At 45.5% G+C, this 109,142-nt stretch overlaps 1 long non-coding RNA gene across 1 annotated transcript; it reads right to left on the bottom strand.

Moving 5' to 3' along the window:
• Positions 1-11,186: 11,186 nt before the first annotated feature.
• On the bottom strand, positions 11,187-72,513 carry LOC115466430. The gene is made up of 3 exons (XR_003941547.1): positions 72,370-72,513; positions 11,747-11,873; positions 11,187-11,209 (listed from the first exon to the last, which is right to left on the bottom strand). It is a non-coding gene; the product is annotated as an uncharacterized LOC115466430 (long non-coding RNA).
• Between the last annotated feature and the right edge of the window lie 36,629 nt (positions 72,514-109,142).

The raw sequence follows: 109,142 nt of genomic DNA, 5'->3' as shown, positions 1-109,142 counted from the left end.
AATAAGCAGAGACATCCTTGAATGTGACCAAGGCCTAGAACAGCAAACAGGACACCCTACATCAAAGTTTCGTTATTTTTTCATTTCATTGTATTAAATATACACCCTCCTATCAACATACTTCTAGATGGTTTACAACAAACATATGAAATAGTTCACATAAAAAAAACAATAACAGAAAATCATTCAACATAAAATTGGTAAGCAGAAGAAAACAGTCAAGGGGGAGAATAAGAGAAAAAGAAGATATGAAAGGTAAAAAAAACAAAAACAAAAGACTGAACTGACAATGGAAGAAGAAAAGTAAAAATAAGAGAAATAGAAGAAACACATTATCTACACAACAAGAGTTAGAAGTCAGAGGCTGTGATTATAACACCTCATTCTCACTATCCCAGGTCCAGAGGAGGCATCTTTCTTAGAGGAAAAGTTTGTTTCACCTCATGAATAGCTTTAATCGAAGCTTCATCACATTCTTCATGCAGTTCCTCACATGTGCCTGTTGAGGTCAGATTTCCTGTTTCCTCAGATCCCTGAGGCTCAATCCTGAATCCTTCTTGCTCAAATCGGATTAAAATGTCAGGCTTGACATTGTGAGAGCCTAATAAAAGAAAAAGATAGCACAATTAATTAAAAAAAGTTATCACAGAGCCATTTAAGTGCTGTTTTGACAGGTACCTCTACAGAACCAAAAAAAGAGAAGGGTACTGCTGTACTGATCATCATCAGAAATGTATTCTAGAAATACCCGATATTTTCATACTATGGTGAGCAACTCCTTTCTCTTTTTTTTTTTTTATTTCTTTATTTATGGTATTTTCATAACTATCAACATTAAACAATTTGACTTCCACAAAGTACATAACGCTCGGGATGATTGCTTGTTACAATGCATTATCTTTTCCACTTTAAACATCCGTAAGTTAATCCCTTTTTTCCCTCCTCCCCTCCCCCCCCCTTTTTCCCCCCCTCCCCCCCCCTATCCGCAGTCTTTATGTCGTTGTATGTTCACTGGTGATGCTGACCAAGTAAGATACGCTTCCCAAATCTTGTGGTGTTGGGCCATTCGTCCTTTATTCATAGCTGTGAGCTTGGACATCAGATGTATATATTCCAATTTTTCCTGAACCCTTGAGATGTCCGGCAGGCTGGGTTTTTTCCATTCCGCCGCCAGTACCAATTTACCTGCCACATATACATGCGTAGCAAACCGATGCACATGTTGCTGAACTGCTGGCGGCTTAAAATGAAGTAGGCAGTATTCTGCCTTTTGTTCAATGTGCGTGGCCGCCACTAGATTTATGTAGTCCACAATAGTCCTCCAGTACCTTTGTGCATGTACACACGACCACCACACATGATACATATCACCCTCACACCCACATCCCCTCCAACATTGGGAGGAGCCCGATCCAAACATCTTAACTAAGCGACTTGGGGTTTGGTACCAGCCATATAGTATTTTATGCCCGTTCTCAATCATGGTGCTTGAGATTGATACTCTAAGTAATGATTTGATCGCCCTTTTCCATTGTGCTGGCTCAAACATAGTACCTATTGCTGTCTCCCATTTATGTGTATATCTTTCTACCGGGTTTTCTCGGGCCATGAGTGCTTTGTATATTCTAGATATACCTCCCTTGTTCCCCCCGCTGGTCATTCCTTTTTCAAGTTGTGTCTCAGTCAGCTCAAGTTCTTCTCTCGCTTTACATTTAATAAAGTTCTGCACTTGGTGGTAATGGAAGGCCTGAATGGGAGATAATCCATGTTCCTGGCATAAGTGTGAATAAGATGGGATCTCTCCCTCCTCGCACATCTGTCCTAATGCATACAATCCCATGTCTTCCCAATCTTTATATATACTGTTTGCAGTTCCTGGACCAAATTGGGGTGCATATCTAAGATATGTATGTTTAAAATATTTGCGTTCGGGGAAAAATTGTTCTCTAACCCTGTCCCATATCTTCAATGGCCCCTGTAGCAAAGGGGGACTTCTCTTGATCAGGCCCCGCAAAGTGTTCCTTGGTAGCCATGGTATAGCTTTCAATGGGTATGGTTCTAGCCAGCTTTGTTCTATGTCTACCCATAGTTTCCCTGTGTTTTGGGACCAGATGGCTAGGATTCGTAGGTGAGCTGCCCTATAGTAGTCCTGAAAAGAGGGAACCCCCATACCCCCCCTGTCTCGGAGTTGGTACATCATTTCCCGCCTTACTCGGGGTGGTCTTTTTTTTCCAGATAAATGAGAATATTCTACCCTGCAGCCCCCGGAAAAAGGAATCCGGTATCTCAATTGGGAGGGCCGTAAATAGGTATAACAGTTTCGGGAGTATTATCATCTTTATTGCATTCACTCTGCCCACCCAAGATATAGTTAATCCCTCCCACCGTTCCAGTTCCCGGAAGAGTTCCCGCACCTTACTCGGATAATTATACTCAAATATTTCCTCTATCTGGCGTGGTATATTGACCCCAAGGTATCTAATATACTTGGTAGCCCATCTATATGGATATTGTTTCTTTAGTATATCTAAAGAGGGTTTAGGTAAATTTACATCAAGTGCCTCAGACTTCTCAAAGTTAATCTTGAAGCCCGATAGCTCTCCATATGTCTGAATTTCATCCTCCAGCACTGGGAACGCAGTCAGGGGGTCCTTCAAAAGAAGCAAAATATCGTCTGCAAAAAGTAGTATTTTTGTTTCAATTCCCCCTCCTACTAGGCCCCGAATTCGATGGTGAGCTCGTATCTTTATTGCCAGTGGCTCCATTACTAGAGCAAATAGTAGGGGCGACAGTGCGCATCCCTGTCTCGTGCCTCTATACAGGGGAAAAGGGCTAGTCAAATTACCATTGACCCGCACAGCTGCGCTGGGTGTTTTATATATTAGATGTATCCATTCCGCAAAACGCCCTCCCACCCCCATCTCTTGTAATACTGCGAATAGGAATGGCCAGCTGACCCGGTCAAAGGCCTTCTCCGCATCTAACGATAATATGCAAAGAGGTGATTGAAGTGCTCGAGCCCCTTGGATAACCTGTAGGGCCCTCCTGATATTATCAAAGGTTTGTCGGTCTTGCACGAAGCCTGCCTGATCTTCATGAATAAGTTGTGGGAGATACTTCTGCAGCCTAGTAGCCATAATTTTGGAGAATATTTTGTAATCTACTCCTAGTAAGGAGATGGGTCTATAGGAGCTGCATTGTTGTGGGTCTTTGCCTGGCTTATGAATAACCGTGATCGTGGCCAGGTTCCATGTCGGTGGGAGGCCTGTGGTGTCGTTCAGGGAATTAAATACCCGTACCAGTAAGGGGGCCAGATATTTTCCAAACGTTTTATAGAATTTATTTGTATACCCATCTGGCCCTGGTGCTTTATGAATAGCGAGCCCCTTGATCGTTAGTTCTACTTCTTCTTGTGTTATGGGTTTCCCTAATGTTTGATTTGCTGATTCTGGGAGTCGTGGGAGATCTACACTTGTTAAATAAGCCCTAATTTCTTCTATTCCACTGCTCCCCTCGGTGCTGTATAAGCGTTGGTAATAACTGCTAAAGGCCGTATCTAGAAATTCTAATTCAGTGTGTATCTTTCCCTCTGCGTCTCTAAGGCCACTTACCATGTTTCTGCTAGTGTGTTGAGCTAATTTGTGAGCCAATAGTCTGCTGGGTTTGTTCCCAAATTCAAAATATGATTGACGCACCCTCTGCAATTTTTCTGTTATATCTGCTAGCTCCAGTTCCTGTATCTGCGTGCGGAGGTTATGCGCCTGTCCCCTAAGCTCCTGTTGTTTCTGCTCATTTCCCTCCTGAATTAACTGCTCAGTCTGAGTTAGTAACTGGCGTAGTTCATTTTCTCTAGCACATCTTTCCCTCCATCTCTTAGATCGCAGAGCTATTAAGTGTCCTCTTATCACCGCTTTAAACCCCTCCCATAGCACTGTTGGGGAGACCTCCTCATTATCATTGAATTGGATATAGTCCTGGATTTTCGCCTCTATCTGGGATATGTTCGATGGATCTGCCAATAGGGCGTCATCCAGGCGCCACTGCCGTGTCTTCTTACCAGAAACTGGCTCATTGATTATTAGTGTTACCGGTGAGTGATCCGACCATGTGTGGGGAAGTATGGATTGCGCCCCTATTGAACCCAGCAGGGATGTATCCCCCAGCCACATATCTATTCTGGATGACGACTGATGTGTTATAGAATGGCATGTATATGTCCGCTGGACGGGGTTATCTTTTCGCCATAAATCTACAAGCTGCCAGCGTGTTATAAACTCATGTAGTTTTCGCCTATCCTGCTTGGCATAGCTTGCCTTACTTGCTGTATTATCTAGTAGAGGATTCAGGGTAAGGTTAAAGTCGCCTCCCACCAACAGAGTTCCCTCAATATGTCTGGTGATAGTCTGGTCTACCTTTTGGAGAAAGACCCCCTGATTTGTGTTGGGGCAGTACACATTCACTAGTGTATATGTTCTTTCCCCCAGTGCAACTACTATCAGCAGATATCTCCCCTCTTTGTCTTTTATGACCTTTTTTATTTCCCAGGGCTTACCACTACAGAATGCCACCAATACCCCCTTGCTTTTTGTGTTGTCTGTGTTAGATGCAAAATGGATGATAGGGTATTTCTTGTTGGTGCATAGGTACTCATGTCTAGGTTTGAGGTGAGTCTCCTGTATCAATCCTATGTCTACCCCAAGTCGCTTTAGTTCACGGAACAGAAGCTGCCGTTTTCTGGGTGTATTCAGCCCCCTGACATTTAGTAACATACATTTAATATCCCCCATTAAGATTTATCACATAATTTACGCCCCTCCACCATCTTTTAATGTGGCCAATAGCATCTTCCATACCCCTTACTTGCTCCACATGCAGACTGCTTTTGTTCCCTACTGTCCCCTCAATAACCTCCCCTCTCCCCCCACCCAACCTCCCCCCGCACAATCTAGGCATCACTTTATAACCTACTCGTGTGCCTACTCAGAGGAAGGAGCAGCCGGCGCTTCCTCGTGGCCTCGCCGCGAATGCTATATATTTTTTTTTTTTTTTTTTTTGAAACTACCTCACGTCCAATGCTGAGGTGGTAGTCCACACGATCAACTTCAACTTCAACAACTGTAGAGTTATTAATTTTTTCCCTGTAGCCTGTCCTTTTCCTCCTCAGGTAATCTGTGATGCGGATTGCTGGCGCTGTAGCCTTTTCGGTCCTTTCCCTGCTCTCTGCCATTTCGGCGGGATGGTTCTGGTGTTGGATCTTTCCCCCGGGCCTGCTTCTCGCCGCTCTTCCAATTCAGCTGTTTCCGGGCAAATTACTCTGGCTTCTGCTAGTGACCGAATTTGGTGCATTTTTCCATCTTTATAAAATACCAGGGCAAAAGGATGCCTCCATCTGTACTGTATTTTAAGTTCTCTAAGGTGTCTCGTGAAGGGTCTCAGGTCTCCTCTCCGTCGCAATGTCGCTGCTGCTAGGTCTTGATATATTTCAATATTGTAAGAGTCCCATTTGAAGTCCTGTGTCTGTCGCGCCAGTTTTAGTACTTGTTCTTTTAATTTATAGCTTGTGAAGCAGGCTATGATGTCTTTAGGTTTGTTGCCTCGTGTCGGTCCCAGCGCCCGGTGTGCTCTTTCCAGCTGCACTGTCACATTTTCTGTCGTGGCTCCGCTCTTGGCAAATAATTCTTGCACAATTTGCTGTATTACTTGCTCGCTATCCTGATAGAGTGGAGTTTCAGGTAAGCCTCGGAATCTCAAGTTGCTTCGGCGGCCTCGATTCTCTAGGTCCTCTATTTTATCCTGTAGCAGTTGTTGGTCGCCCCGCATTTCAACGATGGTCTGTTCCAGCGAGTTCAGGGCCTCACCTTGGACATCCATTTGTGTCTCCGTTTCTTCCAGCCGGGCTCCCAGCTCCCTGATCTCACCTCGTAAATCAGAGCCCAGCTTTGCCACCTCTGTACGCAGTGCTTTAAGTTCAGCACTAATATTTTGCAGCCATACTTGCAAGCCAGGGTGTTCCTCCTCTGCGGGGTCATCCACCGCCTGCTGTTCCACTTGTGGCCCCTGCATTTTGGGCTTGTCCGTGGTCACTGACTCTCTCCCTTTTCGGGCGTCCGCCATTTTGTTTTTCGGCGTTGCCGCGATTCCCGCGAACGCGAATCTTGAAAGATCAGCTGTTTTCCGGCAAAAAGTCATAGACCAACGAGTCGCCGTTGCTCAAGGTAATGTTGTTGTTATTTTTAGCGCCTCAGCGTTATCTTAACTCGTAGCTTAATTCGTTTCTGCCGCGAGGCCACCGGAGCTTTCAATTCAAGCGTCCATGCTGTTGGTGACGTCACTTCCTCTAGCAACTCCTTTCTCAACAGCCACAAACAGCTCTGTTGTAGATATTGCTACTGCATAAATATTATGGAAATATCTGTCATCGGATGTTTCTTTTTCTAGAACAGACTATTCTTCACCTAGTTTCTGTACAATAGAAATCAGATTCTGCTGGACACCCCAGTGGTGGGTTGAGATCTCATTGCAGCTTCTTGGGACCCTGGACAAGTCACTTAACCCTCCATTGCTTCAGTCACTTAACCCTCCATTGCTTCAGTCACTTAACCTTCCATTGCTTCAGGTACAACTAATACTTAGATTGTGAGCTCATTCGGGACAGAAAGTTCCTGTACCAGTATTTGTGTCTGTAAACCAGATAGAGGGGCATTTTCGATATGACGTCTAAGTCCAGCTTTGGACATTTTGCAAAATACGTCCAAAATCTGAATAGAAAAGGTCATTTTCAAAAAAGAAGAACATGTATCTTTTGTTTTGATAATACTATTTTGAACAAGGTTTTGTGATTTGGACATTTTGTTTTCTAGTCAAGTAAAAAAAATAAAAAAGTATCCAAATGAAAAACATAGAAAATCAAGCCATTGGGATGCTGTAGTAACACCGCTCCTCAAAAACCGTCATTAGACCCTTCCTGTCCTTCCAACTACCGTCCCATCTCCCTCTTACCCTTCCTCTCCAAGTTAATTGAGCGTGCCGTTCATAGCCACTGCCTTGATTTTCTCTCCTCTCATGCCATCCTTGATCCGCTTCAATCCGGCTTTCGCCCTCTACATTCGACTGAAACAGCGCTCACTAAAGTCTGTAATGATCTATTCCTCGCCAAATCCAAAGGCCATTACTCCATCCTTATCCTCCTCGATCTATCCGCTGCTTTTGACACAGTCAATCATAGTCTTCTTCTTGCCACACTGTCCTTATTTGGATTTCATGGCTCTGTTCTTTCCTGGTTCTCCTCTTACCTCTCCCACCGTACCTTCAGAGTATATTCTGGTGGATCATCCTCCACCCCTATCCCACTCTCAGTTGGAGTACCTCAGGGATCTGTCCTTGGACCCCTTCTTTTTTACATTTACATTTCTTCCCTGGGCTCGCTGATCTCATCTCACGGTTTCCAATACCATCTTTATGCTGACGACACCCAACTCTACCTCTCCACACCTGACATTACTGCTGAAACCCAAGCCAAAGTTTCAGCCTGCTTGACCGACATAGCTGCCTGGATGTCACACCCGCCACCTGAAACTGAAAATGGCCAAAACTGAGCTTATTGTCTTTCCCCCCAAACCCACCTCGCCTCTCCCCCCATTCTCTATTTCAGTAGATGGCGCCCTCCCTGTCTCATCTGCTCGCAACCTAGGAGTCATCTTTGATTCCTCCCTCTCCTTCTCCGCTCATATCCAGCAGACGGCCAAAACCTGTCACTTCTTTCTCTTTAACATCAACAAAATTTGCCCTTTCCTCTCAGCGCACACCACATGCACCCTCATCCACACTCTTATTACCTCTCGCCTAGATTACTGCAACCTGCTCCTCACTGGCCTCCCACTTAGCCATCTATCCCCCCTTCAATTTGTTTAGAATTCCACGGCACGTCTTATTTTCTGCCAGAGCTGATATGTTCACATAAGCCCTCTCCTGAAGTCACTCCACTGGCTTCCAATCCGTTACCGCATACAATTCAAGCTTCTCTTACTAACCTACAAATGCTCTCACTCTGTGCCCCTCCTTACCTCTCCACCCTTATCTCCCCCTACATTCCTACCCGGAACCTCCGCTCACTGGACAAATCCCTCCTTTCTGCTCCCTTCTCCACCTCCGCTAACTCCAGACTCCGCCCTTTCTGCCTCGCTTCACCCTTTGCCTGGAATAGACTTCCTGAACTGATACGTCAGGCCCCATTCCTACCCATCTTCAAATCCTTGCTGAAAGCCCATCTTTTCGACTCTGCTTTTGGCACTTAACCTTACCATTACTCCTCTATTCAATACCACTACCAATCTGTCTGTATTATGCATTTGCATACCTTAATTGTCTTTAGCTGTTTAGATCTATTAGTCTGTCCCTATGAACTACTGTGTAATCAGATGTGCTATGTTGTCCTAATTTGATTGTCTCTGTTGTTATGTCCTTTAGATTGTAAGCTCTTTTGAGCAGGGACTGTCTCTCTCTTCATGTTTGACTGTACAGTGCAGCATAAGTCTGGTAGCGCTTTAGAAATGTTGAGTAGGAGGAGGAGGAGGGGCCATCACTTTTAACAGACTGGTCCCCCAGACATCCCAGGAAATAAATGGGGCACCCTAGGGGGCACTGCAGTGGACTTCAAAAACATGCTCCCAGGTACACATCTCACCATTGCTCCCTTATTTTGTCTGCTGAGCCCCCCAAAACTCACTACCCCCAACTGTCAACACTAGCCCTTATGGGTGAAGAGGGCACTTATATGTGGGTACAGTGAGTTTCAGGGCTCACAGTTTCCCCTACAAATGTGACAGGTAGAGGGAGATAGGGGCCAGAGTCCCCCACTCCATGGTGCACTGCACTGACCACTCCACTACTCCAGGGACCTTACTGCTGCTCTGACAGACCTGGCTCTAACATCTGAGGCTGTCATAGAGGTTGCTAAATCATATTTGTATTCATGTTTGTAGGGGGTGGGAGGAGATCACCCCTGATTCCCTCCAGTGGTGATCTGGTCATTTAGGGCACCCTTTTGTGCCTTACTCGTTAAAAAAACAAGTCTAGCACAAAATATCTTAGTTTTAGTCCTGGATGGTTTTGTTTTGTTCAATTAAGACTGTAATGTGTCCAAGTTTTAGGAATGCTCAAATATCACCCTAAACACAACCAGGGCCGCTCCTAGGGTCTCTGGCGCCCCCCTGCAGACTATGAGTTGGCACGTGTGCCCCCCCCCCCCCAGCTTCTCCCACCCTGTCCAGCGATTCTCCTTCGCCCCCATCTCCCTCCCATTTATGGCCACCTGCCCGCCCTCTTCTCCCCTCCAACATCCCCCTTTTTCTTCCCTGTGTGGTTTAAGTCTCTTTAATTTACCTCCGTCCCAGCAGCCGCGTCATTTGAAAGCCCTGCCCGTCTCTAGCCTTCCCTCCCTTCGTGAGTTCGTTCCTCAGAGTCCCGCCCTCGAGGAAATGACGTCAGAAGGCGGGACTCTGCGGAACGAACTCACAAAGGGAGGGAAGGCTAGAGACAGGGCAGGCTTTCAAATGACGCGGCTGCTGGGACGGAGGTAAATTAAAAAGATTTAAGAGCCTCAAGGGCGGCGCGGTATGGTGGCGCAGCGCCGCAGCGGCGCCCTTGAAGGCAGGCACCCCCCTGCGGTGCTTACCCCGCTTACCGGGTTTGACCGGCCCTGAACACGCCCCCTTGTGTTAAGAACGCACTTCTGATGGACTTCATAGAGAAACTTCTAAAAATTGATTTTGAAACTATTGATTGCTGCTTTTAGACATTTTGCTCTTTCGAAAATGAGATCCGTGGAGGGGCATAATCGAACGGGAGCGCCCATCTATAATGGCGGTCCCGTAAAAGGGGCATCCCCGACCGTATTATCGAAACAAGATGGGCGGCCATCTTTCGTTTTGATAATACGGTCAGGGACGCCCAAATCATGAAATTTAGGTTGACCTAAGAGATGGCCGCCATTAGAATGGCCGTCATTGGTTTTCGCTGATAATGGAAACTAAAGATGTCCATCTCAAAAACGGTCAAATCCAAGCCCTTTGGTCATGGGAGGAGCCAGCATTTGTAGTGCACTGGTCCCCCTCACATGCCAGGATACCAACCGGGCACCCTAGGGGCACTGCAGTGGACTTCAGAAATTGCTCCCAGGTGCATAGCTCCCTTGCGTTGGGTGCTGAGCCCCCCAACCCCCCCCCCCTCAGGTCCGCCTGCCTGAAGTTCACTGCACCCACTACAACTGCTCCAGGGACCTGTATACTGCTGCGATGAACCCAAGGCTGGCATAGAGGCTGGCAAAAAAGTATTTTTAACTTGTTTTTTACGGTGGGAGGGGGTTAGTGACTACTGGGGGAGTAAGGGGAGGTCATCCCCGATTCCCTCCGGTGGTCATCTGGTCATTTAGGGCATCTTTTCATGGATTGGTTGTGAAAAACAATGGACTAAGTAAGTCGGACAAGTGCTCGTCAGGGCTGCCTTTCTTTTTTCCATATCGGCCGAGGACCGCCCATCTCTTAATCACGCCCAGTCCCGCCTTCGTTACCCTGCCGACATGCCCCTGTGAACTTTTGGTCGTCCCCGCGAAGGAAAGCCGTCGAGGGTGTCAAAAAAATCGGCTTTCAATTATGTCGATTTGGGCAGCGTTGCGAGAAGGGCGCCCATCTCCCGATTTGTGTCGAAAGATAGGCGCCTTCCCTTCAAAATGAGCTGGATAGTCACCTAAGGGACCATCTGCAGTATATCAAGAGCTAAAATAAATAAACATAAATAAAAATTGGAAAACTACTAAATCACTATGAGGTAGATATTCAGCTCTTACTTGTTACAGGAGGTTGAGTCTGTTCAGACGTCTCTGATTTAGGAGGATCCATCAAGGGGAGATCTTCCTTTTGTTTAACACCGAGCGAGATCACAGACGTTACAACTGGAAGGTCTGTTAAGAGAAAATACATTAGAAGGAGTCATCAAAGATACAATAATACTAAATTAGGGAATAGACTTTAAGTCTCTAAATGCCTGGAGACTTTGGTCTGAAAATTCAGAGCCCTTCAAATCCAAAACATCTACTTACACTTCATGAGATCATCTGGGTTTCTTTCCCCTCCCACTCAAAATGTTGAGTGAAAATATTTCTCATCTTCCTTTTTAATCTTGACTATAACATCAGGATTAACAATTGAATAACCTGTAAGTAAGCAGGAAAATAGCATTTAAATTTGTATGTAGAAGCCCTGGGGAGGTTCCATCTGTTTCCTGTTGTGAACAAGCAGTGCATGAAAGTGTGTGTGTATACATACAAGTTCTGTATATGGAGCCCAAAAAATGATGCTGATAAAAATTGGAGCTAAACGCTATTCTATAAACAGTTCTCAGAGTTAGGCGCTGTTGATTGAATAGTGTTTTGCACCGGTATCTTCGACCAATTTTGGGTGCAAGGATTTACACCCACTGAAACCTGGCTTATATTCTTACACAGAAGAAGTTGTAGTTCTCAGGAAGAAGGGTCAAAATTTTGTTGTACAGAAAAGGGAGACAGATTGCAGCTGGTCTTGTATGAAGCCTCCAGTTTAAGGTAAACATTTTAGATTTTGCAACAGAAGTCAGGTCTCAATTGTAGGTGCCCACGGGACCTGGGACCTGGGATTTTTGCAGCTCTGATAAAATAACAGCACCCATTCCATTAATGTGCCCGTGTGGTAGATGATAAAAAAGACATATTTACCTCGTGATGTGAGGATGTCATGAATCTCCTTGATGACCTTCTTGTACAGCTCCTTCTGCCTTTCTCCCAGAAGGTCCCAGTCCGCTTCCAAGAAATAAGCAGAGACATCCTTGAATGTGACCAATGCCTAGAACAGCAGACAGGACACAGTCAACCAGTTTCATTATCATTATCATGTTTAAGTAATAGACTTTGTTATGTGATCTTTGAACAGATTTGTTAGAAACACTAGAAATATCTCATGTTGGCTGAGAGAAAGAATAGTGATGGCAGAGTTGGGGGAACAACTAGTTCTTTACGCCATTAATACAGTAATCAAACTTATATTCTTGCTCATACCACTATTTTATGTATTTATTTATTTTATTTATTGCATTTGTATCCCACATTTTCCCACCTACTTGCAGGCTCAATGTGGCTTACAGAGTTTGGTTATGACATAATCATTCCATGATATCCGATACAATTAGTAATGTACAAAGATTAAGTGAGGGAAGAAAGAAGGAAGATGTTAGGCAGGATAGAAGGTGGACTTTAAAAACTGGGTGAGTTGGTGATGTAATTTTGTAAGGCTATGGGTTCTCTTTGTAGGCCTTGTTGAAGAGATGTGTCTTCAAAGATTTGCGGAAGTTGGTTATTTCGTCAATAGCTTTCAGGGCTGTAAGTAATGCATTCCACAACTGCGTGCTCATGTAAGAGAAGGTGGTGGCATGTATCAGCTTGTATTTTAGTCTTTTACAGCTGGGGAAGTGCAGATAGAGAAATTTGCGGGATGATCTTATGGTGTTTCTGGGAGGCAGGTCCACAAGGTTTAGCATGTAGATTGGGGCGTCTGCATGGATGATTGTGTACAATCGTGTATATCTTGAACGCAACGCAAACTAAAGGAGGAAAAGCCTAAGAATATTTTACGCAAAGACTTATAGAGAAAAGTGACAAAAATCAAAACTTCATTGCTTCCCAGCTTGCACATTTTACATTTCAAACATATGCTCAGTAATTCCTATTAGTTAATTTTCTACTGGCTGCGTTTGAATGCCATTCTCTAAACATATTACAGAAAAATCTAACATCAGTAGATCTGGTAATTATAAGCAATCAGACTAATGATATAAAGAATAGAAAAGGTCACAGAACAGAGAGAAAGAAAGATTCTTAGTTGTAAAGAATTAGTTCTTACGAGGGGAGGGAGAAGTACCCCCTTCGGATAAAATACGCCATGGAAGGATCTGAAACTCTCTTTCCAGCATGGCAAGTTTTCAGAGTTTCTTTGTTTGCAAAGTACTTTTATAGGCCTGTGGTGAGAATCCACTTCTCCTCTACCCTGGAACAATCATAGGTGCTGCATATGTGCTGGAGGCTTGCAATTGGTGTCCTTGCCACACCTCTTCTCAGTAAATTACATTTGTAAGAATTATACCAGGCAGGTGAGTTGCCCCATCAGAGTCTGTTACCAGCCAGAAATTCCTGCATGTGGCTATCAGTAAAGAAAGATGGGGGATGGGAAGCGATGCTGCATACCTGAAGTACAACATTGTAGCTAAAAATGTATAGACAATTTGATCTACACGGCTTTTGTGATTTTTTTTTACAGTCAGAGCAGATTTATTACTACTATTAATCATTTCTATAGTGCTACAAGACGTACGCAGCGGTGTACACATTACATACAGATGCTTTCTTTGTCCCTAGAGGGCTCATAATCTAAGTTTTCTGTACCTGCATGCATTTTTTGGTCCCTGAAGCAGAGTTGTGAAACGTGTCGGACCAAGCTGGGAAGCATTTCACAGTCAAAAATTGAATCACTATTGTTTAAGATAAGTTTTGATTTGTAATAAGTACTTTCATAAAATACGATGACATGAAGGAGGTGGTTTTCATGCCTATGACACATATTGATACTGATTTGCTTTTGCCCTGGAATATTTTGAGGCTTTTCTTCCTTCAGTTTATGATTATAATAGTGGTATTAGCAAGAATATAATCTTGATGTTTGAGTGCCACTAACCTCTTCTACATATAATTGTTTGACAATAATTTCTAAGTATCTGACTGCATCCTCATGTACATTCTTGTAATTTTCCATAGAAGCTTTCTGTAACTTTCCTTAGCTCTGGACATGAGCTCAGAGCCTATAAAAGGGAGGGGTTGTCACAGTAAGGTGGGGGTTAATCTGTGAGTAACGTACGGACTGCGCAGAAGTCTTGATCCTGGTCCAAAGCTCCTAGCTCTCGCTGTACCGGGCCCCCCAAGCTGATGATAAGAGCCTGGATGATGAAGACCAGTGATGATTGTATGTATTTATATTATTGCTTCATTTCCTGGTTTAAAGAACTCTTTGCATTGCTTAGATGTAGAGACCAGTGATGTAATGATTGTTTATGTGCTAACCATTATGTGTGTGTGTGTTGTATATATATATATATATATATATATATATATATATATATATAAACCATTGTAGAATTTAGCTCCTCTAATAAAGGTTTTCATTTACTTATTATGACTTTACAAGAATCCATGGTAATTATTGAGGCAGTCTGTGTAGTGAGACAGTCTGTAAATCCGTAGCATTAACCAATGACAAATTATCTCTCCTCCATCTGAGGAAAACGAAACAGAAGAGAGCAGTCACACAACACCCACACAGTAAAGTGTGCAAGAAAAGCGTTTTAAACATATTCTTTATTAAAACATCACAGGACACCGTGTGAGTCATTTTATGCCATTGCAAGTTGCTTTTCTGATTAAAGGTTTTTAATGTGAGAAATGCTTCAAACGGTTTACGTTTCATGTGAATCACTATTGGGCTCATTTTCACAGGAGAAAAATATCCAAAAAGTGGCACAAGTCTGCATTTGGATGTTTTTCTCAAAAAAACGTCCAAATCAGCATTTTTGAACCCTATTTTTAGACGTTTTTCTCTGAAGTCAAATCAGAAGTGCATCCAAATCTCAAGGGGGAGTGCCAGGGGCATGTTCAGGGCAGAACTTGGGCGTTCCTAAGACTTAGACATTTTCCGTTTTGAGCTAGACCTGTTTTTATAAAAAATAGCTGCAGTGGGAATTGAACCCACTTCCCCAGGATCACGGTCTGCTGCACTAAGCACTACTCCTCCACTCCAGACAAAAAGCTGCCCCAAATGACCAGATGACCACTGGAGTGAATCACCCCTAGTGGTCACTAACCCCCTCCCACCCCCCAAAAATGTGATTATAAATATTACTTTCCAGCCTCAGATCCATTATAGAGTAGTCTAGTACTATTACTACTACTACTATTTAACATTTCTAAAGCGCTACTAGGGTTACGCAGCGCTGTACAATTTAACAAAGAAGGTCAGTCCCTGCTCAAAGGAGCTTACAATCTAAAGGACAAAAAGTGCAGTCAATCAAATTGGGGGCAGTCTAGATTTCCTGGATAGAGGTACAATGGTTAGGTGCCGAAAGCAACATTGAAGAAGTAGGCTTTGAGCAAGGATTTGAAGATGGGCAGGGAGGGGGCCTGGCATATGGGCTCAGGGAGTTTATTCCAAGCATAGGGTGAGGCAAGGCAGAAAGGGCGGAGCCTGGAGTTGGCAGTGGTGGAGAAGGGTACTGAGAGGAGGGATTTGTCCTGTGAGCAGAGGTTACGGGTAGGAGTGTAAGGGGAGATGAGGGTAGAGAGGTAATGAGGGGCTGCAGATTGAGTGCATTTGTAGGTTAGTAGGAGAAGCTTGAACTGTATGTGGTACCTAATCGGAAGCCAGTGAAGTGACTTGAGGAGAGGGGTGATATGAGTATATCGGTCTAGGCGGAAGATAAGACGGGCAGCAGAGTTCTGAAAGGATTGAAGGGGGGATAGATGGTTAAGTGGGAGGCCAGTGAGGAGTAGGTTGCAGTAGTCACGGCGAGAGGTGATGAGAGAGTGGATGAGAGTTCGGGTGGTGTGCTCGGAGAGGAAGGGGCGAATTTTGCTGATGTTATAGAGAAAGAAGCGACAGGTCTTGGCTTTCTGCTGGATATGTGCAGAGAAGGAGAGAGAGGAGTCGAAGATGACTCCGAGGTTGTGGGCAGATGAGACGGGGAGGATGAGGGTGTTGTCGACTGAAATAGAGAGTGGAGGGAGAGGAGAAGTGGGTTTGGGTGGAAAGACAATGAGCTTGGTCTTGGCCATGTTCAGTTTCAGGTGGCGGTTGGACATCCAGGCAGCAATGTCGGATAAGCAGGACGATACTTTGGCCTGGGTTTCCACAGTGATGTCTGGTGTGGAGAGATAAAGCTGGGTGTCATCAGCATAAAGATGATATTGGAAACCATGAGATGAGATCAGCGAGCCCAGGGAAGAGGTGCAGATTGAAAAAAGAAGGGGTCCAAGGACAGATCCCTGAGGAACTCCAACAGAGAGTGGGATGGGGTGGAGGAAGATCCATGAGAATGTACTCTGAAGGTACGGTGGGAGAGATAAGAGGAGAACCAGGAGAGGACAGAGCCTCAGAATCCAAATGAGGATAGTGCAGCAAGAAGTAAATTATGATTGACAGTGTCAAAAGCGGCAGATAGGTCGAGGAGGATGAGGATGGAGTAGTGACCTTTGGATTTGGCAAGGAACAAGTCATTACAGACTTTAGTGAGTGCCGTTTCTGTCGAGTGTAGAGGGCGAAAACCGGATTGAAGTGGATCAAGGATGGCATGAGAGGAGAGAAAATCAAGGCAGCGGCTTTGAACAGAGCGTTCAAGTATCTTGGACAGGAAGGGTAGGAGGGAGATGGGGTGGTAGTTGGAAGGACAGGTAGGGTCTAGTGATGGTTTTTTGAGAAGTGGTGTGGCAACAGCATGCTTGAAGGTGTCAGGGACAGTTGCAGTGGAGAGAGAGAGGTTGAGGATATGACAGATGGGGGGGGGGCGTGACAGTGCAAGTAGTGGTGTAGTGCACTGCAGACAGGTGGACCCAGGCCTCTACCTCCCAATACCTGTTACACTTGTGGAAGAAACTGTGAGCCCTCCAAAACCACCAGAAATCCACTGTACCCACATATTGGTGCTCCCTTCACCTGTAAGGGCGGTGTACAGTTGGGGGTAGTGGGTATTTGGGGGCTCAGCAGACAAGGTAAGGGAGCAATGGTGAGATGTGTTACTGGCAGCATTTCATAAAGCCCTATTGCTTTCCTGGGATGTCACTTTTCCACTATTCTACCTGTTGCCAAGCTTTCTATTATTTTTTTTTTTTATAACATCTGAGCCTCATGTAAATGGTTTCATCCCTGTGTGGATTCTCTGATGCCGTGGTGTGTTTACCTTCTGACCAAGGATTTTACTACATTCTATACATGCAAATGGTTTCTCTCCTGTGTGGACTGTCTGATGCACTTTGAGATTTACATTATAACTAAAGCTTTTACCACACTTAGAACATGTGAATGGTTTCACTCTATTGTGGATTTTTTAATGGATTTTGTACGTTTTACATTTGGACGTTTTTTTGTTTGAAAATGGACCGAAAATAAAACGTCCAAATCACAAAACGTTTTTCCAAACAGTATTTTCAAAAGGAAAGGATAGACTTTTTTTTTGTTGTAGTTGTTGTTGAAAATGACCTTCTTTCCTTTTCAGATTGTGGACGTTTTTTGTAAAACGCCCAAATTAAGACTTAGACGTCATATCAAAAATGCCCCTCCACATGACATTGCAGCTCGGTTTTGATTCTGAAACATTTATCAAAATCAGAACTGTTAAAATACATTCTCTCCTATATGACTCATTTGGAAAATTTGCAAATGGGCTTTTTCAAAGTATTTATAAGGTTTTTCTTTCATGTGAGTCACTATGTGCCATTACAGCTGAGCTTCACTCAATGTGGAAATGAAAAAGAGTAAGACCTTTCTTCCCAAGGACTGTCTTCCGTAACCTGGTACAATCAATGGTACTCAGTCATCTAGACTACTACAATGCACTCTACGCTGGCTGCAAAGAGCAAATAATCAAGAAACTTCAGACAGCCCAGAACACTGCAGCTAGACTCATATTCAGTAAAACAAAATATGAAAGTGCAAAACCCCTACAAGAAAAGCTACACTGGCTCCCACTTAAAGAACGCATCACGTTCAAAATATGTACCCTAGTCCACAAAATCATTCACGGAGATGCCCCTGCCTACATGTCAGACCTGATAGACTTACCACCCAGGAATGCTAAAAAATCATCCCGCACATTCCTCAACCTTCACTTCCCTAACTGTAAAGGTCTAAAATACAAACTAATGCACGCATCAACCTTTTCCTACCTGAGTACACAATTCTGGAACGCGCTGCCACGCAACTTTAAAACGATCTATGAACTAACTAACTTCCGCAAACTACTGAAGACCCATCTCTTTAACAAGGCATACCACAAAGATCAACAAATGTGAACTCCTCTACATATATCCAGTATATTCTTACTATATTTACTTATTATACTAATATCATACTTTTTCTTTATCATGTTTACCCAAGATCCTTCCATAATACTAATTGTTTATCTTATTATATATTTCCACTATTCATGATGTATTGTAAGCCACATTGAGCCTGCAAAGAGGTGGGAAAATGTGGGATACAAATGCAATAAATAAATAAATAAAACATGTTTAGAACATTAACTTGCTTACTGTATGAGTCATTTCATGTCATTGCAGCATAACCTTGCTTGTAAAAATATTTATAGCATTCAGGAACATTTAAATAGTTTCTCTCCTGTATGACTCCTTCTCTCCCATATGAGTCCGTGCATGCCTATTCTGCTCACCAATGTTTGTGAAACATCACATTCTGAGATTAAATGTTTTTTTTCTCCTGTATGAGTCCAACATTTTTCACATTCTGAACAGTGAAATCGTTTCTCTCCCATAAGAATTTCCGTGTAATTTTCAACTCAAACTTGCCTATGAAACTCACATTCTGAACAGTTAAATGGTTTTTCTCCTTTATATTTTATGCCATTTCAGCTCACCATTGCTTCTGAAACATTTATCACATTCCAAACAAATTCTTTCTTTCACTTATGACTCTTTTCGTGCTGTTTTACGTCACAATTGCTTTTGAAACATTGCTCACATTCTGAAGTTAAATGGTTTCTCTCCAGTATATGTCCTTTCATGCATTTTCAACTTGCCTTTGCTTCTGAAACATTTCTTACATTCTGAACACTTAAATGGTTTCTCTTCAGTGTTGATTCCTTTTGTGCAGTTTCAACTGCTCCTTGGTTATGAAACATTTCTCTCACATTCTGAACAGTTAAATGTTTTTTTTTTTCTCCTGTATGAATCCTTTTCTGCTGTTTCAGGTCATTCGCCCATTTGAAACCTTTATCACATTCTAAACAATTAAATGGTTTCTCTCCCATATGGTAAAATTATGTATCATACCTGATAATTTTCTTTCCATTAATCATAGCAGATCAATCCATAGACTGGTGGGTTGTGTCCATCTACCAGCAGGTGGAGATAGAGAGCAATCTTTTGCCTCCCTATATGTGGTCATGTGCTGCCGGAAACTCCTCAGTATGTCAATATCAAAGCTCCATCCACAGGATTCAGCACTTAGAGAATTACACCCACACAGGGACACTCTGCCCAGCTCACCACCGCCGAAGCGGGGGAGGGGAATCCGTCCAGCTCATCCCCGCGAAGCGGGGGAGGGACACCACACCCGCCGATTGCGGGGGGATCTGGCTTATCCTGCTACCGCAACCGCGGGAGGAGCTGGCTTACCCCAACACCGCCGAAGCGGGAGGGATACAAAGCTACCCTACTGCCGCAGGAAGCAGGAGGGAGCGCCGGCATAATTTAGTTATCAATCCAGCCACCGCCGAAACGGGGGGAGAGGAATGCAGCAGCTCACTGTAACACAAAATTGTTTCAACTCAAGGAAAATCCAGTTGGAGGAACTTGAACACGAAGTCTTCTTGAACAGGAACTGAAGATTAAACTGGAAACTGAAATATAACCAGAACAAAAAACAATACAGATGTCCGGGCGGGGCTATGGATTGATCTGCTATGATTAATGGAAAGAAATTTATCAGGTATGATACATAATTTTACCTTCCATTTCATCAAGCAGATCAATCCGTAGACTGGTGGGATGTACCGAAGCTGTACTCACCCAGGGCGGGACCTAGAAATCCCTGAACGCAACACTGAAGCTCCAAACTGGGCCTCGGTCCGAGCAGCCACATCCAGGCGGTAATGTCGTGAGAAGGTATGAGCCGACGCCCAAGTTGCCGCTCTACAAATCTCTTCCAAGGAGACAGATCTGGACTCTGCCAACGATGCCGCCTGTGCTCTAGTAGAGTGCGCCTTCAGCTGAATAGGCGGAGGCTTCCCTGCAGCCACATAAGCAACTGTAATCGCCTCCTTGACCCAACGTGCTACAGTAGGTTTAGATGCCTGAAGGCCTGCGAACAGCACGAACAGGTGATCCAACTTCCGGAAGTCATTGGTCACTTCCAAGTATCTGATGATGACTCGTCTCACATCCAGACATTTGAGAGCAGGGTACTCCTTTGGGTAGTCCTCCCTACGAAAGGATGGTAGACAGAGCTGCTGACTCACATGGAAGCGAGAAAACAATCTTGGGCAAAAGGAAGGCACTTGGCGAATCGACACTTCCTGCCTCAGTGAACCGCAGGAACGGCTCTCGGCACGAGAGTGCCTGGATCTCAGAAACTCTTCTGGCTGAAGTGATGGCTACCAAAAAGACCGCTTTCAACGTCAGGTCCTTCAGTGATGCCCTCGACAAGGGCTCAAAGGGTGGTTTCTGCAAGGCCCGTAGCACCAGATTGAGGTTCCAAGTAGGCACTATCGAGCGCAGAGGAGGGCGCAGGTGATTAACTCCTTTGAGAAAGCGCACCACATCCGGCTGTGACGCCAGGAAGGCACCCTTCAGACGGCTCCTGAAGCAAGCCAGAGCCGCCACCTGGACTTTCAGCGAACTGAGTGACAGGCCTTTCTCCAGACCTTCTTGCAGGAATGCCAACACCGAAGATATTGGAGCAGTGGAGGGCGATAGAGCGCCTGCCTTGCACCACGATGCAAAGGTACGCCAAATCCTGGCATAAGTAGTAGAAGTAGAGCGCTTCCTCGCTCTCAGCATAGTGGCGATAACCTTGTCTGAGAAGCCCTTCTTCCTCAGCTGCTTCCGCTCAAGAACCAGGCCGTAAGACCAAAGGGGGAGGGATCCTCCATCACCACGGGACCCTGATGCAAGAGGCCCCGCTCCGCTGGCAGCCTCAGAGGACCGTCCACTGAGAGCCTGATTAAGTCCGCATACCAGGGACGTCTGGGCCAATCCGGACCCACTAGGATCACCCGGCCCGGATGCTTTGCCACCCGGCCTAGCACTCTGCCCAACATGGGCCAGGGCGGGAACACGTAGAGAAGCTCCTGTGCCGGCCACTGCTGGAGAAGAGCATCGACTCCCAGACATCAAGGGTCCCATCCTCTGCTGAAGAACCGCGGCACTTGGCAATTGGCTGAGGACGCCATCAGATCCAGGCTCGGCTGGCCCCAGCGCCTCGTGATGTCCGAGAACGCCCGATCCGAGAGCTGCCACTTTCCGGGATCCAAATTATGGTGACTGAGGAAGTCCACCTTGACATTCATGACTCCCGCAATGTGGGCCGCTGACAGCTGTTCCAGGTTCGCTTCCGCCCACAGGCATAGCTTCATGGCCTCCTTGGCTAGAGGGGCTCTCCTGGTACCTCCCTGGCGATTGACATATGCCACTGCCATGGCATTGTCCGACAGGACCCATACTGGCCTCAGCACCAGGACCGGAGAAACTCCAGAAGCTCCAGCCGAATGGCTCGGAGTTCCAGGAGGTCGATAGACCGCTTCGCTTCTGCAGGTGTCCACAACCCCTGAGCTGTCCTTCCCAGGCAGTGGGCTCCCCAGTCAGTCAGGCAGGCGTCCGTCATGACGACCACCCACTCTGGGGTCGTGAGAGGCATTCCTGCGGACAGCTTGTCTGGTCTCAGCCACCAACCCAGCGCCTTGCGCACCGTTGGATCCAAGGGAAGGCATGCAGCGTAATCTTCCGATACTGGAGTCCATCGCCGCAGCAGAGAGTGCTGTAGGGGTCTCATATGGGCCCTGGCGCAGGGCACTACTTCCATCGTGGCCGTCATGGAGCCCAAGAGCTGCACGTAGTCCCAAGCTCGGAAAGTGGAGGCTGTTAGGAACTGGTCCACCTGGGCCCGAAGCTTGCCTGCTGAGATAGAGAACATACTGTGGAGTTTCCGGCAGCACATGACCATATATAGGGAGGCAAAAGATTGCTCTCTATCTCCACCTGCTGGTAGATGGACACAACCCACCAGTCTATGGATTGATCTGCTTGATGAAATGGAATTATTTATTTATTTATTTGTTGCATTTGTATCCCACATTTCCCCACCTATTTGCAGGCTCATATGACTCTTTTCATGCCGTTTCAGCTCACCATTCCTTTTTAAACATTTCTCACATTCTGAACAGTGAAATGGTTTCTCTAAAGAATGAATCCTTTTGTACTGTTTTAGCTCGGCCTTGCTTTTGAAACTTTGTTCATATTTTGAACAGTTAAATGGGGTTTTTTTCTCCTGTATGTGTCCTTTATGCAATTTCAGCTTGCCTTTCGTTATGAAACATTTCTCACATTCTGAACAGTGAAATGGTTTCTCTGAGAAATTAATCTTTTTGTGTTGTTTTAGCTCGGTGCTGCTTTTGAAACTTTTCTCACATTCTAGACACTTACATAGTCTGTCCCCCACATGACTGCTTTCATGTTTCAGGTTTTTCTTTGGTCTGTTTAATCTTTCTCCTTCCTGGGCTGCTGCTTTCACAGTGGTTGGTATTATGCTACTGCTACTTCCCTCACAGCCAGCTGAAGGATCTGTGCTGTCCCTTGAGGGGTCTTCGTGTTTCCATTCCTCTTTCTGCTGCTCACCACACATTCTCACCCTTTCATTATCATTCCTAAATCCATCATCTGTTGGATTAAAGAAAAATGAGTATGATCCTTAATTTTACAGCTATGGAAAATCATATACTTAAAAGGTAGGTAGTTGAGAGGTGCAAAAGCGAGAAGGCTGAGCTCTGGCCCCCAGAAAACCCACTGGAGCACCTGGGACAGAGGTAGACCCGGGAGGAGGGGGGAAGGGAAGGAGGGATCTTGGTCAGGAGGGTGGGAGAGGGCTCAGAGGCCCGATACGTAGTAGTTCACATCCTGTGTGAGCCAGTCAGCACTCGCATAATAACCCTGTGCTTCCTTCCTAATGCAGCCCCTGTAACACCCCTGACCTGCCCACTTTTTTTGTGAGCGATCAGAGGCGATATTCAGAGCTACACTAGCCTCAAAATATGTCTATAAATGTCCTGTGCAGCTCCCTTTAAGGAAACACCAAAGCAGACACTAAAAGGTCCAAACCAGTCTTTATTAAGCAAATCCTGACGTGGCCAAGTTTCGCCAAAAAGACTGCAGTAGGGGTAACCATCAATAAATAATAAAAGATAAATAAAACCAAAACATAATTATAAAAAACAACAAAAATAAATAATTAAAAACAATTACAAGCATATGGGTATAAAAATAAAAACAACATATACAAGACATGCCTTTTGTGGTCCATAAAGAAATTAAGAAGTCATAAAATAGGCACAAATAAAAGAAATAAGAACATATGCAAAAGAGCTTAGCACTCAAATCAAAAACTGACACCAACTTTACTTGTCTTGGTGGGTAAAATTGAAGCTCTAAAAATGGTACTAGCACCGAAACTTAATTACATCTTTTTTTTTTTTTAATATTTTATTTTTATTGACTTTTATAATACATTTACTCATACAACATAAATGTCAGAAAAAAAGAAATAGAAATTGTCAGAATATTACAAATCATGAAATAATCCAAAATACTTTTAGACCCACAATTATCGGGCAAGAAACAAGGAATAAAAAGAAAAAAAAAGGAAATATACAACATAGTCAAAGAGCGGTGTTATGCAATTACTCACAGCCGAATATCAGCGTATCAGCCTATTGAACATTCAAGGTTGAGTTTCTCTACTTTCTCTAGAACTAATAAAAACCTTCATTTTTTGGGGTTCAAGAAACATATATGTGACTGAATCAATAGATATAATGCAGCGACATGGAAATTTTAATACAAATAAAGCACCTAGGGCAATTGCTCTAGGTCTCAAACTCATAAACTCTCGTCTCCGCAATTGAGTATCTTTGTTTAAATCTGGATATATGCGAACTTGTTCTCCAAGAAATTTCTCATTTAAATGTTTAAAATATAATTTGAAAATATTATTTCTGTCGAACTCTATCGCAAATGATACCAAAGGGGTTGTCCTCTCTGTCACAGTGTCCAGTGAGTTCTCCAAAAAAGCTGTTAAATTTTCAAGCTGACTTTGGGCAGCCAAGGGGTCCGGCTTCTTAATCCCAGTTAAATATTGAACCTTATTAATAAGTGGAAAAGCCTCTGCAGGAATTTTAAGTATTTCCTGGAAATATCTGCGAAGCATATCTATAGGTGAGGTCAAAGGAGCTTTAGGAAAATTTATGAACCGTAGGTTGTTCTTCCTCCCCTGATTGTCCAAATATTCTATTTTCCTCTTCAATATGCCCCTTTCTTTAGAGACCTCTCCTGAAAACAACTGCAAAGTAGAGAGTTCAGCCTTTAAACTTTCAACTTGATTATCTTGAGCTTGAATTTTCTCCACTAAATTCTGCTGTGATTGTTTTAAATCCGAAATTTCTTTAGTGAAAGAGTTAGTTACCTTAGTTAGTAGGGAATTCATCCCCTGAAGTACGTCCCATAGGGAGTCCAAGGTTACTACAGCAGGTTTTATCATCTCCGAGGCACCAATGGTAGTAGCTCCCGCAAGCGTGGGGGTCGAGGTGGCATTAACCCTCCAACTTTCCGTTGTTCCCGCTATCGGGGCAAATATCGCCGAGGTACCTCCTGGGAGCGCTTTGCTACTCTCCTCTCCGGGAGCTGAACGAGGCGTTCCTGCCTCGGAGTTAAAACTACTTCCGGGTCGCGGAGGTGCTGTATTTTCGAGCGGGCTCAACGAGACCGCTCCTTCGCTGTGACCCAGGGAAACATCCACGGGTACATCCGAGGTGAGTGCTTGCATAACTTGTGGGAGAATGCCAACTTGCTCCAGGGTCAACTGCCGGGGAGCGGGAATAATTCCAGGTACCGAGGAGGACGGTCCTCTGGGTTTCCCCTTCCTCTTCCCCATATCCTGGGGTAGAAATTACTCGCCAGAAGATTTCCCTGCAAAGAGCTCTCTCTCACGCTTCCGCTCTAGTCCGCCCTTAATTACATCTTTTGTATGGTTCCTATATTATTTAAAGATTCGTTTTATAAAAAACAATGTGTTAATTTCTAGATTCCTTTGGAAATCCTCCGTGCCTCGTATTGCCATTAAAAACTTCAGCTTCCTAAAACTATACCAAGTCTTACCATTTAGCCTTTCAGATATCTCAGGTCAAACAGTGGTACTCATCATCTTTTTCACATGATATTCCTAGATAGGTAATTTTTGAAAAAGAAAAAATATTTCCTCTACCTCTGAGCTTACTTCCAACTATGAACAGGTTTCGTTATGATGCAGACCACCACTTGATATTAAAGAATTCCACACATTCAATAAATCTTGTTTGTTCTCTTTTAAATTTTAAATGGTCAAACTGCATGGATATTTCCATTTGGCATAACTCTATGTTTTCAAGTTAAAATATCTCCTAAACTTTGTAAAATATGGTTTTGTGCCAATATTTGGTCACCAGTTCAGTTGTTGTCAGGCGTTAACATTATTCCTTTTCAGAATTTCTGCACCTGCTATAATATCCCTCATTCACACAGAGCCTTTTGGGATCATCACAATCAGGATTTCGATCCAACCACGGTACCGAAATAGTACTAATCACTCTCCTAACCAAATTCAAACAAGCAATTGCAACTGGCAACAGCATACTTCTACAATTCGACATGTCCAGCGCGTTCGACATGGCAAGCCATAAAATACTATTAAACATCCTAGAATACTTCAGGATTGGAGGAAGTTACTCAGCTGGCTCAAAGCCTTCCTAACCGCAAGAACATACCAAGTGATATCAAATTTGAATACATTAACAGCATGGAAACCAGAATGCGGAGTACCCCAAGGACCACCGCTTTCACCGACCCTTTTCAACCTCATGATGACACCTCTAGCCAAATCACTATCCAACCAAGGCCTTAACCCATACATCTACGCAGAGGATGGGAAAATTAGGTTCTTACCATGATAATTTTCTTTCCTTTAGTCATAGCAGATGAAGCCATTACGTATGGGTTGTGTCCATCAACCAGCAGGGGGAGATAGAGAGCACTCAACTTTTCACAGTGCCTCATGGCCAGCCAGCTCCACTGCCTCTTCAGTATTTGAAGCTTCCAAAGCAGTATGGCAAACCGCAATGGGAATAACATGAACTTTCCTCACAGCGAACGATGGCCCCTTAACAAGGGCATAAACTCAACAAAAGGAGGGAATGAACTCATCCTCCTGGAGGGAATAAACTCATCCTCCACTTTGTATAAACAGAGGGAATACTTGCATCCTCCTGGAGGGAATAAACTCATCCTCCCAAAACATGAACTGGAGGGAATGAACTCATCCTCCTATAACTGTAACAAGAATCCTGAAGACTGCTTTCCAACTCCCCAAGGAAGGAAGTTACTTCAGGAAACAAGAACAGCACCTAAAATCAGAATCACTGCAATACAGACAATCATACAGGGAGGGCTCATGGCTTCATCTGCTATGACTAAAGGAAAGAAAATTATCATGGTAAGAACCTAATTTTCCCTTCCTTGTCATCAAGCAGATGAAGCCATTACGTATGGGATGTAACAAAGCAATCCTTAAATAGGGTGGGAACAAGCCACACCATGCGCTAGCACCTGTGCTCCAAAACGCGCATCCCTCCTGGCAGCCACATCCAGCCTGTAATGTCGGGCGAAAGAGAGCTTAGAAGCCCATGTTGCAGCACTGCAAATCTCATGAAGAGATAGTGCTCCAGTTTCCGCCCAGGAAGAGGAAATCGCTCTTAAAGGCTTCAGGCGGAGCCCGGCCAGACAGCAGATATGCTGAAAAGATAGCTTCTTTGAGCCAACGGGCACTAGTGGCTTTAGACGCTGAAGACCCTCTGCGAGGACCTGCAAACAGCACAAAAAGATGATCAGAGGTCCTGAAAGAATTTGTAATTCGCAGATACTGCACCAGAGTCCTGCGCACATCCAAAAGGTGCAACTGCCCAAATGAATCTGGAAACTCCTCCTCAACAAAGGAGGGAAGAAAAACAGGCTGGTTTAGGTGAAACGCTGAAACCACCTTAGGCATGAAGGAAGGCACGGTCCGAACCGTGACCCCTGACTCTGAGAATTGCAGAAAAGGGTCTCTACAGGACAGCGCCTGGAGCTCTGACACCCGTTTTGCCGGGTAATTGCCACTAAAAAGACGGCCTTCAGTGTCAAATCTTTCTCTGAAGCACGCCGAAGCGGTTCAAAGGGAGCCCCCTGAAGGGCCTTCAATACTAACCCCAGGTTCCAAGCTGGACATGGTGCCCGCACGGGAGGACGGAGCCAAAGCACCCCTCTAAGAAACCGTGCCACATCTGGATGAGCAGCTAAGGACATGCCTTCAATCTTGCCACGCAGGGAGGCCAATGCTGCCACTTGCACCCGCAGGGAATTATAGGCCAAGCCTTTGTGTACACCATCCTGCAAAAAGTCCAGAATCGGCGAGACAGGAGCCTGCAACGGAGAAAGCGCTCTTGAAACACACCAGACTTCAAACTGGCGCCAAATCCTGGCATAAGCCACAGAAGTGGAGCACTTACGGGCCTGCAGGAGAGTGGAAATTACCTTATTTGAGTAGCCTTTATCTCTCAATTGCGCCCTTTCAATCGCCATGCCATAAGACCAAAGCGGCAGGCGTCCTCCATGGCCACCGGACCCTGTGACAACAGGTGCAGAACCAGAGGTAACGGAAAGGGAGCCTCCAACAGCATCTGTCGGAGGTCCGCATACCAAGGCCTCCTGGGCCAATCCGGGGCGATGAGCACCACTTCTCCTGGATGCAGCCGAATCCGCAGGAGCACTCGCCCTATCAAGGGCCACGGAGGGAAGACATACAGCAAGCCCAGGGGCCAGGGTTGAGCCAAGGCATCCAACCCGGCAGAGCGAGGATCCCTCCGTCTGCTGAAGAAGCACGGGACTTTGGCATTGGAACTGGTCGCCATAAGATCCATCACTGGCTTGCCCCATTTGGCACATATCTGCAGGAATACATCGTCTGCTAGTTCCCACTCCGCTGGATCTATCTGATGCCTGCTTAGATAGTCGGCTTGCACGTTGCTCTGACCTGCAATGTGAGCTGCTGACAGGGACTGTAGATGCAGCTTGGCCCAGTGGCAAATTTGTTCGGCCTGCGCAGCTAGAGCTCTGCACTGAGTGCCGCCTTGTCGATTTATGTAGGCCACTGCTGTTGATGCCCGACATCACCCGGACAGCCAATCCTTCCAGGGTCACTTGAAAGGCCAGAAGAGCCAGAAACACCGATTTCAACTCCAGGCGGTTGATAGACCACTCCGACTCGTCGGGCGTCCACAGACCCTGGGCATGCTTCCCCTGGCAATGTGCGCCCCAGCCCTTCAGGCTGGCATCTGTCACCACTAGGCACCAATCAGGGAGCGCCAGCGGCATTCCCCGCCGCAACATGCTGTCCGAGAGCCACCACTCCATACTGAGGTGAGCCGCAGGGAGCCAAGAAAGTCTGCACTGATAATCCTGAGATACTGAAGACCATCGTTGAAGTACAGAATACTTTAGAGGTCTCAGGTGCGCTCTCGCCCATGGCACCACTTCCAAGGTGGCCGTCATCGATCCCAACAGCTGGACAATGTCCCAAGCTCGCGGGCGGGGCATCCTCAGGAGCAGATGGACCTGATTCTGAAGTTTGCACCGCCTTTGCTCGGGAAGAAACACATAGCCCGAGGCTGTGTCGAACCTGGCCCCCAAATATTCTAGAGATTGCGAGGGGGTCAGGTAACTTTTGGCCATATTGACGACCCAGCCCAGAGATTGAAGGACTGAAACCACTCTGGCTGTAGCTAGATGACTCTCTTTTTCTGAGTCTGCTCTGATGAGCCAGTCGTCTAGGTACGGGTGAACCCGGATACCCTCTCACCTGAGAAAGGCAGCTACTACCACCATTACCTTGGAGAAGGTTCAGGGAGCTGTGGCGAGGTCAAAAGGCAAGGCCCGAAACTGGAAATGTTTTCCCAACACCGCAAACCGCAGAAATTTCTGGTGCGGGGGCCAAATTGGTATGTGCAAGTAAGCTTCTTTCAGGTCCAAAGACATGAGAAACACTCCTGGCTATACCGCCGCAATGATGGAGCGCAGGGTTTCCATGTGAAAATGCCGCACTCTTAAGGACTTGTTTAGCTCTTTTAAGTCCAGGATCGGGCGAAAAGACCCGCCTTTTCGTGGCACCACAAAGTAAATGAAGTAGCGGCCTAGACCTTGTTCGGCGGGAGGCACCGGGGTCACAGCCCCTATCTGGCACAGACTGTGCAAAGTCTCCTCTACCGCCGCCCGTTAGGCGGCAGAACCGCATCGGGACTCCACAAACACGTCTCTCACCAGGGTATCGAATTCTATTCGGTACCTGTCTCTGATCAGGTCCAAGACCCACTGATCTGCGGAGATTTTGGCCCACTCCTCGAAAAAGAGGGAAACGAGGAGGGGGCCGGCGCACCATCATTGAGAGGGTCGCCCCTGAACTCTAGGCCTTGAACTGGCAGCTACGGAACGTTTGTCCGAGTGAAAGGAGTTTCTCTGCTGAAAGTGGGCAGGCAAAGTGAACCCAGCAGCACGCCCCGGGCTGTACCTTCTAGCTTCATGGAAGCGAGGTCTGTAAGAGGAGCGGACCGCCTGACCCTTAGAGGAAGGCTTCGGCCTATCTTCGGGCAAGTGCTGAGGTTTGGAATCCCCCAGGCCTTTAACAATGTTTTCCAGCTCCTCACCAAACAGGAGAAGGCCGATCTTCTAGAGGAGTCAAGATGGCGATCCGAGCTTGAGAGGGCGTCGGAGTGCGCTGCAATTCTCCGATTTTACTTTGAACTCTGCTACAATATGCCTCATACTAAGAAAAAGGGGGTGGTTAAGGGTTTTGAATCGTCAGCCCCTATACCTACCCCCACTCAGCAAACGCTGCGACGCTTCTTATCGAGCACCCCAGTTGGAACTGGCGAGAGGGACCCTGCAGTCAGAACGTCCGGAGGAGCGGCGTTTCCATTAGGGGCTGAAACATCGCTATCCCCGCCGGAACTTAGTCTACCGCTTTGTCCTGCTAATCTTCAGGCCATGCAGGGGGTCGTAACGGAATCGGAAGTCGGTGACCGAAGGGCCTCTGACGGTGGTGCACAGCCCCAAGTAGCAGAAGAGACGATCATGGAGCTCGCTGCTCCCCAAGCGGTAACCTTACAAACTATCTGGGCAGCGATACAAAATTTAACCAAGGCAGTTGCTAAAACATCTCAAGACACTGCTTTATTAATAAACAAGGTAGATTCTCTATCGCTGGCTTTGGAGACTGTTAAACAAGAAGCGAAAACTCAAAACACTCAGATACAAACTGATATAACATCTCTTAAAAATGTCACAGATATGTTAATAGTGGATAAAATGAAAGTTGCTTCAAAGCTGGAACAGCTAGAGAACTATAATAAACGACTAAATCTCAGGATTTTAAATTTTCCTATTTCTATTGGAATTTCACCAATGGATTTTCTTAAGAAATATCTTCTTGAAATTCTGGCATACCCTCAGTCTGCTATTCCGCCAATTAATAGAATTTATTACCTTCCAGAATCTAAACAGTCTGAGGTGAATCCAATAGTCAATGATCAAAATCCTGAATTAAATCTTCAAGATATTTCAGCTTTATTGGAGGAATCTATTTCAGAGGTGTCTACTCGAAGGACTTTACTGATATCGTTTGTTTTTGAACAAGACTTGAAGGCTCTTTTGAAATTATACTTCAAAAATTCACAAAAAATATTTTGTGGACAAAAAGTGTGGATCTTTCCAGATGTGATGAGAACTACGCAGGATCGAAGAAGAACTTTCCTAGCTTATAGAGAAGAAGTTAGATCTTTAGGAGCTACATTCTTGTTAGCATACCCTTGCATATGTTGTATAAAGTACATGGGGAATAAATATATTTTCTTTGATCCAGATCAGCTTAAAAAGTTCATAGAAAATAAGAAATTGCCCAGATAGTTGGTGTAAAGGTTCTAAGGGAAATATAAAGATACAGGGGATTTGTGGATCAGGCCATTTTCCTTTTACCTATATGTCATTAGACTCCTTATTTGAGTACTCCTCCCAAACTGATGATGGTCTAAGGAAGCTGAGTATTTGCCTTTAGTATAATTTTCATTTCTTTACAATTGATACAAAGATCTTGTTGTTAATAATTCTGGCTATTATTACTTACCTTTGTAATTGCTGCTGTGTTACAACTTATAAGTTTATTTTGTAAACTGTAAGAAACTAATAAAGAATAATAAATAAATTTAAAAAAAACCAGGAGAAGACCTTGAAAGGGCAACTTCACCAACCTTTGCTTAGAGGCCCTGTCCGCCGCCCAATGTCGTAGCCAAAGAGTGCGGCAAGCCGCCACTGCTACAGCCATTTGTTTAGCCAAAGCTCTGACCATATCATAAAGGGCATCAGCCAAAAAGGACAAGGCCAACTCCATCCGTGGAGCCACTTCAGATAAGGTCTCCACTCCATCACCGGGCTGTTCCACTGCCTGCTGTAACCAAGCCAGGCAGGCTCTAGCAGCATAACAACTGCATGCAGACGCCCGAACAGTGAGACCTGCCAAATCAAAGGACCGCTTCAGAGCTGAATCAAGCCTGCGGTCTTGAATATCCTTCAGGGCAACACCTCCTTCAACAGGGAGGGTAGTTCTCTTTGTCACAGCCATGACCAGGGCATCCACTTTAGGCATTGCAAATCGAGCCAAATGTTCCTCACTCAGAGGGTATAATTGCCCAATAGCCCTGGCAACCTTCAAAGGTCCCTCGGGGTCAGCCCATTGAGCTGAAATAAGCTCTTGGATGAAGTCAAGCAAAGGAAAGGCTCAAGCAGGCTTTCTGGTACTAGCCATCCTTGGATTAACAGAGGAGGCTGTGCCACTCCCAGGATCTTAAATCGAGAGGGCTTGTAAGGCATCTGAAATAAGCGCTGGCAGCTCCTCGCAGTGGAAAATCCTCACCGCAGACGGATCATCAAGCTCCTGTGGTAATTCTGCACCCGTCTCTGGCTCCTCAGCCCAAGAAGTTCTGCCAGACCCCTCAGAATCCTCATAGCCCGACCACGGGGGGGGGGGAAGGGGGGGGGCGCCACACTCAGAAGGGGAATTAGCCCTTCTGCGTTTATCAGGAGGATAAGAAACAGGCAAAGCCAACTCCAAAAACCCAGGATCCACCGGGGGGGCAGGCAGAGGGTCCGAAGATCCCTGTCGAAGAGCTCTTTTAAGCATATACGCCCTATGAAGCATTAAAACAAAATCAGGGGAGAAAACCGCTCCCTGACCGCCCGGATCCTGCCCAGGGCTATCAGCTCTATTATTAGCCTCACTCAGAGGACCCCCTCCCGGATTCAAGGCTCTCCGTCGCAACGGAGGCCACGCCATGTGGAAAATCCAAAATGGCGTCTGCTGCCAGCTCAGAGCGCAACAGATCGCCGCTCGCCATGCTCGGGCCGGCTCTACCGTCTGTACAGCACGAATTACAGAGCCCCGCTGCTGATTTGCGCTTGCCACATTTAGAACAGCGCTTTACAGTCTCCGCAGCCATCGCCGAAAACGGCGGTAAAATTAAAAAATGGCAGTTCACGCCAAAAACGTCCCGATCGCGGGCCCACCCCGAAGGATTCAGAAAACATCTCTTACCTCACTAGACTGAGTATCACAGCTCCGGTCCTGCAGAAGAATCTCAAGAAAAAAACCTCTTTTCCAAGATCGCTGCGCTAAAGCGCGACGCGACTTTAATATATATTTTTTTTAACGCTGTGAGGAAAGCAGAGGCAAAAGAGGTAAATAAAAACACTCCGGAGGCTCAGATAAGTGAGAAAGGCAGGGAAAGGCGAACCAATGTGCCTGCATCCACTGAGTGGGAAAGGACAGGGAAAAGCAAGCTTATATGTCCACATCCACGGGGGCATGGGTAAGGCAGGAAAAGGGCTGACCTATGTGCCTTCAAAGTGAAGCTGCTATAGCCTCTAACACCCCGTCTAACAACTGGCAAGCCAGGAGCCACCCCCAGGCAGATTTTTGATGGAGCTCGAAGAAGCTGCAGCCACCCTGCTTGGGGAGATAGAGAATACTGAAGAGGCAGTTGAGCTAGCTGGCCATGAGGCACTGTGAAAAGTTGAGTGCTCTCTATCTCCCACTGCTGGTTGATGGACACAACCCATACGTAATGGCTTCATCTGCTTGATGACAAGGAAGTCGCGATTTATATCCCGTTCAAACATGATATAACAGAAATCACACATAGCCCCCAAATCATGAATTCATGGGCGGATGCATTTCAATTAAAACTTAACGCAGAAAAAACACAATGTCTCATCCTATCATCACAATATAACACGAACAAGCCCACTACTATTAGCACCCCAAACTACAACCTTCCTGTTTCAGATAACCTGAAAATTCTTGGAGTCACCATCGACCAAAATCTTACACTAGAAAGCCATGCGAAAAACACAATAAAGAAAATGTTCCATTCAATGTGGAAACTCAAAAGAATAAAACCCTTCTTCCCAAGGGAAATATTCCGCAGCCTGGTACAATCAATGATGCTAAGTCACCTAGATTACTGCAATTCAATCTTTGCCGGATGCAAAGAACAAATCATCAAGAAACTCCAAACTGCCCAAAACACAGCAGCCAGACTCATTTTTGGAAAAACGAAATACGAAAGCGCAAAACCCCTAAGAGAAAAACTACACTGGCTCCCACTTAAAGAACGTATTATGTTCAAAATCTGCATTTTGGTTCACAAAATCATTCATGGCGAAGCCCCGGCCTACATGTCAGGCCTCATACACTTACCAACCAGGAACAAAAAAAGGTCGGCACGCACATTCCTGAACCTTCATTACCCCAGTTGTAAAGGTCTACAATATAAAGCAACATATGCATCAAGCTTCTCCTACATAAGCACGCAACTATGGAATGCACTGCCAAACGCCATAAGAACAATGCACGACCTAACCAACTTCCGAAAATCGCTAAAAACCAACCTGTTCAATAAGGCATACTACGCTACATCCTAAACACCAGACAACGAAACTTATACCAGACCTGACAAAACCGAACTCTTTATACCTGATTGGATCAGTTACTTCGACACGAATTAACGCACCACCTCTTTATTTCTCTTCCCGAAAATGAATTCTCTATACTTGACAGCTTAATCTACTCTATCACCTATGATCTGTAATGCAATACCAATTTGTATTTCTCATGCTGGGAACGGCGATCGCCATTACGGAACAATGTAAGCCACACTGAGCCTGCAAATAGGTGGGAAAATGTGGGATACAAATGCAACAAATAAATAAATAAATAAATAAATCATCTGACTCAGCTTATTAACCACCTATATCCTACGTCACTGGCTCGTCAATCTTCGACTTCAAGTTTCAATAGTTTATGTCAATCCCTCATGGCGCCCAAATGTGCATCAGCATTGTATAAACTCCTACTATTGTCTAAACTGAATATGTGTTCCACCCTAATTTCTGCCTGGGAAAAGGAACTAAATGTTTCACTTTCCAGTAAGGAATGGGAACTCTTTTGGACATAAACCATGCATTGTTCTCTATCAGCTGCTCTTTTACAATCCACTTATTACATTTTTCATAACTCCTATTGGACGGCTGCAAAGCTTGCTAAAGTAAATCGTAATATATCAAATTTGTGCTGGTCATGTCAATCTGCTGGGGGATCCCTTGATCATATGCTTTTTCACTGTCATAATTTGCAACCGTATTGGAAACTGATTTGGGACATTATTCAGAAGGTATTTGGCATTCCAGATGCTTTGTCTTTTAAAGTGCTAAAGCATCCACCCCTAGTTTGTCAGTTCCACTAAAGCATGTAAAATTGTTTAATTTGATGATTTTGTTTGCTCTTCACTTGATTGTTTTACATTGGAAAAATAATCTGCACGTCTCATTTCATGAATGGTGGAATTTGCTCTGTTCATATAGGCATGAGGAAACAGCTGCCATAAAATTTGGTCATATTTTGTGCTTCCGTAAAACATGGTCATTGCTAGACAACTATGTTAAGTGATATTTGCCTGTAACTTTATTAGGTAAAATCAACTCCTTTTAATCATATGCACATACTGTCCTGCTTTATTCTCTGTTAACCTACTGCTACTTTTTTTTTTTTGCTTTTTGTTTTTGGTTTGTTGCTTTTAGTTTAGTCTTTGAAAATGTTTGATGATTAATTGGATACACCATATGGAGCTTGTTCATTTCTTACACATATGTGTATTATTATTATTGTATTATTCTAAAAACGTATAAATAAAGATTTTTAAAAAACTGACACCAGTAACACACATAAAAGGATAATACCAAAAACAATCCCCAAATTCTGCATACAAACCAAAGTGTCAAAGACTGTAAACAGTGAGACAGACTCCATATGCCTTACCAGGGAGATTCAATGGGAAAGTCTCCATAATATTCTCTCCGCACAGCCTGCTCTGTCTTGCAATTTAGCAAATACTGCCTCCATTACGCAATGCTGTGATTCCACTTCTGAAGAAACAGTGAGGCCCCTTTACTAAGCTGCAGTAAAAAGAGGCCTGTGGAAGTGTAGGCGTGTATTGGGTGCGAGCTGAGCCAGTTTTTACCGTGTCTACAAAAGAGGGCTTTTTTTAAGGGGACGGGAAAAGGGCCTGCAATAAAACTAAAACCAGCATCCGCGCAAAACCAGCCTGACACCTTAATGCCACCCATTGATCTAGCGGTAAGGGATCATGCGCTACACGCACGGAGAATGGTCAGCGCGCACCAAATGCCGATTACCGCTGCCCCTGGGAGGAAATAAATTATTCATCCAGGTATTATGGGCAAGCGCCAAATCTGAAATTACCACCAGGAGGGTGCACTGGCCTGGCGGTAGTTTCATTTGGATGCAAGCTGCATGTGCGTACAGCCTACCGCAGCTTAGTAAAAGGGCCCCAGTATGTTTTAAGCCTGTAAAACTACCTTTAATAATTCCTGAAGTGTATTTCTTCTACTGGCCAGTAGGTGGTGCATGTTTTATGTTAAAGCTGTTAAAGTAAATTGAATGCCGTTTCACTCAGTGAAGAATTGAATCTACAATATGTAAGCAGTACACTTTTAAAACTTGTTGACAGGGCTCTGATTAGCCTAGGAGCTCATTTTTTCTTTTGAACTGTACTGGTACTTTCCCCCATTCGGGAGAAGAGAGAGAACTCTTTGTTGAAGCCCTGTAAAAAGATAACTGGTGAAAAGCATAATCGAAAGGGACACCCTTTCAGAAGGCGTTTGACAAAGTGCCGCACGAAAGACTCCTGAAAAAATTGCAGAGTCATGGAATCGGAGGTAGGGTATTATTATGGATTAAGAACTGGTTGAAAGATAGGAAGCAGAGAGTAGGATTGCGTGGCCAGTATTCTCAGTGGAGGAGGGTAGTTAGTGGGGTCCCGCAGGGGTCTGTGCTGGGTCCGTTGCTTTTTAATGTATTTATAAATGACCTAGAGATGGGAATAACTAGTGAGGTAACTAAATTCGCCGATGACACAAAATTATTCAGGGTCGTCAAGTCGCAGGAGGAATGTGAACGATTACAGGAGGACCTTGCGAGACTGGGAGAATGGGCGTGCAAGTGGCAGATGAAGTTCAATGTTGACAAGTGCAAAGTGATGCATGTGGGTAAGAGGAACCCGAATTATAGCTACGTCTTGCAAGGTTCCACGTTAGGAGTTACGGATCAAGAAAGGGATCTGGGTGTCGTCGTCGATGATACGCTGAAACCTTCTGCTCAGTGTGCTGCTGCGGCTAGGAAAGCGAATAGAATGTTGGGTGTTATTAGGAAGGGTATGGAGTCCAGGTGTGCGGATGTTATAATGCCTTTGTATCGCTCCATGGTGCGACCGCACCTGGAGTATTGTGTTCAGTACTGGTCTCCGTATCTCAAAAAAGATATAGTAGAATTGGAAAAGGTACAGCGAAGGGCGACGAAAATGATAGTGGGGATGGGACGACTTTCCTATGAAGAGAGGCTGAGAAGGCTAGGGCTTTTCAGCTTGGAGAAGAGACGGCTGAGGGGAGATATGATAGAAGTGTATAAAATAATGAGTGGAATGGATCGGGTGGATGTGAAGCGACTGTTCACGCTATCCAAAAATACTAGGACTAGAGGGCATGAGTTGAAGCTACAGTGTGGTAAATTTAAAACGAATCGGAGAAAATTTTTCTTCACCCAACGTGTAATTAGACTCTGGAATTCGTTGCCGGAGAACATGGTACGGGCAGTTAGCTTGACGGAGTTTAAAAAGGGCTTAGATAGATTCCTAAAGGACAAGTCCATAGACCGCTATTAAATGGACTTGGAAAAATTCCGCATTTTTAGGTATAACTTGTCTGGAATGTTTTTACGTTTGGGGAGCGTGCCAGGTGCCCTTGACCTGGATTGGCCACTGTCGGTGACAGGATGCTGGGCTAGATGGACCTTTGGTCTTTCCCAGTATGGCACTACTTATGTACTTATGTACTTATGATGGCTCCAGCAAGTGGCGGGGAAACCCATATTATCGAAGCAAGATGGGCGACCATCTTTCGTTTCGACAAAACTGAAATTGGACCAAACTACAAGGACACACATAAACTCTTTCAACGCGTGAATAAACTACTAGATACTACACCAGTCACAACCAACAGCAAAGATGCACCAGGAGCAGACAATCTCGCGAGATACTTCAATGAGAAAATCGTACAATTGAGACATAAGATACCTGCCAGTACCATCGACTATGCTGAAATCCTTGACTGTCTGGACCCAGACCCTGGCGCATACCCAGCAGACAGAACCTGGACCAACTTCGAGACATTATCAGAGGATATCATCTCCCAAACGCTCAAAAGATTTGCCAAATCTCATTGCAAACTAGACATATGTCCAAATAACCTCATGACATCTGCTCCTCAACAATTTATAACAGACATAACAAAACACGTGAACTACATGTTACAAAATGGACTCTTCCCGAAGGAGAAAGGAAACATTCTGCTCACCCTCATACCCAAAGACGCAAAGAAAAGTGCCAGTGAACTAACCAACTACAGACCAGTAGCATCCATTCCCTTAATAACCAAACTAATGGAAGGAATGGTGACCAAACAACTTACAAACTATCTAAATAAATTCTCAATACTCCACGACTCCCAGTCAGGATTTAGGTCTAACCACAGTACTGAAACAGTACTAGTTACACTCATGACTAAATTCAAACAAATGATTGCAACTGGAAAAAACATACTACTCCTACAATTTGACATGTCAAGCGCTTTCGACATGGTTGATCATGGAATACTACTACATATCCTTGAGTACTTCGGAATTGGAGGTAACGTTCTCAATTGGTTCAAGGGATTCCTAACCACACAATCATACCAAGTGACATCTAACTTGACTACTTCAGCCACATGGATACCTGAATGCGGAGTCCCACAGGGATCCCCCCCTCTCTCCGACTCTATTCAACTTAATGATGATACCCTTGGCCAAACTATTATCAAACCAAAACCTCAACCCATACATATATGCAGACGACATAACGATCTACATCCCATTTAAACAAGATTTAAAGGAAATTTCCAATGACATCAACCAAAGTTTCCATATCATGAATTCATGGGTGGATGCATTTCAGCTGAAACTTAATGCAGAAAAAACCCAATGCCTAATACTTACCTCTCAACATAACACAAACAAATTCACCACCATTAACACACCAAATCTGAACCTCCCAATTTCGGATACCCTAAAAATTCTTGGAGTTACCATCAATCGACACCTAACACTTGAGAACCATGCGAAAAACACAACCAAGAAAATGTTCCACTCAATGTGGAAATTAAAAAGAGTAAGACCTTTCTTCCCAAGGACTGTTTTCCGCAACCTGGTACAATCAATGGTGCTCAGCCATCTAGACTATTGCAATGACCTCTACGCCGGCTGTAAAGAGCAAATAATCAAGAAACTTCAGACAGCCCAGAACACTGCAGCCAGACTCATATTCGGTAAAACAAAATATGAAAGTGCTAAACCCCTACGAGAAAAGCTACACTGGCTCCCACTTAAAGAACGCATCACGTTCAAAATATGCTCCCTAGTCCACAAAATCATTCACGGCGAAGCACCAGCCTACATGTCAGACCTGACAGACTTACCATCCAGGAATGCTAAAAGATCATCCCGCACATTCCTTAATCTGCACTTCCCCAACTGCAAAGGTCTAAAATACAAACTTATGCATGCGTCGAACTTTACCTACTTGAGCACACAGCTATGGAACGCACTGCCGCGCAACTTAAAAACGATTCACGATCTAACAAACTTCCGCAAACTACTGAAGACTCATCTCTTTAATAAGGCATACCACAAAGATCAACAAATGTGAACATACACCACTCCTCCATATACACTCAGAACTGTCTTATAATATCTGCTTGTTATACTACTATCATGTTCTATTACTATCATGTCACCCGAGATTCTTCTGTAACGCTAAATGTCTACTTTCTAATATATTTCCACCATTCATGATGTATTGTAAGCCACATTGAGCCTGCAAATAAGTGGGATAATGTGGGATACAAATGCAATAAATAAATCAACAAATTTAGGTCGACCTTAGAGATGGTCGTCCCCAGGACTTGGTCATTTCTGATTTTCGGCGATAATGGAAAGCAAGGACGCCCATCTCAGAAATGACCAAATCCAAGCCATTTGGTTGTGGGAGGAGCCAGCATTCGTAGTGCACTGGTCCCCCTGACATGCCAGGACACCAACCGGGCACCCTAGGGGGCAGTGCACTGGACTTCACAAATTGCTCCCAGGTATATAGTTCCCTTACCTTCAGCCAGATGCACTAACTGAACGGAAAAAGCCCTTCCCTTACCGATCCCTTAGCGATTCGGAAAGGAAAAGGCATGCATGAAGGAAATCATATGCAAATAAGTGCTTGCTGTTAGCTCATTTGCACACGATTTCCTTTCTAACGAGGGGAAGCCAGTGCACAGCAGCCAAGCGTTATGCGTGGCTGCTCTGCACATGCCAAAGACGGCTTCATACATGCAGACAAGCTACGTGTATAATAGCCGTCTACAACCTTAAATAAATTGCTGTCTACAACCTTAGAAATGCACAAGTTCAGGTGAAAACGTCCAAGTGCTTGTCAGGGATGTCTTTTTTTTTTTAGAGTATGGGTGAAGGATGTCCTTCGCTATGCCTCCATCCCTGCGACGGGCAGTTGAGGGCATCCAAAATGTGGATGTTTCTGTGAGAAGGACATCCATGCCTTATGCTATGCCTCTGACACCACCTTTATTTATTTATTTGGATTTTGGATCACAAGTAGCAGCAGTGGGATTTGAACCGGCCACCTCTGGATTGCAAGACCAGTGCTCTAACCACTAGGTCACTCCACTCCACTCCCTTGAAATTTGGCTGTCCCTGTGGGGGGGGTGGGCAGTTCAGGACATTCAAAATGTTTGAAAGAAGAACGTCCACGCCTTTGGTATACCTCAGCTGACACACACACACCTCCTCTCCCAGGGACCTGTACATTGCTGCGATGGACCAGGCTGGCAAAAAAAGTTTTTTAAGTTGTCTTTTTGAGGGTGGTTAATGACCACTGGGGGAGTCAGGGGAGGTCATCCCCAATTCCCTCCAGTGGTCATCTGGTCAGTTCGGGCACCTTTCTGAGGCTTGGACGTAAGAAAAAACGGACCAAGTAAAGTCGGTCAAGTGCTTGTCAGGGACACCCTTCTTTTTTCCATTATCGCTCGAGGATGCCCATCTGTTAGGCACGCCTCAGTCCCGCCTTCACTACGCCTCCGACACGCCCCTGGGAACTTTGGTCGTCCCTGCGACGGGAAGCAGTTGGGGATGCCCAAAATCGGCTTTCGATTATGCCGATTTGGGCGGCCCTGAGAGAAGGACGCCCATCTCCTGATTTGTGTCGAAAGATGGGCGCCTTTCTCTTTCGAACATAAGCCTGTATATGCCCTGATCTCCCCAGTTACTTTCCAGGAAGTAAACAAAATCTTTAGTAAATTTTATAATTGATCCATATTTCAGTTACCTGTTATTGTTTGTTGATTGCACTATTTTGTTCTACTGTTCAATTTTTAAAAGACAATAAACAAAATTTAGTTTATTACCTCTCTGTCAAGACTGATAAAGAATCCTGGTGCTTTGTGTGTTGGGTCTGTGAGTGCTTTCTGGGAACTGTGGGACCAAAGGGAGTGTGGCCCCAGTAACCTAGAAATCACTGGGGATAATTTGATAGCACCCTTACAAACAAGAACCTCACGCAGACATAACTTGATACCATGGTACAACGAAGAACTGAAAAAACTAAAAACACAATCCAGGAAACTCGAACGAGCATGAAAAAAACTAAAAGACGCACAAACACTCAATGCATGGAAACAAACTCAAAGAAGCTACAAATACGCTACAAGACAAACCAAAAGGCTATACTACAAAACCAAAATAGGGCCAGACTACAAAGACACAAAGAAATTATACTACCTCGAGAACAAACTACTGGGCACCTCCTTGGTCACCACAACCAATACAGACATCCCATTTGCAGACAAACTTGCCAAATACTTCAACGAAAAAATTGTAATCTTATGCAATACGTTACCTCAGAACATCACTGACATCGAAAACTTAATCAAGTGTATGGATCCAATCTATGGCGAATACCCAGCGGACAGAATCTGGACAAGCTTCGCCCCCCTCACCGTTGAAACTGTCACCCAAGCGATTAAAAGGTTCTCCAAGACTCACTGCAAATTGGATACCTACCCCAGTTACCTAATAAAATCCGCTCCCCACCACTTCATAGCAGACCTCACATCCCACTTAAACAACATGCTTCAATACGGTCTCTTCCCTAAGGATAACGGCAACATCCTACTCACCCCAATACCAAAAGATACTAAGAAAAAAAACAACTGATATCACCAACTACCGCCCAGTAGCATCTATTCCACTGGCAGTAAAACTGATGGAAAGCTTGGTAACCAAGCAAATTACTGACTACATTAACAAATTCTCAATATTACACGAATCACAATCAGGATTTCGTTCCTCCCACATCACTGAAACAGTACTAATCACTCTATTAGCCAACTTCAAACATGAAATTGCAACAGGCAAAAACGTACTTCTCCTACAATTCGACATGTCTAGTGCATTCAACATGGTAAATCACAAAATACTACTAAATATCCTAGAATACTTTGGGATAGGTAGTAGTGTACTTAACTGGATCAAGGGTTTCCAAACTACTAGAACATATCAAGTGAACGTATCTTCACCATGGAAAGCAGCCTGTGGAGTACCTCAAGGATCACCACTATCACTGATCCTTTTCAATCTAATCCTAGCCAAGGCCCTATCCAACTAAGGCCTTAACCCATTCATTTACACAGATAATGTCACATTATACATCCCTTACAAACATGATCTAACGGAAACCACCAACGAAATCAAACTTAGCTTGAACATCATGAACTCATGGGCGAATGCATTTCAACTCAAACTTAACACAGAAAAAACACACTGTCTCATCTTCTTTTTTTTTTTTGAATTATCTTTATTGGTGCCAGAAGGTAAATAAGCACATAATACATTTCTGAACATGAAAACTCTATACATACACGGTCCAAAATATATGCAAACATTTTGTCCATCACTGCTTTCCAAAAATGACCAACGCTCTTTATAAGACCATCCATATCTACACCCCTTCTGACTTTTCTCATTTTTTATAGAAATGCCTTCCCCACCCCTCTCCCCCCTCCCCCTCTCAGGTACCTCTTAATGAGTTCAGAAGTGTTGGTGGATTGTATTAAGGATCCCCCATGCTCTTCAAGCTACATAGCTGTGTATATGTTTTCCACAATCCCTGATACACTCTCTGTTTGTTTTTGGATGTCACCTTATACTGCAACGCTACCCACTCCGCCATCTCCCCCATCATCTGGTGCCACTGCTGCACAGACGGCGGAGACGGCTGCGCCCAAACCTGCAGTATGCATTTTTTAACCAACAGAATTGCGAGGAGAGCAAACCGGCTCTGTGCTTCTAAAAAACCTTCCTCCCTCAACTGTTCTGACTCTCCCAGTAACAAAACCGAGAAAGACCATTCAAATGGTTTGGCTATAACTTTTTCAATGGTTTCTAGTGCATGTGTCCAAAGCTCTGCCAGGGTCGGGCACTCCACAAACGAATGAACAAATGTGCCAGTTCCTCCCTGACATTTGACACATCTATCATCTGCCCATAGTCCCATTTTCTTCCCCCGTTGGCGGGTAATATACACCCTGTGCAATACTCTAAATTGAATATCCTGCAGCGCCGCATTTGGTGTAATACTATGGAGTTTGTCAAAAGCCTTCCCTAGCCTTTCCTGTGTGACACTTTCTCCAAGGATATCACTCCAACCCATCGCCAATCGCATCAATGGCTGAGTTCTTTTATGAGCGTCCATGTGTTTATACCACTGGGACACCCCATTCGACTTCGATGGGGTCAACAAAAACACTTTATCCAACCCCGTGAACCGAACTGGGGAGCCTACTGCTCGTGTCAGTTTCTGATAATAGTCCCGTACCTGCAAGTACTGAAAAAATGGTTTATTATTGAGATGCCATATGTTTTTAACTTGCTCAAAAGATGGGAAAGCCTGATCTCCTAACTCTACCAACTGCCCTATATACTTGCAACCCCCTTCTACCCATGTCTCAAAATTACTTTTCCCTAGCCCTGCCGGGAATGCTAGGTTATCGACCAACGAGAAAAAGGGATAATTCTTTCCCCCACCTCCTATCACTCCCCTCCACCATCTCCAAGCCTTCCCCAGCGCTTTTAAGAAAGGATTCCTGCGGTAACGCGACCCGTGGGTTCCCGTATTCCCTCCAAATACTGTAAACACATCCAGAGGAACGCACCAACTCTGCCAAAATTCCCTGGGCGCGTACCTGTCCTCTCCAGTATGGCATTCATGCAGCCACCTCATCAAAGCTGCTACATTGTACTGTCTGAGATCCGGGAGCCTTAACCCCCCCTTCCCTCCGAATTCTGACTAACTGAGCAAATGCAATTCGTGGGCGCCTGTTATGCCAGATGAAGGTGCCTATTGTACTACGATATATGGTGTCTTCCCGCCGTTCCACCCACAATGGTATCATTTGCAATGGGTACAAGAGTTTGGGGAGGAGGACCATCTTAACCAACGCTATCCTCCCTCGAAAGCTCACCGGGAGGTCTCTCCACTGCACACATATTCTCCTTATCATCTCTATTTTTTCTATGACATTTTTCCTGTATACCCACTCTATATCAGAACTCAAGTACACCCCCAAATACTTTATTCCAGTGTGAGCCCATAATAACGGAAAGGCCTCTAAAGTGACACTATGGCAAGGGTTCGATATTGCTAACGCCTCCGACTTTCCAAAGTTGATACGTAGCCCTGCAAACCCCCCAAACTCTTTAATTATCTCCATTGCTACAGGCAGCGACTGTGCAGCATTATCCAGTAGTAACAACATGTCATCCGCAAACATATTGACCTTATATTCTATGCCCCCAGTGCTTAAGCCCCGCACTCGTTCATCATGTCGCAACCGGATGGCCAGTGGCTCCAGAGACAACACAAACAACAAGGGCGAGAGCGGGCATCCCTGCCGTGTCCCCCGCCCCAGTGATATAGTAGATGTGAGAGCGCCATTGACCAGCAGCTGAGCCGTTGGATTACTATATAACACTCGAATCCAATCTAGAAAAGCCCCTCTTATGCCGCACCGTTGCAGAATCCAGAATAAGTATGGCCACAAGACCTTGTCAAAGGCCTTTTCTGCATCCAAACTGGCTAAGATCGAATCCCCTCGCCGAAATTTTCTTTCTTTTAATATGCGGCATACTTTTAAAATGTTAGCTGCTGCATACCTGCCCTTCACAAACCCCACCTGATCAGTATGTATCATGAGAGGCAGCAGTTCCCCCAGCCTGGTCGCCAGTATGCTAGCCAATATCTTAAGGTCTTGATTTATAAGAGATATAGGCCTATACGACCCCACTACCTCCCTATCTTTTCCTGGCTTGGGCAACACGGTAATATATGCATGGTTAAGATTGGACCCCATGTCCTGGGACGTACGAATATCATCACACATGTCTATAAATGCGGGTATGCATTGACCTTGGAGTATTTTATAAAATTCTGACCCCAATCCATCTGGTCCAGGGGCCTTAGCTAATTTTAATTGCTTTATCACTTCCTGTACTTCCTTGCCTTTTATAGGCGCACATAACATTGCCACCTGCTCTAACGCTAAGCGCGGCAGCCGTAATCCTTGCATGAACTCCTCACATCTTTGACTAGAGAAGGTACCAGACTCATATAAAGATGCATAGAATTTCACAAATTCTCCTTGTATGTCTTCCTGTGAAGTAATACTTTTGGCCCCCTCTCCTTTTAATTTTGTTATATAATGTTTTCCCTCACGTTGCCGCACCAAAGAGGCTAGCAATTTCCCTGTCTTATTACCCCATCTATGTAGGCCATATTTATACAATTTAATGCTGTATAATGCTCGTTCATTAAGCAAGGCCTGCACCTCTTTTCTGCAAGCAATGTATGTCCGTCTGTTTTCTTCTATATGTCGTGTTAGATATTGCCGGCGCGCTTCTCCTAACCTGCGCCCAGCACTGAGCAATGCCTGATCCCGCTTCTTACGCTTAGCTGCTGTATATGCAATGATTTTCCCCCTAAGAACTGCCTTTGCCGCCTCCCAATATACTCTGGGTCCTACATCCTCCACCCTGTTCTCAGCCACATATTCATCCCACGCTCCTTTCAGGTGTGCTTGGAACTCAGCACTTTGATAAAGCGCTGGGTTCATGCGCCAGCGTGCCGGACGAGCACCAGCGCCCCACTCAACATCCACCCACACCGGCGCATGATCTGACACTGTCGCCTCCTCTATAGCCGCTGCTTGCACTCTGCCCAGCAAAGCCCCTGAGAGCAATACATAATCCAGACGAGCATGCACTTTGTGTGGATGGGAATAAAAAGTGAAATCCCTTTCCTCCTCGTGTAAGGTGCGCCAAACGTCTACCAATGCCAATTCCGCACTTAGGTAATTGACTCCCTTATTAAAATGTTCTTTTAAAGGTGGCCTTGGGGGCTGGCAGTCAATAGTTGGGTCACTAGTAATATTGAAGTCCCCTCCTACAATTAGGGGGTAGTCTTCAAACGCTGCCAATTTAGATCGGACATGTACAAAAAATTGATGTGTGTATAGGTTTGGTGCATAAAGACTACATAGGGCTACTTTGACCCCCTGTAAACTTCCAGCTACTATCACCCATCTGCCCTCTGAGTCCTGTATCAGCTCGTGCAAGGTGAATGCCAAAGATTTTTTAACCAGTATTGCTACTCCTCTCTGACGATCGCTGTATGAGGCAGCATATACTTCTCCCACCCAATCCCTTCTCAATTTTTCGTGTTCTGCTTTATTCAGGTGGGTTTCCTGTAATAGTGCCACATCTGCCTTCAGCCTTTTTAGATGTTGCAATAGGCGTGTCCTTTTAACAGGAGAGTGGACTCCATCAACATTTAAAGTTACTATTCGCAATCCTGCCGATGGCATACTTTGTCATTCTTTGAATACTCATTAAATTTTTTTACAATTGTCGGATGGGCTGGCCTCCCAGCTCGACCCTCCCATCAGTTCCCTATCAATCCACTTCCTCCTCCGCCTATTAAAAGTCTCTTCTCCCGATACCTGAGAACCCTTCCCTACCCCCCTTGGGAATCCAGAGCCTAACCTCCAGTGTTCCCAGGTCCCCCCCTTCCCCCCCTCCACCCTTTCTCTAAAATATCCCCAACTCAGATTCCCCCACAATCGTCTTATCAAACGTTCCCCCACATTCATACTCCACTTTCCTCCCTCTTCCAACCATACCCTTACCCCCACCCAGATCAACCTCCCCCCCCCCCCCCCCCCCCGCAACATTGCATAAAGAAAACATTGCACACCAAGACATTGATTCCCAAACAGTTAACAACCAAACATTGGAAGTAGCCCCCGTCTCACAAGAGGGTCCATCCAGGGGAGGCCACCCACAAACATAACAGAAACCAGTTCAGAAACAGAATACATCTTAACCAGCCTTCCCCTTCTGCCTCTCTCAGGACTGCCGTGAAGCCTCCGGCGCCCAATAGTTCACATTAACTCTCCATGTGTTCCATGCTATGTTTCCAAGAAAAAGGAGAGAGGAGAGAGAAGAGAGAAAAAAAAAAAAATTTCTTCCTTTTTCCCCTTTTTTTCCTTTGGGAGCCAAACCTCTCCTTCTATAGCAAATTGTTCCAGTACTCACTTTAAAGGTTGATTCACAGTCCCACAATAAACTCTCCTCTTCTGGCCACACTCCTTATGCTGCTCCAGGGCATACATTCCTCTCTTCCTTTATTTTTTCTGGAGCCTGTCCACAAACTGCTTGAGCTCCAGCGGGTCCGTGAAGAAAAGGGTTTTGTTTTCGTGCTGCAAACGGACTTTGGCAGGATACAGGATTGAGAACCGAATTCCCTGATCATACAGTATCTTGCACAGCTGTCCCATTTTCTTTCTCTGATCCGACACTCGTGCAGAGTAATCCTGGAACAGCAAGACACGTGCTCCGTTGTAATCCAAAGCTCTGCTTACTCTAAACGCCTGCATGATCTTCTCTTTATCTGCATAATCTAAAATTCTTGCCAGGACGGGTCTCGGGCGTTGTTCACCTTCCCGCGCTGCTCCCACGCGATGCACTCGTTCCACCCGTAGTGCCCCCACAGCCTGGTCCAATTTCAGCTGTTCAGGGATCCAGCGGGTCACAAAATCCCTCAGGTCTCCATCTTTCACTGATTCAGGGACACCGATTATTCTAACATTATTCCTGCGGCTCCTGTTCTCTAAGTCGTCTGTTAGCTGCATCAGTTGCCTCGCCAGGGTTTCCACCTGCTCTACTCTTCCCTCCAAGGCCTCTGACCTGTCTTCTTGACGACCGATACGGTCCTCTGCACTTTGAAGTCGCGCTGTTTGCCTCTCCATATTTTCATTTAGCGTGTCCACAGAAGCCTGCAACTTAGAAAGTCTATCATCCAGCACCGCTGTGATCTGCTTTGTCAACTCGCGAACTGCCTCCTCCTGCAACGTGATCACCGCGCTACTGGGCGCCGGGGACGCCATCTTGGAGCTCATGGGTTGTGCACGATCTCTGGGAGGCCTCGGTGTTTTTGCCGGCATACCACGGCTCGGTCACCTTTCCAACCCCGAAACCTCACCCGCGAACACTCCAGACCGTGTCAACTGCAGGTAGGCTATTTTCGTTGCGGCGGGGGGTCGGGAAAACAGGTTAATTAAGCAGAATATTACACCAGGGTCGGAGCAGGGCTTGAGAGCGTCTTATCCGCCTGCTGGCATCACGTGACCCCCCCACTGTCTCATCTTCTCATCCCAATACAACATGAACAAACCCACCAATATAAACATCCCAGACTACACCCTACCTATCTCAGACAAACTGAAAATTCTCGGAGTTACAATCGACCGAAACCTCACGCTAGAGAGTCAAGTGAAATCAACAACAAAGAAAATGTTCCACTCAATGTGGAAACTCAAACGAGTGAAATCTTTTTTCCCGAGGGAAATATTTCGCAAATTGGTACAATCTATGCAGGGCCGTGCCAACACGGTACACAGGGTAAGCACGGCAGGGGGGCACCGTCCTCTGGGGGGCGCCGCCGCACCATGCTTACCTCGCCCTCCCGCTCCCATTGCCCAACTGCCCGCCCTCTTCTCTCCCGCAAGATCCCTTTCCTTTTTTTCCTCCTTTTAAATTTACCTCCGTCCAGTAGCGCAGCGTCAGTGAAGGAGGCGGCGCTCCCGACGTGTCTAGCCTTCCCTTCGCTCAGTGTTCCGCCTTCTTCTGACGTCAAGGAAATGACGTCAGAAGAAGGCGGGACACTGAGCGAAGGGAAGGCTAGAAACGTCGGGAGCGCCGCCTCCTTCACTGATGCTGCGCCTGCGCTGCCGGACGGAGGTAAATTTAAAAGAAAAAAAAAGGAAAGGGATGTTGGGGGGGGGAGAAGAGGGCGGGCAGTTGGGACATGGGAGCGGGAGGGCAGGGGAGAGAGGAGCATGGATGCAAGGGCAGGGTTCATGGAAGGGAGAGAGGGGAATTGCTGGATAGGGATGATTGGAGGGGGCAGGGGACAGAGGAGCATGGATGGGAGGGCAGGGCTCAGGGAGAGAGGGGAATTGCTGGATAGGGATGAATGGAGGTGGCAGGGGACAGAGGAGTATGGATGGGAGGGCAGGGCTTAGGGAGAGAGGGGAATTGCTGGATAGGAATGAATGGAGGGGGCGGACAGAGGGGCATGGATGGGAGGCCAGGCCTCAGGGAGAGAGGAGAAATTGCTTAATATGGATGGATGGAGGTGGGCAGGGGACAGAGGAGCATGGATGGACATGGATGGGATTGCAGGGCCCAGGGAGAGAGGAGAAATTACTTAATATGGATGGATGGAGGTGGGCAGGGGACAGAGGAGCATGGATGGATACGGATGGGATTGCAGGGCCCAGGGAGAGAGGAGAAATTGCTTAATATGGATGGATGGTGGGCAGGGGACAGAGGAGCATGGATGGACATGGATGGGATTGCAGGGCCCAGGGAGAGAGGAGAAATTACTTAATATGGATGGATGGAGGTGGGCAGGGGACAGAGGAGCATGGATGGACATGGATGGGATTGCAGGGCCCAGGGAGAGAGGAGAAATTGCTTAATATGGATGGATGGAGGTGGGCAGGGGACAGAGGAGCATGGATGGATACGGATGGGATTGCAGGGCCCAGGGAGAGAGGAGAAATTGCTTAATATGGATGGATGGAGGTGGGCAGGGGACAGAAGAGCATGGATGGGAGAGCAGGGCTCAGGGAGAGAGGGGAATTACTGGATAGGAATGAATGGAGGGGGGCAGGGGACAGAGGAGCATGGATGGGAGGGCAGGGCTCAGGGAGAGAGGAGAAATTGCTGGACATAGAGGGGAGGGAAGAGAGATGAAGGAGATGAAATGAGGGAAAAGGAAGCGAGGAGAAAAACTGCACATGGATGAAGAAAATAGGCAGAAGCTGAGGACCAGAAATGAAGAAGAAAGGAGGAAAGTACTACTACTACTACTACTACTAAGCATTTCTATAGCGCTGCCAGGGTTACGCAGCGCTGTACAAGTTTAGACAAGGGGAAGGACAGTCCCTGCTCAAGAGAGCTTACAATCTAAAGGTAATAAGCTATGTAGTCAGTGTAGGTATCAGGAATGGGGAAGGTGGTTAGGCGCCAAAAGCAAGGGAGAAGAGATGGGCCTTGAGTAAGGACTTGAAAATGGGCAGGGAGGGTGCACGGCGTATGGGCTCAGGAAGTCTGTTCCAGGCATAAGGTGAAGCGAGGCAGAAGGGGCGGAGTCTGGAGTTAGCGGTGGTGGAGAAGGGTACAGATAGGAGTGATTTGTCCTGAGCGGAGGTTACGGGTGGGAACATATGGGGAGAGGAGGGTAGAGAGGTAATGGGGGGCTGCAGATTGAATGCACTTGAAGGTCAATAGGAGAAGCTTGAATTGTATACGGTAGCGGATCGGGAGCCAGTGAAGCGACTTGAGGAGAGGGGTGATATGAGAGTATCGGTTCACGCGGTAGATAAGACGTGCGGCGGAGTTTTGGACAGATTGAAGGGAGGATAGGTGGCTAAGCGAGAGGCCAGCGAGGAGAAGGTTGCAATAGTCAAGACGAGAGGTAACGAGCGAGTGGACGAGGGTTCGGGTGGTCTGTTCAGAAAGGAATGGGCGAATTTTGCTAATATTATAGAGGAAGAAGCGACAGGTCTTAGCTGTCTGCTGGATATGGGCAGAGAAGGAGAGGGAGGAGTCGAAAATGACTCCGAGATTGCGGGCTGAAGAGACGGGGAGGATGAGGGCGTTGTCAACAGAGACGGAAAGTGGGGGAAGAGGAGAAAAGGGTTTGGGTGGAAAGACGAGGAGCTCAGTCTTAGCCATGTTCAGTTTCAGATGCCGGTTGGACTTCCAGGCAGCGATGTCGGAAAGGCAGGCCGAAACTTTGGCCTGGGTTTCGACTGTGATGTCGGGAGTGGAGAGGTAAAGCTGGGTGTCATCAGCATAGAGATGGTACTGGAATCCATGTGATGAGATCAACGAGCCCAGGGAAGAGGTGTATATCAAGAAAAGAAGCGGTCCAAGGACAGATCCTTGAGGGACCCCGACAGAGAGCGGGACGGGAGTGGAAGAAGAGCCATTAGAAAATACTCTGAAGGTGCGTTGGGAAAGATACGAGGAGAACCAGGAAAGGACGGAGCCCTGGAATCCAAATGAGGACAGTGTGTCGAGAAGTAACTTATGATTGACGGTGTCAAAGGCGGCAGATAGGTCGAGGAGGATGAGGATGGAATAGTGACCTTTGGATTTGGCAAGGAACAGGTCATTGCAGACTTTACAGAGTGCTGTTTCTGTTGAGTGTAGTGGGCGAAAGCCGGATTGAAGCGGGTCGAGGACGGCCTGAGAGGAGAGGAAGTCAAGGCAGCGGCTGTGGACGGCACGTTCAAGTAATTTGGAGAGGAAGGGTAGAAGAGAGATGGGGCGGTAGTTGGAGGGACAGGTGGGGTCAAGTGATGGTTTTTTGAGAAGTGGTGTGACTACAGCATGCTTGAAGGTGTCAGGGACAGTAGCAGTGGAGAGAGAGAGGTTGAGGATGTGACAGATTGAGGGGTTAACTGTAGGAGAGATGTTGGTAAGCAGGTTGGTGGGAATGGGATCAGAGGAACAGGTGGTGCACTTAGAGGAAGAAAGAAGGCGAGCAGTTTCCTCTTCGGTGATCTGCGGGAAGGAGGAGAAGGAGGCCAGGTGAGGTTGGTTGAGGGAGTGGGTTAAGAAGCCACAGGGAGGAGAAGGCTTGGAAGTGAATTCAAGGTTTATCTTCTGTACTTTATCGCGGAAGTAGTCCACTAGTGTTTGAGGAGAGAGTGGGGGGGGGGGGGGAGCGGAGGGTACTTTAAGTAGGGAGTTGAGGGTGGCGAAGAGGCGACGAGGGTTGGAGCCAAGAGAATTGGTTAATTGAGAATAATATTCCTGTTTGGCAAGGAATAGGGAAGACTGGAAGGAGGATAGCATGAATTTGTAATGGGTGAAATCTGACAGGGTGCGAGATTTTCTCCAGAGTCGTTCAGCAGATCGGGTGCAGGAGCGGAGGTAAAGAAATAAATGGAAAGGAAGCCCTGGAAATGGAGTTAAGAGGCCAGATAGCAGCAGAATCAGATACTGGGCCAGCAAGATCAGAAAAAGAAAGTCACCAGACAACAAAGGTAGAAAAAAATCATTTTATTTTCATTTTAGTGTTTGGAATATGTCCACTTTGAGAATTTACATCTGCTATCTTATTTTGCAATGTATAGCAATTTGTTTCTAAGAATATTGCTGACAATTCCTGTCAGTGTGGCAAGTGGTGAGCGATCATTTTCACGGGGAGGGGGGGGGGGGGGGCGCCAACTGATAGTCTGCAGGGGGGCACCAGAGACCCTAGGCACGGCCCTGAATTTATGGTACTAAGCCATCTAGACTATTGCAACGGAATCTATGCGGGATGCAAAGAACAAATCATAAAGAAACTCCAAACTGCTCAAAACACAGCAGCCAGGCTTATATTCAGAAAAACGAGATTCGAAAGCGCCAAACCCCTACGGGAAAAACTGCACTGGCTTCCAATCAAAGAACATATTGCGTTCAAAATCTGCACCCTGGTTCATAAAATTATATAAGACAAAGCCCCGAGTTACATGACAGACCTTATAGACCTACCAACCAAAAACATAACACGATCAACACGAACATATCTAAATCTCCACCACCCAAGCTGCAAAGGACTCAAAAACAAATCAACCTATGCATCCATCTTCTCCGGTTCAAAACTCTGCTGCCCGTCTCATCTTCCGCCAGGGTCGCTTTACTCATACTACCCCTCTCCTCAAGACCCTTCACTGGCTCCCTATCCGTTTTCGCATCCTGTTCAAACTTCTTCTACTAACCTATAAATGTACTCACTCTGCTGCTCCCCAGTATCTCTCCACACTCGTCCTTCCCTACACCCCTTCCCGTGCACTCCGCTCCATGGATAAATCCTTCTTATCTGTTCCCTTCTCCACTACTGCCAACTCCAGACTTCGCGCCTTCTGTCTCGCTGCACCCTACGCCTGGAATAAACTTCCTGAGCCCCTACGTCTTGCCCCATCCTTGGCCACCTTTAAATCTAGACTGAAAGCCCACCTCTTTAACATTGCTTTTGACTCGTAACCACTTGTAACCACTCGCCTCCACCTACCCTCCTCTCTTCCTTCCCGTTCACATTAATTGATTTGATTACTTTATTTATTTTTTGTCTATTAGATTGTAAGCTCTTTGAGCAGGGACTGTCTTTCTTCTATGTTTGTGCAGCGCTGCGTATGCCTTGTAGCGCTATAGAAATGCTAAATAGTAGTAGTAGTAGTAGTAGTACTATATAAGCACACAACTATGGAACACATTACCGACCGCCGTGAAAACAATGTATGACCACCTAAACTTCCAGAAATTACTAAAAACTAACCTGTTCAAAAAGGCATACCCTAACGATCCAACTTAAACGCTTGACCCCTGCAACATAACGAAACCAAAGCTCCAACTGGACATAACAACCTCCTCCTTATGATTCCCCAATGTGTCTGTCGCACATGAACTTTTACTCTACTACTATATCACTTTGTATTTGTTCATACCGAAACTGGTGATCACCATTAAGGTACTATGTAAGCCACATTAAGCCTGCAAATAGGTGGGAAAATGTGGGCTACAAATGTAACAAAAAAATAAAAATAAATAAATATCTAAGTATCTGAAACGCAGGGGGCATGGAGAAAGGAGAAAGTACTGTGGGTCATCTAGAGATATCTGACTCGGATGGAGGAACTGGACCAAGACCTAGAAGACTCATAAAAGGTGGTACTTAAAGGAGAAGCATTGGTAGGAGACTAACCTGCTGGACCTGGATTGCACTATCCTGTGTGTAGGTCAGGAAAACAGGCAGTAGTTTTACATCACACATTCCTGACCACATATCTCTATATATAAAAGGCACCTCCAACGTTCCAATGAAGCCTCAAGCCGGAAACTTGAGGCGCCAGAGATATCCGGTTTGGCTGGCCTGCAGTGTAGCTCCGCCCTCGCGTCAAAACGCCATGACATCGAGGACGGGCCGGGGAAGGCACAAGGCAAGAGTTCAACAAAAACGCGAGCCACGCAGGGGCAGGAGTAAAGAAATACGCCCGCCATTCCGCCGCCCTCGAGGAAAACCTTGCTACCGCCCGTTTCACACGCTCCCCTTCACATCAGGTACGCGGACGGCAGCTGAAACTCGCAACGAAGTGAGGGAGAGAGGGACAGGGGGGTGTGGAACTTGGAAGGGAGGGACGGAGGGGGGTCTGGAACTCGGGAGGAAGGGAGGGAGGGTGGTTTGTGTGTGTGGGGGGGGGGGGGTACTACCTTGCTAGTGCCCGTTTCATTTGTTTCCGAAACGGGCATTTCTTACTAGTAAGTACATAAGTATTGCCATACTGGGACAGACTGAAGGTCCATCAAGCCCAGTATCCTGTTTCCAACAGTGGCCAATCCAGGTCCCAAGTACCTGGCAAGATCCCAAAACAGTACATTTTATGCTGCTTATCCCAGAAATAAGCAGTGGATTTTCCCCAAGTCCATTTAAATAATGGCTCATGCACTTTTCTTTTAGGAAGCTATCCAAAGCTTTTTAAAACCCCGCTAACTGCTTTTACCATATTCTCTGGCAACAAATTCCACAGTTTAATTATAGGTTGAGTGAAGAAATATTTTCTCCAATTTGTTTAAAATTTTCTACTTCGTAGCTTCATTGGTTTCCCCCTAGTCCTAGTATTTTTGAAAGAGTAAACAAGCGATTCACGTCTACCTGTTCCACTCCACTCATTATTTTATAGACCTCTATCATATCTCCCCTCAGCCGCCTTTTCTCCAAGCTGAAGAGCCCTAGATGCTTCTGCCTTTCCTCACAGGGAAGTCGTCTCATCCCCTTTATCATTTTCGTCGCCCTTCTCTGTACCTTTTCTAATTCCACGTAAATGCATAATCGTGGACCCCAATCCCGAAACTGAGCCTATCATCTGTCAAAGGGGCCAAGAATGAGTAAATAGATAACACTCCTTCCCTCCTCATAGTCTCATGAATTCTTGTGGTCCTGGTCCCCCAATAATTTTCAGACTGAGGACTATGATCCACCTCCAGCAGGCTAAAGTCTTCTATCAACAACCTCTAGGTCACTTTTTCACTCCAAAACAAATAAGAAAACAGAAGAGAAAGCTGGAAGAGCTGCACTTTGATCTTTTGCTTAGCTAAGCAGTATATTAAATGTTTGTAAACTAGACCCACTGCTTCACCCAACACAGACAAATAAGCTGGAAAAGCTGGAAATATTTCCTTTTATTGCTGGAACAAGAAGAGAGAGAATAATTTCTTACCTGATCAGAAACCAGGGCAGACATTTCCCAGCTGCTTCCCGTCTGAATTCTGGAGCTGGGATGGATTCAGGCTGGAGATTTCCCTTTTCCTGCAAAGGCAAATAAAACAGGAGAAGGCTGAGCTGATTCCAGGTCTCAGATAAAATCCCTCTGCAGATCTGAGGCTGGGTCTTGCAGGGATTTAGACAGAAAGTTTTTGCTTTTGTTCTGAGTCTTTTCCGCTTTGCAGTTGGAGAGAGAGAGAGAGAGGAAATGAAAGCAGCAGAGCATGGGCAAAGCCCTTCACCCCGCCCCCTGATGAGGTCATTCTGGGATTTCCCACCTCCTTAAGGTGGATCCAGTGAGTCCTGCAAAAGAAGAACAGATTAAGGAACTGGTCCTCTTGCAGCTCCGACCTTGCAGATCTTGAAAACTGAATCTATCTGAAAACTCTGTACCTTTGTTGTTTCCCCTGCCTCCTGCACCAGTCCTAGGAGAACATCTAGGGAAGTCACCAAGGATGATGAGAAACCAACTCTCCCAACAGAAGACAGCGAGTTCTTGACAATTATGGATAAAGAATTCTACCAGGATGAGTCCAACAGCTGGGTAGCTCCGCTGTCATTCAGGACACCAGAACACGACTACCGAACAACAGAGAGCAAGCTTACTCTCTCTCTCATCTTGCTTCATTACAACAGACTCTGAGCAGGAAACCAGAGAAAAAAACAGCATTTTACCATGTTCATACAGGATTTCCCTGGGCTCACTGATCTCATCTCATAGTTTCCAGTATCATCTTTATGCTGATGACACCCAGCTGTATCTCTCCACACCAGACATCACCGCGGAGACCCAGGCCAAGGTATCGGCCTGCTTATCCGACATTGCTGCATGGATGTCCAACCGCCACCTGAAACTGCACATTGCCGAGCTTATCGTCTTTCCACCTAAACCCACCTCTCCTCTTCCTCCACTCTCGATCTCAGTTGACAACACCCTTATCCTCCCTGTCTTATCCGCCCGCAACCTGTTCTTTCTCTGCGCATATCCAGCAGACAGCCAAGGCCTGTCGCTTCTTTCTCTTTAACATCAGCAAAATTCGCCCTTTCCTCTCTGAGCACACCACCCGAACTCTCATCCACACTCTCATTACCTCTCGCCTTGACTACTGCAACCTACTCTTCACTGGCCTCCCACTTAACCATCTATCCCCCCTTCAATCCGTTCAGAACTCTGCTGCACGTCTTATATTCCGCCTGAACCGATATACTCATATCACCCCTCTCCTCAGGTCACTTCACTGGCTTCCAATCAGATACCGCATACAGTTCAAGCTTCTCCTTCTTACCTACAAATGCACTCAGTCTGCAGCCCCTCATTACCTCTCTACCCTCATCTCCCCTTACGTTCCCGCCTGAAACCTCCGCTCAAAGGACAAATCCCTTCTCTCAGTACCCTTCTCCACCACCGCCAACTCCAGGCTCTGCCCTTTCTGCCTTGCCTCACCCTATGCTTGGAATAAACTTCCTGAGCCCTTACGCCAAGCCCCCTCCATGCCCATCTTCAAATCCTTGCTCAAAGCCCACCTCTTCAATGTTGCTTTCGGCACCTAACCTTTATACCTTTCAGGAAATCTAGACTGCCCCAATTTGACTGCCCCTACATGACTGACTGTACATTTGTCCTTTAGATTGTAAGCTCTTTGAGCAGGGACTGTCCTTCTGTGTTAAATTGTACAGCGCTGCGTAACGCTAGTAGCGCTTTAAAAATGTTAAGTAGTAGTAGTAGACATGCTGGATAATGGCTAAGCAGAGCCAGCTCCACCGTTAAAAGACAATGAAAAATGTCGGTACTTACCTACCTTGGGTGTGTATCATCCACATAAACCAGGCCAGATCAGGATTGTGTTAGACTCCAGTGCTCAATTTCAGGGAATCTCCCTAAACAAGGGACTGGGACTGGGACTGACATGATTAACAGTTTAATAGGAGTCTTGATACCAGAGGCGTAGCCAGACCTTATGGTAGGAGGGGGGCAGAGCCCGAGGTTGGGGGCACATTTTGAGTGCTGCCACACCTCCTCACCCCCCCACCGCCTCGCCTCCTCGCCTCCCCCCCACTGCCTCGCCTCCTTGCTCCCCCTCGCCTCACCTCCTCGCCCCCTTCGCCTCACAAACAAATACCTTTGCTGGCGGGAGTCCCCAACCCCCGCCAGCCAAAGCCTTCTTCAGCGCCGGTTTCCAGCGCAGCCGCGTTTGCTGCCTGCTCTTCTTTCTTCTTGCTCGTCCTGTCCTGTGCATGCTGACACCCCTCAGTTTCATGTAATAGAGCGTCAGCGTGCACAGGAGGAGCAAGAAGAAAGAAGAGCAGGGCAGGAACATGGCTGCGTTGGAGACCGGCGCTGAAGAAGGCTTCAGCTGTCGGGGGTTGGGGACCCTCGCCAGCCAAACCAGGGGCCCAGACGAAATTTGCGGGGGCCAAGGCCCCCGTGGCCCCCTGTAGCTACGCCCCTGCTTGATACATTTCAGAACGGACCCTATTGCCATAACAGCAGATGTCCAGCAGATGTTTTATTGTTTTGCCGTACACCCAGACTACAGAAATTACTTAAGATTCCTGTAATACCGTGACAATGACATCACACAGGAAATTGTGGTGGACAGAATGAGAGTTTATGCCTTTGGTAACAGCCCATCACCCGCAGTAGCAACCTAAGGGCTTAGGACGGCCCAGGAGAGAGAAAGAGAATATGGCATGGATGCCAAAAGTTTCATTGAAAGAAACTTTTATGTAGATGATGGTTTATTTATTTAGTTATTTATGCATTCTTCTACCCCACTGTTATCCAAAAACAAGTTTTGGTTCCAAGTGGCTTACAGTTTACATTTTAGGTGTGAAATACAATTCGATATTACCGTTATGAAGAGGTTGAATGATAATTTGTGTTATTTTTAAAGGTTTAATGAGGTAGGTTTCTTTATGCAGGACATCGATTGAGGTAGGAGGACAACAGTTTTTATCTGAGGATTCTTGTTGAGGTGGTTTTTGTAAGGGTGGGGGCTGATACCTTTTATGGTTAGCTGAAGAATTTTTTGAAAAGTAGGTCTTCATTTGAAAGGATCACACAGCAAATGCAGCAAGGCAGATTCAGTTCATGTAGAGAATTACCATATAAAATGAGTTTATCTTGTTGGGCAGACTGGATGGACCGTACCAGTGGCGTAGCTACGTGGGGCCTGAGGGGGCCTGGACCCCCGTAGATTCCAGCCTGGACCCCCCTCCCGGCGAACCCGCCCCCGCCCACCTTCACTTTTGCTGGTGGGGGACCCCACTCCCCGCCAGCTGACGTCCTCTCCGCCCTGCTCCTGCATGCATTGCTGATGTCCTGCACGTTGTACGTGCAACGTCAGACTCAGAGAACAGAACTCTGGGGAACTTTGTCCTCCCTGCCCCCCCTCTCGGTGGCTCTGTTCACTAGTATCTGAAATATACCATGTGAGCCATTTTACGTAGTTGCAGGTTTCTTTTCTGACTGAATCTTTTATCACGTTCATAACTTTTAAATGGTTTCTATCTTATATGAATCACTTCATGCCATTACAGGTTCCTTTTCTGATTGAAAAATTTATCACATTCTGAACATTTAAACAGTTTATCCCCCCATTTGAGAAAACCAAACAGTGGAGAGCAGTCACACAACACCCACACAGTAAAGTGTGAAATAAACGTATTTAAACTTATTCTTTATTAAAATATCATAGGACATGGTGTGAGTCATTTCATGCCATTGCAAGTTGCTTTTCTGATTGTAACATTTATTACATTAAAAACATTTAAACAGTTTATGTCTCATGTGAATCACTATACGACATTGCAGATCGGTTTTGATTCTGAAACATTTATCACAATCATATCTATTAAACACTTTCTCTCCTGTATGACTCATTTTATGCATTTGCAAATGGGCTTTTTCAAATATTTTAAATTGTTTTTCTTTCATGTGAGTCACTATCCTGCTTATTTTCGAAGGAGATCGCCAGCCATCTTCCGACAGAAATTGGGAGATGGCCGGCGATCTCCTGAACCCGGCTAAATCGGTATAATCGAAAGCCAATTTTGGCTGGCGCCAACTGCTTTCCATCACGGAGCCGGCCAAACTTCAAGGGGGTGTGTCGGTAGGGTAGCGAAGGCGGGGCAGGGGCGTGGTCACAAGATGGCTGGCTTCACCTGATAATGGAAAAAAGAAAGCCGGCCCTGACGAGCATTTCGCTGGCTTCACTTGGTCCCTTTTTTTCATGACCAAGCTTCAAAAAGGTGCCCCAACTGACCAAATAACCACTGGAGGGAATCGGGGATGACCTGCCCTTACTCCCCTAGTGGTCACCAACCCCCTCCCATGCAAAAGAAAAAAAAATTTTTTTGCCAGCCTCTATGCCAGCCTCAAATGTCATACCCAGGTCCCTGGAGCAGTATTTAGTGGGTGTAGTGCACTTCAGGCAGGTGGACCCAGGCCCATCCCCCCTACCTGTTACACTTGTGGTGGTAAATGTTAAGCCCTACAAACCCCCCCCCAAAACCCACTATACCCACATGTAGGTGCCCCCCTTCATCCCTAAGGGCTATGGTAGTGGTGTACAGTTGTGGGGTTTTGGGGGGGGCTCTGCACCCAAGGTAAGAGAGCTATGCACCTGGGAGCTATTTTTGAAGTCCACTGCAATGCCCCCTAGGGTGCCCTGTTGGTGTCCTGGCATGTCAGGGGGACCAGTGCACTACAAATGCTGGCTCCTCCCACGACCAAATGCCTTGGATTTGGACGAGTTTGAGATCGCTGGCATTAGTTTCCATTATCGGCCGGCCATCTTTTTCGATAATATGGTTTGGGACTGCTCTTTGCAGCGCTGGCCATATAGATGGCCGCCCATATAGAAGGCCAGCACCGTTCGATTATGCCCCTCCATATTACATTGCAGGTGAGCTTCAATTCTGAAACATCATGTTTACAACATTTAACTGGTTGAAGGTGTGAGTCATTCCATATCATTGCAACTCTATCTTGCTTTTAAAACATTTATGGCATTCAGGAACATTTAAATGGTTTCTCTCCCATATAAATTATTTTATATCATTAACGGAATTCAAACATGCGTGGAATAAACATAAAGGAATCCTGTTCGGAAGGAAGGGATCCTCAGAAGCTTAGCCGAGATTAGGTGGCGGAGCCGGTGGTGGGAGGCGGGGCTGGTGGTTGGGAGGCGGGGCTAGTGCTGGGCAGATTTCTACCGTCTGTGCCCTGAAAATGGCGGATACAAATCAAGGTAAGGAATACACAAAAAGTAGCACATATGAGTTTATCTTGTTGGGCAGACTGGATGGACCATGCAGGTCTTTTTCTGCCGTCATCTACTATGTTACTATGTTATTATGTATTGCGACCTTGCTTTTGAAACATTTATCACATTCTGAACAGTTAAATGGTTTTTCTCCTTTCTTGCTGTTTTAGCTGGGTCTTGCTTTTGAAGTATTTATCACATTCTAACACTTGGTTTCTCTCCTCTATGAGTTCTTTTGTGCTGTTCCAGGTAGTGTTGCTTTTGAAACATTTCTCACATTCTGAACACTTAAATGGTTTTTCTGTTGCATGACTCTTTTCGTTCTGTTTCAACCCATCCTTGCTTCTGAAATATTTCTCACATTTAGAATAGTTAAACAGTTTCTCTCCCGTATGAATGCTTTTATGCAGCTTTAGGTCACTATTCCTTCTAAAACATGTATCACATTCTGAACAGTTAAATGGTTTCTCTCCTGTATGTGTCTTTCATGCACTTTCAGCTTGCTATTGCTTCTGAAACATTTATTATATTCTGAGCAATTAAATGGTTTTTCTCCCATATGAGTGCTTTCATGCCGTTTCAGGTATGCCTTGCTTCTGAAACATTTATCATATTCTGAACAGTTAAATGGTTTCTCTTCTGTATGAGTCTTTTTGTGCTGTTTCAGGTATGCCCTGCTTCTGAAACATTTATCACATTCTGAACAGTTAAATGGTTTCTGTTTTGTATGAGTCTTTTTGTGCTGTTTCAGGTCTTTCCAGCTTCTAAAACATTTCTCACATTCTGAACAGTTAAATGGTTTTTATGCTGTTTCAGGTAAGCCTTGGATCTAAAACATTTATCACATTCTGAACACTGAAACAGTTTCTGTCCTGTATGAGTGCTTTCATGCGTTTTCAGGTGGGCCTTGGTTCTAAAACATTTACCACATTCTGAACACTGAAACAGTTTCTCTCCTGTATGAGTGCTTTCATGCATTTTCAGGTGGGCCTTGGAGCTAAAACATTTATCACATTCTGAACACTGAAACAGTTTCTCTCCTGTATGAGTGCTTTCATGCATTTTCAGGTAGGTCTTGGTTCTAAAAAATTTATCACACTCTGAACACTGAAACGGTTTCTCTCCTGTATGAGTGCTTTCATGCTTTTTCAGTTGGGCCTTGGTTCTAAAACATTTACCACATTCTGAACAGTGAAACAGTTTCTCTCCTGTATGAGTGCTTTCATGCATTTTCAGGTGGGCCTTGGAGCTAAAACATTTATCACATTCTGAACACTGAAACAGTTTCTCTCCTGTATGAGTGCTTTCATGCATTTTCAGGTAGGTCTTGGTTCTAAAAAATTTATCACATCCTGAACACTGAAACAGTTTCTCTCCTGTATGAGTGCTTTCATGCGTTTTCAGGTAGGTCTTGGTTCTAAAGCATTTACTACATTCTGAACACTGAAATGGTTTCTCTCCTGTATGCTTCCATTTGTGCTGTTTAAGGCGGGCCTTGGTTGTAAAACATGTATCACATTCTGGACACTGAAATGGTTTTTCTCCCGTATGATTCAATTTGTGTTGTTTCAGGCTGTACTTGGCTGTAAAACATTTATCACACTCTGAACACTGAAATGGTTTCTCTCCTGTATGAGTCATTGCATGTAACCTCAGCTCATTCTTATATTTGAAACATTTATCACATTCTGAACAATTAAATGGTTTCTCTCCCACATGAGTGCTTTCATGCTGCACAAGTTTTGGGCAATAGCTGCAGTTTCTCTTTTGTCTATTTAATCTTTCTCCTTTCTGGGCTATTGCATTCACACTGTCTCTTGAGGGGTCTTTGTGTTTCCATTCCTCTTTCTGCTGCTCATCGCACATTCTCATTCTTTCACTCTCATTCCCAAATCCATCATCTGTTGGATAAAAAAATAAGAGTATGAGCCTTCATTTTACAGCTATGGAAAATGACATACTTACGGCAGGTAGCCGAAAGGGGCAGGAGCAAGGAGGCTGTGCTCCTGCCCCACAAAAACCCACTGGAGCACCTGGGATAGAGGTAGACCCGGGGGGAGGGGGGAAAGGAAAGGAGGGATGTTTGTCAGGAGAGTGGGAGGGGGCACAGAGGGTCCAAATTTAAAAAAAATGATGTGGGTGCTGGCCCGATCCGTAGTAGTCCATGCATGTCCTGTCTGAACCAGTCGGCACCCACATAATCCTGTGGTATTTCCTAATGCCACCCCCTGTGAAGCACTGCGTACAACTGGTAGCGCTGTAGAAATGATTTGTAGTAGTAGTAGTAGTAGTAGTACCGCCCCTGACCTGCCCCCTTTTTTTGGGAGGTATCAGAGGCAACATTCAGTTCTACTGCCTGCTTTAATGCCACTAAATATCGGGGTTAGGCAGCCTCAGGGGATTTAAATGGGCAGGAGCCTCCCCTGCCTGATTAAATTGCTTTGACTATCGAGCCCTAGGTGTTCACAGTTACAAACTTACTGCACACATAAATATTTTAGAAACATGACGGCAGATAAAGGCCAAATGACCCATCCAGTCTGCCCATCCTCTGTAACCCCTAATTCTTCCTGTTCCTAAGCAATCCCACATGCTTATCCCATGCCTTTTTAAATTCTGGAACAGCCCTCGACTCCACCACCTCCACCGGGAGGCCATTCCATGCCTCCACCACCCTTTCTGTGAAATAATACTTCCTCAGGTTGCTCCTAAGCCTATTCCCTCTCAACTTTGTCGTATGCCCCCTCATTCCAGAGCTCTCCTTCATTTGAAAAAGGCTCTCTTCCTGTACATAAATGCCTTTGAGAAATTTAAACGTTTCTATCATGTCTCCTCTCTCCCTCCTCTCTTCCAGCGTATACATGTTGAGGTTCGTAAGCCTATCCCTATAATTTTTGCATTCAAGACCGCTTACTAATTTCGTAGCCGCCCTCTGGACTGACTCCATCCTGTTTATATCTTTCCGTAAGTGCGGTCTCCAGAACTGCATATTTTGAATGACATATCCCTAAATATATGTGTGAATACCAATATTCAGCCTAGACACTATTCTGACAATATCATCTTAACTTATACAGGGAGAAATGTGGATTTCCTGATAATTTTGTATCCCTTAGTTCCTCCAGAATAGATCAGATGAGTGGGTTCTGAACTCCTGCTAGTAGCAGCCGAAGACTGAGAAAACACTAGCCTCAAACTAAGTCTATAAATGTCCTGTGCGGAGTCCCTTTAAGCCAATGTCTTAATAACAAAGCTAGATGATTGGCCCCTCAAGCCTTCCATCATATTCAAGTCACTCAGAATAGAAACAGTTCGTAAGGGGGCAGAGTTTGGCCATTGTTCCATGCAGACGGTATGGGGTGAGCGCTCCTCCATTCAGAGCCATTTCAATGCAGAAAATCGACATATTCTCTAGTTTTTGGTTGCATCTTTCTTCTATCAATCATCCTTTACCTGTCCTATGACCACTAATAAAAGAAGAAAGCAGAATCTCCCTGTTTCATCTTCTTGGTCATTAAGAGGCCCAAGTCTGAACAGAATATGCCTGAAAAAAATTGCGCAGAAGAACTCGGAAAATGAGGGCATTTAAGATCATTATGATGAACAGGCTGCTGTCACTAAAACTGTCTGTACCGAGATCGAGTCTTTAACTGCTCAGCTTTCTGAAGTGCGTCATCACCTTGATTCACTGGAAACACAATCACAATCTTTCACTGTAATCAATAGAAATCAAACAAAATAAAACATGGAAAAGAAAATAAGATGATACCTTTTTTATTGGACATAACTTAATACATTTCTTGATTAGCTTTCGACGGTTGCCCTTCTTCGTCGGATCGGAAATAAGCAAATGTGGTAGATGACAGTATATATAAGTGAAACATCAAAGCATACCTCCTACCCACCACCACCCTGTTAGACTGTCAATGAAATGCTTTGGTGTTTCACTTATATATACTGTCATCTACCACATTTGCTTATTTCCGATCTGACGAAGAAGGGCAACCGTCGAAAGCTAATCAAGAAATGTATTAAGTTATGTCCAATAAAAAAGGTATCATCTTATTTTCTTTTCCATGTTTTATTTTGTTTGATTTCTATTGATTACCTTTAAAAGTGGACTAACACGGCTACCACACCTCTCTAATCTTTCACTGAGAAGCTAAACCACATCGCAATACATGAATTGGACATCCAAATACGACTAAGAGACCAGGTGTACTTATTCAATAGGAAAAGAAGATGTAATATTCGTATTCTCGGGCTTCCCAAGTCAACAGAAAGTTTAAATCCTATCCTCCTTCTAACAGAACGGTACCCTAGCATACTCAAACTTAAATTGTCTCCAGTGCTGTAAATCAAGCAGGTGCATCAAGTGCCTTCCAGGCCTCTACCCTCAGCGAAGTGCCCAAGGCCAATCATTGATAATTAAAAGACACTGCATAACTCTTCCTCTCTACGATTCCCCAATGTGTCTATAACACATTAACCTTATCTGACCATAACATCTCTTTGTATTTGTTTTCTCTACCGGAAATGGCGAACGCCTTACGGTACTATGTAAGCCACATTGAGCCTGCAAATAGGTGGCAAATGTGGGATACAAATGTAACAAATAAATATCAACAAGCCTTGGCCATTTTGAATGCAATGAAAACTACGAATCATCTTCTATATCAAGAGAAACACATTCGTATGGTATCAGATCTGACTAAAACTACTGCATTGAAGCACAAAGAGATTCTTCAGCTCAGGCAGCCACTGAAAGACACTGGAGCCAAATTTGGCCTTATCTACTCCGCCAAGATGAAAATCACCTACAATAATCGCACCAACACCTACCTGGAGCCCTTGATTCGATCAAGATGCAATCATTTTGTCTGTGCTTCTATTTTATTAACTTGGTTATAATGCTGGGATATATTACTGCGTACTTCCAAATCCTGCGCTTGCATTTATAAGTCTGCGGTACCGACTTAGATGTGTCTTGTCAGACTTGTTTTTCTCTCCCACAAATGATAATCTTGATGGTGAAACGGCATATTTAACCTTTGGCTTCTGGAATTGGAACACCCCAGAGCGATTTCACGGCCTACAATCTCACCCATGGGTGTATTTTTTACCCTGTTTTTGCTCCATGTAATCCTGCTGGTTGCAACAGTTTACTATTGTGATTATACTGAGGCTCTTGTTATTTACAAGCTGCTTTTTTTTACAGTATTTAACTCCATTACGCTAAGAATTTTGGCTGATCTTCATGTTGTTACCGTTAATGGGTTGAATCACCCCATCAAGAGGAAGAACATTTCAAATTATTTAAAATCATTACATCCTGAAATTAGTTTCTTACAGGAAACTCATTTGCTTCTATCTGACTGTACTAAAGTTCATATTCCAAGATTTAACAATACTTTTCACTCCCCTGCTAATAAAGGGGGCATCTCAATCTTATTTCATAGGCGCTGACTCCGTGGGTGCTGTGGGTGCTTGAGCACCCACAATATTTGACCCGCCGGAAGTTGGAAGTTGCCAGCCCGACCTGCCTGGTGCCCGCCCTCTTCTCCCACAACAATCCTCCGCCCTCGCCTTCCTGTGTGCCGCCCAGAATTCATCTTACCTTGGGGTCCTGGTGGCAGCAGTGAAAGGCGAGCAGGCTCGGCGCTTCAGCCTTCCCTTCTCTCTCAGCTCTGGTCCCGCCCTCATTTCCTGTTTGTGCAAGGGTGGGACCAGAGCTGAGAGAGAAGGGAAGGCTGAAGCGCCAAGCCTGCACGCCTTTTACTGCTGCCGCCAGGACCCTGAGGTAAGATGACTTTTTAATTCTGGGCAGCACGCAGGAAGCTGAGGGCGAAAGACTGTTGGGGGAGAAGAGGTCGGGCTGGGGTCGGACTGGCACTCGGAGGAGAGGGAGGGGGGTCCTGGAACTTGGAGGAGAGGGGGTCCTGGAACTCGGAAGAGAGAGAGGAAGGGAGGCCTGGAACTCGGAGGAGAGGGAGGGGGTCTGGAACTTGAAGGAGAGGGGGGCCTGGAACTTGGAGGAGGGGGAGAGGGAGGGGGAGGGAGGAAGGGGGAATGCACCACCTGTAAAAAAAAAAAATTCAACACCCCCAATCATTTTGAAAGTTGGCTTCTATGTCTTATTTAATAACTCTTGAAATGCCAAAATCATTAAGGATCCTGTTTACAAAGGCACACTTGCATTTTTAGCATGTGCTAACCGCGTAGATGCCCATAGGAATATTCTGCACATGTACCTGGTTAGCGCACGCTAAAAACGCTAGCGTGCCTTTGTAAACAGGGTCCTAAAAGTCTCTCCGATTCCAATGGCAGATGGTCTTTAGAATGAGCCACTGTTGATTCTACTTCTGTCAATCTTTCTGCTCCCAATTATGACACACCTGAATTTATTCGAAATTTATACTCGACTATATTGCAACATCAGTCTGGTTTCTTAATAACAGCTGGTGATTTTAACCAACCCTCTTCATATTTAGACAGGTCCCTTCTTCCTGTAGACTGTCTAAATCGAAAATGCTTATAGAATGCCGACTTTACTGGACGCCTGGCGGATTCTACATCCCTCATCCAAAGGTTTTACCCATTTTCCCCTTCTGCGCAACACTTACGATAGACTGGCTTAATTTCTCATTTCTCCATTATCCTCACTCTATACATTTATCTGATTATGCTGCAGCCGAATTACACGTTGAGTGAAGAAACATTTTCTCCGATTCATTTTAAATTTACTACATTGTAGCTTCATCGCAAGACCCCTAGTCCTTTCTGCCTCTCTCCATCCTGCTGATACCAGGTTCAGTCATTGAGTCTCACTCATGCCTCCTACTGCTGTCAGTTTGGTCCTTCCTGTTCAGTCCAGTAGTTTTGGTTCTAGTTGAAACCAAATCTATGGCTGAAATCCACCACTCAGTTTTGGCTGAAACCGGAACCGTGGCCCACATAAAGCAGGACTGTGGCACAGACAGGTGGCAAATGGATTTTTAATGAGAGCCCTGCACAGGCATCAAATCGATATACGTAAAGCTTGAATACCTACAGACGGGCAGAAGGGCAGCCCTCCTCTGGAGCTCCTGGAAGAGACACCCGAACACAGGACAGCAACACTCCACTACTGCATAGAAAAACTGAAGATGGAGCTGAGTCAGGGGGCAGGGCAGTGAGGTCTCACTCGCCAAACGCCAATCACCACACATACCTCTCAGTCCCGCCCCCTGATGCGGCGCCATCTCCAGTTTTCTTTGCATTAGTGGAATAGAGTAGGTAATTAGGCTGGCGTAGTGTTACACTACCACAGTAAACTCACAGGACATGCGTCCATCCGCTCGGGATCTCCACAGACCCTGTAAACCCCATTCCCTGTAGGCAGCTCTCTAATCCAAAACCCATTCACGAGGACCATTATGGGCCTATGGCTCAAGACACGTCCCCATTTATTGAAGAATAAGACAACCTCTGGGACATACAGATAAGTTTGTACCTGGGTGTGGCAACAGCTTGTTTCAAAGAGAGAAGACCACGTCTTTCCCATATTTTAGTCAATTTATAGAAGGTGCCCCAATTCTAGGGATTATATATCTTCTGTTTATGGGCTCCTGAACAGGAATCAGAAATATCATGCGCAGGAGGCTGCCACAGGAAGTCACAGCCGCCATTTTGGAACTGGGAATGGCATCATTACAATAAACTGCATTATATACTGTGATTTGCATTAACCTATCAGCAACACAAAATGTCCATGACTAAGTCAAACTGAACCATGTTCATCAGTCATGTCCCTCCACAACAGTGCTGAAGCCTCTCCACCTCCACCAGCCCTTTGAACAGTACAGATTTCACAACCCCAAGACACTCTAGGCTGAAGGGTTTTGCAGACCTGATCCCACCCCTGGGATATCCTCCTCTATCCGTGCCTCCTTCATCTTCACAGACAGTTTAATCTGTCCAAAGTAGGGAAATAGACAGAGGGAGGAGAAGAGGAGATGACAACCTTTTATCTCACCAGCGCTGAATTCCTAAATGGTCCCAGCTGACTTTAGTAAAGATGTGCAGGAGGAATTTTATACTTACTTGTTACAGAAGGACGAGTCTGTTCAGACATCTCTGATTCAGGTTTTTTCATGAAGGGGAGATCTTCCTCTTGTTTAATACTCAGTGAGAACACAGATGTTACAATTGGAAGGTCTGTGATGAGAAAACACATTCACAAGGATTCACGAGGTATTTGATAATACTAAATTAGGAAACTGATTTTAAGTGTCCAAATGTTAGATGTTAATGACCCATCTCCCGTGATCTAAAAATGCAAAGCTCATTAAATTCACAACATTTACTTACTGTTGGTGGAGACATTGGGATTTTCTTTTCCCTCCCACTCACATTGTTGAGTGAAATATTTCTCATCTTCCTTTTTAATCTTGAATATAACATCAGGATTAACAATTGAATAACCTGTCAATAAGAAGTAGGAAAAGTACATTGAAACTGTATTTGTAGAATCCCTCTGGAGGTTCCCTGTTATGATTGGGGTCTGACTCTGAACCCCTCTCAAACTTACCTCTTTCCTGGGGGTCAGCTTCTTAGCTGGCTTCTGTTTCTTTGTCTGTCCTTTCTGAGCTGGCTCTGTCTCTCTGTGCTGGCAGCTTCCAGCAGCAGGGCTCTAATTGTTTCACAAATACTGCACCTGTGTGGGTAGTCTGAGTTGCTCTAACTCTCTTTGGGTGTACTGGCTTCAAGTGTTTCACGGTGTTGCATTGGTGTGGGTTGGGCCTCTATGGTTTTCAGTGTGCTCTCTGGGTTAGTGTGCTGTTGCCTGGGTCTAGGGAGTGTGACATCATCAGGGAGGGCCTTGATAAGGAAGTGGGTTCTTTCCTTCAGGGCCTTTGCAACATTTGCTTCTGGCTACTTGCTTTAGGTCCAGGTTAGTTTAGTGCAGTGTGCACTTGTGACTTGTGTGTTTGACTTCCCTGTTTTTCCCTTTTGTTACGGTGTGTAGCACTGCTGTTAGTGCAGTGCTGGATTTTGGTGCTGGGAGCTCCCTTGTGAGTAAGTGTTTAGGAAGCACCTTTTGTTGTTGGGGCATTTGGCTTTCCTGTTTGTTTCCTTATGCTTGCCCCGCTTTTCCTCATGACCTGTGGTTAGCTGCTGTAGCTGGGTGCTTTGGAAGCACCAGGGTGAGAACCCATGTTTAGCTGCTGCAGCTTGGTGCTTAGGAAGTACCAGTGTTAGGTCTGGCATTTGTCTTCCCTTCCTTTTCCCTTGTGGTTTCCCTGCACTTCTGTTAGTGTAGGGCGTAGGGGCACCCCTGTTAGTTTCTGTTAGGAGCACTGCTGTTAGTGGAAGGCTTAGGAGCTTTTCTGTTGGTGCTGGGCTTAGGAACACTTTTGGTCACTTTAGGAGTTAGGTGCACTTCAGTTACAGCTTGTTCTAGTCCTGGTCCCTGTGTCATCCAGTAAGTCCTGCCGGCTACTCGAACCCATGAGCTCAACTCCTGGGGGGCTTAGTAGCTAAGTGCAGGTGAAGCTGTGTGGACCAGTCCAGTGTGCTCCAGTCCCGTGTTCCAGTCCTGTGTCCTCCAGTCCGGGGGACCAGTCCGGTGTGCTCCAGTCCAGTGTGTTCCGGTCCGGTGTGTGTTCCAGTCTGGGGGATTGCAGTCCAGTGTTCCAGTCCTGTGTCCTCCAGTCCGGGGGATTCCAGTCCATGTGTTCCGGTTCGCTGGGCAGTGCCTGCAGTCCCTGCCGGTGTGCTTACCCAGTGTTGGTTGGTGGGTTTTGCCTGCTGCTGTCGCTCCTCGTCAGCAGCCCAAGGGCTCACGTTTGCTCCAGAGCCCAGCCCCGCGGGCTCTGAACCTGAGAACCTGACATTCCCTCTGCTTCATGTTTTGATGGAGCAGTGTGTGATGTGTGCACGGAGGCGTGTGTATAGGTATCTTGAGACAAATGTATTTGTTTGACAAAGCTTGGAGAGGAGAAGAAGCAGCAGTGGTCCAACACTTGATTAAGATTATATCATAGAGGTTTTCTGGTATAGAGATTTCTCTTCATTTCCCTCCAAGGTGGAGGCATTGCAGCTGCCAATCTTCTTTCCACAATGTGATTTTCCGGATTTAATTTGTGATGTGCTATCTCTCACTGTTACCAATAACCTACCCTTCAATTATGGGCTGCTCATGTCTTTGTCAGTGGGCAAACTTACAAAATCAGCAAGGGATCAAATACTTATTTCCACCACTGTATACAGGTTGAGTCCTTGGTTGGATAGCGATTTGGCTAAAGGTGTCATCATTAAGTTAAAAAGGGTTGGTGAGAGCGGTGATCCTTGTGGTACTCTGCATTCAGGTTTTCATTTATATTTATATTCCCTTTCCCTTTATATTAATTTAGGTGTCCCTACTCTCTTAGAAAGTTTGAATAACTAAACAACTCAACAATACTAAGATATAGACAGCAGTCTAATAGCAAGGTGGGTGCTATCCAGTCTTTTGAATTAAGTGCCACAAGTATACTTATCTACCAATTGGTGAGAGATCACATGTGTGTACTCAGTGCAAAGAGTTCCTGGTTCTCAAAGAATGAGTCTGATCTGTTGAGGCTAGAATACCACATTTGGAAGCACTGAAGCAGACAGAGAGGTACATAGAGGATACCAACAGGGACATAGTAGAGAAGTCCCATCTCTAGTTTGGCAGTCTCTGTGTACAGTGAATGTCATGGTCAGAATGACTTTGATACATGGCACCTGTGGCCCAGTGTTTTGGTTCCCTAAGTCACAACATTGGGAATCCCCAAACTTGCTGTTCTAGACTTTGAGGCTTGAGTCACCCAAGAAATTATATAGGAAGCCTCTAAATAAACATGAGGTTATCTTGGTGTTATCTGGAGTAGTTAAAGCACTGGCAGTCAGAGGAAATATTGAGTGATACTATCCAGTTAATACACTGGCAGTAAACCAGGTAACAACCCCAATCCAAGCTGGCCGCACCATGAAGACATCTAAAGCTCGTTAAATACGGCCTGCTGAAGAGAACAGACAAAGTAATACGGGACAATGGTGGGGGGAAATAAGAGAAAGAGAAAAAATAAAAGGTAAAAAAAAAAGACAGAACTAACAATGAAAGAAAAGTAAAAATAAAAATCATAGCACAAACACATCATTTACACAAGTCAGAGACTGTGATTATAACACCTCATTCTCACTATCCCTGGTCCAGAGGAGGTATCTTTCTTATAGGAAAACTTTGTATCACCTCATTACTAGCTTTAATCGTAGCTTCATCACATGCTTCAGGCAGTTCCTCACATGTGTCAGGGGTAGGCAGGTTATCTCTTTCCTTAGATCCCTGAGGTTCAGTCCTGAATCCCTCTTGCTCAAATTGGATTAAAATGTCAGGCTTGGCATTGTGAGAGCCTATTGAAAGAAAAAGATAGTACAATTACTTTAAAACAAAGGGCCAGATGCACTAAACTTAACGAGCCATTAACGAGCAAGTAGTAAACCGTGGCATGCACTAAATGCTTCTCCGAGCCATTTTCCGATCACGGTAGCAGCTAACGAAAACGGAATGCAGATGAGCAAATTAGTATTATAATGTGTAGAAATCGTATTGTAATGAGATGCACTACGGTTTACCGATTGCTAACCGTGAAAAATCTAACGGGCGGTCTGAACCTCACGTTGGGGCTGTGCAGCCTCTAAAAACTTTTATAAATGTAACCAAAAAAAAAATTGGGAAAAAACGTCCAAGTGCTCGTCAGGGACGTCTTTTATGGACGTCCTTCACCGCCTAGCCACGTCCAAGTGCTCGTCAGGGCCGTCCTTCTAAAGTGCCTAACATGGACGTCCTTCTCTGAAACAAAAAAAAAAAAAAAAGGACGGCCCTGACGAGCAATTGGACGTTTTTCCCCAGATTTTTTTCTGATGGGTGTTCTTCTGGGAGGACGTCCAAATAAAAAAACTATTTGGATGTCCCTTTCGATTATGCCCCCCTCTAGGTCTCTCTCAGCTAATCACAGCGCGTTCAGCTCTCACCGGTGTCAGCTAAACGCGCTGTGATTGGCGGACAGAGACCTGGAGGGGGGCATAATCGAAAGGGACGTCCAAATAGTTTTTTTATTTGGACGTCCTCCCAGAAGAACACCCATCAGAAAAAAATCTGGGGAAAAATGTCCAATTGCTCATCAGCGCCATCCTTTTTTTTTTTTTCTAATGTTTCAGTGAAAGGACGTCCATGTTAGGCATCCTTGTAGGTCCTGATGCCGGCGGTGGTAATTTGCAACTCTCAACCCCCAGACCCGCACGTTCCCGGGGAGGAGGGTCTGCATGGTCAGCCGCAATCCACCCCCTTCTTCTGAAAGTGGGGCGGCAGGGATCACCGACTGTACCGGTGACTTCAGCTTGCGTTCTGGCCCGCGGCTCTAACAAGTGCTCATCAGGGGCATCCTTTTTGGACGTCTTTGGCATGCGCAGAGCAGCCAGCATAACGCTTGGCTGCTCTGCGCATGCTCGACCGGCGGACTGTTTTCCGAGGAAATAGAGAATGCAAGTGAGCTACAAAGAGCAGCTCATTTGCATTCCATTTCCTTGATGCATGGCCGTTCCCTACCGATTCGCTATGGAATCGGTAAGGGAACAGCTCTTCCAAAGACTTTAGTGCATCTAGCCAAAAGTTACTACAGAGCCTATAAGTGCTGTTTACACAGGCACCTCTACAGAACCAAAAAAAGAAAAGGATATTGCTGTACTGATCATCATCAGAATGTATTCTAGAAATACCTGATATTTTCATTCTATGGTGAGCAACTCCTTTCTCAACAGCCACAAACAGCTCTGTTGTAGATACTTCTACTGCATAAATATCATGGAAATGTCTGTCATCGGAGGTTTCTTTTTCTAGAACAGATTATTCTTCATCTAGTTTCTGTAGATTAGAAATTAGATTCTGCTGGACACCAGTGGTGGGTTGAGATCCTGGGGAATTGGGTTCAATTCTCACCACAGCTCCTTGTGACCCTGGGCAAATCTCTTAACCCTCCATTGCCTCAGGTACAAATAATACTGTGAGCTCATTCCAGACAGAAAATACATGTACGAGTATTTCTGTCTGTAAACCATTTGCAGTATATCAAGAGCCAAAAATAAATAAAAATTGGAAAACTGGCAGTCAGAGGGGATATTCAGTGAAACTATCCAGTTAATAAATTGGCAGTCAGAGGAGCCCTCTCTTTTTTTTTAGTCAATTCATTGGCTCCCTATCCGTTTCCGCATACAGTTCAAACTCCTCTTATTGACTTACAAGTGCATTCACTCTGCAGCTCCTCAGTACCTCTCCACTCTTATATCTCCCTACACTCTTCCCTGGGAACTCCATTCACTGACTAAATCTCTCTTATCGACACCCTTCTCCTCCACCGCCAACTCCAGACTCCGTTCCTTTTGTCTTGCTGCACCATATGCCTGGAATAGATTTCCTAAGCCAGTATGTCTAGCTCCATCTCTGGCCATCTTCAAATGTAGGCTAAAAGCCCACCTTTTTGAGGCTGCTTTTAACTTCTAGCCCTTACTCACTTGTTTGTACCCATGTATTATCATTCCCACCTTAGTAATTTCCTTATCCCTTAGTTGTCCTGTTTCTCTGTCCTAAATAGATTGTAAGCTCTGTCGAGCAGGGACTGTCTCTTCATGTTCAAGTGTACAGCGCTGCGTACGTCTAGTAGCGCTACAGAAATGATAGTAGTATTAACGCTGCTGCTCAATCACACACCCCGGCAGTATCTGCTTCTTATTCAACCAGCTCTCAATTCTTAAATAATCCTGGTTGATGTTATTAAGAGATGCAGGAGGAATTTTATACTTACTTGATACAAGATGGTGAGTCTGTTCAGACGTCTCTGATTTAGGAGGATCCATCAAGGGGAGATCGTCCTCTTGTTTAACACCGAGTGAGATCACAGACGTTATAATCGGAAGGCCTGTTAAGAGAAAACACATTAGAAGGATTCACCAAGGATGTGATAATACTAAACTAGGAAATGGATATTTAGTCTCCAAATGCCTGGAGACTTTGATCTGAAAAACATCTACTTACTGTTCATGGGATCATCTGGGTTTACTTCTTCCTCCCACTCAAACTGTTGTGTGAAATATTTTTCATCTTCTTTTTTAATCTTGAATATAACATCAGGTTTAACAATTGAATAACCTGTAAATAAGTAGGAAAATAGCATTTCAATTTATATGTAGAAGCCCTGGGGAGGTTCCGTCTGTTTCCTGTTCTGAAGAGTGAGTGTGTGTCTTTAAATCAATGCCAATTAGCGCTGATAATTGATCATTAGTGCACATATATTGGTTGTAATTGGCTAATTATACAATTAAATTGCACGTACGCAATTTTGAGCATCATATGTAGACTTAGGGTGACACTGTATATCGGGGGCTGTTTATATTGGCCTGAGAAGATTTGGAGAGAAGAGGGAGCTGGTGCCCAAGGGAGCTGGTACCTGGGATTTTTGCAGCTCTGATAAAATAACAGCACCCATTCCATTAATGTGCCTGTGTGGTAGATGATAAAAAAGACACATTTACCTCGTGATGTGAGGATGTCATGAATCTCCTTGATGACCTTCTTGTACAGCTCCTTCTGCCATTCTCCCAGAAGGTCCCAGTCCGCTTCCAAGAAATAAGCAGAGACATCCTTGAATGTGACCAATGCCTGGAACAGCAGACAGGACACCGTCAACCAGTTTCATTATCATGTTTATGCAATAGACTTTGTCAGTGCTTTTTTTGTGCCGGTATGAGCCAGTATGGTGTACCGGCACCTTTTTTTCCTAGGCTCACCTACCCCATAGGCGCCAACTCTGTGGGACTCGTTCCCTCCCTCCCTCCGAGTTCCAGGGTCGTCGTCCCCTTCCAGGGTCATCGTTCCTCCCTTCCTCCCTCCCTCCCTCCCTTCGAGTTCCAGGCCCCCTCCCTCCGAATTTTAAAAGTCATCTTGACTTACCTGGTCGGGGTTACGGCGGCCGGTAGCAGCGGTAAAAAGCATGCAGGCTCGGCGCTTAGTTCAGTTTTCCCTTCTCTCTCTCTCGGAGGGAGAGAGGGGGAGGAGGAGGGAGAACTCGGAGGGAGGGAGGAGGGGGAGGAGGAGGGATCCTGTGGAACTCAGAGGGAGGGGAGGGAGGGAGGGAGGGGACCCTGTGGAACTCGGAAGGAGGGAAGTTTATCTTGTTGGGCAGACTGGATGGACCGTACAGGTCTTTCTCTGCCGTCATCTACTATGTTACTATGTAAAAAGATGTTTTATACAATTGTAACAGTTTGATGTATGTAACAAAACTTAAATATACAATAGAGCTAATGTGTTTGAATTTTTGTGTCTTATAGTTTTATTAGCTGTCTAGATAAAGGCGAACTTACCCTTGTACCGCCGGGTTTGTGCACCGAATCCGGCAGCCAAACTTCTTTAGGCATTATTCAGCTCACATTCAAAGAAGTCAGCAAAAAAAAAAAATCTCCAATTACTGGAGTCGTCACAACTTAAAATTAGCACATGGCCATTAATTCGGAATATAGAAAATTTGGCCATTTTCCGGCCGCAGAAAAAGTGGCCTTGGTGTGCGTGAAAGACCCACAGAAGCACTGTTCTCGCTAAGCCGTGCAGGAGTCCTTCAATTGCGTTGCCTCCAGTAGGGGAAGCGGCGTACCGAGGGCGAGACGGTGGGGGCAGTCCAGCCCGGGTGCATGCTGTTACTTCCTGTTCCGGGGCAGAGGGAACAGGGAACCGGCGGAGCTGACACCGTGCGGCTGCTCCCAGCATCCTAGCAGGTAAGAAAAATGCATTGGGGGGGGGGGGGGACAGGACGCTGCACCTGGGGTGCTGTCATACTGCACCTGGGGGGGAGGGTACGCAACAGCAATCCGCCCCTGGTGGCAGTTGAGAAAGGAATGCCACTGAGTGGGGGTGGTACGTCTGTATTGTGCTTTCTATCATTAGGGGCAGCCAGGTTCCCTGAAGTGCTGAGCTTGCCTGTCCCTCACTGTTGAAAATGTGATAGTGAAACTTCGTCCCTCACTGGCTGGACTGTGTTTGATCAAGTACAAAACAAGGGCGTGAGGAAAAATCATGAGATTCACTAGTACAGGTGAACAGTGCTGGATTTATACATTAATCCATGGAACCCATGACACTAAATGGCAAAGTGGAACAGATACATTTTTATGAAAATGAAGGATTTTGTTCATGAATTAAAAGATTGTTTACAATGGAGATCTCCGAGTTTTTCTGATGAGCTCTTTAGAAGTTTGGTAAATTTCCATTCAGCTGTGTGCAATTTGATAGTTAATTAAACATTGGTGAGTAGGGTTCAACAGCCTTATTTTATTGGCTAAATAGTCTCCAACTCATTAAATTAAACGCTCCCCTCCGTGTGTGGGTCTATTCTGATGTGAATGAGATTCCCTAAATTCTAGAGAGAACCTGCTGATGGAGGAAAAAGCCTCAAAAGACTCCTTAAAAGTGGGTTTTAGTGTTCCACAAATTCACGGCTGTCATCACTGGCTCTAGAAAACCTCCAGAAAGTGTCCCAAATATATACACGTTAACTATCCAAATGTTAAGGTTTACAAAATCATTTCCACTTATCTTGTGTAGATGCACCGCGTCTTTACTAAGCCCACGGCCAACTATGGCCAGAGTTTCATCCACTGCGTCAGGCTCTGTTGACTGACCTTTATTATCCCCTAGAACCTCTTTGGTTTGATTACAGACATTTCTAAATAGTTTCCAACACATGCTCAGTAATTCCGACTGGTTAATTTGATTTACAGTTTTTGTGACTTTTTACAGAGTCAGAGTTGATTTATTGTCCTGCACTTTTTGGTCCCTGTCTGAAGCATAGTTGTGAAACGTGTCAGACCAAGTTCTTCTCCACTCTAATCTCTCCCTACACTCCTCCCCGGGAACTTCATTCACTGGGTAAATCTCTCTTGTCTGCACCCTTCTCCTCCACTGCTAACTCCAGACTCCGTTCCTTTTATCTTGCTGCACCATTGCCTGGAATAGACTTCCTGAGCCGGTAGGTCAAGCTCCATCTCTGGCCGTCTTCAAATCTAGGCTAAAAAAGCCCACCTTTTTTATGCTGCTTTTAACTCCTAACCCTTACTTGCTTGTTCAGTACCCTTATTTTATCATCCTCACCTTAATAGTCCCTTATCTCTTATTTGTCCTGTTTGTCTGTCCTAGTTAGATTGTAAGCTCTGTGAGCAGGGACTGTCTCTTCTGCGTATGTCTAGTAGCGCTATAGAAATGATAAGTAGTAGAAGTAGTAGTACCAAGCTGGGAAACATTTCACAGTCAAAAATTGAATCACTATTGTTTAGGATAAGTTTTGATTTGTAATAAGTACTTACATAAAATACGATGACATGAAGGAGGTGGTTTTCATGCCTATGACACATATTGATACCTAAATGCTTTTGCCCTGGAATATTCTGAGGCTTTTCCTCCTTCAGTTTATGATGATAATAGTGGTATTAGCAAGAATATAATCTTGATGTTTGAGTGCCACTAACCTCTTCTACATATAATTGTTTGCCAATAATTTCTAAGTATCTGACACTCAGGGGGAATGGAGAAAAGAGAAAGTACTGTGGGTCATGTATAGATCACTGACTCAGAGAAACTGGACCAAGACCTGGAAGACTCATAAAAGGTGGTACTGAAAGGAGACTTACCTGCTGGACCTGGATTGCACTATCCTGTCTGCAGGTCAGGAAAACCAACAGAGGTTTTACATCACACATTCCTAACCACATATAAGTACATAAGTACATACTGGGACAGACCAAAGGTCCATCAAGCCCAATATCTTGTTTCCAACAGTGGCCAATCCTGGTCACAAGTACCTGGCAAGATCCCAAAACAGTACATTTTGTGCTGCTTATCCCAGAAATAAGCAGTAGATTTTCCCCAAGTCCATTTTAATAATGGCTTATGGACTTTTCTTTTAGGAAGCTATCCAAACTTTTTAAAAACCCCGCTAAGCTAACGGCTTTTAATGGCTTATGGACATTTCTTTTAGGGCGCTGTCCAAACCTTTTTTAAACTCCGCTAAGCTAACTGCTTTTACCACAGTTTCTGGCAATGAATTCCAGAGTTTAATTACATTTTGAATGAAGAAACATTTTCTTCAATTAGTTTTAAATTTACTACTTTTAGCTTCATTGCATGACCCCTAGTCCTACTATTTTTAGAAAGAGTAAACAAGTGATTCACGTCTACCCGTTCCACTCCACTCATTATTTTATAAACCTCAGCCGTCTTTTCTCTATGCTAAAAAGCCCTAGATGCTTTTGCCTTTCCTCATAGGAAAGTCTTCCCATTATCATTTTCATCGCCCTTCTCTGTACCTTTTCTAATTCCATATAAATGCATAATTAATTATGGGCCCCAATCCTGAACCTGAGCCTATCATCTATCAAAGGGGCCAAGAATGAGTAAATAGATATCACTCCTTCCCTCCTGATATTCTCATGAATCCTTGTGGTCTGGTCCCCCAAGGGACTATGAATTTTTCACACCTCCAACAACCACTAAGTCACTGCTTCAGTCCACAACAGAAGAGAAAGCTGGAAGAGCTGCACTTTGATCTTTTGCTTAGCTAAACAGTATATATATTTTTTTTTAATCTTTTTTTTATTGAGAACAAGCAGAGCTTTCCAATACAAACATATAACAATTGTAAACAGTAATACTAACATGAAAGTAACTATAGGATATAGTACACATATTATTCACTCCATAAGTATTATGTCGAGCCATCCCCAATTATCCCATCAAGGTACATTGTTATGTTCTGGGCTCGTGCTTGTAATTTTTCAGTTTTATTCCCCCCCCCCCCCCCCCCCCCCCCCCCCATTCCCAGCCATCCCACTATACCCGTTTCCTTTATACCTCCCTCCCCCCTCCCGTCCAGAATTGCTCATTCAAAAAGACCTTTTAGCACCCATCGCAGAAATTCCAACAAGGGCACTAATTATAGGACGAGTTGGAATACATTCCAAGCAGCGCTTCCATATACCATTATACTCCTTAGTTGCCCTATTTCCCAGGTTAGCTGTTCTTTGGATCTCCCAGTCAGCCATCTGCTGTAGATGTCTATACCATTGTTCAATGGGCGGCGATAAATGGCTTATCCATTGCTGCAAAATGACCTTCCTAGCCAACAATAGCGCCAGTAATATAAATGTCATATAAATATAAATATAAGTGTCATAAAATGACACTTGCTACTATTCAACCCTTGCTCCTGCAGTTCCACATCCGATCCCATCAGCATAATTCCATATGTCCACTCATAAGAGCTTTGCAGCACCTTTTCCAACAATGCCACCACTCTAGGCCAGTACCCTTCAAGTTTGACACACTCCAGGAAATGATGCACTAAGGACCCCCTGCTTATATTACATTTGTTACACTCATCTGTATCCCACAAACCCATTGCCTTCCCTTTGCATCTAGTGATATACGCATTATGCAATATTCTATACTGAATCTCATGTAAACCCACGTTTGGTGTGACCTGGAAGGCCTGTTCATAGCATCTAGACAATTCTTGTTCAGATACTGCCCTCCCCAAACGTGTACTCCATTCCTCCTGCTGCGTATCAAAATATCGGGAAGGCCTGCGCTTTCTCCCCTCTTTGTACCAAAGGGACAGCGAGTTCTGTGCACTAAGTGTTTGCATAAACCATTGATCTAAAGCTGTAAAAGAGGCATAAGCGCTACTTTTTCTCCTCTGGGTGTCCAAATAGTGTCGCAGTTGCAAGTATGAATAAAAATATTTTGGGGGGAGATTCCATGCTTTTTGACATTCAGAGAAGGTGGGGCATCCACCGTTCCCCAATTCAACCACTTGCCCAATATATCTGCAGCCCCCCCTGAACCAACCCTCAAAAGGAGACCCTGGCTGACTCGCTGTAAACTCAGGATTACGCAAAATTTCCACAAAAGGGGATGTGCCCTGTGCCCCTCCTATTCTATTCCTCCACCAATCCCAAGCCTTTTTTAATGGCCGGGCTAATGCAGAAATTGTAGCTTTTCTACCCCTGCAATGAAAAGTGTTAAAGATCGAGATCCCCTCCCGTCCGCTATCCCAGGTCCCTACAGGTGCAAATTTGGCTTGTCCCGTGTGAATCTCATGTATCCATCTCATAAGTGCTGCTACATTGTACAGGCGCAAGTCTGGCAGACCCACTCCCCCTTTGTTACGATCTCGCGTCAGCTTATTGTAACCTATTCTTGCTCTACGGGCTCCCCATATAAAGGAAGTTATAACACTTCTATATGTCTCTTCATCCTTCTGCAAAACCCACAACGGCATCATTTGTAGCGAGTATAAGATTTTTGGCAAAAGTACCATTTTTGTCAATGCCACTCGTCCTAAGAACGATATGGGTAAGTCCCGCCACCTAGCGCACAAAACCTTGATATTATCCAACTTCTCAAGTACATTTTTAGTATACATCATATGGGCATCTAAATGCAAGTGAATCCCCAAGTATTTCAGGGCCCCCCGTGCCCATGCAAAAGGAAAATCAGGCTGCTGCCTGCACCTACAATTAGCTGACAATGCCATGGCTTCAGATTTGTCAAAATTAATTCGAAGCCCCGAGAAACTACCAAAATTTTGTATCAACTGCACTAACACAGGGGTCCCCTTAGTCGCTTGTTCCAGAAAGATCATCATATCATCAGCGAATAGGTTTATTTTATATTCTTGTGCTCCCACTGTAATGCCCTGCAATTCCTTTGATTGCCTGATTTTACATGCTAATGGCTCCAGTGCCAAGACGAAAAGCATAGGGGATAGTGGGCACCCCTGCCTCGTACCCCGCTCCAACTTGAATTTTTTCAGTAAGGCTTCCATTAATTAAAATTTGTGCTGTTGGTGATTTGTACAAAGCCCTAGTGCCCCTCAAAAACTCCCCATAAATGCCAAATTGGGGCAGGACCCAAAACAGATAGTCCCACAATACTTTGTCAAACGCTTTTTCAGCATCTAGACAAGTGATTATGGCATCCCCCTCTTTCCCCTTTGTCTCCTGCATAGCCTTCAGTACCCGTAAGATATTTGTGGAGGCATACCTCCCTGGGACAAAACCTGTCTGGTCCCCCTGCACCAAAGTGGTAGCAACTTTCCCAGCCTCGTTGCCATAATACTAGCAAAAATTTTCACATCTTGATTGAGCAGTGATATAGGTCGGTATGAACCCAGCTGTTCTTCATTTCTCCCAGGTTTCGGTAAAACTACTATGGTAGCATGTGTCAGCTTGCCCGTATGCTGCCCCAGCCCACAAAGGGCCTGACAAAGTTCAACAAAGGGACCCACCATCTGAACTCCCAGTATTTTATAGAATTCAGCTCCCAATCCATCCGGCCCCGGAGCTTTTGCTAGTTTTAGCTTCTTAATAGCTTGCTGTATTTCAGAGCCCTCGAATGGAGCATTTAAAGATTCTAACTGTTGAGACGACAATTTTGGCAGATTTAAATCTTGAAAAAAACTTTCACGCTCTCCCATGTCACTTTGTCCCGCATCATACAGGGACTTATAAAAATCCACAAATGCCTTTTGAATATCTTCCCCTTTATTAAGTGTATTACCTGACTTGTCTTTAATACTAGTAATTATCTTTTTTGCAGATCTACTCTTTACCATTGCGGCTAATAATTTCCCCGTTTTGTTGCCCCATCTATGTAAATTATATTTGTAAAGCTGCACATCCAGGCTTGCCCTCTGATTAAGCACCTCATTGATTTGCTTTTTGAGCTGCCAAAAGTTTTCTCTACTGCTGGGCGTACCAGCCCTGACCAATTCCGCTCTCGCCACCTGAATCTTCCCTAGCAAATTGATGAGCTCTCCGTCCCTTTCTTTCCTGGTGCGGCTAGAGTACGCTATTATCCTACCTCGCATTACTGCTTTACCGGCCTCCCAAAAGATCACAGGGTCTACCTCAGATGCCTTATTGGTCTGCAAGAACTCCTGCCATTCCCTTATGAGATATTCCCGAAATTTCGGGTCCTGGTATAATGCAGGATTCATTCTCCAACTAGCTGCCTGACTCTACCCCAATCAACCCATACCATGCTATGGTCTGATAATACCCCGGCCTCTATTCCTGCCGCCCAACATTGTGATAGCGATGTGGCCGGTAGCAGCACATAGTCCAGACGTGCCTGCACTTTGTGTACCTTAGAATAAAAAGTATACTCATGTTCATCGGGGTGTAGAACCCTCCAAGCATCTAAAACACCCAGCTCCTTCATCAAAAAGTTAATTCCCCTGCCACTCGCTTCTTTATGCCTAGGTTTTGGGGGACTGCAGTCTATAAGCGGATCAGCGGTAATGTTAAAATCACCCCCCACTACCAATTTATACTCGTTCAGTGGTACAAGTGCAGCCAGTACTTCAGAAAAGAATTTGTGGGAGTACACGTTTGGGGCATAAATTGAACACAAGGCCATTTTAACACCCTGAATCGTCCCCGCCCAAATCACATATCTCCCCTCCGAGTCTTGAATAACCCTATGCTTAGTACATGCCAAAGATCTGCTAACCAGAATAGCCACTCCCCGTTGTCTACTATTATAAGAGGCAGTTGCCAATTCCCCAACCCAACCTTTCTTTAATTTCATATGTTCTGATTGAGAAAGGTGCGTCTCCTGCAGGAGCAATATATCCACTTTCAAGCGTCTGCTATAACTCAATATTTTTGTGCGCTTAACAGGCGAGTGTATCCCATCTACATTTAGAGTAGCTATCCGAATATTACTCATCCTCTATCCTACAGTTGAGATATACTTTCCAAACAATTTCCTGGTAAACCCTTCTGGAGGTGACCTCCCAGCTCAGCCCCCCCCCCCCCCCCCCCCCCCATACTTTATATGCTGTTCTTGCTGTGACAGCCTTTTCATCTACAACCAAATCCCGGACACACTGGACCTCCCTACCCACCCCTCTTCTATGTCTCCCCTGCTCCCTCCCCCCCTCCTTTTCCCCCCTCTTCCCCCCCTCCCTCGCCCCCAATAATGAGAGAAACCCCCGATTCAGGTAGCTTCCGCAGCCACACCACCATTAACCTCCTTACTTCCTCTGTCCAGTCCCCCTCCCTTCCCTATTCACTTCGTATTCCCCCTCCCCTTGTAGTCTGTTTACTCCCCGATCTCCTCATACCGCATGCAAACTGCATTCAGTCCACACATTCTAAAGGTTCTCAACCTCTTTTTTTGGTCACTTACATCCGCTGCCCCTTACAATGCAAATTTTCCTGCATCAGATACAAAAAGGAGAAGGGGTAAAAAAACAGAGAAAAAGAAAACTAAAAAGCAGAACATTATAACATGTTAACCGTAAACAGGAGCTAGTCACCACTCAGGCTGTCAGATGGCAATCACTAAAGTAGTGCTGTACTTTTTCCTTATCTCTCGACTCTCGCCCCCTGACGTAGGCCAGCACCACCGATCTCGAAGCCTCCTGGACTTTTCAAACTCACAAGTCTTCCGTCTCCGCCCAGACTGCCAGATCGTCTCTCAGCTATTTTGGTCTATGTGTATTCTGAGCCTTCTTATCTTTGTATAACAAAAGCCCTGGTTCCATTCGGGATCTGAGACTGAGGCCCCGCTCTCCAGTTTTCCTCACAAACAGCCAGCAGCCCGGGCAAAGAAGCTGGGCCATTTTAACCTGGCCAACCAGCCCCCCTTGAGAAAAAAAAACAAACTTCACCATTTAACAGACCCAGATTCCTGATTGCCTGTTAGACATGCTCATTGTTAGATCTTGCTCGCAAATGTTTTAAGATCCTGGGAATCAGTGAAGTACAAGGTCTTATTGTCGTGCACTACCCGTACTTTCGCCGGGTACATCATTGTAAATCTAATCCCCTTATCAAACAGGATCTTGCAGAACTGTCCCATGCGGCGCCTCTGTTCAGATACTCTAGCCGAGTAATCTTGAAAAAGGAGAATCTGCGTGCCATGGTACTCCAAGGTTCTGTTAGCTCTGTAAGCCTGCATTATTTGCTCTTTATGTCCATAGTCTAAGATTCTTATTAGCACTGGTCTAGATCGCTGAGCTGTTTCTCGGTGGGCTCCCACTCTATCCCGAATGGTGTCTTGTATTTGCTCCAGCTTCAGCTGTGCGAGGAGCCATTTTAAAACGGTGTCTCTCAGCTCCTTCTCCGGCACCGACTCTGGTAATCCGATTATTCTGATGTTGTTACGCCGACTCCTGTTCTCCAGATCATCCGTAAGTAGTGCCAACTGCTTTGTGTGCGTTTCTAGCAATCCAACCCGATTCTCCAGCGATTCAGCCTTGTCCTCTTGCCTGCTAATTCTCTCTTCTGCTCCCTGTATGCGAGCTGCCTGCCTCTCTAGTTTCTCATTAATTGAGTCCACCGATGCCTGCAATTTCGCCATGCGGTCGTCTAACACTGCCGTAAGCTGTTTTGTCAGCTCCTGTACAGCCTCCGCTTGCAGGGTGACCACCGCATTGCTGGGCGCCGCCGCTGCCGCCATTTTGGGGCTCCCGGGTTGAATGCGTTCTCGAGTCGGCCGCGGAGTCTTGGCTGGCATACCCCGCAACACTATGTTAAAGCTGCTTCTATTGCCTCCGTCAGAACCTCACTGCTTACGGTACACAAACCCGTAAATTTTAGCACTCAGGGGTGTGGGGAAGTCGAAGATTTTGCCGATAATAGTGCAATAGGAACGGAGCTGGACTATGAGCGTCCTTTCAGCCCGCTGGCATCACGTGACCCCCCCAGCTAAACAGTATATTAAATGTTTGTAAACTAGACCCACTGCTTCACTCAACACAAATAAGGAGAGAGAAGAGAAAGCTGGAAAAGCTGTGCATAGAAATATTTTCTTTTTAATGCTGGAACCCTGTGTGCAAGAGGAGAGAGAATAATTTCAAACCTGATCAGAAACCAGGGCAGACATTTCCCTGCTGTTTTTCCTCTGAATTCTGCAGCTGCTGGGATGGATTCAGGCTGGAGATTTCCCTTTTCCTGGAAAGATAAATAAAACAGGAGGAGGTTTAACTGATTCCAGGTCTCAGATAAATTCCCTCTGCAGATCTGAGACTGGGTCTTGCAGGGATTTACAGACCCCAGAGATAGAAAGTTTCTGCTTTTGTTATGAGTGTTTTCCACGCTTTGCACCTGGAGATACTAGAGGAAAAGAAAGCAGCAGAGCATGCTAAAAGTTCTTGACCCCTCCCCCTGATGAGGTCATTCTGGGATTTCCCACCTCCTGTAGAAAAAGCAGATTATTATTATTATTATTGACATTTGTATCCTGCATTATCCCAAACAGAGTTTGAGGGCAGAGGGGCTTCAGCCCAGAGTGCATGGACACCAACTTTTCTTCTTACCCTCTGCCTCCCTCCCCCAGTACCCCCCACCCAAATGCAAAATAATAATATCTAAACTGGCAAGGATCCCCATGGTGTGCCAGCTGAAGACCTTCTCCTTCAGTCTGGTGCCCAGGCTCCAAGCTCTGCAGTTGGTGACAGTGTGCCTGAGCTGCTGCCGCCCCCGCCCCCACATGCTCGATTTTCATGCATGAGTGACAGTTGAGCATAAACGGGGGGGGGGGGGGGGGTGAGGAATAGGTAGACTCTGAGCCTTAAGAAAAAAATCAATACTACGGACAGCAAAGTGGAATAGCCAGATGCTCAAAAGAGATTTAATTTATGTAGACATCATATGAAAAATGCTAGTGCCAACCAGGATGCCACCTCTGTGGGGCAGCACTTTGCAAACCAGAACACTGTATCAATGATTTATGGTGAGAATACTAAAAGGAAACTTTAAGACAATCCAGGAACATAAGACCTTTGAAGTCAGAATGATTAAATATTTTGACACCCACCAGACAGGAATTAACAAAGATCTGGGTTTTCCAGCCCATTATAAACCATCAAATTCTACTTCTTTGTCACCCTCTTATCACCATGCATATCTCCCTGTCCCTGCTGCCTGCTGCAAAGCTTGTAAAAGTTCTGGTTGCAGGACCAGAAGAGGGCAAATAGGTGAAAGAGAAGATTTTTATAATTTATAAGTACATAAGTAATGCCATACTGGGAAAAGACCAAAGGTCCATCGAGCTCAGCATCCTGTCCCCAACAGTGGCCAATCCAGGTCAAGGGCACCTGGCAAGCTACCCAAACATACAAACATTTTATACATGTTATTCCCGAAATTGTAGATTTTTCCCAAGTCCATTTAGTAGCGGTCTATGGACTTGTCCTTTAGGAAACAGTCCACCCCTTTTTAAACTCTGCCAAGCTAACCGCCTCCAGCAACAAATTCCAGAGTTTAATTACACGTTGGGTGAAGAAAAACTTTCTCCTATTTGTTTTAAATTTACTACACTGTAGTTTCATCACATGCCCCCTAGTCCTACTATTTTTGGAAAGCGTGAACAGACACTTCACATCCACCTGTTCCACTCCACTCATTATTTTATATACCTCTATCATGTCTCCCCTCAGCCGTCTCTTCTCCAAGCTGAAAAGCCCTAGCCTCCTTAGTCTTTCCTCATAGGGAAGTCGTCCCATCCCCGCTATCATTTTCGTCGCCCTTCCTTGTTTCAAGTGGATCTGTCAGTTGTGGTTGGAAAAAACTTCTCTTGCGTCTTCTTCCCTTTACAGCAGCCATGTTGGGTAGGTTCCTTTGAAATGTAACTACGGTTACTAGTTACACAACCCATAAGTACCTAGTTCCAGTTCCAGTTATATTTAAAAAGTAATTACGATTACTTTTAATTACTTTGTTCTTAGATATTTTAATGACACATTTAAAATTTTGATACACAGAGAGCAACATTACAATTGCATAAATCATACTGGTCTGGTCTGAGTGTTTCTGGCTTTAGTCTGCTCTGCTAGTCATGCTGCACACTGGAGAGAGAACATCATTAGAGACCAAATCACTTTCTATTTCTTGATTGATTCGGTTTATTGAGCCCTCACCTTGATGCAATTAAGGCACTACAGGTAAATAAATGCTATGAAAAAGAAATGTCCCTGAACTTCCTCTGCTGTAATTGTACCCCACTGTTACAGCTTTTTAAACTATTCCAGGTAATCAACAGAAATAAAAGAAAAAAAAAAACAGGAAAAGAAAATAAGATGATACCTTGTTTATTGGACATACTGTAACTTAATACATTTCTTGATTAGCTTTCGAAGTTAGCTCTTCTTCATCAGATCAGATGCACACGGAACGAGAAAGCAGTGTACTTAGTAATATATTAAGTTCTCAAACGGGAAATGCAGTTTATTTGTTCAGTGAAATATAAGAACCTCTCATCAGCAAGTAGATATACAATAATATTCTGTCATTATTTAAGTGTGTATAAAACACATACTCAGAACGTTTAACTCTTTTCTTTCACTGTACCATTTCCTTCACCAGTAAAATTAATGTCAGCAAGATTATTCTGTAGCTGAAGCTGAACTTCAACACTCTCACTCGCTCTCTCTCCTCTGTAAATCACCCCTCCCTTCTGGTTGTCTCAGTCTCTTTCAGATAAGTTCTGTGGTCAGGCCTGACCTGAACTGATATGAACTGACAGTTAACTAAAAAAAAGGGGGAAAGAACAGTTCAGGCTATTTCCCGGGATGAGAGCTAGTAAAGTGGTTATCCAGTCAAAGTAGATAAGTATTGCCATACTGGGACAGACCGAAGGTCCATCAAGCCCAGCATCCTGTTTCCAACAGTGGACAATCCAGGTCACAAATACCTGACAAGATCTCAAAAAAAGTACAAAACGTTTTATGTTGCTTATCCCAGAAATATTTTCCCCAAGTCAAATTTAATAATGGTCTATGGACTTTTCCTTTAGGAAGCCGTCCAAACCTTTTTTAATCTCTGCTAAACTAACCACCTTTACCACATTTTCTGGCAACGAATTCCAGAGTTGAATTACACATTGAGTGAAGAAAACTTTTCTCCAATTCATTTTAAATTTGCTATTTTGTAGCTTCATCGCATGCCCCCCTAGTCCTAGTATTTTGGAAAATGTATACAGACGCTTCACGTCTACCCGCTCCACTCCACTCATTATTTTATAGACCTCTATTATATCTCCTCTCAGCCGCCTTTTCTCCAAGCTGAAGAGCCCTAGCCGCTTTAGCCTTTCCTCATAGGGAAGTCGTCCCATCCCCTTTATCATTTTCGTCGCTCTTCTCTGCACCATTTCTAATTCCACTATATCTTTTTGGAGATGCGTCGACCAGAATTCGACCAGCCTTCTTGCTGAGGCTTTTCCTGGGCTCAACATCTCCTCTGCGAGATACTGAGTAACCTTTCAGAACTCTTTAGGAGACAGCAAAGCTCTTTCCTTGAGACTGGACACTCTCTGGTCAGGTTGCCAACTTTCTCACCACTTTGCCACACCACTCTCTCCATCTTCCGCCTCTTTAGTTCATCTCCCCTCCTCCCCCTCTAGGTCAGAGGCTCAGTCAGTCTCCCCCCTCTCATCGGTCAGTCTGACCTTTTACACTATTTTGCTGCTAAATCTACCAAAAAATAAGTTGTGTTCTTATTGTGTTACATATTAGGTTTTTATCATAGGGAGGAAAAGGCTTCAGATGCTGGGTTCATTGTTTGCTTATGCAAATTACACTTTTCTTTTGCCAGTCGGGCTTCCTCATCAGCCTTGAAAACCTCTGGAATCAACCACTTTATAGTTTTTTCCTTTTTTATGCTATTTTCTTAATATTTTTCTTTATGTTTCTGTAATTATCTTTATAACATCTTAACCATGATTAACTTAAGGGCACCACAGTTACTTAGCTTGGTACATATAGAAGTGGTTCATTAATAAGGTTGCAGCCATTTATAAAAAACAATACTATTTTGCTTGCAAGTTCTGGAATTTTCCAATGTAGTTATAAGAAAAAGAGCTTGTTTTCCCACTTCATGGGATGCTGCCCCGAAAGTACATCTGATGCCTATCAGAAGCATACATTCATGGGTGTTTTCCTCTCTTATCGAGGAGGGTCAGTTTGACATATGACTTATTTCTCAGAATTAGGTACTTGTCTCTGTTCCATATTTGAGCAAACAATCAGCCTGGTTCTTTCCACTTAGACAAACCAGAGGCCTAGCTACTCTGGCTGCCTAAAAAACCAGGCCAAGCTATAGAAAATACTTATATTCCAATTAAAAATACCAACCCCCCAATTTTTGATTATTAACACTGCTTTGATGTTTCACTTATATATACTGTTATTTATTAATATTTGCTTATTTCCGATCTGATGAAGAAGGGCAACCTTCGAAAGCTAATCAAGAAATGTATTAAGTTATGTCCAATAAACAAGGTATCATCTTATTTCTTTTCTCTGTTTTTTTTTCTTTTATTTCTGTTGATTACCTGGAATAGTTTAAAAAGCTGTAACAGTGGGGTACAATTACAGCAAAGGAAGTTCAGGGACATTTCTTTTTCATAGCATTTATTTACCTGCAGTGCCTTAATTGCATCAAGGTGAGGGCTCAATAAACCGATCAATCAAAAAATAGAAAGTGATTTGGTCTCTAATGATGTCTCTCTCCAGTATGCAGCATGACTAGAGGCTGAGTCTGTTTTCCAGCTGTAAATGTCCCATAACTACCCTCGTAGGAAAGAGTCCTTGCTTTTATCAAATAGGTCTATAAAATACCTGTACCCTTCATCTTTCTCCCTCATACCCAAGTGGTCTGTTAATTTCTCTTTAATAGCAGAGCAGACTAAAGCCAGAAACACTCAGACCAGACCAGTATGATTTATGCAATTGTAATGTTGCTCTCTGTGTATCAAAATTTTAAATGTGTCATTAAAATATCTAAGAACAAAGTAATTAAAAAGTAATCATAATTACTTTTTAAATATAACTGGAACTGGAACTAGCTACTTAAGGGTTGTGTAACTAGTAACCGTAGTTACATTTCAAAGGAACTTACCCAACATGGCTGCTCTAAAGGGAAGAAGACGCAAGAGAAATTCTTTCCCACCACAACTGACAGATCCACTTGAAACAAGGAATAAATGATAAAAATCTTCTCTTTCACCTATTCCTCCTCTTCCAGTCCTGTAACCAGAACTTTACAAGCTTTGCAGCAATTCGACATATCCAGCACCTTTGACATGGTTGATCATACCATCCTAACTAAACTTTTGGACAAACTTGGGATAGGTGGCAACATCATTAACTGGATAAAAAGCTTCATCACTACAAGACCCTAGCAAGTCATAGGACCTACAAACATGTCATCTCCATGGCTATCGGAATGCGGAGTGCCACAGGGCTCTCCGCTTTTTCCAATACTTTTTAACCTAACGATGATTCCTCTGGCCAGAGCACTTGCCAAATATGGCCTCAATCCCTTCATTTACGCTGACGGCATCACCATATTCATCCCTTTTAAAACTGACCTATCTGAAATCTTCGATAAAATAAACACAGGTATGACCACCTTAACCTCTTGGGCCGATGCTTTCAGGATGAAATTAAATAAAGAGAAAACACGGTGTTTAGTCCTATCTTCTCAACATTCTCCACTCCTCCCAACTACTCTTAGCACCCCAGAGGTTAAACTTCCCATATCAGACAACTTGAAAATCCTTGGAGTAACGATTGATAGCCATTTGAAAAACCATGCTAAAGTCATCAACAAAAAGATGTTTAACATAATGTGGATTTTGAAACGAGTGAATCATATCTTCCCTTGGACACCTTCCGGAACCTAGTACAATCCACGGTACTCACACACGCAGATTATTGCAACAGTGTTTTTTTTAGGTTGTAAGCAGTGGTGTGCTGGAGCCGGCTCGCACCAGCTCGTTAAATTTTCTTCCCGGCTTGCGAGCCGGTTGTTGAAAATTGCGAAACACGGCTCTGGCTCACCTCCTCCCCTCCTCCCTCCTCCAGATCCGCCTCACCGCCCGCTGTTTTTTTTACTTCTTCGGGCAGGCAGTCTTGCCTGCCCGCTTCCAGCCGCTGACTGTCCTCCCTTGCCGATTTGCGCTTTAAAAATGGCCGCCGAGACTTCCAGAGGCGGCATCGCGAGACTTCTGCTGAAGTCCGGCGGCCAGTTTTGAAGCGCAAATCGGCAAGGGAGGACAGTAGCGCTGGAAGCGGGCAGGCAAGACTGCCTGCCCTGAAGAATCAAAAGAACAAGCGGGCGGTGAGGGACAGATCGGGAGGGAGGGAGGAGAAGAATTTGCCGGTTGGGTCAGTGATTTCATATGATTGTCAAGCCTTTAACAGTAATCTTATTCCCAAGTTTAAACAACTGCCTTAAGAATAAAACTGAGGGTATACTGAAGACTTTTATTTTATTTCAGTCACCTTATCTCTAGAGTTTACAAGCCTAGTCATAAGCTGTTGTAGATGTTTCTATCTCCCCTCTGATGCCTTTTCTATTATTAAGTTATTGCACATCCCACTTCATAATCTGCACTCAGTCCTCTTCTAATCTTGTTCTATTGTGCAAAATAAAGATTTCAGTACAAAGAATATTAGTGGGTACAGTACTCTGGTCTCAACTAAAGCAACACTTAGGGGGCAACATTGAGGGAGCTAAGGCGCGGTAGCGTTTTTGGCTTGTGTATCACAGTATCCTGGGGGTATTGGGGTATATCCCACTGCACATGGTAGCAGCTTAGTAGTGCTTGCGCAGCAGCTGCGTCATAAGGTGGGGGGCAGTAGGTGTCACTGGATCTTGGTAAGGGGCTTGGTCATAATCAGCGTTAGCCAGTGCTCTATCATGCTGATTTCGTGCAATAAGTATGACTTATTAATAGCAGCTAATGTTTATCCCCTAGATTTTCCTGTTTTGTTGGACTCATTGTAGCAGACCAAGCTTGGAGCTTGCCTGATCAAATGAGCCCTTTGATGGCCATTCCAGCCATGGTCTTAGCTGGACCAAGCGGTATGCCAGGTTTGACATAAACGTGGTAAGTTCTTTTCTATCAGCGGGAAAGAAATAAGGACTCTTTCCAGGGGACTAGGGCACTGAGGAGGTGGAATAGTTGAATCTGAAATAGGGGGAAGACAATCCACATAGGAACTCATAGAAAAGTGTATTCAATATAATGCAATATCTATAAGTGAGATGGTTCAAGTCAAATTTCTGAGATCTATAACAGGGGCACCTAAAGTATACAAACAAAATCGTGTCAAGGGAAAATTATCTAACAAAAAACATGCATCATGCGTTATACAAAACACCTTATACTCACAGCGTCTTCAAGAGCGTCCCTGTGGTGGCGGAACCTATGAACAGAAATTACTAATTGGCGGAAAGCTCAATGCTTTTGCGCAGGTTACATGAACAGAGAAATGAAAGTAACCGGATAAAAGCAGTGTTTAAGAAAATAGTGCTAATGTGAATGGTGTCAGCTTTTATACTATTTATACTCCTCTATCCCAAATTAATAAAGACCACTCCCAGAGTGTGCTTCTAAAGACAGCTACCAACTTGCCTGCCAACAACTTTTCCCGGTTATCGGCCATGGGCTCCAACCCAAGATAGAGTCCTCAAAAAGGGGACATTGCAAACACCCCCGAAAAGAACTCCAAAAAACCTGCGAATAAGGTCCTCTGAGTCGAGGAGCAAGCGGTCCAAAGGGTCCGCTGATTTAGCTAACAACAATCACTCCCCCATGAACCTTAAGAGGTCTAAAAACCCGTAGCGATACAACGCACAGTAGAACGAAATAAACATTTTAGAGGTTAGGCTCCTCCCGCGTATACAACTAACCATTTCTAAAATTTGTCAAATGCCTGAGTCAACCTTGTACACAATCACAACTAAAGTCTTAGACGTCTCTTTATTGCCTTCAGGGCGGTCCATGTGGACAGGCAGCTCCCTAGGTGGGCAATAATGCCGGAATCCGCTAGTCCACTCCGAAATGGAATGGAATTCTGCTTTAAATCTAATGATTGAGATACCGTCATCATCCATTGAAGAGTCCCCCGTCAATGGGTGTAAGCCCCAGGCATCAGTATCGAAGCCCATGGTTATAGGGGGGGGTGGCGGTGACACTGGTAAAAGCAATAATAATAATAAAAAAAAAGAAAGGAAATAGATGAGAAATAAAATAAAAAATATATGGCATGTTCCTAGAAAGAATCCCTGAAACCCTATCTCCAGAGATAGAAAGCAAAAAGAAATTAAAAAAAAAACAATGTACGCTCTTCGGGTAAGGTACATTCACTATACACTAGATATACACTTGCCACACAACGAACAATTGAAAGGGAGGCTGTAAAGCAATAGAGCGAAACAGCAGACAGTAAGGGAGCTTGGGCAAGCAGTACGAAATCAATCATGCAAAACGAGCAAAGCAGAAAAAGTCTGAGAGATACGTGACATTCACTGAAGCGGGGGCTTAGAGATTGATGGACAGGCATTGTAGATCATTAACAAGCAGCATAATATTTTCTTGTATGGCTGACTTCCTTTGTATCGGAAAAAAATTAAGGATAAATATATAGACAGATTTTATTAAAGTAAAACGAGTTGTAGATTAGTGCTATGAAAATGTAAAGATTATAGGTGAGCAGCGAACCAGCGCTGCCATCATGAAAGTAAAACTTAAGAGTATTCGAGCACAAATGTTTTTGCAAGAAAGAGCTTGTGTCTATTAAAAATAAAGAACATAATGCATATAGAGAAATATAGCAGGAAACTAGGTTGAATGCATGGCTTGGAAACAATGCTATACACCCTTTTTCATAGAACACCAGCACAATATGATAGCATTTAAAAAGGAGAAAAACACCAGCTTCTTAACGGCAAAGCAAATCATGTGATTAAATATGCAACGGGCATCCTGAAATACTTTCATTAGGGGCATTCCTGAAATGCTATCGGTTAATCGTTCTACAGGAAATAAATGCGTATCAATCATACCAAGGAAAATGTGACAGTATTGCGGATTAGTAAGACATGTATCTCTACAGGGCAAAAGAAATGTTACACATCCAAAAATTAACCCACACCATTACAGTTCAAAAACTGAAATCACGAAGTATTAAATCAAATATTAAAATAATGAGCTATGGGGGGGGGGCCATGCAAATACACATTATAAAGTACATGTGCCATCAATTACCCATTATACTAAAAATAAATTAAAGAAGCACCATCGGGCATATGAGAGGGAGATACAGATGTGATCGCTGGAAACCAAGCCAGAGGAAAGAAGGAGGAAAGCCGGTTTTGAAGGGAAAGTACACTGATTTCTGTTTGAAGGGAAACTACACTTTTAAAACTTTGTAACCTCGTTGTGGAACATGATAAGGTCTATCAAGCTGTCACTTGCAGCGTAAAAAGAAAGAAAAACCTGTCTCGGGGTTTAAATCTTGCCTCAGAAACAGAGTGAGAAAGCATTAAAGTATCAGACGGTCTATTGTTTTAGGGAAAATGAAATGAAATAGAGGGCAACGCCTAAAGTCAAAGCAGTACGAGCAGAAAATTGGGGAAGTGGGGAGACAACGTCCTAATAGCATGGCACAGGAGAGGAGAAAAAATTACGCCCTTATAAATTGAGAAAGCATTGATACGGCAAGGCAAATGGGGTTTTATTTTTGTCCAAGCATAGAATATAGAAAAAATGAGAAATCACAGTAATAAAACACTGGCAACTTCTAAATAGCTGTTGAGAGGAAACAGGTGCTTCCTACAGCTATGGCTTACTGAGATGAGAAATAAGAAAAGCAGAGGTGGAACAGTAGTCTCACTGAAGAGGGGAAAAAAAGTACAAATCAGACGAAGTTAAGAGACATATAAAAAGATGCAAAGGGAGCGGAGACGCCCACGGACAACAAGATGGCCACATACCGTAACAGAAGTTACAAGGGGAAATAAGAGTTACTACGCAGTTTTTTATTAAAGACCAGGAAATGTGCGTAACAGCTGAAAAGATTGCAAAGAATCATAAGATTGAAACTATAAATCTTTCACAGAAGCACTGCAATACAGTTTCAAACAGGCATGAGGAGAAAACCAAATCGGAGGTTCAGTGCAGCGCTAAGAAAATGAGCCGAAGTATTTTTAGAGGGCAGGGAAGGGCCAGAGAAAAATAGACAACTGAAGTGTGTGAGCAGGAGGAGGGGGGGGCTGTTAGTTTGAAAGCATAGTTCAGAAACACACAAACCAGAATGAATTGTAAGGGAGAGTATAAGATTTCAGGGAAAAGAAAGAACACATGAGCAACAGATAGGGATTGGCAAAGAATTTAAGGAACATAAACTTCAACATATACCGGATAGCCTAGAAAGACAAAGGGAGGACAGAGACTTAAGACACGAAATGTCAAGGCGTTAGGCTAAGACTAGCCAGCATAAGACCGCTAATGACAATCGTGGTGAAATAAGGAAAAAAAACAGCCAGCATCTGCTAGGCGTGGTCTCCCAGCCTAGAACCTAGATGCCACTCATACCCTCACACACACCAAATACTCAAAAGGGACAGTATATAGGTGATGAATAAAAGAAGAGATATAAGGACAGTTATCAGATGGACAGAATCACAAAAGGACAGGAACAGAGAAACAAGTGTGCCAGTCCAGCGCAGGAGAATAAGGCGTGCAGGGAACAGAGGAAGAAGGCAGAAAGATAGAAGAGTATTTGAGGGAGGGGTGAGAAAAATGTACAGAATACCAGTGCCCAGTACCCCTCAAATGGGCAATGTCCGTGAGAGGCAGGAAAAGAAAAATAAGGAAAGGCAGAGAAAGGACATCATAGAGATATATAAAAAAAAAGGACAGGGACGTGGTCCCAGTTATAGGTGGAAGGGGGGGGTCAGGGAGATAAAAGGGGGGGGGGGGAATATGAGAGAAAAAGAGAAAGGAATATTGAGTGACAAAAATAAAGCATTGAACGCACAGATTAAGGTATCCCCTCTTGCGTTCAAATGGCGGGCGGGAAGGTAAGCGGTACCGGTCAGCGATCGGGAGTCACCAAATGTAAATTCTAAAGGCCCTCTTTGCGCCCCAGGAATACCCTTCTCCAGGGACAAAGGGTCTGCGCTTCCACTATGTGTTGGGCCGCCTGCCTAAATTCTTTTGATATTCCATCCCAGTGATATCTCTGTTGTTGAGGCACCAGAAGGCGTAACTCAAAGGTAATGCCCATGACCATGGCCTTCTGTCTATCAGAATCTAAGTGAATCCTTGTCATCTATGTACCCACATGTATTCTATTAAAATGCAACAGTAATCTATATACACACTGAGTGTCAGTTGTGTGTGTGGCTTAGTTTGTAGTTTTCAATGACAGGTGAAGAATACTTGAAAATAAAGACAGAGAGAGATTTCAGAAAGAAGGCTTTATTCTTACCAAGTTTTCAATCAAGTACAGACAATCAAACAGATTCTGGGTTCAATTGCATAGAGCTCTGCCGTCTGAGAAGTGCTGGGGAAGGACTCCAACTCTCTGTCAAAATCTTATCTCTTTTATAGCCCTGGTCCCAATACAAGTCAATTGTGAGGTACCTTTTTTTCTAATATTTCTCAATTTCTGAGATCATACTTTCGTATCCGGCCAGATGTTCATCTGTACCCATTTCTTTTCCGTTCTATCTATTTCTAGAGATTGCCACACTTCCGTCAATGTCAACATGTTTTTGGAACAAGTTGTTTTTCCTCGTTTACTAAAATATCTTTATATTAAGATATCAGTTTCACATCTTCCTTTTGTAATACCTTTCATAACATCTTTTGATCTGTGTGCCATCTTATGGAAAATAAGTCCCATTTTAAGAACCTCATTTTATTCCTTTTACCCATTATTCTTTCATTATAGGTGCTATATTCAATTTGAAAGTTGTACCTGGTTGTGTTAAGACTCATTGTTCAGACCTGCTTTTGCAGATTCTCAAATATGACATCACTAGCTTGTTATTTGGCCTAGTCAGTACTTTTCAGTTGCTTTAGGGCTGTGAGCTTAGCCCACCACTATTCCAGTGGTAGGTCTGAAGCCAGGCCACATATTAACACTTGCTTTGGTAGTCATCTGGTGGTAAACGCCGAGATGCCCATAGGAACATAATGGGTGTCTCGGTGTTTACCGCCAGCCTGATTTCTACTGGGAACGCTACTGTGGCTTGGTTAAAAGACCCCCTAATTTCCTGGAGATATATGAGCTTGAAACTTAAGAGCAGTAAATGAACCTAGTGGGTTCGTCAAGCTCCATCTCTGGCCATCTTCAAATCTAGCTAAAAGCCCACCTTTTGATGCTGCTTTTAACTCCTAACCCTTATTCACTTGTTCAGAACCCTTATTTTATCATCCTTACTTTAATATTCCCTTATCTCTTGTTTGTCCTGTTTGTCTGTCCTAATTAGATTGTAAGCTCTGTCGAGCAGGGACTGTCTCTTCATGTTCAAGTGTACAGCGCTGCGTACATCTAGTAGCGCTATAGAAATGATAAGTAGTAGTAGTAGTAACTCGGGAGGGGGTGGCAGGGGGAAAAGGGAGTCGCTGCTAGGCAAAGGTGGATGGAGGGGGTTGCTGGGTATGGGTGCATGCAGGGCAGGGGAGAGGAGGGTCACTGCTGGACATGGGTGCATGCAGGGCAAGGGAGAGGAGGGGAGAGAGAAGAAATGCTGGACATGGATGGAGGGGAGAGAAGAGTGAGGAAGGAGATGAGATGAGGGGAAAGGAAGAGAGGAGAAAAACTACACATGGATGAAGAAAATAGGCAGAAGCTGAGGACCAGAAATGAAGAAGAAAGGAGGAAAGGAAAGAAATAAATGGAAAGGAAGCCCTGGAAATGGAGTTAAGAGGACAGATAGCAGCAGAATCGGATACTGGGCCAGCATGATCAGAAAAACAGTCCACCAGACAACAAAGGTAGAAAAAAAAATCATTTTATTTTCATTATATTGTTTGGAATATGTTCACTTTGAGAATCAGGTGCTCAACATTAAAAGTTTATATATATTTATTTACTTATTTATGGGCATTTTATCCCACATTAAACATGAATTAGATTGGAACCTGGGATCATTCATTTTTTTTTCCTGAGAGAGTAATGCATTGCCCCCCCCCCCCCCCCCCCGGCTATAGCCTCTGCAATTTTGGGGGGGCACAGAGGTGGACGGGGGGGGGGCGCAGTGGTGGACAGGGGGGGGGGGGGGGGGGGCGTCGAGGTGGACCGGGGAGAGAGCCTGTTGTTAAAAATTTACCAGCACACCACTGGTTGTAAGTCCCTAATATTGAAAAAGCTCCAGACTTCCCAAACAAGGCAGCCAGACTTATTTTTGGCAAGTCAGACTCGATAGCGCAAACACCTCTTCGAGAGAAGCTTCACTGGCTCCCCATCAGAGAAAGAATTAACTTTAAAGTCCGCACAATGATTTACAAGATATTGCACGTAGAAGCCCCCACTTACAGTACATGAATCACCTTCTCGGCCTCCCAACCAGGAACAGCATGATGTCTTCCCGTACTTACCTTAATCTACACCTCCCCACACTGCAAAGGTATTAAGTACAAATCCTTCTACGCATCCAATTTTTCCTTTCATGTAGCCAGCTTTGGAATGCTCTACCAAGACCTATCCGTACCATTAACGGCCTTTTGCCCTTCAGAAAAGCACTGAAGACCCATCTCTTCAAGATAGCCTACCCTAACGATTCAACCTAACCAAAGCTTGCCCACATGATTCTTATTGATGATTGTTATACATTGACCATCTTTCCCATTTTCCATTTTGCTACCCCATATCCATTCCTCTCCATCTTCCTACGCCTACCTCCCAATACTCATTTCCATATCATCATGCTGATCAATCCATAGACTGGTGGGTTGTGTCCATCTACCAGCAGTGGAGATAGAGAGCAAACTTGCCTCCCTATATGTGGTCATGTGCTGCCGGAAAACTCCTCTGTATGTTCTCTATCTCAGCAGGTGGTGGTCACACACAGCAGCAGTTCTGGCTAGGCCTCCAAGCCTAATTTTTAGGTTTTGTTGAGTGCCTGGGGTTGAGTGCTCTTCTTGAGCAAGTGCAAACCTGGTGGCGCCAGGTCCCTCCTTTTCTCCCCCCTCCCGCTGGCTCCGTTTGAAAAAAAAAAAAAAAAAATTTTGAACGTCCTTAAAGGCGTTTATTTCGACGTTTATTTAAACGTTTATTGCAGCTACTCACTGGGACACCAGGTCGTTACAGCTCGGAGCGGACAGCAGGTAATTTTTACCTTTTATAGCGGGCAGGGGTTTCCCCGATTGGTCTCCACGTGGCCTATGGCGTCGGAGGGCGAGGGCGCAAAGAGTCGCTCCCCGGATCGCGCTGTTGCGCTTCCAGAGGGGATGCGGGGGTCTTAAAGTCTGATTCGCCCTTGTTGGGTGACAGTTTCATGACCGATGAGTGTCCCGGTCCTTCCTCCGGTGTGGCGGTTTTTCCCGCCATAAACGCCCATCCCCTGCGGCTCGCCTCCGCCATCTTGGACGCCACGCGGCTCGGACGGCTTCTTCTTGGGCCGCCCTTGAGGTGGGAGACATTGATGCCATGAAACGCCCTTAATTTGGGCGACGGCACAAAAGAGGCTAAAGTTAAGCGCCGTTCTTCCCGCGCGGCTCCTTCGCGGAGTGTCGCGCCGGACGCCATCTTGGATGCGCAGCATGTCTCCTCCCCGCTCTTGCGAGCGCCGTTGAGGGTGCGTCTAGGGCTGTAGCCCAGTCTTCGGAAGTGCACAGTATGCGGGGTTTCTCCCCCGAGTTTATTTTGCTGCTGCATCAGGCCTTCCTTATGCAAACGCTGCCCCTGCTCCCTCGTCTGGTAAAGAGGTTGAGGCCCCCGGAGGTAAACGCCCTCGGGTTGATTCCCAGGCCTTGGAGGACTTTGTCTCCTCCGATGTAGATGAGGGCAGTGTATCTGAGTTCTCCCAACGGTCCTTTGCGGATTCCTTGGAGGAGACGGATCCCCGCTCGGATGGAGCGGATGACCCCTCTGCAGCGCGGCTCTTTAGCTCAGAGGATTTCCCCCAACCTGTTAATGCAGGCCATGGCATTTTGAAGATTTCCTCTCCGGAGGACGTCTCTCCCTCAGCCCATGTTGGCTCTGCCATTATGCTGGGGACGAAGCGCCCGCATAGAACCTTCCACGTGCATGATGCCATGCACACCTTAATTTCGGCTCAGTGGGATGCCCCGGAAGCGAGCCTTAAAGTGGTTAGGGCTTTGTCCCGCCTCTATCCTTTGCCTGAAAGTGAACGTGAGGCCTATCTGTGGCCTACCGTGGTTTCTTTAATCACTGCGGTGACTAAGAAAACGGCGTTGCCGGTGGAAGGTGGCACGGGCCCTATAGGACGCCCAAGACAGAAGATTGGAGGCGGCCTTAAGGTCGTCCTTTGAGGCGGCTGCTTTAAGTTTGCAGGCCTCAGTTTGCGGCTCCTATGTGGCCAGGCACACTATGGTGCAGCGGGCTTCCCCCTCGGATCTTTCCTTGAGGGCTGATTGGCCGGCCCTGGAATCGGGCTTAGCCTATTTGGCAGACTTGCTGTATGATGTCTTGAGGGCCTCAGCTAAAGGCATGGCTCAGACAATCTCTGCGCGGCGGTGGCTTTGGCTGAGGCATAGGTCTGCTGACCACGCTCTAAATCCCCGCCTGGCTAGATTGCCTTTTAAAGGCAAGCTGCTCTTGGGGTCGAGCTGGACAAAAATCGTGACCGATCTCGGCACGTCTAAGGGCAAGAGGTTACCAGAGGTCAGGGCTCGGGCTAGTGCTACGCCCCGGTACCTCCAGAGGACGGTTTCAGGAAGCCCGTCGGTACCCGCCCTGGCAGGTCGGGCTCCTCTGCCCCCTCTTCCTTCAAGAGGAAATTCTCCCCCAAGCAGCATTCCCTTTCGCAGAGACCGCCGTCCCGGAGGTGCTCCCTCCGGTCCTCCCCTAGGGTCTCGTACCCAATGACGGGGCCTTGGTCCACGCCCCAGTGCAGATTGGAGGACGGCTGTCCTCGTTTCTGGGCGAGTGGATCACTATAACTTCAGACGCTTGAGTGCTGGAAGTCATCAGAGACGGCTACAAGCTAGAGTTCTGCCGACCCTTAAGAGACGGGTTTGTACTCTCTCCCTGCAAGTCTCCGGTCAAAGCTGTGGCAGTGCAGCAGACCTTGGACAATCTGATCCGCCTGGGTGCGGTCGTTCCGGTGCCAGAAAATCAGCTTGGCAAGGGACGTTACTCCATTTACTTTGTGGTACCAAAGAAAGGAGGTTCTGTACAGCCTATCCTCGACCTCAAGGGGTCAATCAGGCTCTTTCGCATGGAGACCCTCCGCTCTGTTATAGCGGCAGTGCAGGCAGGAGAGTTCCTGGCATCCTTGGACATCAAGGAAGCGTACTTGAATATTCCCATCTGGCCTCCTCATCAACGCTTTCTGCGTTTGCAGTACTGGGCCGACACTTCCAGTTCAGAGCCCTCCCGTTCGGGTTGGCTACTGCTCCGCGGACCTTCTCCAAAGTAATGGTGGTCATCGCGGCCTTCCTGAGGAAGGAAGGAGTACAAGTCCATCCTTATCTGGACGACTGGTTGATCCGAGCCCCCTCTTATGCAGAGTGTGGCAAAGCTGTGAACCGGGTGGTTGCTCTTTTGAGCTCCCTGGGGTGGATCATCAACTGGGAGGAAAGCCAGCTGCGCCCAACTCAGTCCCTGGAGTATCTGGGAGTTCGATTCGACACCCAAGTGGGCAGAGTGTTCCTGCCAGACAATCGGATTGTCAAGCTTCAGGCTCAGATGGACCAGTTCCTAGTAGCCTCTCCTCTTCGGGCTTGGGACTATGTGCAGCTGTTGGGCTCTATGACGGCCATGATGGAAGTAGTGCCCTGGGCCAGGGCTCATATGAGACCACTACAACACTCTGTGCTGCAGCGCTGGACTCCGATGTCGGAGGATTATGCTGTGCGCCTTCCCTTGGACCCAGCAGTGCGCAAGGCGCTGAGCTGGTGGACGCAGACAAGTTGTCTGCAGGAATGCCTCTGGTGACCCCGGAGTGGATTGTCGTCACGACGGACACCTCTTTGTCGGGCTGGGGAGCCCACTGCTTGGGAAGGACAGTGCAGGGGCTCTGGTCTCCTGCAGAGGTAAAGTGGTCTATCAACCTCCTGGAACTCAGAGCCATTCGGTTGGCGCTTTTGGAGTTCATCCCGGTACTGGCGTTGAAGCCTGTACGGGTCCTGTCGGACAATGCCACGGCTGTGGCCTATGTCAACTGCCAGGGAGGTACCAAGAGCGCCCCTCTAGCCAAGGAGGCCATGAATCTATGCCAGTGGGCGGAAGCGAACCTGGAACAGCTGTCAGCGGCCCACATTGCCAGAGTCATGAATGTCAAGGCGGACTTTCTCAGTCGCCATACCTTGGAGCCCGGAGAGTGGCAGCTATCTGTTCAGGCGTTCTTGGACATCACGAAGCGCTGGGGCCAGCCGAGCCTAGATCTTTTGGCGTCATCGGCCAATTGCCAAGTGCCGCGCTTTTCAGCAGAGGACGGGACCCTCGATCCCTGGAGGTAGATGCTCTTCAACAGTGGCAGACACAAGAGCTTCACTATGTGTTCCCGCCCTGGCCCATGTTGGGCAGGGGTGCTAGACCCGGGTGGCAAAGCATCCGGGCCGGATAATCCTGGTGGTCCGGGTTGGCCCAGACGTCCCTGGTAATGCGGACTTGATCAGGCTCTCAGTGGACGAACCTCTGCGACTGCCAGTGGAGCAGGGCCTGTTACATCAGGGTCCCGTGGTGATGGAGGATCCCTCCCCCTTTGGTCTTACCGGCCTGGCTATTGAGCGGCAGAGTCTGAGGAAGAAGGGCTTCTCAGACAAGGTCATCGCCACTCTGCTGAGAGCGAGGAAGCGCTCTACTTCTACTGCTTACGCCAGGGTTTTGGCGTACCTTTGCAGCGGGGTGTGAAGCAGGTTCACTTTCTCCATTTACTGCTCCAATTTCTTCAGTGCTGGCGTTCCTGCAAGAAGGTCTGGAGAAAGGCCTGTCGCTCAGTTCCCTGAAAGTCCAGGTAGCGGCCCTGGCTTGCTTCAGGTGCCGCCTGAAGGGTGCTTCCCTGGCTTTGCAGCCAGATGTGGTGCGTTTCCTAAAGGGAGTTAATCACCTGCGCCCTCCTCTGCACTCAGTGGTGCCTGCGTGGAATCTCAACCTGGTGCTAAGAGCCTTACAAAGCCGCCTTTGGAACCCTTGTCGAGGGCATCTCTGAAAGACCTGACGTTGAAAGCAGTCTTTTGGTGGCTATCACTTCAGCCAGAAGAGTTTCCGAGTTCCAGGTACTCTCTTGTCGAGAGCTTTTTCTGCAGTTCACTGAGGCAGGAGTGACTATTCGCACAGGTGCCTTCCTTCCTACCCAGATTGTTTCTTCTCGCTTCCATGTGAGTCAGCAGCTCTGTCTCCCTTCCTTTCGTAGGGAGGACTACCCAGAAGAGTATTCTGCTCTCAAATATCTTGGATGTGAGACGGGTCATCATCAGATACTTGGAAGTGACCCAATGATTTCCGGAAGTCGGATCATCTGTTTGTCCTGTTTGCAGGTCCTCGTAAGGGTCTGCAGGCTGCTAAGCCTACAGTGGCAAGATGGGTCAAGGAAGCCATTGCAGCGGCTTATGTGGCCGCGGGGGAAGGTGCCGCCTATTCAGTTGAAGGCCCACTCCACTAGAGCTCAGGCGGCCTCGATGGCAGAGGCCGGGTCCGTCTCCTTGTAGAGATTTGCAAGGCGGCAACTTGGGCGTCGGCCCATACCTTCTCCAGACATTACCGCTTGATTGTGGCTGCTCGGGCGGGAGGCCCGGTTTGGAGCTTCAGTGTTGCGGTCAGGGATTTCTATGTCCCGCCCTGGGTTGAGTACTGCTGCTTCGGGTACATCCCACCAGGTCTAGGATTGATCAGCATGATGATATGGAAGGTAAAATTATGTATCATACCTGATAATTTTCTTTCCATTAATCATAGCTGATCAATCCATAGCCCCTCCCAGATATCTGTACTGTTTATATTCTGGTTGAATTTTAGGTTCATGTTTAGTCTTCAGGAGGACTTCGTGTTCAAGTTTTTTCACTTGGATTCTTCAAGAGTTGAGACGAGTTTGTGTTACAGTGAGCTGCTGCATTCCTCTCCCCTCCGTTTTACGGGGCTGGATTGAGACTTAAATTCTGCCGGCACTCCCTCCCGCTTCGTGCGGCTGTAGGGCAGCTTTGTACCCGTCCCGCTTCGGCGGTGTTAGGGTCAGTCAGCTCCTCCCGCGGTTTGCGGTTGCAGGATAGCCAGATCCCCCCGCATCGGCGGGGTGGTGTCCCTCCCCCGTTCCGCGGGGATGAGCTGGACGGATTCCCCTCCCCCACTTGTGTGGGATGACTGGGTTACTTCCCTCCCCCGTTCGGCGGTGGTGAGCTGGGCAGAGTGTCCCTTTGGGGTGTAATTCTCTAAGTGCTGAGTTCCTGCGGATGGAGCTTTGATATCGACATACTGAGGAGTTTCCAGCAGCACATGACCACATATAGGGAGGCAAAGTTTGCTCTCTATCTCCACCTGCTGGTAGATGGACACAACCCACCAGTCTATGGATTGATCAGCTATGATTAATGGAAAGAAATTATCAGGTATGATACATAATTTTACCTTCCTTCTGCACCCAATTCCTCCTATGTTCAATTAATTATCCGTTAATCCCATTACTATTACGTTTACTACAAATTGTATATTCTTCTTACGACTTTGTAGTTCTTTATATTGTTTTCTATGTAGCCGTGTGTGGGAAAGTGCGGGTACAAATGTAATAAATAAATAAATAAGGTCCTCTTATAAGTTTTCACAATCCTCTTGCGATTTGACAACTTTGAATAACTTTGTGCCATCAGCAAAATTTAATTACCCCACTAATTATTCCCATCTCTAGATCATTTATAAATATGTTAAAAAGCAGTCGTCCCAGCACAGGACCCCTGGGGAACCTCACTCTCTAATCCAGCCTTAGGTGAGATTATCACACAGCTGCAAAATCCAGCAGCCTTGCCAGATGATAAGTCTCTGATCGGCAAATTTATCGTTTCGTTTATCGTTTATTTCATTTACTATACCGTTTCAATTGTGGTTACAAAACAAAAACGGTTTACATGGTAATATAAAATCATAATAAAACAATCATAAAAGAACTCCATTGAATAGATAGGAAAGCAAACTAAAACAATCATTCTTAAAAATAGAAAACACCACTTCTTACTAAAACAACCATTCATAACAAGTACATGAGACACATATAAAGTTCTGCTTATTTAATGCTGCCTACCTAATGTTGCCATTGTCACAAATTATTTTCAAATGTATCCTGAAACAAGTGTGTTTAAAAAATTTTCGAAACTGAATGTGTGATTCTTCCAATCTAAAGTGTTTTGGAAGACAGTTCCAAAGAGAGGGGCCCAGAAAGAAGAATGCTGAATTTCTAGTAGACTCCCATCTGGCCTTCTGTGGTGATGGGATATCAATCTGTTGTCTGCAAGTGAATGAAGTGTTCGCTGAGGTGAATAAGGCAAGATGAGATTTGATAAATACGACGGAATTAGTAGATGTGGTGCTTATGGGTCAATGTGAGGATTTTAAATTTTATTCTGGCTTTTACTGGAAGCCAGTGAAGTTGGAACAAAGTGGTGTAATTCTATCGTATTTTGAGGCCCTGCAGATAACACGAGCTGCAGTGTTCTGGATCATCTGTAGACGTTTTATGTTTATCTTAGTTAGCCCTGCATAAATAATATTACAATAATCCAGATGTGTTGTGATAATGCATGTGTTAGCGTACATAATGAGGCTTTATCAATTAAATTTCTAATTGAACGCAGTCTTCGAAGATGATAAAACGGTTCTTGACTACCATTGATATTTGTTCATTAAAAGGGCTGAGTCAATAATGACTTCTAAATATTTAAAGGATTGTACTGTTGGTATCGGTTTATCAAATAAGATAGGTATGACAGCAGGGACAGTATAACAACCCGTGATCCACGATGTTACAGTCTTGTCTGGGTTCAGGACTAAATGATGTATTTTAAGCCAGCTAGCTACTTCTTTAAGGCCATTCTGAATTTCAGTAAGGTCAAAATCTAACGGTTTTACATAGTGAATCAGAAGAAAATCATCAGCATATGAATACAAAGTAATACCCAGCGATTGAATAAGTAGAGCAAGAGGACTGATGTATATATTAAACATATATAATAGACAAGCACACGCTTTTTGCTTTCTCAGGCCCTGTCTGTTTCATCCTTCTTTGGCTATGCTTGTGATGTCCTCTCAAAGTGTTCCCCAACACTATTCTTGACAGACAGTTTAAACCAGAGTATAGAATGTCACTATGAAAAGACTCAGAACTCTTGAACCAAAATCTTCTTTAATGCAGTAATCAAAAATAACCTACAGTTCAGATGTGGTGGACAAGAGTTTTTGTCTTGCAAAACTGGGAGTCTGTTTTTAACCTCCCTCTTCCTGTAAGAGTGATGAATTCAGCAACACACTGATAGAGATGTTGTATATACTTTTATACTGGTAAAATCTTCATAATGTTACAGTAATTTGAAACTCCCTTATATGGAGTGAAGCCCTGCCCAGCGCATCCCAGGATGCACTGGGCAGGGCTGGAAGCCGCCATTTTCGAGGTGGCCCCAATGAAAGAGGAGGGAGGCCATCTCCCTCCTCCAAGAAAGGTAGGGAGTGGGGAAGGGCCGCTAGGACCAGCAGGTGGGAGGGAAGTGACTCGCAGTCCACTGGGCCACCAGGGCGTGTGAGGGGATGATGCCGGGGGGGGGGGGGGGGTTAGGGGGGCTGGAGACCCACCGGATCTCCAGCCCCCTGAATTTGCATCAGGGGGGTCATGGGCCTTCGTGTTGCTGGGTGGGGGGGGGGGGTCGGGTCAGGGTTCTTGCTTCTGCAGGGGGGCATGGGCTGTTGCATTGGGGGGAATGGGGGCCTGGTAACATGCAAATGCATGCTGGACAGGCTCACCATTCCTCCCCAATGGTCTGCAAAGCCTAATGTCAGCTCCGAGCTGTGTATGGTTTGCCGCAGCCAGGGCCGCCAAGAGGCTGAGCCTGGCCTGGGGCAAGGCAGACCCCGGGGCCTCGCCGCAGCTGCCCCGCCCCCCCCCCAAATCGCCACTCAGGCCACCCGGTGCCGCAGTTCCCGGTCTTACCCGCCTGCCCTCGGCTCCGTCGACCGTCCGCCACCAGGCCCCCTGCATTCAAATCGGCAGCACCGCGGCCTCACCTCCCTGTGAAAGTGCAAGATCGCCTCCCTTCGGGCCCTTCCTCCCTGTGTCCTGCCCTCATCTGATTTAACTTCCTGTTTTCGCGAGGGTGGGACACAAGGATGGAAGGCCCGAAGGGAGGCGATCTTGTGCTTTCACAGGGAGGTGAGGCCACGGCGCTGCCGATTTGAATGCAGGGGGCCCAGTGGCGGACAGTCGACGGAGCCGAGGGCAGGTGGGTGAGACCAGGGACTGCGGCGCCAGGCCCCCATTGGAGGCCCAGGCCTGGGGAATTTTGTCCCCCTACCTCCCTTCGGTGGCCCTGGCCACGCCAATGTTTGGTGCGCTAGTCGCTGATAATCGGGGAGGAATAGGTTTAGCATGCATTTGCATGCTAGTTGCGTTCAGAGCCCCCGAGCGTGCTATTTCATGCACTTGGGGCTCTGATCATGAGGCGGTAGCAAACGCAGGTGCTAGTATGGCGCTAACAGCCTCTAGCGCCTGCGTTTGCTTCTGATCATCAGCCCATAAGGTAGTACTCTTCAATGTTTGGGAAAAACTACCCTTAGCATCTCTGCACTTTGGTCTAGCATCTTCCCTCCCCTTTTACTTTTTTTTCCTGCCTGTTGTAAGACAGTTATGGAGTAGGGCCTGTCCCTGACCCCGCCCCCTATCCCTGGCAAAACTGCTTCAACCGGCAACCATAGAGTTAAACAAAGATCCAGTAGATCCAGAAGCTGAGAC

Source organism: Microcaecilia unicolor, chromosome 3 (genome assembly GCF_901765095.1).
Source record: "Microcaecilia unicolor chromosome 3, aMicUni1.1, whole genome shotgun sequence".
In the NCBI taxonomy this organism is placed as follows: domain Eukaryota; kingdom Metazoa; phylum Chordata; class Amphibia; order Gymnophiona; family Siphonopidae; genus Microcaecilia; species Microcaecilia unicolor.
The sequence above is the reverse complement of the archived record's forward strand: the minus strand, read 5'-3'. Positions and strand labels throughout refer to the sequence as shown.